General features: G+C 40.5%; 1 non-coding gene and 1 pseudogene across 1 annotated transcript; one reads left to right on the forward strand and one right to left on the reverse strand.

Moving 5' to 3' along the window:
- The first annotated feature begins 14,186 nt into the window (after positions 1-14,186).
- On the forward strand, positions 14,187-46,870 carry LOC132418220 (tRNA wybutosine-synthesizing protein 3 homolog; annotated as a pseudogene).
- Positions 46,871-56,394: 9,524 nt separating this feature from the next.
- Positions 56,395-56,501, reverse strand: LOC132419120 (U6 spliceosomal RNA). Its single transcript, XR_009518128.1, has one exon. It is a non-coding gene; the product is annotated as a U6 spliceosomal RNA (small nuclear RNA).
- Between the last annotated feature and the right edge of the window lie 87,678 nt (positions 56,502-144,179).

Genomic DNA, 144,179 nt, shown 5'->3' on the forward strand with positions numbered 1-144,179 from the left:
TGGGATCCTCCCAGACCAGGGCTCGAACCCGTGTCCCCTGCATTAGCAGGCAGATTCTCAACCACTGCGCCACCAGGGAAGCCCTCTCTGTCACTCTTGCTCTCCGTCTCTGCCATGTGAGGACACAGTGAGAAAGCAGTCACCTGCAAGCCAGGGAGAGAGCTCTTACCAGAACCTGACCATATTGGCACCTTGATCTCAGACTTCCAGTTTCCAGAACTGTGAGAAAATAAATGTCTGTTGTTTAAGCTACTCAGTCTATGGTATTTTGTTATGGCAGCCCGAGTTGACTAATACATCTACCTTTGCTCCTCCTACATCTTCAGGTTCTTCACCATTTGCCTTTATCCAGGAAACCAGACTTGACACAAGGTCCTAAGGGTTCAATCAGGACTAATCTTGACAGAAGGCAAGTTTAACAATAAGCACAAATAGTTACTGAGTGCCTACTCTATGGCAGCCGCTTCTCTGGGTGTAGGATGGTAGCAGGGTTAAGAAATCTGTGGCCTGCTGTTTTGAGCTTATAGCCTACTTGGGAGATGGCCAATGATCAAGTGAATCCGTAAAAATAATTCCAGCTATGGTAAGTGTTGCGAAGAAAATAAACAGAACATTGTGATGTGGAATCAGAGTGTACGGAGTGGAGGTGGGGTGGGAGGGTGGGGGGGAGTGGAGGGTACTCTGACTAGGGTGGTAAGGGAAGAGGTGATATATAAGTTGAGATATAAGGGAGCTAGCTGTGTATGAAATAGGGCGAAAACTTAACTTATAGGCTTGGGAGACAGTAAGTGTAAAGGATCTGAAGCAGGGAAGAGCTTGGTGTGTTTTGATTGTTGGAAGGTGAAGGGGAGCAGAATTTGTCACCTCAAAATATGCCTCTTTGGCATAAGAGTTATTTTGACCTGGTTATTTTTAAGAAACAACAGGCATAGGAAAAGCTGTGTAAATCTACTAGAAGTTACCCTTTTGTAAGAGACATTTACATTTATGAGGGAACTCTCCATTTGTAAGGGTGTCTCCCTCTCTGTACCCGGGAGAGGAGAATAACTAAACCTCTAGAAACTCTTAACAATGGAGATGGCAGTGATACGTCAGCATAACAACCATACCTCTGCTTTTCCTGACAACCTCCCATAAGTGGCCCCACCGCCCGCCCCCAGCATCTTCCTTTGTCTTTAGCTGGAGATGGGATTTAAGGTGATGGCTTGGGCCATTTTGGGGAGTAACCCAGTTTTCCTGAGTCTCTCTCATGTATACAAGAGGTATGCATGTTATTAAAGTTCATTTTTCTCCAGTCAATCTGTTTTTTTATTACGGGGGGTAGGGGGTGTCTTGTCCAAGAACCTAGAAGGGTAGAGGGAAAATTGTTTCCTCCCCTACAGAAGCTAAGATGACTGGAGAGTAGTGAGAGCAGGTGAAAGGAATGTGAGATGAAAGCAGAGGGGTGCGGAAGCTCTCAGTGCCCTGCACTCTGGGGCACGCTGGGGTAAGGGCTTTAGATTTCACTCATAGAGCAATGGGAACTCTTCCAAGGGCTTCAAGCCAGTAAATGACATGGCCTGACTGTAGGGTGGGCAAGAGCGGAGCCCTAGTCTCCGTAGACCAGGTAGTGTTACTGAACCAGGATCATTTTGCCCAGGTTTGCAGCGAAGAGAGGGTTTATTCTCAAGGCAGCCAAGCGAGGAGACGGGAGAACAAGGAACAAGGGCCTCAGGGTATTTATGGGATAAAGAATAAAGCAGCAGGGCATGGCTGAGGTGTGGGGAAAGGTGATTGGAAAAAGGTGTTGTAATCTTAGTTCTGCGCCTGTGTAACTAAGCTACAGGCCGCTGCTTGTTCAAAAATGGAGTCTCTTAACATGATCTGGGGGTGGAGTTTTCGGCCCGCTGCTGTCAAAAGGTCACCGAGCCGGACATTTCTGCATGCCCGGTTGGAGGGTCTCAGTGGTCCTAATAAAGTCTTTTTTTATTTTTAACAGGAAGAAAATCCAGCAAACATTTAATAATAGATACATGGGAGGGAATCAGGAAAACTAAGTAACTCTGGCCCTGTTCAGTCTTAACGAGCCCTGCTCAAACTAGACACAGCTGATTCCAAGTTCCTGGAAAACAACTCTGGCGAACACCTTATTGTTTAGCCTACTTGCTACTTGGAGGATTTGCAAGTCTTAAAACGACCTTAATTAGTGAAGGCAGGTGCAATGAATTTGACTAATGATTACCCAGGGGTTTCATTAGGAGGCTTTATAGGAGTCCAGGCAGGAGATGATGGCGGCAGCAAGGAGAGAGAAGGCGAGCTGCTGGACAGTTATTTGGAGGGTCAACAGAACTTGCTGATGAATTGTATGGGAGCGTGGTCTCCACCTACTGTAGTGCTGCTGCATCCTTGCAGCCCAGACCTCCTAACCTGGGATCCGTGTGTCCCAGGAGATCCATGAATGCACTTCAGGAGTCCACAGCCCCTCTGAAAATGTACGAACGACTGTGTGAGCATTTTCTCGGCGGAGGTGGTGGCCCATGGTTTTCATCAGGTTCTCAAAGGTCATAGAAACACCGACAAACGTTAAAGGCAAGTGAAGCTGGGTGAGGGGCACCTCGGGGTTTTTCATGCTCTTTATTTTTGCGTTTGCTTGGAAATTTTCATAATAAACTGTTCAAAATATTGGTGGGTCAACTGTGCAGTAAAAGCAAAGAATGATTGTTGTGGCAGACCTCTTGAAAGCCACGTTGCTACCTTTTGTGCCTCGTGGTCGGTCTGTTGTCACTTAAGATCCTGAGGTGTTCTTGCCAGATTGGTACAGCACCTGCCCTCCCCTACGTGGCTTTAGTGGCCACCGTGTTTCTTCTCCAAGTGGACCGCCCTCCACTGAGTTTCATGTTCTGAATTTCACAAATACAGAGCATATTAAGGTCACTTGAAACAAAGAGCACAGGTGCTGGGGTCTGAGGGTCCTGCCTTGGAAACTCAGCTTCCTCAGTAACTGTGTGACCTTGCGAAACAACCTGAACTCTGAGCCTCGAATTCTTCTGTGTAAAAGAGGATTTGTATTTTCTCATCAGGTGACTGGTGTTTAAATAAGAAGATGTGTGTAAAACACATATCCCAGCCCTGCGGAAATAAACATGAGCCTGGCACTGCTCCCCTTTTCAAGTTGTGGGAAAATCAACACAAAATTGGCGAGCACGGTTTTCGCTTCCATCATCCAACTGGTTGAGGTAGGATTTTATTTTTTATTTTATCTTTAAAAAATTACTATTGAAATGTAGTCGATTTACAATGTTGTGTTATCTTCAAGTGTATAGCAAAGTGATTCAGTTATATATACATCTATTCTTTTTCCGATTCTTTTCCATTATAGGTTATTATAAGATATTGAGTAGAGTTCCCTGTGCTCTACAGTAGGTGCTTGTTGGTTATCTGTTTTATATATAGTAGTGTGTATATTTTAATCCCAAACTTTTAATTTGTCCCTCCCCCACCTGTCCCCTTTAGTAAGCATAAGTTTGTTTTCCATGTCTGTGAGTCAAAGTAGGATTTTAATGTCAGCTTAATGAGAGGACTGTGGAAAGCCATTTGTTACATTGAATCTCTCTCACCCCCAACTGGCAATGAGCTCTGCCATGGTCAAGCAGCTCTGTCGAGTTGGGCTGACCCCCCCGAATCCCCTGACTCTGCTGAAATAACCGCAGCGTGTCTTTGAGGTATAGTTATCTCACTTATTCAGTTCTGCTTTTGACGAAATCAGAGGTGTTCGCCTCCTGGCCCCGTGGGCAGCTTGCAGAGTCCGCACCTTGGTTGGCCTCCCCACCTCCGCCCTCTTCCCTCTGGTGACATCACAGGCTACTCCTGGGGAATCCCCCTGCCTCTTCTCTGCTGCTCCAGACAGGTCAGCCTCCCGGTACCTGGTTCTTCCCTTGTTCTCCGCTTGGCTTCTCTTTCCTCTCCTGCAGCTGCTCCCCCACCAAAGCCAAAAGATTAAATAAATAAATAAATAAAATTAAAAAACCCAGAAACATTTCTCTCCACTATGCAAGTGAGATCAGGGTTTCTACAGTCTCCTCTCTCTCTCTCTCTCTCTTTTTTAAATAAATTTATTTATTTATTTATGGCTGCGTTGGGTCTGTTGCTGCACATGGGCTTTTCTCTAGTTGCGACGAGCGGGAACTACTCTTCGTTGTGGTGCGTGGACTTCTCATTGCGGTGGCTTCTCTTGTTGCGGAGCACGGGCTCTAGGCGCACGGGTTTCAGTAGTTGCGGCTCGCGGGCTCTAGAACACAGGCTTAGTAGTTGTGGCGCTCGGGCTTAGTTGCTCTGCGGCATGTGGGATCTTCCCAGACCAGGGCTCGAACCCGTGTCCCCTGCATTGGCAGGCAGATTCTTAACCACTGTGCCACCAGGGCAGCCCACCACATTGGATTTTGATTTGGGTCAAGTCAGATGGGAAGTCATTAGAAAGCTTTGAATTGGAGCATGACTTTTGCTGGCTTAAATATTGAAGGGATATTAATGCAGAATAAATTATAGATGGGCAAGAGTGGAAACAGATCATGTATGATCTGTTGCAGTGGTCCATAAAGGAAGGAGGCTATCAGGAGACTGGGATCAGGGCAGGTTAGTGGTGGAGGTGAGAGATAGTCAGAGCCAGCATACACTTTGAAGAAGGAGCTGATAGGATTTACTACCAGGTCAAACGTGAGGTGTTGATAGAAATACAAGGGTCAAGGGTGACTCCAGAGTTTTGGCCCGAGCAAGTGGATACATGGAGCTGCCATTTCCTGAGTTGGGACTACCAGGTGAGGAACAAGTTTGGAAGTAATGCAAAATTGAGCTTTGCAAAGATTAAGTTTGAGATGCATATTAACCATCCAATGAGTTGGGCATATGGGTCTGGAGGTCAGGGCAGAAGACATAAATTTGAGCGTCATTAGTGTAGAGATGGTACTTAAAGCCTTTAGAGTGGATGAGATCACCTAGGAGTATAAAGGTAGAAAGATAGGAAATAGGTCTAAAGTCTGGGTCCTGGGACACCTCAATGTTTAGAAGTCAGGAAGAGGACAGTGAACCAGTTATGGGGATGAGGAGTGACCACTGAGGATGGAAGAAGGCCAGGAGAATGTAGTGTCCTGGAAGCCAAATGAAGGAAATGTCTTGAGGAGGAAGTGGTTGCCTATGGTGTGGGAGGAATTCAATAATAAAGTAAAAAGCACTGGAAATTTTCAGGGCTACTGGAGTGAGGAGGTGAGGAGTTTAGGTACAGAGAAAGAGAAGACATGAGGTCAATGGAGACAGCTGAAGGTCCCAGGAACATGGCAGGACATCAAGGTCCATGAAGGAACATCATCAATGAGAAGTCCCCATGTGGTGGAGAATGGCCAGCACCTTCCTAGGGACAGTAATATCTGGTGTAAATTTGAAGTTACTTCCTGCTGTGGTGTGATTGGCTTTCATTTCCTCTAAACATCAGTATAAGTCCGCTCTACGTGGCTGCCACACATTAGTGGCACTTTGCACAGATGAAGGAACAGAGACAGTCATGTTGAAAGGCTGCAGCTGGCCAAGAAGATGAAATGCTTAGAGAGATAAACAGGAAAACAGAGTGAGAGGTGACCAAGAGAAATGGAACCTCCCTGAGGCCCCTTGGAGACCTTGGGGGGAGGCGCTGGACTTCCCTTTGTTTGTGGGATGGAGTCATTAGCATCCTACTTAGATATTAAAGGAAAAGATGAACTGTGCGTGCTGGAGGACATGGGGTCACCTGAGTAGCAAATATAAACTGAAAAGTGTGTAAGGGTATATGTGCGGGCATGTCCTTAGCAGCATTTTTTTGTACTAACAAAGATTGGGAGACAGCTTGGATGTCTGACAGTGAGAGACTGACTAAGTGGATTAATAATGCTTCTTTTTAATGCAGCCATTAGAAATGATGACAAGGGCACATATTTGTTGAATGAGAGAAGCAGGTTTCAAAATAGCATGTTTAGTGGGATCCTAGTTTTGTAGGTAATATGTGCATATCTATGTGTGTGCAAGGAGAAACGTTAAAACCATATTAATGGGTTTCCCTGGTGGCACAGTGGTTAAGAATCCGCCTGTCAGTGCAGGGGACACGGGTTCGTGTCCCGGTCTGGGAAGATCCCACATGCCGCGGAGCGGCTGGGCCCGTGAGCCATGGCCGCTGAGCCCGCGCGTCCAGAGCCTGTGCTCCGCAACGGGAGAGGCCACAACAGTGAGAGGCCCGCGTACCGCAAAAAACAAAACAAAATAAAAACCATATTAACCAATATATTTGAAATGGTCCCTGAGTGGTGGAATTATGGGTGACTTTTTTTCTCCTTTGTACTTTTCTGTATTTTCTAAGATTTTTTTTACAGTGAATATTACTTTTATGATTAGAGAAAGTAATAAACGTTTAAGGAAGAATTCATTGATTTATGACTTAGCTATTCATGAGCACTCTCCCTACTTTTCTTGATTATACATTAGTTAACAGCAAAGAGATTAAAAAAGCTTCTAGGGGGCTTCCCCGGTGGCGCAGTGGTTAAGAATCCATCTGCCAATGCAGGGGACACGGGTTCAAGCTGTGGTCTGGGAAGATCCCACATGCCACGGAGCAACTAAGCCCATGTGCCACAACTCCTGAGCCTGCGTGATACAACTACTGAAGCCCACACACCTAGAGCCCGCGCTCCACAAGAGAAAACACTGCAATGAGAAGTCCGCGCACTGCAACTAGAGAAAGCCCACGCGCAGCAACGAAGACCCAATGCAGCCAAAAAACCCCAAAAATAAATAAAATAAATTAAAAGCTTCTAGGTTCAAAATTTACCCGTGGATAATACAGACATGTGTAACTGAGATGATTCTGGGACAGTTGGATGTGTTCCGAGCTCTTGTGGTAGATCTGTTCTAGGAGAAAAACTGATTGCCAGGGCAGAGATATTAGTCTCCAGGTTGCCATTTACTATTCTCTGGTCTCGATCTAAGATCAAAAGACTGTAGGAGACTTGCTGGCTTCACTATGGAGCTTGGAGAAGGCAGATGCACAGTCGTCTTGATGGTAGATGGCATGCTTCAGAGATGGACTTTCCTGCTTCCTTCATCTCCTCACAGAGCCCAGCTGGACAGCTGTTTCCCTTTAGGTGCATATCATCAATCCTGATGTTTGTGCAAAGCAATCCTGACAAGCTGGTACAGCATGGTTCATTGCTCCAGGTGTACACAACAAAATCATCAATCATTAACATATAAAACCTACGTTCCCAGGTGCTGGGCAATGCTTGATCATGGTTCTAGGTTCCCTTGGAGACATGCAAGGAGTGAGCAACCAGACATACTGTGTTAATCCTTTTATTTAAAAATTTATTTATTTTTGGCTACGTTGGGTCTTCGTTGCTATGCGTAGGCTTCCTCTAGTTGTGGCGAGCAGGGGCTACTCTTCCTTGCAGTGCACGGGCTTCTCATTGCAGTGGCTTTTCTTGTTGTGGAGCATGGGCTCTAGGCATGCTGGCTTCAGTAGTTGTGGCACAGGGGCTCAGTAGTTGTGGCTTGCGGGCTCTAGAGTGCAGGCTCAGTAGTTGTGGTGCATGGGATTAGTTGCTCCACAGCATGTGGAATCTTCCTGGACCAGGACTCAAACCTGTGTCCCCTGCATTGGCAGGCAGATTCTTAACCACTGAGCCACCAGGGAAGTCCCTGTGTTACTCTTTCCTACCCTATTTTCCAGGTTTGCACCAGAGAAGGGCAGCAACTTAGTCTCTTAGATTCCCAAGTTCAGTACTCCCAGGGAAAGGCTCTGATTCATCCATCTTGTGTTGGGTGCTCACTTCTGGGCCAATCAAGTGATAGTATGTGTGCATGTGTGAATCTCTGAGGAGTTGAAATGAAAGCTGCCTGTTGGAGGTTGGCTCCAGGGAGCTGATTCTGAGATGGAGTTTAGTGTGTAGGATGTTAATTAAGAAGTGCTCTTGGCAATTAGGCAAGCAAAAGAAATAAAAGGTATCCAAAACAAAAAGGAAGATATAAAGTTGTCTTTGTGTGCAGATGATATTATCTTATATATAGAAAATCCTAAAGACTCCACAAAAAAACTGCTGGCACTAATCAACAGATTCAGGAAAGTTGCAGGATACAAAGTTGACACACAGAAAACAGTTGGGTTTTTATATACTAACAACAAAACATCTGAAAACGAAAAAAAAAAAATCCTGTTCATAATAGCATCAAAAACTGTAAAATACTTAGGAATAAATTTAACCAAGGGGTTGAAATATCTGTATACTGAAATCTATAAGACTTTGATGAAAGAAATTGAAGAAGACACAAATAAATAGAAAGATTCTGTGCTCATGGATTGGAAGAATTAATATTGTTAAAATGTCCATACTACCCAAAGCAATCTATAGATTCAGAGCAATCTCTATCAAAATTCCAATGGCATTTTTCACAGAAATAGAAAAAACAATCCTGGGACTTCCCTGGCAGTCCAGTGGTGAAGACTGTATGCTTTCAATGCAGGTGGTGTGGGTTTGATCCCTGGTGGGGGAACTAAGATCGCACATGCCGTGTGGCGTGGCCAAAAAAAAAAAAAGTCCTAAAATTTGTATGAAAGATGGAGCCACAAAAGATCCCCAATAGCCAAAGCAATTCTGAGAGAGAAGAACAAAGTTGGAGGCATCGTATTCCCTGATTTCAAACTATACTATAAAGCTATAGTAATCAAAACAGTATCGTACTGCTGTAAAAATAGACACATAGACCAATGCAACAGAATTGAGAGCCTGGAAATAAACTCACACATGTATGGTCAGCTAATACTTGACAAGGGAACCAAGAGTACTCTATGGGGAAAGAATAGTTTTTCAACAAATGGTATTGGGAAAACTGGATAACCACATGTAGGAGAATGAAATTGGATCCCCGTCTTACACCACTAACAAAAATTAACTCAAAATGGACTAAAGACTTAAACATAAGACCTAAAACTGTAAAACTCCTGGAGGAAAACATAGGGAAAAAGCTCCTTGACATTGGTCTTGGCATTGATTTCCTGGATATGATACCAAAAGCTCAAGCAACAAAATAAAAAATAAACAAGTGGGACTACAGCAACCTAAAAAGCTTCTAGAAACAAACAGCCAAGAAACAATCAACAAAAGGAAAAGGCAACCTACGGAATGGAAGAAAATATTTGCAAATCATAGATCTGATAGGGGTTAATATCAAAAATATATAAAGAACTCACACAACTCAGTAGCAAAAACCAAAGAAGTCCAATTAAAAAATGGGCAAAGGACCTGAATAGACATTTTTTGAAAGAAGACATAAAAAAGGCCAACAGACATATGAAAAGGTGCTTGACATCATTAATTATCAGGGAAATGTAAATCAAAATCACAGTGAGATAATCCCCTCATACCCATTAGAATGGCTTTTATCAGGAAAACAAGAGATAATGGACACTTAGGTTGTTTCCATCTCCTGGCTATTGTAAATAGAGCTGCAGTGAACATTTTGGGAGATAAGAGTTGGTGGGAATGTAAATTGGTATAGCCATTTTGAAAAGCAGTATGGAGGTTCTTCAAAAAACTAAAAATAGAACTACCATATGAACCAGCAATCCTACTTCTGCATATATCCCCTAAGGAGATGAAATCCGTATCTCAAAGAGATATCTGCACTCCTATTCACATTAGCCAAGATATGGAAACAACCGAAGTATCCCTTAATGGATGAATGGATAAAGCTGTGATACACGCACGTATTCTTCAGCCATGAGAAAGAAGGAAATCCTGTCATTTGTGAAACTTGGATTAACCTTGAGGGCATTATGCTAAGTGAAATAAGTCAGACAGAGAAAGACAAATACTGTGTGATATCACTTATCTGTGGAATCTAAGAAAGCCGAAGAGACGCAAGAGGGAAGAGATGTGGGGATATATGTATATGTATAACTGATTCACTTTGTTATAAAGCAGAAACTAACACGCCATTGTAAAGCAATTATACTCCAATAAAGACGTCTAAAAAAAAAAAAAGAAAGCTGAACTCAGAGAGACAGAGAGTAGAATGGTGGTTACCAGGGGCTGGGGATGGGAGAAATGGGGAGGTGTTAGTCAAAGGGTATAAACTTCCAGTTATAAGATTAACAAGTTCTGGGGATCTAATGTATAGCATGATGATTAGAGCTAATAATACTGTATTATATATTTGAATGTTGCTAGGAGAGTAGATCTTAAATGTTTTCACCACAACAAAGAAGTAGTAATTATGTGATAGATTGGAGGTGTTGGCTAATGCTAAAATTCTAAAATATGCATTTTTCAATATTCAAATATATCAAGTCAACATATTGTACACCTTCAATTACACAATGTTATATGTCAGTTATATCTCAGTAAAGCTGGGACGAGTGCTCTTGAAATCAACACTTGTGGAGGGGAGGGGAAGAAAGCAGGACTGGGAAGAGGGAGAAGTTAAGCTTTGATGCAAGCCTGGTGACAGACTTGGCTGACCCTACAGGGAGTGCTGGAGTTAGAATAGCCCTGCAGAGTTGTCCAGAGCTGGGTGGATATGGCCAGATCTTTATACCCCTGCATTGATCAGTCATTGGATGTGGGCTGCCCTGGTGGTTCTCTGCAGCTGAGGCAGACCCTGGAGGGCTGATATATAAGGGCTGTCTGCTGACCATACTCTTGAAGTTGGACAAGAAGAAGAAAGATCTAGGTGGTGCATCACAGTATCCACCACGATGCCCACTTGGAGGGATAAATAAAAATAAAGTTCTAGGGCATTTGGAACATAATACCATATTGTACTCTAGAAAGGTGGTTATTGATTATATTCAATTTCAACCCAGAATAAAGAACTCTTACAACTCAATTTTTTTAATAAGTTTATTTATTTACTTATTTATTTTTAGCTGCGTTGGGTCTTTGTTGCTGCGCGAGGGCTTGTCTAGTTGCGGTGAGCGGGGGCTACTCTTTGCTGTGGTGTGCGGGCTTCTCATTGTGGTGGCTTCTCTTGTTGTGGAGCACAGGCTCTAGGTGCGTGGGCTTCAGTAGTTGTGGCATGTGGGCTTAGTTGCTCCACAGCATGTGGGATCTTCCTGGACCAGGGCTCGAACCCATGTCCCCTGCATTGGCAGGCGGATTCTTAACCACTGCACCACCAGGGAAGCCCACAACTCAGTTTTAAAAAGATGAACAACCCAATTAAAAACGAGCAAAGGATTTGAATAGATATTTCACCAAAGACAATGTACAAATGGCTAATTAAGCACATGAAAAGATGCTTAACATCATTGTTATGACGGAAATGCGGATCAAAACCATGAGATACAATTTCACGCCCACTAGGATGGCTAGAATAAAAATGACAGATGGTAACAAATGCTGGCGAGAATGTGGTGGAGAAATAGGAACCCGACTGTGGGTAGGTAAGAAAAAATGGTACAATAACTTTGGAAAATTGTTTGGTAGTTTCTTAAAAAGTTAAATATAAATTTACCATATGACCCAGCCATTCCACTCTTAGGTATCTACACAAGAGAAATGAAAGCTTATGTCCACACAAAGACTTGCATGTAGATATTCACAGCAGTATTATTCATAATAGCTCGAAGGTGGAAACAACCCAAACGTCCATCCACTGATGAATAGATAAACAAAATGTGGTATATCCATACAGTAGAATATTATTCTGCTATAAAAAATAATGAAGTATCGATGCATGCTATAACATGCGTGAACCTTGACAGCGTCATGCTAAGTGAAAGAAGCCGGACTCAAAAGAACATATATTGTGTAATTCCATTTATATGAAAAGTCCAGAAAAGGGAAATCTGTAGAGGCAGTGGTTGCCTGGGGCTGGGATGATACAAATATTCTAAAACGGTAGGTGGGTGGCTGCACAACTCAGTAAATTTACTACAGATCACTGCATTGCACATTTAAAAATAGTGTGAACTTTATGGTAGTAAGTTATGACTCAAATAAAGTTATTTAAAAAATTTCAACTGGATCTAGAATACTTAATAAAATCCAATAAAACTACAATCAAAGGGAAACCTAAAATTAATTTAAAAGATAGGTAATTCAACCAAGTTCTACTTTTTTATATATACATGTAACATCTTTATTGGAGTATAATTGCTTTACAATGTTGTGTTAGTTTCTGCCGTACAACAAAGTGAATCAGCTATATGTATACGTATATCCCCATATCCCCTCCCTCTTGCGTCTCCCTCCCTCCCACCCTCCCTATCCCACCCCTCTAGGTGGTCACAGAGCACCGAGCTGATCTCCCTGTGCTATGTGGCCGCTTCCCACTAGCCATCCATTTTACATTCAACCAAGTTCTACTTTTAAAACATGTTAGACATTTCATACTCTAACTCAGAACGCTTTCTGAGCACAGGAGAGGTACACACAGTAGATAATTTTCTTTTAGGGCAATGAAGTAGGATCTAAAATTAATCAGTGTCAGTAGATAAAAATGGTGCTGAATTTAAAAATTCAGTAGGTAATATGCAGAAATGTTTGCTTTCATTAGCCATTTAATAATTCTTATGTGAAGAATTAATTTCCTGTTACCAACACAAAATTAATACAGTGCATCACTATACGGAGTGAGAACAGCTATGTGAATCCAGTCATTCTCAGATTTGTGAGCAAAATATTTTATTGGTTTTAGGTCACCATTTTTGGGTGGTTTGTTACACATCAATTGATAACCTGAACATGCCCCCAGCTCCTCAACCAGAGGAGCCCCCAGGGAGACAATCATCTTCTCTCTCCCAATCGCTTCATTTCTCTCAGTGGCTTCACCATCCTCCTGGATGCCTAGGTTTAAAACTACAGAGTCATTCTCTGCATACTTTCCCTCATCCCCAGGACTGGTCACTTGCCAAGTCTTGTCAGTTCCATATTGCTTGCCTCTGTTTCTTCCCTTCAGGCTCACTGTCATTATCCTGTTTTCCCTCTTGCCTAAATGGTCACAGTAGTCTCCTAAGTTCTCTCTCTGCCTCTAGGCTCTCTCATTCCAGTCCTCTGGCCTCTAAACCTTTAGAAGTTCCCACAGCCTAATCTCTAGCATTCAAGGTCTTATTGACCTCCAGGCTCACTGTCATTATCCTGTTTTCCCTCTTGCCTAAATGGTCACAGTAGTCTCCTAAGTTCTCTCTCTGCCTCTAGGCTCTCATTCCAGTCCTCTGGCCTCTAAACCTTTGGAAGTTCCCACAGCCTAAACTCTGGCAGTCAAGGTCTTTCCTCAGCTGGCCCATACCTTCCTGTGATGGTTCGCTGTACATGTCAACTTGGCTGGTCCATGGGGTGCCAAGATCTTTGGTCAAACTATCCTGAGTGTTTCTGTAAGGATGTTTTTGGATAAGGTTACCATTTAAATTGGTAGACTTTGAGTAAAGCAGATTGCCCTCTCTAATTTGGTGGGCCTCATCTGATCACTAGAAGGCATGAATAGAACAACAAAACCAGCCTCCCCCAAGTGACAGGATTCTCTAGTAGACTGCTTTCAGACTTCACCTGCAACATTGGTCTTCCTGGCTCTACAGTAGCTGGTCTTGAGACTAGAACTGCACTACCAGCTCTCCTGGGTCTCTAGCCTACTGGCCTTTGGACTTGAACTGCAGCATCAGCTCTCCTGGGTCTCCAGCCTGCCAGCCCACCCTGTAGATTTTGGACTTGCCAGCCCCCATAATCATGTGAGCCAACTCCTTGTACCAAATCTCTTTCAATACATATACATATCCTATTGGTTCTGTTTCTCGGGAGAACCCTGGTTAATACACTTCCTAACCCTGTGTCCTTCTAAGCCCCTTTGTGCACCTGACCTCCATTCAAACTGAACTGCCCGCTGCTCCCTGTGTTTGTTCTGAGTGTTTTATCTTCAGGCCTAGCTCACGTTGCTCTGCCTCTGCTCCCATCTTCACTGATCACATTAAAAAAATGTCACCTTTGCCAGGAAATCTCTCCTGACCATCTCTGAACCCCTCTAGTACGTCATCTGTAATCTTATGTAATATAATACCTCATATTACGGATTTTTTTGGAGCACGTGTCTTCTTGATTATATCATGAACAGCTTGAGGGAAAAAAATCTATTCTTTTTCTCATATATACAACTGCCTGCTTGACATTTCTTAGATATGGCAAAGTTGCTTCAAAGGGAACATGTCCAAATCTGAACTCATGACTCTTCCCCAGTACCCGATCCTGCCTTGTTCTCTGTTTCAGGGAATGACAGTGTCACAGTTCGGGTACGGCAGAAAACAGACTTTTGAGACTATGATTCACATGCAGGAAACTTACTGGGAAGTTCTGTAGAAATCAATACCTTTGGAGAGTGAGTGAAGCCTGATTGGGCAGAGGGAAAAGTTGGGTTTGGATGTGGTTGTAACAAAGGCCTCAGTGGATCCCATGGGGAGCTGTGGAGTGGGGATAAGTCTATCGTGATGCCCTGAACTGGGGCAAGTGGGCTGGGTCTTTATACTCCCCACAAAGACTAGTCACTGGATGTGGAGCTTACATTCTAGCGAGGGGACGAGGTAGTAAGCCAAAAATATAATAAGTAAATTCTAGAGTATTTTAGAAGGTAAAAGGTAAAATAGAAAAAGTGAGAAAGTATGGTACAAAGGATCAGGAGTTGAGGGTTGTGGATTGCAATTTCTAATAGGGTGGTCAGGATAGGCCTTGCTGACTCGGTGACATTTGAACGAAGACTTAAAGGTGAGAAGTTAGTTTTGCAGATACATGGGGGAAGAGAGGCCCTGGCAGCACTGTTTGTGTTTTACAATGAGCGTTTATTGCTTTTGTTAATAACACCACATCCAAGAGGTAATCATTATTTTGACTTCTATCACAATCCCTTAGTTTTGCCTGTTCTTGAACCTCATATAGATGGAATCATACAGTATGTACTGTTTTGTGTCTGGCTTCTTTCATTCATCATGATATCTGTGATATTCACCCATGTTATTGTGTATCTTAGTCATTGTTCTTTCTCGTGGCTGTGTATTATTCTATTGTATGAATATACCACCAATGTATTTATCCATTCCCCTGTTGATGGACGTTTTCGTTGTTGCCAATGTTGACCAGTATGAATAGTGCTGCTATGAATGTTCTTATACATGTATTTTGGTGAACATATGCACTCATTTCTCTTGGGTATATACTCAGGAGTGGAATTGCTGGTAAGAATATGTTTAACTTTAGTACATATTGTAAAACTATTTTCCAGAGTGGTTGTATCAATTTATATTCCCACCAATTATATATATATACATTTATTTATTGAGATATATTTGACATATAACATTGTGTAAGTTCAAGGTGTACAATATATAGATTGATATATTTATATTGTGGGGTGATTGCCATTGTAGCATTAGTTAACACCTCTAACACGTCACATAAGTATCATTTCTTCTAGTGTTGGGAACAATTAAGATCTAGTCTCTTAGCAAGTTTAATGTTTATAATACAATTTTGGTATCTATAATCACTGTACTGTGTATAGTGTCCAGGACTTATTTATCTACTAGCTGCAAGTTTGTACCCTTAAACAACATCTCTCCCATTCCTCCACCCCCAGCTCCCGGTGAGCGCCATTCTACCCTCTACAAGTTTTTTTTTTTTTTTTTTTCAGATTCCACATATAAGTGAAAATCAACTTTAGCACTAGTGTACTTTATATACTTTATGTATGCTATATCTCAATTTAAAAAGTTCAGAAAAGTGGGGTTCTGAATGTGAAGAAGCCTCAGGAATACCTTCAATTTATTTTGTAATATAATTTTCCTTTTTATGTATATCCAAAGTGATAGATGATAAAAACAAACATCTAAGTCCAAAAGAACTCTTTCAATATATTTGAAATAAAAATTCTCAGTGCTCAAAAACACATATCTGTGTCCACACATATTCAAATTCAGGGGGACTGCCCATGATCCTTCATTTCCCAATAAGACAGAAAAATGCCCAACCAACTCATTGAAATCCATCCCAGAGAGTATAATGCTGAAGCTTCATCTGCGGGGCCTTTAAGGCACTGCCCAGAGAGTGGCTGGCAGGTAGATGACTGGGCCTGTAAAGGCTGACCAAGGTCACTGACAAGTGCTTCGTGAAGGTCAGTGGTCAAGTTACCTTGCCAGTTCCTAACCTAGATTATTTCTAGGCTTCAGGCTCCTGGCTCCACCCTGGAAGAGCTTCTGTTGTGACTTTATGACAATGTCCAGCTTGACCTTACCCCCTGCCAGTGCCCCACCCCCAGGATCTGGGGTAGCCCAGTGGTCTGTCTCACCTTCTCACCACCAACCAAGACCAACCCCCCGTATCTCTTTCTGCCGTGTTCTTTCTTCAAGAATCAGATACCTCAGCAAACTCTCAAAAACCCCTAAAGCATTGACCATATTGCACAAACTCAGGGCCCAGTGTGTAAAGTCACTATTTGGTCAGAATCTGATAAGCGAGTCTTACCTCAAAGTCTTACCCAGAGACAGGGCATTGGATGTGGAGTTCAATCCCAGTTGGTGCCACAATCCTATGACTGGATTGTGGAGATTTAAGCTTAATTTGATCGGCCATTCTTTGTATATTTAAAAAATCAAGAATAATATTCATTTAGTTTTACATAAGCACTAGGGGCCTTTCCTGAATTTTAATCCAATTCTCAGAACTGTCATTAGGATTTAAATTGGATTCACAGATACGATGTTTGGAGAATTTTTTTCTCCCTGAGATTTAGTATATTGTTTATTCCTGACCCATGTGATTCCCAGGTATTTAAAATGTATAAATTATTTATGGTCCAGATGGTGATCTGATCCTGCTCTGCATCTCAAAATGTTCTGAGCGTTTGCTGCATGCACAGGCATTCCATTACAAAATTCAGGTTGGTCTTTAGGTACCAGTGGGATAGTCCAAGTCATTTTTGGTTACAAATAAATACTCCAGTTTTCAGCAACCTTTTTCCCCTTGGTTTTCATTGCTTAGAATTAAAAACTATTCTGTGGGAGCTACCAAGTTAAGGAAGAGAAAAGGGAGGAAAATTCCACTTTTGTCTCTTGTCAGAGAGGGAAATTTTTTTTAAGCCCAATTAAAAATTTCCAAGTTTCAGAATGGGAGACTGCTGATTTTTCCCTAATAGCCTTTTTGTCTTTTTCTTTTTTTTTGGTAGTAATAGAAACCTGAGTTTAATAAGGTAAAATGGCTTCCCAGAATAGAGACTACATTACTCAGCTTCCTTTATAGCTAAGTATGGTCATGTGACTGCATTCTGGCCAACGATATGTGAGGAGAAGTGATATATGCAATTTGCGGGTCATGTCCTTAAAAGGGCAGAGTTTGCTACCCCCTATCTTTTCCCTCTTCTTTTTGGCCGGAAGACAGAAGAGGGATGTGCTAATGAGCCATCTTGGACCATGTGGAAAAGCTCCACCGGGGCATGGCAATTCCATAAGACAGAGGAGCCTGGGAAACACCATGGTACTGAGAGGGCACTCCTGGACCACATGTGCCCAGATGTTAACACGAAGGAGAAATGAACTGCTTTCTATTGTGTAAGACATTATTATTTTGGCTCTCCAAGGCAACAGCTAAAACTATATTCTAATGAAAAACACTGACACAAACAAATTTGTAGAAAATTTTTATTAAAAGACTAGGAAAATGACCAACAAAAGTCTCTATTTTCCATTTGCAATTGAGGGTTGGAAAAAGTATTGATGAGTTTTTCTTGATATATGGTCATAGACATTTCTTGACTAGATGCTTAAAGAAAGGTTCTTTCAGGTCTGAGGCTAATGGTCTTTTTGCCTCTTCTTAAGACTGCACCAGGGATTGATTCAGCACTCAGGAAGGGTCTCAATATCATCAGAAAGAAAGGGCCTTAAAGATGTCAGGCAGGGGAGGAGATTCAAGATGTCGGAAGAGTAAGACGTGGAGATCACCTTCCTCCCCACAAATACATCAGAAATACATCTACATGTGGAACAACTCCTACAGAACACCTAGTGCATGCTGGCAGAAGAACTGAGACCTCCCAAAAGGCAAGAAACTCCCCACGTACCTGGGCAGGGCAAAAGAAAAAAGAAACAACAGAGACAAAAGGATAGGGACGGGACCTGCACCAGTGGGAGGGAGCCGTGAAGGAGGAAAGGTTTCCACACACTAGGAAGCCCCTTCGCGGGCGGAGACTGTGGGTGGCGGAGGGGGGAAGCTTCGGAGCCGTGGAGGAGAGCGGAGGAGACCGCAGCCACAGGGTTGCGGAGGGCAAAGCGCAGAGATTCCCACACAGAGGGTCGGTGCAGACCAGCACTCCATCAGCCCGAGTGGCTTGTCTGCTCACCTGCCGGGGCGGGCCGGGCTGGGAGCTGAGGCTCAGGCTTCGGTCGGATCCCAGGGAGAGGACTGGGGTTGGCGGCGTGAACACAGCCTGAACAGGCTAGTGCGCCACGGCTAGCCAGGAGGGAGTCTGGGAAGAAGGCTGCAGCTGCTGAAGAGGCAAGAGACTATTGTTTCAGTGTGCACGAGGAGAGGGGACTCAGAGCACCGCCTAAATGAGCTCCAGAGATGGGTGTGAGCCACGGCTATCAGCTTGGACCCCAGAGACAGGCATGAAATGCTAATGCTGGGAGTTGGGAGCTGAGGCTCCAGCTTTGGTCGGATTGCAGGGAGAGGACTGGGGTTGGCGGCGTGAACACAGCCTTAAGGGGGCTAGTGCGCCACCACTAGCTGGGAGGGAGTCCGGGAAAAACTGTGATAGTGGACTCATCTACTTCTCTTTGCAATTTTATTAGTTTTGGCCTTACATAGTTTGACACTCTGTTGTTAGGCACATACACATTTGGGATTGTTATGTCTTTTTGGAGAACTGACCCCTTTATCATTGTGTAATACCCTTCTTTATCCTTGATAATGTTCCTTGGTTTGAAGTTTGCTCTGTCTGAAATTAAAGTAATGATTCCTGCTTTCTTTTGATTAGTGTTAGTATGGTATATTTTCTTCCATCCATTTACTTTTAATCTATATGTGTCTTTATAGTTAAAGTGGGTTTCATGTAGACAACATATAGTTGGGTCTTGGTTTTTGATCCACTCTGACATTCTTTGTCTTTTAATTGGTGCATTTAGACCATTGACATTCAAAGTGATTATTGATGTAGTTGGATTAACATCTACCATATTCATTACTATTTTCTATTTGTGGCTCTTGTTCTTTGTTCCTATTTTTGTCTTCCACTTTTTTCTTCCCTTTTCGGTTTTAATTGAGCATTTTTTATAATTTCATTTTCTTTCCTTTCACAACATATCAGTCACAATTCTTTTTAAACTTTTTTAGTGGTTGCCCTAGAGTTTGCAATATACAATTATAGTTAAACCAAGTCCACTTTCAAATAGCACTGTACCACTTCATGGGTAGTGTGAGGTTATAGTAACAAAATAATAGTAATTCCTTCCTCCCATCCCTTGTATCATTGCTGTCATTCATTTCACTAATATCTAAGCATACATAAGCATATATCTATATATATGATATATACATTAAGCGTATATAATCAAATACATTGGTATTATTTTGAACAAACTGTTGTCAGATCAATTAAGTATAAGAAAAAGAAAAGTTTTAATTTTACCTTCACTTATTCCTTCTTTGATATTTTTCCTTACTTTATGTAGATTGAGTTTCTGCCCTATATTATTTTCCTTCTCTCAAAAGAACATCCTTTAACATTTCTTGCAAGGCAGGTCTATGGGCAACAAATTCTCTCAATTTCTGTTTGTCTGAGAAAGTCTATTTCTCCTTCACCTTTCAAGGTTAATTTTGCAGGATACAGAATTCTAGGTTGATGTTTTTTTCCTCTCAACACTTTAAATGTTTCATTTCATTCTCTTCTTGTTTGCATGGTTTCTGAGGAGTAGTTAGATGTAATTCTTATCTTTGCTCCTCTATAGGTAAGGTGTTGGGGGTTTTTGTTGTTTTTCTTTGTTTTTTTTAACCTCTGACTTCTTTCAGGTTTTTTCTTTATCTTTGATTTTCTGTAGTTTGAAAATGATACGCCTAGGTGTAGTTTTATTGTAATTTATCCTGCTTTGCATTCCTTGAGCTTCCTGTGTCTGTGGTTTGGTGTTTGACATTGATTTGGGGGAAATTCTCAGTCATTATTGTTTGAAATATTTCTTCTATTCCTTTTTCTCTTTCTTCTCCTTATGGTGTTCTCATTATGCCTATGTTATACTTTTTTTTAGTTGCCCCACAGACCTTGGATATTCTTTTCTTTCTTTTTTTTTTTTTTTGGACTTTGTTCTCTTTGCTTTCAGGTTTTGAGGATTCTATTGATGTATCCTCTAGCTCAGAGATTCTTTACTCAGCCATGTCCAGTATACTAATAAGCCCATCAAAGGCATTCTTCATTTCTGTTACAGTGTTTTTAATCTCTAGAATTTCTTCATGGCTCTTTCTTAGGATTCTTATCTCTCTGCTTACATTGCCCATCTGTTTTTACATGCTGTCTACTTTATCTATTGGTGCACTTAGTATTTTAATCATAGTTGTTTTCAATTCCTGGTCTGATAATTCCAACATTCCTTCCATGTCTGGTTCTGAGGCTTACTCTCACTTCAAAGTGTGTTTTTTGCCTTTTGATATGCCTTGTAATTTTTTCTTAATAGCCAGACATGGTGTACTGGGTAAAAGAAACTGCTGTAAACAGGCCTTAGTATTGTGGTGGTGAGGTGTCGGGGGAAGGGAAGCACTGTACTGTCCTGTGATTAGATCTCAGTCTTTTAGTGACACTGTGCCTCTGGACTGTGAACTTCATAAGAGTTTCTGGTTTTTTCTTCTCCCATAGTTGGGGCAGGATGGCTAGAATGGGCTGTAGTTTGTTATTTCCCTTCCCCCTAGGTCAGCTAGGCTCTGATAATACCGCAGCAGGTTAGGCTCTGGTTAACTAGTTTCTCATGAGGGCAGACCTTGTTAAGAAGAATGGAGTGTGGTAGTGTATTTCAAAATGCTTCCTTTCCTCTCCCCCTCCCCACAAGCATGAAGGGATTTTTCTCTGATATTAACTGTGGGAAATTGATTGAGTCCTGGAGGTAAATCTCACAATATCTTGGAGGCCCCCTTAATTGGGTGCCCCTGGAGTTTTTAGCTTTCAGAGTTGCACACTGAGCCTCCAGCAATTTGTCAATTATAGTTCAGGTTTTTCTACCCTTGCAGTGGTTCCTATGGTTGTTTCCACTTGTGAGTCTCTGTTCAAGTAAGCTGTGACTCCCTGTGTTCACTTGGCTATCTCGTCAATCTCTGGGGCAGTGATTTGCTCTATGTTCTCCCCTCTTACAGATCCAAGAAGAGCTGTTGCTTTTTCAGTCTGTTCAGCTTTTCACTTGCTTTTAGGACAGAGTGGCAACGTCCAAACTTCTTACATGTAGAACCAGAAACCGAAAGTCTCAGTTATTGTATTTCCAACTCCAGAATTTGCATTTTACTATTTTTTAATATATAACTTCTATCTCTTTATTGCTATTCCCTACTTGATAAGACATGGTTATTCTCTTAGTTGATTAGGGCTGCTATAACAAAAATACCACAGACTGGGTGGCTTAAACAACAAACATTTATTTCTCACAGTTCTGGAGGCTGGGAAGTCCAAGATCAAGGTGGTGGCATATTTGGTAAGGGCCTGCTTCCTTGTTCATAGACAGCTATGTTTTCATTGTTTCCTCACAAGGCAGAAGGGGCAAGGGATCTGGGGTCTCTCTCTCTCTCTTTTTTTTTTTTAAAAAAAACATCTTTATTGGAGTATAATTGCTTTACAATCGTGTGTTAGTTTCTGCTTTATAACTGGGGTCTCTTTTATAAGGACAGTAATCCCATTCTTTTTTTTTTTTTGCGGTACGCGGGCCTCTCACTGTTGTGGCCTCTCCCGTTGCGGAGCACAGGCTCCGGACACGCAGGCTCAGCGGCCATGGCTCACGGGCCCAGCCGCTCCGTGGCATGTGGGATCTTCCCGGACCGGGGCACGAACCCGCGTCCCCTGCATCGGCAGGCGGACTCTCAACCACTGCGCCACCAGGGAAGCCCACTAATCCCATTCTTAAGGGCTCCACCCTCATGATCTAATTATCTCCCAAAGGCTCTGCCTCCAAATACCATAACATCGGGGATTAGATTTCAATATATGATTTTTGAGGGGAACCAAACATTCAGTCTGTCACAGTCATCATACCTTCCTTTCCTTCTTTAAGCAAGATTTCCTTTAGTTCTTTGAATATATTTATAATGGCTACTTTGATGTCTTGGTTCTATTAAATCTGACATCTGATTGCTCTAACGGGCAGTTTCTGTTGCCTGATTTTTTCCCTGTGTATGAATCATACGTTCCTGTTTATTTTCATGTGTTGTAATTTTTTGTTGAAAACTGGACATTTTATATAATGTGTTATAGCAACTCTGGACACTGATTCCCTTGCCCCAGGGGCTAGTTATTGTTGTTTGTTTGTTTATTTGCTTAGTGAGTGGCTGGATTATTTTAGTGAAGTCGATTTCCCCTTCAGTGTTAAACCTCTGATATTGCTCCTCAGAGGGCAAAGTCTTGGGCATGAGCAATCAGCCTGGGATGAAAGTGGTTTTAGCGGGGCTCTCTTGACTCTCTTTCCCTGATCACACCCAGCTGTTAAACTCCACTAATTGCTGGCTGATTGCTCTATTGCTTTCAACAATGCCCTGGGGCATAAATTGCCCCACAGAATGAACTCTTTAAATTCAGACTACTTTGGAGGGGTAGTGTTTGAGGTCAGTGTTTGAGGGTTTTTCTGACCCTAAGAGGGCTATTCTAGCTGTCACGTTCCCTGGTTCTCCCTGTAAACTAGCTGGCCTGTGATTTAGTTTATATCTCTAATGAAAGATCAGTCTCCTCCTAATTGCTTTCCATCTTTCCTCCATTGTTTTTGATAGTATCCTTAGGCTTGACCTTCCCTACATTATGTTGCAAATAAAGTTCCTTTGGAAAGAGCTCCAGAGCACCGTTTTATGCCCTGCCTCTCCCTTTGGGCAAAATTTCTAAGCCATGGCTCATAGCTGGGGCAGGAACAGTGGCAGCTGCCTTCTAAGTGATACACCTGCTTTAGGAGCTGGGCACTGAGGAGGGGGTGGTAGCCTCTGGTCTTCTCAGTTTGCCTCTTCCTTCATGCAACCTCTGCCCCATGAACAAGCTGGGAAAAGAGTGAACAATGCCCCAGTATTCTCAGTGTACTGCACCTGAAGTAGATCTTCCACCCAAGGAATGGGGACTGTGTGGAAGACAGGAGCCATGCTCACCTGGAACTTAGCCTCTGCAACAGGTACCTAGAGGGTGGAATGATAAATACTGAAGTTCTGTCCCTCCTGGGAAAATTCACAAGTATGTGGAAATTAAACAACACACTCTTGAACAACCAGTGATTCAAAGAAGAAATCAAAAGGGAAATTTAAAAAAATCTTGAAACAAACAAAAATGGAAGCACAACATGCCAAATCTCATGGGATGCAACAAAAGAAATTCGAAGCGGGAAGCTTATGAAGACCTACATTAAGGAAACAGAAAGATCTCACATAAACAACCCAATTTTACACCTCAACTAGAAGAAGAAGAGCAAGCTAGCCCAAAGTTAGCAGAAGGAAGGAAAAAACAAAGACCAGAAAAGGAACAAGTGAAATAGAGACCAGAAAAAAAATAGAAAAGATCAACAAAACTAAGAGCTGTTTTTTAAAATTAATTAATTATTTTTTTGGCTGCTTTGGGTCTTTGGTGCTTTCTCTAGTTGTGGAGAGCAGGGGCTACTCTTCATTGCGGTGCGCGTGCTTCTCATTGTGATGGCTTCTCTTGTTGCGAAGCATGGGTTCTAGGTGCCCGGCCTTCAGTAGTTGTGGCACACAGGCCCAGTAGTTGTGGCTCGTGGGCTCTAGAGTGCAGGCTCAGTAGTTGTGGTACACGGGCTTAGTTTCTCCGTGGCATGTGGGATCTTCCCAGACCAGGGCACGAACCCGTGTCCCCTGCGTTGGCAGGCAGATTCTTAACCACTGCACCACCAGGGAAATCCCTAAGAGCTGGTTTTTTGAAAAGATAAACAAAATTGACAAACCTTTAGCTAGACTAACCAAGCAAAAATGAAGACTCAAATAAGTAAAGTCAGAAATAGAAGATTATACAACTAATATCACAAAAATACAAAGGAAAATAAGGACTATTATGAACAATTATACAGTAAAAAATTGGATGACCTAGAAGAAATGGAAAAATTCCTAGAAACATAGAACCTATCAAGACCGGGTAATGAAGAAATATAAAATATGAACAGACCAATAATGAGCGAGGAGATTGAATCAGTAATCAAAAACCACCCAACCTTGTGACCACCTGGAGGGGTGGGATAGGGAGGGTGGGAGGGAGGGAGACGCAAGAGGGAAGAGATATGGGAGCATATGTATATGTATAACTGATTCACTTTGTTATAAAGCAGAAACGAACACACCATTGTAAAGCAATTATACTCCAATAAAGATGTGAAAAAAAAAACCCACCCAACCAAGAAAAGCCCAGGACCAGATGGTTTCATTGGTGAATTCTATCAAATATTTAAAGAAGAATTGATACCAATCCTTCTTAAACTCTTCCAAAAAACTGAAGAGGAGCAAACATCTCCAAACTCATTTTATGAGGCCAGCATTACCCTCATACCAAGCCAGATAAGGATACTACAAGAAAAGAAAACTACAGGCAAATATCCGTGGTGAATATAGATGCAAAAGTTCTCAACAAAGTACTAGCAAACTGAATTCAGCAGCACAGGAAAATTATCATACATCATGGTCAAGTGGGATTTATCCCTGGGATGCAAGTATGGTTTAACGTACACAAATCAATTAATATGATATACCACGTTGATAGAATGAAGGATAAAAATCATATGAACATCTCAGTAGATGCAGAAAAAGCATTTGATAACAATTCAACATCCTTTCATGATAAAACTCTCAATAAATTATGTATAGAAGGAATGTACTTCAACATAATAAAGGACATACATGACAAGCCCACAGCTAACATCATAATCAGTGGTGAGAGGTTGAAAACTTTCCTTTTATGATCAGGAACAAGACAAGAGTGCCCACTCTTGCCACTTTTATTCAACATAGTATTGGAAATCCTAGCCACAGCAATTAGGCAAGAAGAAATAAAAGGCATCCAAATCAAAAAGGAAGAATTAAAACTGTTACTATTTGTAGGTGACAGGATACTATATATAGAAAAACCCTAAAGACTACCAAAAAACTGTTAGAACTAAGGAGTGAATTAAGCAAAGTCACAGGTTACAAAACATACAGAAATCTATGGCATTTCTATCAGAAAGAGGAATTAAGAAAACAATCACATTTACAATTGCAACAAAAAGAATAAAATACCTCGGGATAAATTTACCAAGGTGAAAGACCGGTACACTGAAAACTATAAGACACTGATGAAAGAAATTGAAGAAGACAGAAATAAATGGAAATATATTCTGTGCTCATGTATTGGAAGAATGACTATCATTAAAAGGTCAGTATTACCCAAAACAATCTACAGATTTAGTGCAATCCCTATCAAAATTCCAGTGGCATATTTCACAGAACTAGAACAAATAATTCTAAAATTTGTATGGAATCACGAAAGATTGTGAATAGCTAAAACAACCGTGAGAAAGAAGAACGAAGCTGGAGGTATCATGGCCCCTGATTTCAAACTATACTATAAAGCTATAGTAATCAAAACAGTATGGTACTGGCACAAAAGCAGACACACAGATCAATGGAACAGAATTGAAAGCCCAGAAATAAACCCACACATGTATGGACAATTAGTTTATGACAAAAGAGCAAAGAACATATGGTGGAGAAAGGAAAGTCTCTTCAATAAATGGTGCTGGGGGACTTCCCTGGTGGTGCAGTGGATAGGACTCTGTGCTCCCAATGCAGGGGGCCCAGGTTTGATCCCTGGTCAGGGAACTAGATCCCACATGCATGCCACAACTAAGAGTTTGCGTTCGCATGCTGCAACTAAGGAGCCCACATGCTGCAACTGTGGGGCTGGTGAGCCACAACTAAGGAGCCCACCTGCCGCAACTAAGACCTGGCACAAACAAATAAATATTTTTTTAAAAATGGTGCTGGGAAAACTGAACAGCCACATGTAAAAGAATGAATCTAGCCCACTTTCCTACACAATACACAAATGTGAACACAAAGTGGATTAAAGACATGCATGTAGGACCTGAAACCATAAAATTCCTAGAAGAAAACATAGGCAATAACCTCACTGACATTGGTCTTAGTGATGTTTTTGTGGATTTGACTCCAAAGGCAAAGGAAACAAATACAAAAATAAACAAATGGGACTATGTCAAACTACAAACCTTTTGCACAGTGAAGGAAACTATTATCAAAACAAAAAGGCAACCTACTGAATGGGAGACGATATTTGCAAATCCAATAAGGGGTTACTAGCAATATATAAATAACTCAAACAACTGAACAGCAAAAAATAATTCAATTAAAAAATGGGCAGATATATGAATAGACATTTTTCTATAGAAGATATACAGATGGCCAACAGGCACATGAAAAGATGTTCAGCATCACTAATTATTAGGGAAATGCACATCAAAACCACAATAAGATATCACCCCTCACCTATTAGAATGGTTATTATCAATAAGACAAGAAATAACAAGTGTTGGAGAGCATGTGGAGAAAAGGGAACCCTTGTACACTATTGAGGGGGGATTGTAACTTGGTGCAGCCAATATGGAAAACTGTATGGAGAGTTTTCAAAAAATTAAGAATAGAACTATGGAACTACCATATGATCCAGCTATTCCACTTCTGGGTACTTATCTCAAGAATATGAAAACACTAATTTGAAAAGATATAGGCACCCCTGTGTTCATTGCAGCATTATTTAAAATAGCCAAGATATGGAAACAACATAAGTGTCCATTGACAGAAGAATGGATAAAGAAGATGGGGTGTGTATATACAATAGAATACTACTCAGCCATAAAAAAGAATATGTTGCCATTTGTGACAACATGGATGGACCTTGATGGTATTATGCTAAGTGAAATAAGTCAGAAGGAAAAAGACCAATACATATGATTTCACTTATATGTGGAATCTAAACAAAACAAAACAAAGGCAAGCTCACAGATACAGAGAACAGGTTGGTGGTTACCACAAAGGAAGGATGTTGGGGGTGGGTGAAAAGGTTGAAGGGAGTCAATTACATGGGGATGGATAGTTACTAGACTTTTGGGGTTGATCACTTTGTAGTGTATATTATAATATACACCTGAAACTTACATATAAACAAAAAGAAATAAAATTGTTTTTGTTTGCAGATGATATGATCTTATACGTAGAAAATCCTAAAAACTCCACCAAAAAACTGCTGGAACTAATCAATAGATTCAGAAAACTTGTAGTATACAAAATCAACATACAAAAATCAGTTGCGTTTCTATATGCTAACAATGAAATATCTGAAAAAGAAAACAATCCCATTAATAATAGCATTAAAAATAATAGAAAAAATTAGGCAGAATTTTAACCAAGGAAGTGAAAGATGTGTATAGTGAAAATTATAGGACTTTGATGAAAGAAATTGAAAAGACACAAATAAGTGGAAAGATATCCTGTGTTCATGGATTGGAAGAATTAATATTATTAAAATGTCCACACTACCCAAAGCCATCTATATATTCAGTGCAATCCCTATCAAAATTCCAATGGCATTTTTCACAGAAATAGGAAAACAATCCTATAACTCATGTGGAAGTACAAAAGGCTGTGAATAGCCAAAGCACTTTTGAGAAAGAAGCACAAAGCTGGAGGCATCACACTTCCTGATTTCAAAGTATATTACAAAGCTATAGTTATAAAAACAGTATACTAGTGGCATCAAAACAGACACACAGACCAATGGAACACAACTGAGAGCCCAGAAATAAAACCATGCACATACTGTCAACTAATATTTGACAAGGGGGCCAAGAATACTCAATGGGGAAAGGATAGTTTTTTCAATAAATAGTATTGGGAAAACTGGATATTCACATGTGAGATAATGGAATGGATCCCTATGTTACATCACTCACAAAAATTAACTTGAAATTGATTAAAGACTTAAATATAAGACCTGAACCTGTAAAATCCCCAGAGGAAAACATAGGGGAAAAACTCCTTAACATTAGTGTTGGCAATGATTTTTTTATATAACACCAAAAGCACACACCACAAAAGCAAAAATAAATGAGTGGGACTACAGCAACTAAAAAGCTTCTACACAGCAAAAGAAACAATAAACAAAATGAAAAGACAACCTATGGAATGAGAGAAAATATTTGCAGACCTTATATCTGATGATAGGCTAATATCCAAAATATATAAGGCACTCATACAACTCAATACCAAAAAGTCCCCCAAATATTCCAATTAAAAATGGTTAAAGGGCCTGAAAAGGCATTTTCCCAAAGAAGACATACAAATGGCCAACAGGTCATGAAAAGGTGCTCAATATCACTAATCATCAGGGAAATGCAGATCAAAACCACAGTGAGCTATCACCTCATACTTGTTAGAGTGGCCATAATTAAAAAGATAAGCAATAACAAGTGTTGGGACTTCCCTGGTGGTGCAGTGGATAAGGCTCTGTGCTCCCAATGCAGGGGGCCCTGGTTTGATCCCTGGTCAGGGAACTAGATCCCATGCATGCCGCAACTAAGAGTTCACATGCCGCAACTAAGGAGCCTGTGTGCTGCAACAAAGGAGCCCATGAGCCACAACTAAGGAGCCCATGTGCTGCAGCTAAGGAGCCCACCTGCTGCAATTAAGACCCCATGCAACCAAATAAAAATAAATATTTTTTAAAAAAGAGATAAGTGTTGGCAAGGATGTAGAAAAAAGAGCACTGTTACATTGTTTGGGATGTAAATTGGTACAGCCATTTGGAAAACAAAAAATTAAAAATTTTAATTAAAATCAAAAAATTAAAAATAGAATTATCATATGATCTAGCAATCCCATTTCTGGGTATATATCCAAAGGAAATGAAATCAGGATCTGAAATAGATATCTGCATCTCCATGTTCAATGCAACATTATTAACAACAGCCAATACATGGAAATAACCTAAATGCCCATTGGCTGATGAATGGGTGAAGAAAATGTGATGCATACACACACACACAGGAATATTATTCAGCCATAAAAAGGCAGGAAATCCTCCCATTTGTGACAACCTGGATGGACCTTGAGGGCATTATGCTAAGTGAAATAAGTCAAATAAAGACAAATGCTGAATGATCTCACTTATATATGGAATCTAACAAGGCTGAACTCATAGAAACAGAGCAGAATGGTGGTTGCCAGGGGCTGCTGTGGAGGGGATGGTGATGGTGTTGGAAGAAATGGGATATGTTGGTCAAAGGGTATAAGCGTACAAGTTATAAGATGAATAAGTTCTGGGGATCTAATGTATAGCATGGTGAGTATGTTTAAGAACAGTTTACTATATACTTGAAAGTTGCTGTGAGAGTAAGTCTTGAATGTTCTCACCACACACCGAGAAAACGTAATTATGTCAGGTAATGGAGGTGTTAACTAACCTTATTGTGGTAATCATTTCACAATATACATGTGTATCAAATAATCACATAGTACACCTTAAAGTTACACAATGTTATATGTCAAGTATATCTCAATAAAGCTGGAGAAAAATAAAACCATGTATAATCTTAAAAAAAAACCACATCAGGAAAGGTCTCCATGTCTTCATGTCTCAAACATGTTCTTAAAGGTCTTAAAAAGTCAGAACAGGTCTTAAATACATCAAGAATTATCTCAAAATTGAAGGTCATCAGGAAGAGTTTTTTGTTTTTGTAACAGAGTTTCTTGTTGATATATAATTCACATACAGTAAAATTCACCATGTTGAAGTATATAATTTAGTGGCTTTTAGTGTGTATACAAGGTTGTGCAACCATCACCACTGTCTAATTCCAGAATTTTCATCACTCTAAAAACAAACCCTATACCCATTAGCAGTCCCTCACTGTTCCTCCCTACCCCCAGCCGGTGACAATGACAAATCTACTTTCTGTCTCTATGTATTTTCCTATTTTGACATTTCATATAAATGGAATCATATAACATGTGACCTTTTTTTCTGTTTTCTTTCCCTTAGTGTAATATTTTCAAGATCCGTCTGTGCTGTAGTATGTATCAGTACTTCATTCCCTTTTATGGCTGAATAATATTCCACTGTATGGATATATCACATTTTATTTATTCATCAGTTGATAGATATTTGGGTTGTTTCTCCTTTTTGGCTATTATGAATAATGATCCTATGAACATTTGAGTACAAGTTTTGTATGAACATCAGTTCTTATTCTGCAGGGAATGTATACCTAGGAGTGGAATTGCTGGGTCATATGGTAAGGAAGAGTTTTAATTGCCTCAGGAAGGGTCATAGACAAGAGAAGAAGGGTCTCAATCATATAGGAACAGTTTAAATACATCAGGAAGTGCGGCAAATGTATCATAAATGCTCTCAGAGAGAGAGGAGGTGTCTCAAATACATCAGAAATCATCTCAAACAAGTCAGTAATGGTCTCAACGTAGTCAGGAAGATTTCAAAATATGTCAGTAAGGGCTTCAAACTGAGACAAACATCTTAAATACATCACAAAAGGTCTCAAACCCAAAGGAAAGGTGTCATATAATCAAGAAAGGTATCAAATCTGTTAAGAAGGTTCTCAAAAAGTGAGTAAGGATCTTAAGATTTTATGAGAAAGGTCTCAAGTAGTTAGGAAAGGTAACAATAAGTTAGGGAGGATCTCAAATATATCAGGAGTCATCTTACCCAGGCAGGAAGAGACTCAAATAGTCAAGAGGAATATCTAACACAGTAGTCAACTCAAACAAGTCAGGAAGGGTCTGACACTGGTAAGGAAGGGTCTCAAATTTGTCAGGCAGAGTGTAAAATATGTCTCTAATGGTCCTAAACAGGCCAGCAAATTAGGAAGTGTCTCAAATCTGTCAGGAAGAGTCTCAAACACGTCAGAAAGGGTCACATTAGAGAGACAATGTCTCAACCATCACAAATCATCTCAAACAAGTAAAGAACACTTTCAAAGTCATTAGGAAGAGTTTCAAATTGGTCAGTAAGTGTCTCAAACTGAGAGCAACAGTCTCCAATAGTTGGGAAAGGTCACAGTATGTCAAGAAGTCTCAAACTTGTCAGGAAGAGTCTCAAATAAATAAATATAGGTCTCAAACATGTCATGAAGAGTCTCAGGAAAGTCAGGAAGAGTCTCGGGAAAGTCAGAAAGAGTCTCAAACAGTCAGGAAGAGCCTCAACTTTGTAAGGGTTTCAAACATAGCAGGCACATCTCAAATGGTCAGGAAGAGTCTCATCATATCAAGATGTGTTTCAAACATGACAAGAAGTGTCACAAAGAGAGGAAGGATCTGAAATATATCACAAATCCTCTTAAACCAGACTGGAAGATTCTCCAAGTAGTAAGGAAGTGTTATGAATAAGTCAGTAAGAGTCTCAAACAGAAATGGAGTGTCTCTGATACAACCCAGAGAATCAACATATCAGGAAGTGTCTCAAATGAATTAGGAAGAATCTCAAATACATCAGGAAGAGTAGCACACATGTCAGGAAGTTTCTCAAACATATTAGGAGTGTCGCAAGCAGAGAGGAAAGGTCTCACATGCATCAGGAATCTTCTCAAACAAGTCAAACAAGTAAATAAAGGTCTCAGACAGAGAGAAAGAGATCTAAATACCTCCAGAAGGGTCTCAAACTTGTCAGGAAAGGTTTCAAGCAAGTAGAAAAAATGTTCCTAATATATCAGAAAGAGTCTCGAAGAAATCATGGATGCTCTAAAACGTGTCAGGAAGGGATTTAAATGTGTCAGGAAGGTTCTCAAATATGTGAGGAAGAGCCTCACACATGACAGGAAGAGTCTTAAACTTCTCAGAAACAGTCCAGAACAGAGAGGAAAAGTCTCAAATACATAAGGAAACATCTCAAATAAGTGAGGAATGTTCTCAAGGTGGTAAGGATGGACTGTAAATAAGCCAGTAATGTTTACTGAACCGAAGGAAGTGTCTCAAATTCATTTGTGAGTCTTAAGCATGTCAGGAAGATTCTTAAACAAGTTGGGAAGAGTCTCAAGCAAGTTAGAAAAGATTTCATAAATGTCAGGAAGAGTTTCAAAAGTGTTATGAAGAATCTCAAATACATCAGGAAGAATCTCAAATAGGGAAGGAACATTCTCAGATCTGTCAGGAATGATTACAAAAGGACAGGAAGAGTCTCAAATATGTCATGAATGGTCTCAAACAGTCAGGAAATGTCTCAAAGACAGCAAGAAGATTTTCAAATATATCAGAAAGAATAGCAAGTGTGTCAGGAACAGTCTCCAACATATGAGGAAGAGTCTCAAACAAGTCCGGAAATCTCAGACATCTCAGGAAGCATCTCCAACAAGCCAGGATGTGTCTCAGAGAGGAAGAGTCTCAAATACTTCACATACCTGTTAGGAAGGGAGGGTCCCAAGTACATGAAAAGGAGTCATGCATGTCAGAAAGGGTTTCAAATACATCAGGGGGCGGGGGACGCTCACTATCATCAGGAAGAGTCTCAAACATGACAAGATGTGTCTCGAACATGACAGGAAGTGTCAAGAGAGAGGAAGGAGCTGAAATGCATCCTGAATCCTCTCAAACCAGACTGGAAGGATCTCAAAGTAGTCGTGAAGAACATTACATGTGTCAGTGAGCGTCAATAAGTGTCTTGAATACTTCTGGAAGGGTCTTAAACATTTCACTAAGGGATTCTGAGTTGGGAAGCATGTCAACCAAGTCATACGTGTAAGGAAGAGTCTCACACACATTATGAAGGGTCTTAAACATGGGAGAAAGAGTCTTAAATAAGTACAGAAGGTTCTCAAATCCATTAGGAATGGTCTCAAAGAGACAAGAAGAATCTCAAAGCTGTCAAAAACAGTCTCAAATTCAAGGAATGTCTCAAATACATCAGGAAGAGGAGTAAATATGTCAGGAGTGGTCTCAAACATGTCAGGAAAGGTCTCAAAGAAAGGTCTCAAACATGTCAGGAAAGGTCTCAAAGACTTGCAAGCAAGTCAGAGAAGGCTTTAAATATTTCAGGATGTGTCAAAAATCAGGAAGGGTCTCATATAAGTCAGGGAGAGTCTCAACCTTGTCAGGAAGGGTCTCAAATTCATTAGGAGGGGCATCAAATATGTCAGGAAGTGTCTCAAACAAGTCAGGAGGGGTCACAGACAGAGAGGAAATGTCTCAAACACATCAAGAATCATCTTAAGTTAGAAACAGTTTCAAAGTAATCTCACACATGGCGGGAAGTGTCTTCAAGTCAAAATGGGTCTCAAACAGACAGGAAACGTCTCAAATACTCTACGAATAGCTTCATACATGTCAGAAAGGGTCTCAAACAATTCAACAGAGTCATTTGCAGATCAGAAAGTGTTTCAGATACATCAGATACATTAGGAGGAATATCATTAGGAGGAATATCAAAAAATCATTAGGAGGAATATCAAAAACCTTTGGAAGAGTTTCAAACATGTCGGCAAAAAATCACAGGAAGAGTCTCAAATACCAGGAAGTGTCTCAAACACGATGGGAAGTGTTGCAGAGAGAGAGAGAGGAAGCATTTGAAATACGTTGCAAATCCTCTTGAACCTGTCTGGAAGGATCACAAAGCTGTCAAGAAGAGCTTTTGTTAGTAAGGGTGTCAAACAGAGAGAAGACTCTCAAATAAACCTGGAAGGGTCTCAAACATTTCAGAAGGAGACTCAAACAATTCGAGAAGCATCTCAAGCATGTCAGAAAAGGTCTCAAATATACCAGAGTCTCAAGCCATGAAGGCTCCCAAACACGTCTAGAAGAGTCTTACATACATGAGAAATGTTCTCAGATATGGCAAGGAAGGTCTGGAACACATGAGAAGCCGTCTCAAACATGTCAGGAAGGGCTTTAAATATGTCAAGAAGTTTCTAGAACAGAGAGGAAGATTCTCAGATACATGTGGAAGCATCTTAAACAAGTCAGAAACATTCTAAAAGTAGTTAAGAAGAGTTATAGATAAGTCAGTAAGGGTCTCAAACAGAAAGGAAGTGTCTCAGATACAACTGAGAGGGTGAAGAATGTCAAGTATATCAGGAGGAATCTAATCATCAGGTAGAGTAGCAAGCATGTCAGGAAGTGTTGCAAACAGAGGGAAAGAGTCTCAAATAATACATCAGGAATCTACTCAAGTCTGGAAGGTTCTCAAAGTAGTCAAGAAGAACTTGTAAAACAAGTCAGTAAACATCTCAAACTGAGAGAAAGAGAAAGAAACCCAAATACCTCCAGAAGGATCTCAAACATGTCAGGTAAAGTTTCAAATAAGTTGAGAAGGGTCTTAAGCAAGGTGTCTAATATGTCGTGGAGAATCTTAAACAAGTCTTGAAGGCTCTCAAGTATGTCAGGAAATCTTAAATACATGAGGGTAGGTTCTCGAATATAGCAAGAAGTGTCTCAAATACTCCAGGAAGACTCTCAAACTTGTCAGGAAGTAGCCAGAACAGAGAAGAAGTGTCTCAGATACATCAGGAAGCATCTCAAATAAGTCAGGAAGGTTCTCAAAATAGCAAGGACAAACTAGAAATAAGTCAGTAAGGTGTTTCAAAGAGCAGGAAGTGTCTCAAATACATCTCACATGTTTTGAACATGTCAGGAAAGGTCTCAGCCAAGTTGAGAAGGGACTGAAGAACGTCAGAAAAAATCTCATATACATCTGGAAGAGTCTCAAAAAATTCATGAAGTCTTCTCAAACATGTCAGAAAGAGTGTTAAATAGGTAGGAAGCTTCTTAAATCCATCAGGAATACTCTCAAAGAGACAGAAGACTCAAATATGCCAGGTACACTCTCAGGAAATATCTCAAATAAATTGGGAAGATTCACAAATATGTCAACAAGAGTAGTAGATATGGCAGGAACAATCTCAGACATGTTAGGAAGAGTCTCAAACAGGAAGACTTTCAAGCAAGTTAGAAAGGGCTTCAAATACATTAGAAAAATTCTCAAAAAATCAGGAAGCATCTCAAACAAGTTAGGAAGTGTCTCAAATTCATCCGACAGTTTGCAATATGTCTTGAAGGGTCTCAAACAGTTGGGAAGAATCTCAAATATGTTTGTAGGTGCACCTGTGTTGAATGATGCACCCCCCCCCATTCATGTACACCTGGAACCTCAGGATGTGACCTTATTTGGAAATAGAGTCTTTGCAGATGTAATTAGTTAAGACGAGGCCATACTGGATTAGGATGGGCCCTAAATTCAATAATTGCTGTCCTTATAGGAAGGCCATGTGAAGACACATAGGAAAGTGAATGCCATATGAAGGCGGAGGCAGAGATTGGAGTGATATGTCCACAAGCCAAGGAATGCCAAGAAATACCAACAACCACCAGAAGCTAGGAGAGAGGCATGGGACAGATTCTCCCTCAGAACCTCCAGAAGAAATCAATCCTGCTGATACCTTGATTTCAGACCTCTGGCCTGAACCATGAGGGAATTACTTTCTGTTATTTTAAGACACCCAGTTTGTGGGGGAGGGGGTTGCCTTTTTTTTTACAGCAGCCCTAGGAAACTAAATACAGTAGAGATATCAAATACATCAGGACGAGTCTCAAGGTTTTTAGGATGTGTCTCAGACAAGACAGGAAGTGTTGCCAAGGAAGAGGAAAAGTCTGAAACACATCAGTTCTCTCAAATTGGACCACAAGTATTCAAAGTAGTGAGGAAGAGCTTTAATCTTGTCAGAAAGGGTCTCAGACAAAAAGGAAGGGTCTCAAGCACATCCAGAAGGGCTCAAAGATTTCAATAAGGGTCTCAATAGGAGAAGTGTCTCAAGCACGTCAGAGAAGTTCTCAAATATGTCATGAAGAATCTTAAACAAGTCATGGTGACTCTCAAACTTTTCAGGAGGAGTCTTAAACACACAAGGAAGGTTCTTTTTTTAATTCATAAATTTATTTATTTTTGGCTGTGTTGGATCTTCACTGTGGCGAGCGGGGGCTACTCTTCGTTGTGTGTGGGCTTCTTATTGTAGTGGCTTCTCGTTGTGAAGCATGGGCTCTAGGCATGCGGGCTTCAGTAGTTGTGGCGTGCAGGCTCAGTAGTTGTGGCATGTGGGCTTAGTTGCTCCACGGCATGTGGGATCTTCCTGGACCAGGGCTCGAACCCATGTCCCCTGCATTGGCAGGTGGATTCTTAACCACTATGCCACCAGGGAAGCCCAAGGAAGGTTCTTAAATACAGCATGAAGGGTCTCAAACACGTATGGAGGAGTCTTAAACTTGTCAGGAAGTATTTGAAGCAGAGAGGAAGAGTCTCAAGTACATGACAAAATATCTCAAACCAGTCAAGAAGTTTCTCAATGTAGTTAAGGAGAGTTATTAATAATCCAGTAAAGGTTGCAAACAGAAAAGAAGTGTGTCAGATACAAGCAAGTGTCACCGTGTTAGGAACGGTCTCAAAAGTCAAGAAGGGCCTCAGATACATCAGGAAGAATCCCAACTACATCAGGAGGAGTAAGAAACATATTAAGAAGGGACTCAAACATGTCAGGAAGTATCACAAACAGAAAAAAAGTCTCAAATACATCAGGAATCTTCTCAAACAATTCTGGAAGCATCTCAAAGTCATTAGGAAGAGGTTTAAAGACATCAAAGAGGGTTTTAACAGAGATAAAGGGTCTCAAAAACAACAATAAGGGTCTCAAACATGTCTGTACATTTCTCAAGCAAGTCATGAAGTGCCTCAGACATTTCAGCAAGAGTTTTAAGTAGGTCAGAAAGGTTCTTAAGTGTGTCAGGACCGGTCTCAAACAGAGAGAAGAGACTCAAATACACCAGGAAGCTCTGACGCAACTCAGTAAGGGTCTTGAATATATTAGGAAGTATCTTACCCTGAGAAGAAGAATCTCAAATACAAGGAGAATCTCTAACACCTCAGGAAGAGTCTCCAGCAGGTGGGGAGGGGTCTCAAACATGACGGTAACATCTTAAGCTAGTCACAAAGGATCACACTGTCTGGAAAAGTCTTAAATATGTAAGGAATTTTCTCAGGTAACATCTCAACGATATCAGAAGGGTCTCAATCTGTCAGAAATACTGTCGAACAAATCAAGAGAGGTCTCATCCGGTCAAGAAGGCTCACGTAGTATGGTAGAGTCTCAAACTTGTGAGAGAGTGTCTTTTTTAAAATAACACTTTAAAATTTATTTATTTATTTTTGGCTGTGGCGGGTCTTAGTTGTGGCACGTGGGCTCTTCGTTGCAGTGCGTAGGCTTCTCTCTAGTTGTGGCACGTGGGCTCCAGAGTGTGTGGGCTCAAGAGCACATGGGCTCAGTAGTTGCGGCGTGCAGGCTTAGTTGCCCCGTGGCATGTGGGATCTTAGTTCCTGGACCAGGGATCGAACCCATGTCCCCTGCATTGGAAGGTGGATTCTTAACCACTGGACCAACAGGGAAGTCGCCGTGAGTGTCTTAAACAGACAAGAAGAGTCTATCTGAAGGTAGTTAGGAAGAGTTTTACATTCACCAGGAAGGGTCTCAGAGACAGGAAGAATCTCAAATACTTCAGGAATGGTCTCAAACGATTAAGAAAGGATTTTAAAATGGTCAGGAAGGGGAATTCCCTGGCAGTCCGGTGGTTAGGACTCGGTGGTTTCACTGCCGGGGCCTGGGTCCAATACCTGGCTGGGGAACTAAGATCCCACAAGCCACGAAGCGTGGCCAAAAAAAAAAAAAGACAAAAAAACTTGTCAGGAAGGGTCTCAAATGAATCAGGATGAATTTCAAGTATCTCAGGAAGGGTTTAAAATACATCAAGAAGTTTCTCAGTACTTTGAGAAGAGTCTCAAATATGTTAGGAAGGATTTTTTTTTTCATTATTGTTTTTTTTGGCCATGCCACACAGCTTGTGGGATCTTAGTTCCCTGACCAGGGATTGAACCCTGGCCCCTGGCAATGGACACTTGGAGTCCTAATCACCGGACCACCAGGGAATCCCCAGGAAGGATTGTAAATAAGGCTGGAAATGCCTCCAATGTCTCAGCAAGGGTCTCCACCATACAAGAATGGTTCCAATACATCACTAAAGAGCTCAAACACTCAGGAAGATTTTAAAACATGTTTCAAAGCCATTAGGAAGGGTCTCAAATACATCAGGCTCAAACAAGTCTGGACAGTGTTAAATAGACAGTATCTCAAACTCAGAGGGAGTCTCAAATGTATCAGGAAAAGTCTCACACAGGTTAGTAATAGTCTTAAATATGTCAGGAAAGTTCTCATATACCTCAGCAAGGATCGCAACTAGTCAGGAAGGGTCTCACACATGTCTGGGAGGCTTTCCAAGGGTCAGAAAGGCTGTGAGACAAGCGAAGAAGGGTGCCAAAGTCATCAGAAAGAGTCTCCAGCAGTCCAAAAGGGTCTCAGAAATGTCAAGCAGGACCTCTTACTTGTAAGGGTGTTTCTCAAACAGGCAGGCAGGGTCTCAAATATGTTGGAAAGTTGTTTCCCCAAAAGTCAGTATCTGATTGTAATCAGGAAGAGTTTTAAGTACATTAGTAAGGATCTCAGAACCAGGAAGAGTCTCAGGTACTTCGGGAATGGTCTCAAACAGCTCAGCAAGAGTTTCAAACAAGTCAGAAATGTTTTCAAATATATCAGGAAGAGTCTCAGAAAAATAGGGAAGGGTCTTAAACTGGTCAGAAAGGGTCTCAGATTCCTCAGGTAGAGTTTAAAATACATACAAAATGGTCTCCAATAGACAGTCTCAAAAATGTCGAAAAGAATTTCAGACAAGTTAGGATGAGTCTCAAATGTGTCAGGAAGGGTTTCAAATAAATCAAGGAGTCTTTCAAGACATCAGGAAAAGTCTCAAGTAGGTTAGAAAGTGTCTCACGTATGTCATAAAAGGTCTCAACCATGCAGGAATTGTTCACATACATCAGCAAGGGTCTCAAGCATGACAGGAAGTGGCTCAAACAGTCAAGAAGAGTTTCAAACATGTTAGGAAGGGGCTCAGATATGTCAGGAAGTAGCTCAAAACAAGTCAGGAACAGTCTTAAAGTAGTCAGGAAGGGTCTCAAACACACCAGGAGAAGTAGGAAACATTTCAGGAATAGTCCTAAATACATCTGGAAGCATCTCAAAAGGCAGAGTCTCAAATAGAAAAGTTCTCAAACCTCTCAGGAAGCATCTCATTAAGTCAGGTAGGGTCTCAAACATGTCGGAAATGGTCTCAAATAAGTCAAGAAGGGTCTCAAATATGTCAGGAAGGATCTCATACTCAGTTAGGCATTGACAGTAAGTCATGAAGAGTCTCAAATAGACAAGAAGAATCTAATACACATCAGAAAGAAACTAAAACAACTTAGGAGTGCTGCCACATAGTCATAAAGACTGTCAAAACAAGTCAGGAAGGGTCTCAAATACTGTAGGTACAATCTCAAACAAGTTATCTCTGACACCTCAAAAAGTGTCTCAAAAATGTCAAGAAGAGATTCAAACAGTCAGAAACGGTTTCAAGCAAGCCAGGAAGGGGTCAGATATATGCAAGGGTCTCAAATGTGTCATGAATGTTCTCGAACAAGCCAGGAAGAGTCTCAAACATGGCAGGAAGATCTCAGGAAGCGTTTTCATTACCTCAGGAAGGGTCTCAGTCAGGAAGAGTCTCAACAAGTCAAGAAGTGTCTCCGGGTTTCCCTGGTGGCACAGTGGTTGAGAGTCCGCCTGCCGATGCAGGGAACACGGGTTCGTGCCCCGGTCCGGGAAGATCCCACATGCCGCGGTGCAGCTGGGCCTGTGAGCCATGGCCGCTGAGCCTGTGCGTCCGGAGCCTGTTGCTCTGCAACGGGAGAGGCCACAGCAGTGAGAGGCCCACGTACCGCAAAAAAAAAAAGTGTCTCAAATATTTTTGGAAGGGTCACAAACAGAAAGAGAGAGTTTCAAATAATCAACCTAGTTCTCTAAAATGTCAGGAAGCCTCCAACAAGTAGCGAAGGATCTGAAACATGTCCGGAAGAGGATGAAATACATGAGGAATTTTCTCAAATCAGTCAGGGGCTCAGACATCTTAGGAAGAGTCTCAAGCATGTCAAGAAGTTTCTCACATAGTGACAAAGGCTGTCAAACAAGTCATGAAGGGTCACAAACACGTCAGTAGGGTCTGAAATATGTCAGATGGGGTCTCCAACATGGCAGGTATCATCTCAAACAAGTTAGGAAGCATCTAAAATTGTCCAGAAGAGTTTTAAATATGTGAGTCTAAAACAGAGAGGAAGAATCTCAACACATCAGGAATGGTCTTAAACACACCAGGAAAGTTCTCGAACAAGTCTGGAAGAGTCTCAAATCAGCATGGGTCTCCAAGTTGTCAAAGTTTTAGATATATTGGGAAGGATCTCAGACAGACGGGAAGAGTCTTAAATATGTTGGGGATTGTCTCAAATGTATCAGGAAGCATGTCAAAGTCCTCAGGACTAGTCTCAAATACATCAGGATGGGTCTCAAGTCCATCAGGAGGTATCCCAGTCAAATCAGGAACGATCTCAAATATGTCAGAAAGCTCTGACATGAAAAGATAGGTCTGAAACAAGTTAGGGATGGTCTCAAACATGTCGGGAAGAGTCTTGAACAAGTTAGGAAGGGTCCCATACAAATCAGGAAGGGTATCTAATTCATCAGACAGAGTCTGAAACAAGTCAGGAAGGGCTTAAATAAGTCAGAAAGAGTCTTAAAAAGTCAGACATCTTCTCAGATATGTCAGCAAGGGTCTTAGCTTAGACAAAGACAGTTCATTTCTAAGGAAATGATTTCACCCACTTGTGTATCATCACGATGATTCTGAGCCTCTAGCTGTATGCTCTGATGTGCTCAGAACTTCAGATGGGGCCAGAAACATGTGGCCATTCCATCCTCTCCATCCCCTCCCTCCCATATTTGCTTTATGGCCAGTTGATACAATGCCAGACTCTTCTGACATAACTTCCAGGTCATGGTCTAAGAGCCAGTATTTATTTCCTTCTCCATACATTTATATCACAGCTGTCAGCTGGGATCTTTTCAACAGCAAAATGACTCCAAGCTTAGAAGCACCTAAGGGTTTTTTTTTTTTAAGGCCTTTTGGTTTGTTTGTTTGGTCATTTGTTTTTTGATAAGCTATGCTAAAATTAATAGCACTTAACAATTCTGCACAAAGAAATTTAGTGAGCAAAAACTGCCATCAGTTTTTTGCTTTATAGGAAGCCAGGAAGGGGTCTTGTATAGAAATTAAACGGTGGCGTGCTTGTGATTGCAGTTTACATCCTCTTCCAGTGGAAAATAAACACAGTGTTCAGCATGGCTGGATTCCCCGCTTCCTTGTTTATAGAGGTGACTGGGTGTCTTTATCAATCATTTGTTTACTGTAAGTGTTCCAATTAGAAGCAAAGCTCTTTAGGTAAAATTCACATTGCCCAAGCTTGCCCCTAACTTTGCATTTATTAGCTCTAGGAAATATTTCTTACCCAAACTTTGTGTTTGTATAATGTGCAGTAAATGAAAACAAACAATCACCTCTCCTGGACAGTGTTTTAGCTAATATCAGAGAATACATGAGAGTCAGCAATTGTTGGTCAAAGGATAAGAGAAGAAATATGTGGAAAGCTGTTATGCCTTGGAACTAAAGAATTAAGGAAAGAATACCTTGGAAGGGAATGCTAATATTTCCTCAAGTCTCCAGAATTATTGCCTGGGAGAACAGTATTGAATTACAATTTGTCAAATTAATAACCATAAAAATTAAAAATAGATGACCTAATTTGGTCTCATAAATTATTTTTGAGAACCACTGACTCATGCCAAGGTGTTTCTGCAGTGAAGACTTGGTCCTGCCCTGGTTTCTCCTCTCCGTGGTGAGGGGCTAGCGGCTGCCTAGCCCCTCCGATTCCCCAGGCCCTGTCTTAGTCTGCAGAGAAGCAAGGAAAGTATCAGCCAGTGTGGTCCAATTACCTTCTAGAGACATATATGAGTACATTTTTTGGTGTGATTCTTGGAATCTATATTTTTATCTATGGACCAAGTACTGAGGAAACAGGAACACTTGGTGGTGGATTAAAGAGGGCTGCAAATTCTTTGCCCCTGTCCGCATTGAGAGGTAGAGTTTATTTCCCCTACCATTGTGTCTGAACAGGGCTTGCCACTCTTTAACCAACAGAATGTGGCAGAAGTGACCCTGTGCCAGTTGCACGCCCTGAGAACTGGCAGCTTCCTCTTCGCTCTTGGGCACTTCCTCCACCATCAAGTGAGAAGCCCGAGTGACATGGAGAGGCCATGCATAGATGCTGTGGACAACAACCCTAGCTGAGCTTTCAGCCAACGGTTGACATCAACTGCTGGCCGTCTGTGTGAGTCGTCTTGGTTGTTCCAGCCCAGTTCAACCACCAGATGACTGTAGTCCCAGCTGACAGCAGACAGAGTAGAAGAAGCTCCCAGCTGATCCAAGTGAACCCACAATAGATAACTGAAACAATTAAGCATTAGCTGCCTCTGATATCTATGGAGCACGGCCAGCCACTGTGCCAAGTGCTGAGTGCTTTGTATTCTCTATCTTATTTAAGCCCCCAAGCGACCCCAGGTGAGAGCTATTATTATGATGCCTGCTTGACCAGTGAAGAAATTGAGCTTTGAGCTTCAGAAATGTTAAGTATCTGACAAAGTTAGTGAATACTGGTGCTAGAACTCAAACTCAGGCTTGCAATAAACCGTAATGGAAAAGAATACGAAAATGAATATGTACACACACACACACACACCCCGAATCACTTTGCTGTATACCAGAAACACAACACAACATTGTAAATCAACTATACTTCAATTAAAAAAAAACAACAAACCGCAGACCCAATTTCAAAGCGTGCCTCTCTGCCGTCCAAATGATCTGCTTTAGTCAGATTAGGCAAGAAGGAATTCCCATAAACTTTACTAGGCAAAAAACATACGGATTTATATGGAAAAAACATACTCAAGCCTCAACTCAATGCTCCAAAGAACACTTAAAAAACCCCTTTTTACTCTGGAACATTTCCAAACATATATACTAGTACGACAGTGTATGAACCACCATGTACCCATCACGTGGTTTCAACAATTACGAACAGATGACCAATCTTGTTTCATCTACATTCCCAACTACGTTTTTCACCCCACCATGACATTATCTTAAAGAAAATCCCAGACATTATGTCTTCTCGTCTGTAAATATTTAAGTATGTATCTCTAAAGATAAAAACTTTTTCCCCCAAGCATAACCCTTATCACAGCTAAAAAATATTGACAGTTTAAAAATATCATTTATATCCAGTCAGTGTTCAAAATCTTCCACATTATCTCATAGTTATTTGTTTTAATAGTTGCTTTCTTCAAACGAGGAACCAGACAGCGTCCCTCATTGCATGTGGTTAATGTATCTCAAGTCTTTTTGATAGGTTACTCCTTCCTCTTATATTGTTGCTATTTGTTTGCAGAAAAAAATGGACACATCTGCTCTGGCAAATTTCCCACAGTCAGTATTTGGCCGATTGTATCCATGTCTCCAGTGTCATTTAATATGTTCCTTTAAACCCTGTGTTTCCTATAAAGTGGCAGTTAGGTTTACAGGCTTGATCAAATTCAGGTTTGATTTTACTGGCAAGAATACTTCATAGTATCCAGTCTTATATTTAGGTCTTTAATCCATTTTGAGTTTATTTTTTTGTATGGTGTTAGAGAATGTTCTAATAAATGAACTTATATACAAAACAGAAATAGACCCACAGACATAGGAAACAAACTTATGGTTACCAAAGGGGAAAGGGTGAGGGAGGGATAAATTAGGAGTTTGGGATTAGCATATGCACACTACTATGTATAAAATAGGTAACCAAAAAGGACTTACTGTACAGCACAGGAAACTACACTCAATATTTTGTAATAACCGATAAGGAAAACAAATCTGGAAAAAAAAAATATGTGAATCACTTTGCTGTACACCTGAAACACACAACATTGTAAATCAACTATATTTCAATTAAAAAATATATTTTGTAAGTAGTACTGTGTACTTCCTTTTGCACCATATCAGGAGGCCTGTGACGTCTGGCTGTCCCATTTTTAGTGATGCTAAGATTAATCATCAGATTCTGGTGCTGTTAGTCCCTCTTTTAAAGTTTCCATCAGCCTTTCACCTGATGGAAAACATTGCCTTGATCCATTATTTCATTAGGGCTCACAAATTTGTGAGCTTCTAATTGTCATTTCTTCTGCCTTTATTAGTGGGAATTTTTCTGTAATAAAGAACTTTCTTTTATCAACTGTTTGGATACCCTGAAGTACAGTTCATATAAGAAAGGCAGAATAATTCGTTATTCGTTACCTTTATTCACCAATATTGTCTAAAGATGACCAAAGAGCTTTTTAGAAAAATCATTACGAGCCTATGGATTTTTAGCATATGTCATGTATTTCAATTCATTACATTCATTTTTTAATTCCTCACTTTTAACCATTTCATTGAGATTATAATTCACATACCATACAATTCACCCATTTAAAATGCACAATTCAGTGGTTTTTAGTGTAGTCACAGAGTTGTGCAATCATTACCATAATACAATTTTAGAACATTTTCATTCTGCCAAAAAAGAAACCCTATACCCGTTAGCAGTTGCTCCCCAGCCTGCCTAAGGCTGCAACAACCCTACGCAACCACTGATCTACTTTCTGTTTCTATCGATTTGCCTATTCTCGACATTTCCTTTAAATGGAATTGCACCACATGTAGCCTTTGGCTTCCTTCCCTGAGTATAATGTTTTCAAGGTTAATCCATGCTGTCGCCTGTGTCAGTACATTTTAGCACCAAAATATATTCCATTGTATGGATGAACCACATTTGTTTACTCGTCATCAGTTGATGGACCTTTGGGTTTGTAGAGGGTTGAATGGTGGCCTCCAAAAAGACATGGCCATCTCTTAACCCCTGAAACCTGTGAACATGACCTAATTTGGAAAAAGCTTCTTTGCAGATGTAATTAAGTTAGGGATCTCAAGATGAGATCATCCTAGTGTGCCCTAAATCCAGTGACAGATATCCTTATAAGAGACACATAGAGGAGAGAGAGAGAGAGAGAGAGAAGGAGGAGACATGTAAAGATCAAGGCAGAGATTGGATTGATGGGGTCACAATAAGCCAAGGAACCACTGGAGACACCAACAGCTGAAAGAGGCAAGGAAGGATTCTGCCCTAGAAACTTCAGAGGGAGCACAGCCCTACCAGCACTTTGATTTCAGACTTCTGGCTTCCAGAACTGTGAGAGAATAAATTTCTGTTGTTTTTAGCTGCCCTGCAGCCTTAGGGAACAAATACAAGGTTATTTTCACTTTTTGGCTATTATGAATAATGTTGCAATGGACATTCACATACAAGTTTTTGTGCAGACGTATGTTTTCATTTCTCTTGGGTATATACCTAGGAGTGGAATTGCTGGATCATATGGTAACTGTATGTTTAACATTTTGAGCAACTACCAAATTGTTTTCCAAAGCAGCTGCACCATTTTACATTCCCACCAACAACATATAAGGGTCTCAATTTCTCCACATCGTCACCAACACTTATTATCATGTGTATTTTTGATTATAGCTAGCCTGTTGGGTGGAAAGTGGTATCTCATTGTGGTTTTGATTTGCATTTTTCTAATGACTAATGATATTGAGCATCTTTTCACGTTCTTCCCCCACCCCAGTTTTGAGGTATCTTTTCACATTTTTAGTGGCGTGTACATCTTCTTTTGAGAAATGTCTACTCAGATCCTCTAGAGTTTGGACATTTCTGGCCACCACTGGCTTCGATATGGCTGCCCCCAGGGAAAGGCGAGGCTAGTGTGAAAGTGCAGACCCTAACTCCCTCCTTGCACGGATAGTAGTGCAGCGTTCAAGAGATGGAAGGTGCAAGTGTCTGAGCAAAGTGGGCCTCAGCTGGAAAGGCAGTGTGGACGAGGATGTGGTAGAGCTTGTGCAGCCCTTGACTGGGCGAGAACAGTTTTTCACTGCCAGTTCCTGCGCTGGCTGCATCATCCTCCTAGACGCGGGTATAAATGGTTTTGAGGTTCAGAAACAAAACCGTTGCTGGCTACTGGTTACACACAAACTGTACGTGAAAGATGACGTGATTGTAGCCCTAAAGAAAGCGAATGGTGGTGCCGTTTTGAAATTTGAACCACTTGTTCTTCATGTGCAGCGTCAACAGTTGCAGGATGCACAGATTCTGGTAAAATTTTGTGATTGTACTTGAATTTATAGCATTCAGTGGCAATAGATTCTGCTTTCAGGAACTCTGGCATAATAGTGGGAAAGAGAGGAAAGACTGTGTTGGCTGTCCAGAGCACACATGGCTTAGAAGTTCCATTAAGCCATAAAGGAAAACTGATGGTGACAGAGGAATATACTGACTTCCTGTTAAAGATAAGCAAATCAAAAAATGGAGGAAAGCAAGAAGAGAATTGAAAGGTTTTCTGCCTATAACATGCTTTGTAAAAAGAAACTATTTCTACTACCTCACATCCCAAAGAGAAAATCAAAGAGAAAAATAACTCATCATATACTCATAAGAAAAAAAGAAACCCAGAAAAAGCACATGGCAAATGTATTACTGAAGGAAGTGATAAATAACTTGAAAATGATGAGCACGATGATCCAGGAATCAGGGTGTAACTGTCTTCCCTGAAGACTGCTGAGATTTGGTTCCAAAGTGTCTTGGTAGAATAATGTTTCTAATAGATTTTATAAAGTTGCTCTATATAAGAGTATTTTAGTCTGTTGAGTGTATCAGCCTGTCAGAAAAGCAAGATTTAATTTTTTCCTATATTTTAGAGAAACCCTTAGCTTTAAAAAATACCTGTGTATAATATTTGCTCTTAAATACCATCTTTTTTAGTCACATAGTCATTGAAAACATAAAATTATGATTTTTAATGCCAAAAAAAAGATCCTCTGCTCATTTTTAGGTTGGGTTGTCTTTTTATTATTGAGTTTTAAGAGTTTCTTTTTTTAAAAAACATATTCTGGATATAAGTCCCTTCTTAAGGATATATTTGCAAAATTTCCTTCTGTCCTTTGTCTTCTCACTTTCTTGATAGTATTGTTTGCAGCACAAAAGATTTTAGTTTTGGTATTGTTTAATTTCTCTCTTCTGTTGTTGTTGCTTGTGCTTTTGGTGTTGTATCTAAGAATCCATTGCCTAACCCTAGGTCATGAAGATTTACTCCTATATTTTCTTCTAAGAGTTTTACAGATTAAACTCTTACATTTAGGTCTTTAATCCATTTTCAATTAATTTTTGGTGTATGTTGTGAGGTAAGTGTCCAACTTCATCCTTTTGCAAGTGGATATCTAGATGTCCCAGCACCGCTTCTTTTTAAAAAATTTTTAAAAAATTTTATTGAAGTATAGTTGATTTACAATGTTTCAGGTACACAGCAAAGTGATTCAGATATATATATTCTTTTTCAGATTCTTTTCCATTATAGGTTATTATAAGATATTGAATGTAGTTCCCTGTTGTTTCCAGATATTGAGTACAGTTCCCTGCTGTTTATCTATTTTATATATCTGTAAATCCCAAATTCAAAATTTATCCCTCCCCCCTTTCCTCATTGGTAACCATAAGTTTGTTTTCTATGTCTATGAGTCTATTTCTGTTTTGTAAATAAGTTCATTAGTATCATTTTTTAACATTCCACATATAAGTGATTTCATATGGTATTTGTCTTTGACTTACTTCACTTAGTATGATAACCTCTAGGGCCATCCATGTTGCAGCAAATGGCATTATTTCATTCTTTTTTGTAGCTGAGTAATATTCCACTCTATATATGTATCACATCTTCTTTATCCATTCTTCTGTCAATGGACATTTAGGTTGCTTCCATGTCTTTGCTATTGTAAATAGTACTGCTATGAACACGGGGGCCAGCACCATTTCTTGAAAAGACTCTTCATTTCCCATTAAATAGTCTTGGCATGCTTGTTGAAAATTGTTTGACTGTAAGTGAATGGGTTTATTTCTGGATTCTCAGTTCTATTGCATTGATCTATATGTCTGTCTTTATTCCAGTGTCACACTGTCTTGATTATAAGTTTTGTAGTAAGTTTTGAAATCAGGAAATGTGAGTCTTCCAACTTTGTTCTTCTTTTTCAAGGTTTTGGCTATTGTGGGTCTCTTGCATTTCCATATGAATTTTAGGATTAGCTTGTCAATTACTGCAAAAAAGCAAGCTGGGATTTTGACAGGTATCGCACTGGATCTGTAGATCACTTTGGGAAGTATTACTACCTTAACCATAAACATGTGATAAGTTTTCATTTATTTAAATCTTTAATCTTTCAACAATGTTGTGTAATTTTCAGTGTATAAGTTTTACACTTCTTTTGTTAAATTTATTCCTAAGTATTATTTGATGCTGTCATAAATGGAATTGTTTATTTTCAGAGTGTTTATTGCTAGTGTATAGACGTACAGTTGGGTTTTGTTTATTGATCTTGTATCCTGCAATCTTGCTGAACTATTAGTTCTAATAGTTTTCTAGGGGATTTCTGAGGATTTTCTATTTACGAGATCATGTCATGTGCAAATAGAGATATTTTTACTTTTTCCTTTCCTGGCTCTTATTTCTTTTTCTTGCCAAATTGTCCTGGATAGAACCTCCAGTACGATGTTGAATGGAACTGTTAGGAGCAGACCTTCTTATCTTATTCCTGACTTTAGGATCATTGTTCTTTTTAATGTTCAAATTGTTCCATCTTTAGCAAGTAGAACCCCTTAAAATTGATTACTGTGCCCTTTTGACATCAATAATATTTGATAGCTTCCATGTTTTCTGTTTTAATAGCTTATCTTGTATATATCCTGGTCCAGGGAGTCCTAGTTATTTTTACTGGGTAAAGTATATATATCATACACACTAATAGTTTCAAAAAAGCAATAGTAGAATCATCACTAAAGGTTTAAGATTTTCTAAAATTTCTTTTGTCTGGAGGATATATCCCACAAGAGATGTACAGTCAACACTATATATTTTAAATTATTTGACATAATTTAAAAAATTTAATTGAGGTATAATTGACATATAACATTATATATGTTTCAGATGTACAGATTTGATATTTGTATGTATTGTGAAATGACCATCACAATAAGTCTCGTTAACATCTGCCACCATACATAGTTACAAACATTTTTTTTCTTGTGATGAGGGCTTTTAAGATCTGCTCTCTTGGCAACTTTCAAACATGCTATACAGTATGATTAACTGTAGTCACCATGTTTTACGTTACATCCCCATGATTTAATTATTTTATAGCTGAAAGTTTGTACCTTTTGACATCCTTCACGCACTTCTCTCACCCCTAGCCTCCACCCCCCACCTCTGGCAATCACCAATCTCTTATCTGTATTTATGAGCTTGGTTTGTTGTTGTGTTGTTTCTAAATTCCACATGTAAGTGAGATCATACGGTGTTCGGCTTTCTCTGTCTGATTTATTTCACTTAGTATAATGCCCTCTAGGTCCATCCATATTGTTGCAAATAGCAGGATTTCGTTCTCTTTTTATGGCTAAATAGTATTCCATTGTGTGTGTGTGTGTGTGTGTGTGTGTGTGATCAACACACATACAACATTCTGATCAACTGGCTATTCATCAGAGATTCCCATGACCCGCTCCTTAGGTTTGATTAATTTGTTAGAACAGCTCACAGAACTCAGGAAACCTGTTCACTCACTAGATTACAGGTTTACTACAAAGGATATTAAAGGATATGAATCAACAGTCAGATAAAGAAATACACAGGACGAGGTCCTGACCAAGGGAGCTTCTGTCCTCGTGGAGTTTGGGGCCCAGCGTGGGGCACATGGAAGCATTCTGGTTGCCCAACCTGGAAGCTCTCCAAACCCCCTCCTTTTGGGGTTTTTTTGGAAGCTTCATTAGATACGCATGATTGATTAACGCATTGGCTATTGGCAGTTGAGTCAGCATCCAGCCCCTCTCCCCTGCCCGGAAATCAGGTGGTGGGACTGAAAGTTCCACCCCCTCTATTCTTGGTTGGCTTCCCTAGTAGCCCCCATCTTTAGGTGCTCTCCAAAGTCACCTCATTAACATGAACCCAGTTGTGGTAGAAAGGGGCTTGTTGTGAATAACAAGACACCCATTGCACCTTAATGTCTCTGAAGGAAACTGAGGGCAAGAGAACGAATATTTTAATGAAAGATGTTCCTATTGTTCTTATTGCTCAGGAAATTCCAAGGGTTTGGGTAACTATGAGCGAGGAACTGTGGATGAAGACCAAATGTATGTGAGAAATGTATTTTGGTCATCTGAATGACCAAATTGCTATATTTCTTCTAAATCATAGTATTGTAGAAACCAACATCAAGTCTAAACTCTTCAAGATGGTCTGTGTGCTCCCTCACCAAAGCCATAGCATAGCAAAGGTACAGCAGCACATAACCCAGCACCACAAATTTGCTCACGCGGACTTTTCCTTTGTCAAAAAATACAACGATTGGGGCTTCCGTGGTGGCGCAGTGGTTGAGAGTCCACCTGCTGATGCAGGGGACGCGGGTTCGTGTCCTGGTCTGGGAGGATCCCACATGCTGCGGAGCGGCTGGGCTCATGAGCCATGGCCACTGGACCTGCGCGTCCCAAGCCTGTGCTCCTCAACGGGAGAGGCCACAACAGTGAGAGGCCCGCGTACCGCAAAAAAGAAAAAATACAAAACAAAACAAAAACAAACAAAAACTACAACGATTGGCTGAATTAAAGTTCCTCTTTTCCTTATATATCGGTCAATGATTTCAGATTTAAGTGGCTTAATCATTACCTTAGGAAACCTAACATTTCTGGCATTTTTCTTTAGGATAATTCATACGTAAAATGTAAACTTTCCCTTCCTTGGTCAATGTATCAGTTAGGATTAGATTCCACAGCATGTAATAGAAACCCAGAGTACAGTGGCTTAAACATGATAGGGGTTTATTTTTTTTTTCTCCCATGAAGGGAGTTCCGGAGTAGGCATCCAGGGCTGATATGGCAGCTCTACACACATCTAGGACCCAGGACCCTTCTTTCTGCTCCCCTATATTTGGTGCATGGCTCCCATCATCAAGATTGCTTCACAGTCCCTGATGGCTGTTGCAACTCAGCCATTATATGTACACATTCAAGGCCATAGGCAGGAGGAAAGGGCAAGGGCAAAAGGTTAAATCACTTGCATTAGTCAGTTTTCTTTACAAAGCTTTCTCAGAAGTCTCACGCAATGACTTTTGCTTTCACCCTATCAGCCATCAATATCTGCAGGGAAAGCTGGAAAAGTATTGTTTTAAAGCTAAGCGCATTGCCACCCCCAATAATATAGGGTTTCTGTTCATAACAAAGAAAGGGAGAATGAACAGTGGATAGGCAACTAGCAATCTGTGTCACAGTCTGTCAACCTCAAGAATTGTAATTTTGTGAATTGCTTGTAGCACATTCTGAACACTGCCACTTTAAGACAACAGGACCCTTCCATAGGGTCCCATCACAGGGGAGGACTTTCCACAGCACTTTGTCCAAAGCCATCCTGGTTGCATCCTATTTTCTGCTACCTTGCTTCTTGCCAGCGCTGTGACCCTACTGCCTCTTCTCTTGCTTGGATTTGGTGACTCACACACTGATGCCACTCTGGGCTCCTGCTTGTGCCACTCAGCCTGCTGACCCTCCCCTCATTTCTGATCTTAACTCCTATCCCATTTCCAATTTTACCATTCCCAGGTGGTCCCTGACCCCTTCAAACATCCAGCCTTTCATAAGGAATAAGTTCCAGTCCTAATGGCTGACAGTTACCATATCCATCTATGTGTTTATCTATGAAATCGTAGCCCCCAAATGTTGTGGAATTTTTAATAACTAAGGGTAAATTGCTTCGTGGAAAGAGCACCAAACTAGCAGGCAGGAAACTTGGGTTCTACACCTTCATTCTTAATTCTTCAACCAATAGTTTTTTGAGCAATTACTTTGTGTGAGTCACTGACCCAGCTCTGCTACTAATTCAGTGTGAGGGCTGGGGGATGTCACTTCACCTCTTTTTTTCTTTCCCGGACTAAATGAACTTGAAGGCTCTTTTAGCTTGTGCTCTTCTAGAAGCGGACCCTGAGACGAGGATTCAGAGGAGTTGTGGTCAGATGTTTTGTAGCACGTCCTCCAATGGGGATGTGTTTGGTGTTTTTTCTCATGATTAGACTGGAGTTACAGGTTTTGGGGAGAAAGACCATAGAGGTAAAGTGCAGTTCTCATTACATCATATCACGTGTACAAACTATCAACATGACATCACTATTAGTGTTGACCTTGACCACCAGGCTGATATAGTGTTTGTCAGATTTCTCTACCATAAAGCTGCTCCTTCCTCCCGCCCTGCCCTGCCTTTCCATACTCTTCTCTTTGTAAGGACATTACTATATACCGCCGACACTTAAGGAGTTGGGAGATACACTCTACCTCCTAAAGGGCGGAGTATCTACATAAATTACTTGGAATTCTTCTGCACAGGGACATTTGTCTCTTCTTCCCCACTTACCTATTTATCTATTCAATCATTTATATCATGAGTATGAACTCATGAATATATGGGTTATAATCCAATAGTACTTTATTTTGTTACTCGAATTGTTCTAGCTTTGGCTACTGGGAGCTCTTTCAGTTCTTAGTTCCTTGACCAGGGATCGAACCTGTGCCCCTGCAGTGGAAGCACAGTCTTAACCGCTGGACTGCCAGGGAAGTCCCTGACTCCTTGTCCTTTAGCCATACCCCTTGTGTGTGTGTGTGTGTGTGTGTGTGTGTGTGTGTGTGTGTGTGTTCAGCGCTACCTTACCTTCTGGCACTACAAGATGCTCTAGGCTTATTTTGTATATCCCCTGCCCCAGCTCTAGAATCAGCCATTTCTGCAAAGAGCCTGGGTGCCTTCTTTTTCTTTTAAATTAGAAAATGGTATTAGAAACCAATATCTAGGCACTAGGTGTGTTCATTGTTACTAGTTCATCATTGCTTCTTAGCATTCTCAGCTGATGGAGTAAGGAAACGTGTATACTAACCAATGTATATCTACATATCTATAAATAGTTCTATATGTATTCATCTATATCGATATTAAGCTAAACATATCTCCATACTGATGTCTCCAAGTTTAATCCAGTACCAAAAGGATTATTCTAGCCTTCTTCTCTTGCTTGTCTGGAACCTTCCCCTCTAACGGCGAGAAACCTGGCTTCCAGGATCTGCCATCTATTTGCTTAATTGCTCATGTCCAGGATACACGTACAGCAGCATTAGAATTGTTAACCTCTACCCTCCATGGGAAAACACTTTATCAACCAGAATGTGCTGCTTATACACAGTTTCTTTTGTTTTTAGTCTTATAGTATCTACTCCTTTCCAAAGTTACTTAGGAACTTACCTTTTTTCCCACCCCCCTCAGTGCAGTTATTTCATACATTTGTAATGGAGTTAGATTCTTTTGTCACAGTCTGTATTCCATCTAGGGATCCCTAGACCTCCTAAATGACTTTTTTTTTTTACATCTTTATTGGAGTATAATTGCTTTACAATGGTGTGTCAGTTTCTGCTTTATAAAAAAGTGAATCAGTTATACATATATATATGTTCCCATATTCCTTCCCTCTTGTGTCTCCCTCCCTCCCACCCCTCCAGGCGGTCACAAAGCACTGAGCTGATCTCCCTGTGCTATGCGGCTGCTTCCCACTAGCTATCTACTTTACGTTTGGTAGTGTATAGATGTCCATGCCTCTCTCGCGCTTTGTCACAGCTTACCCTTCCCCCTCCACATATCCTCAAGTCCGTTCTCTAGGAGGTCTGTGTCTTTATTCCTGTCTTACCCCTAGGTTCTTCATGACATTTTTTTCCCTTAAATTCCATATATATGTGTTAGCATACGGATTTGTCTTTCTCTTTCTGACTTACTTCACTCTGTATGACAGACTCTAGGTCTATCCACCTCATTACAAATAGCTCAATTTCGTTTCTTTTTATGACTGAGTAATATTCCATTGTATATATGTGCCACGTCTTCTTTATCCATTCATCCGATGATGGACACTTAGGTTGTTTCCATCTCCGGGCTATTGTAAATAGAGCTGCAATGAACATTTTGGTACATGACTCTTTTGGAATTATGGTTTTCTCAGGGTATATGCCCAGTAGTGGAATTGCTGGGTCATATGGTAGTTCTATTTGTAGTTTTTTAAGGAACTTCCATACTGTTCTCCATAGTGGCTGTACCAATTTACATTCCCACCAGCAGTGCAAGAGTGTTCCCTTTTCTCCACACCCTCTCCAGCATTTATTGTTTCTAGATTTTTTGATGGCCATTCTGACAGGTGTGAGATGATATCTCATCGTAGTTTTGATTTGCATTTCTCTAATGATTAATGAAGTTGACCATTCTTTCATGTGTTTGTTGGCAGTCTGTATATCTTCTTTGGAGAAATGTCTGTTTAGGTCTTCTGCCCATTTTGGGATTGGGTTGTTTGTTTTTCTGTTATTGAGCTGCTTATAAATTTTGGAGATTAATCCTTTGTCAGTTGCTTCATTTGCAAATATTTTCTCCCATTCTGAGGGTTGTCTTTTCGTCTTGTTTATGGTTTCCTTTGCTGTGCAAAAGCTTTGAAGTTTCATTAGGTCTCATTTGTTTATTTTTGTTTTTATTTCCATTTCTCTAGGAGGTGGGTCAAAAAGGATCTTGCTGTGATTTATGTCATAGGGTGTTCTGCCTGTGTTTTCCTCTAAGAGATTGATAGTTTCTGGCTTTACATTTAGGTCTTTAATCCATTTTGAGCTTATTTTTGTGTATGCTGTTAGGGAGTGATCTAATCTCATACTTTTACATGTACCTGTCCAGTTTTCTCAGCACCACTTATTGAAGAGGCTGTCCTTTCTCCCCTGTACATTCCTGCCTCCTTTATCAAAGATAAGGTGACCATATGTGCGTGGGTTTATCTCTGGGCTTTCTATCCTGTTCCATTGATCTATCTTTCTGTTTTTGTGCCAATACCATACTGTCTTGATTACTGTGGCTTTGTAGTATAGTCTGAAGTCAGGGAGCCTGATTGCTCCAGCTCCGTTTTTCGTTCTCAAGATTGCTTTGGCTATTCGGGGTCTTTTGTGTTTCCATAGAAATTGTGAAATATTTTGTTCTAGTTCTGTGAAAAATGCCAGTGGTAGTTTGATAGGGATTGCATTGAATCTGTAGATTGCTTTGGATAGTAGAGTCATTTTCACAATGTTGATTCTTCTAATCCAAGAACATGGTATATCTCTCCATCTATTTGTATCATCTTTAATTTCTTTCATCAGTGTCTTATAATTTTCTGCATACAGGTCTTTTGTCTCCTTAGGTAGGTTTATGCCGAGATATTTTATTCTTTTTGTGCAATGGTAAATGGGAGTGTTTTCTTGATTTCACTTTCAGATTTTTCATCATTAGTGTATAGGAATGCCAGAGATTTCTGTGCATTAATTTTGTATCCTGCTACTCTACCAAATTCATTGATTAGCTCTAGTAGTTTTCTGGTAGCATCTTTAGGATTCTCTATGTATAGTATCATGTCATTTGCAAACAGTGACAGCTTTACTTCTTCTTTTCCGATTTGGATTCCTTTTATTTCCTTTTCTTCTCTGATTGCTGTGGCTAAAACTTCCAAAACTATGTCGAATAAGAGTGGTGAGAGTGGGCAACCTTGTCTTGTTCTGATCTTAGTGGAAATGCTTTCAGTTTTTCACCATTGAGGATGATGTTGGCTCTGGGTTTGTTGTATATGGCCTTTATTATGTTGAGGAAAGTTCCCCTTATGCCTCCTTTCTGCAGGGTATTTATCATAAATTGGTGTTGAATTTTTTCGAAAGCTTTCTCTGCATCTATTGAGATAAGCTCCCTCTGTAAGCTGTAAAGTTCTATGGGTTTTTTTTTTTTTGAGAATTTGTCATAAGATTTATTTACCCAGATGGGAAATGTTTTTACAGAGGTATTCATCATAATCTTGTTTGTAAGAGCAAAACATTGTTGAAAAAAATATCCAGTAATAGCAAAACAGATTTTGATGCATTTATGTAATGGAAAATTATGCAGATAAATAGATGGAACGCTTCACAAATTTGCGTGTCATTCTTGCACAGGGGCCATGATAATCTTCTCTGTATCGTTCCAATTTTAGTATATGTGCTGCCGAAGCAAGCACAGTTCTATTGGTTTTGACAAATGCATAGCACCATGTATCTGCCAGTATACTATCACACGGAATAGTTTCACTGACGTAAAAATCCCCTGTACTTCACTTGTTCAACCCTCCCCCTTCCTCAAACCCCTGGCAACTGCTGATCTACTTACTATCTCTACAGTTTTGCCTTCTCCAGAATGTTATATAAATGGAACCATACAGTATGTAGCCTTTTCAGACTGGGTACTTGAACTTAGCAATATGCATTTAAGATTCATCCATATTTTTTGCGTGGTTTGATAGCACATTCCTTTTTATCACTGAAGGACCTCTTGGTTGCCCCACTTTTTGGTGATTATAAATAAAGCTGCTATTAACATTCGCATGCAGGTTTTTGTGGTTTTTTTTGCGGTACGCGGGCCTCTCACTGTTGTGGCCTCTCCCGTTGCGGAGCACAGGCTCCGGACGCGCAGGCTCAGTGGCCATGGCTCACGGGCCCAGCTGCTCTGCGGCATGTGGGATCTTCCCGGACCCGGGCACAAACCCGCGTCCCCTGCATCGGCAGGCAGACTCTCAACCACTGCACCACCAGGGAAGCCCCGCATGCAGGTTTTTATGTGGACGTAACTTTTAAATCAGTTGGGTAAATACCTAGAAGCACAATTGCTGTATTGTGTGGTAAGACTACGTTTAGCTCTATAAGAAATTGCCCAATAGTCTTCCAAAGTGGCTAGAATTTCTGTTGTTCCACATCCTTGCCAGCAATTGGTGTTGACATGTTTGTGGATTTTAGGATTCTGATAGGTGTTTATTGGTATCCTACTTTTAAATATAAACTTTGGTAGATTCTTTGGCATTATTTCTCCTACTCTGACATTTTATATTACCTTCCCCTTGGGGACTTACATCTGGGCTTTTTGGTATCGTTTGTGTCATAAGCTCCTCACTTTCTCCACATTTCTCGGTAGAAAAAGAGCTAGCTGCAGCCTTGGAGACAGCTTTAAGTGCATTGCTGATACGGATGCTGTATCATTGCTCGGTAATGAATTGAGGTGTCTAAAACTAGTACTTCCTCACTCACATCCTTCAGACAGCACAGTTCTGAAGGTGTAATTCCAAGTTTTTGCTGGTAATTGACTGGCCTGAGCTATGATGACCAGAGAACAGAATTGCTCCAGGAACTAAAATACGGTTGGCATAAAACAACTTCTGAGCCCTTTCCTCTTCATTTCTGCCAGGAATTGAAAACTCTGTCTTGACCCCAATTCATGATACAAGTCAATAGCCCCCTGCCCACGTGTAGCTGGGCAAACGCTTGGTGCGTAGGCGAACTCTGAGGCCTCACCACTTCTCCTGTCGTCTTTCTTTCTGACCAGCTGTCCACATCCACATGGCAGTCTGGGTACCACTTAGTTATATTTTTATTTTAAGATAAAACACAGAAATGCACACAAAACCAATGTATAGATTAGTGACTTATTATAAGGTCACACCTTCGTAACTACCATCCAGGTGAAGAAGTAGTACTTTGCCCGCCACTCCATGCCCACGATCCTGATTTTTATAGTAATACTTTCCTCACGCTTCTTTATGGCTTCATTATGCAAGTGTGCATCCTTAGACATTCTAGTTTAGACTTGCTCATTAAAAAATTATTGATTCATCTTTTAAACCTCTTTTAATCTACAGCTCCCTTCTTCATCGCTTTCTTTTCCTTATATGTTACCTATTGAAGAACACGGACAATTTGACCTATAGAGTTTCCCACAATTTGAATTTTGTTGATGACACATTCATGGTGCATTTCAACATGTATCCTGTCCCCAGCTTTTCTTAAAAATAGTCCTGGATTCAGAGGTTTGACCAGACTTAAACTGGATTTCTTTTGCAAGACTATCAGCAGTGCTGAGGTCTTTCATCAGGAGATACACAGCTTCTGATCGTGTCTCTTTTTGCAACATTAGCACCTGTTGATTCTCATTGTCTGAATCAGTTACTTCATTGAGAGTTGCAAAATAGTGATAATCTAATTCTGTAATTTTATTTGCATTTATTAGTTGGTTGGAATAACTTTACAAAGAAATGCTTCCATGATGTACTGTTTGGTTACCTAGTGGTACAGTTTCTATAGGAAAAGCAGGATATACATTTGATTCTTTCCCTTTATTTTTCAGATGATTTTTAAATTTCATTTTTAGTTTCCAGATGGTGAATTTATTCCCTGATATCCTCCAAAGAGGCTAGTTTTAAAATATCACTATAAATTAAAATATTTAAACATACTTTATGGGTTTTAATCCATTACATTAAAAAAATTGTGGTCAAGTACACATAACATAAAATTTACCATTTTAGCCATGGTTAAGTGTACAGTTCTGTGACATTAAGTCTCCATTGCATTCTTCTACTTATTGAAGCTCAAACTGTCTCATCTGTTCCATTAAAAAAAAAACCAAAACTTTATTTCTTAGTCCAGAGGCTTTTTTTTTTCACACAGAGCCTTTTGAATGAAATTAGGAGAACCCTATTCTCAAATTTGCTTTCCTCTTACGTCCCTACTTTCCAATCAGCCCAAGCAAACATGAGCTAAAGTGAGAAGTGAAACACCCCACTGCACAGATGCTGTCTGCAGTGTCACAAGTTATGACTCACGTTTAGCCTGGAGATTGTCACCAGAGTCAGCAGGAGGAGACAGGCTAAGTGTGCCAAGGTTGAGGTTTTAAAATTAATGCAGTTTAAATATTGATGATGTTTAAATCTGAGCTGAATCTCCCCTATCCTGCATATATGCTTTATTAAAATTCATCACTGGATTTTTAACGTATGAAAGTGTTTGAGTTGCAAATACTTGAACATTTTTTTAAATTGGAAAATATGTGCACATAGAGCTTTCCCTTTTGAACTTTAACCCAGACTTCAGCAGCTGAACAGACAGCTGCAGAAAACTTGCACAATACAGTTGAATGGACAAGTTGTCCTAACCTTTATCCATTTCTCCCCTTTTGAGTCAATTGATTCCCTATTTTTATTTCCCCCTATTTTCCTTCTGGGTTTGCCCACTCAGTTGGACAAATAGTTGGGAATCCAACCTATAAGTGTACAGGGAAGCATTACGAGTTTCTTTTCTAAAGTCTACAGGAAGAATTTCCATAAAGAAATCAGAGCTCATAATGAAATGAATTTCAGAAAAATAAGAGCCCTTGTATAACTGTGCTGGGTATAAGGAAACACTGCATCAGGCACCATCCCAAAATGCTTTAAAAATTACAATACACCCAAATACCCCAATGCTGTGAAACCACTGTCTTAAGAAGTACTGGGCAATGACAGGAGATTGATGACCATGTCAAGTAAAATGGTATTTCCAAGACTATTTATTAAAAACAAAGGATAAATAAAAATGAATAATTCATTCATTTGACAAGTATTTCTGAAGTGCCAGTTAAATAAAAGCCCTGTGCCAGCACTGGGAATATGACTGTGAAAGATCCTCATGGATCCAATGGTTGCAAGGCAGAAGCTACTGATGTCAAGAACTGTGAAGGTTCTAAAATGAATAAAGCAAATGTGGTGTGTGTGTGTATATATATATATATATATATATATATATATATATATACACACACACACACACACACACACACACACACACACACACATACATACACAAGGGGATACTATTCAGCCATAAAAAAGAAGGAAATCTTGCCAGTTGTGACAACATGGATGGACCTTGAGGGCATTATGCTAAGTGAAATAAGTCAGAGAAAGACAAATAATGTATGATATCACTTACATGTAGAATCTAAACAATAACAACAACGACAGCAACAACAAACCCCACAAAAAAACCCCAAACTCATAGAAAAAGAGATCAGATTTTGGTTGCCAGAGACATGGGTGGGGGCAGGGGGAATTAGATGAAAGTGGTCAAAAGGTACAAACTTCCAGTTATAAGATAAATAAGTACTAGGGATGTAATGTACAACATGATGACTACAGTTAACACTGCTGTACGGTATATTTCTAAGTTGCTAAGAGAGTAGATCTTAAATGTTCTCATCACAAAGGAAAATTTGTTTCTGTAATTATGTAAGGTGATAGATGATAACTAAACTTATTGTGGTAATCATTTCACAGTATATGCAAGTCATTATGCTGTACACTGTAAACTTACATAGCACTGTATGTCAATTACATCTCAATAAAACTGAAAAAGAATAAACACTTTTATTTTTAAAATAAACTGAAAGATCTTGAGATTCTACCCCATTAACTTGCCACAGTTTCCTGGTTGCTGGCAAGAGACATGTGACTTCTGGGTCAAAGGTAAAGGATTTCATTACTCATGGTGCAGCAAGCAGACTTGCTCCCCAAGTCTGATGAAGCTGATGTGGATGGGCTCAGATGGATGCCTGCACACACAGTGGACGGCGGTTACAGGAGAATAACTCTAAGGTTAGGGAACGTGAATCTTTTATAATAGATGGTAAGTAAACATGCTTGCCCTTTGCTGTGGAGGGAGATACCATCTCTATCTTCCAAGCCTCTTAGCTATACAAACATCCATGAAAAGACAGTCCGGAACAAGCCAAGGCCAGTCTAGATCAGCCAACAGGCAATTACTCACAGACGTGTGGATGAGCCTTGCCAAGACCTGCAGGATTGCCTAGCTGGCCTCTGGCTGACCCCAGACATGTGAGCAATGAACACTGTTGTATATCACTGAGGTTCTGTGGTTCCTTGTTAAACAGCATTATTGTAGCAATAAACAACTGATACCATCACCAATGGCTTCTTATTTCCAAAATCTAATTAATGTTTCCCACTGTAGCCAGAGCTCTCCTTCTAAAATACAGATCCTATTAGAGCACTTTCCTGTCGAAAAGCTTTCAACTACCAACTGCAACCCAGATATGGAATCCAAAGTCCTTGCTTGTCTGGTTCCCATTTTCATTTCCAATTTCATCCTTCACCTCTCTTCCCCCTGCCATCCTCCTTCTTGCTTTTGGCATTCCACTCACATAGACCACAAAATGTCTCTGCACTTAAAAAAAAGTTCTTTAGAGTACTTTTTAAGATTATAAAAGATAGTTACTCATTTTAGTAAACCTGAGAAGTACAGAAAAGTACAAAGAGCAACCTTCCCCCCAGGACTTTTTGCATATATGGTGTATGCTAATATCAGACAGTTTTAAAAAATTGTCACTAGGCGCGAAGGTATTTTCTATTTAGAAAATTTGGAGAAATTTAAAAAAAAAACAAAAAAACACTGCCACCAGCATTAATAATATTAAAAGACAAATGAAACTTAAGTAATTACAGTATCTCTGATAGGCAATGGGTTAATATATTTACCACATAAATAATTCAAACAAATCAATTAGGAAGTGTATATACATTAATAAAAAAGGTAAAGAACAGGAGCAGGCAATTCCTGAATAACTACGAATGGCCAAAACCCAAACCAAAACAAAAGAAAAACATGTTCAACTTTAAAAGGTACAAATTAAAACAACAATGATCCACAATTTTTTGCTTATAAGTTTAGCCAAGTTAAAAATAATCTGATCGCTAGCAAGTATATAACTCTCATATACTGCTGGTGTATGTGTAAATTGTTATAATCTTTCTAGAGGGCAATATAGCACTGTTTCACCAAAGACTATAAGATTCTGACTCTTTGATCCTACAATTCTACTTCTAGGAATTTATCTTAAAGAACTAATCAGATATGTGTGTGTAGAAGTATGGTCACTTCCAGGCTGTGTAATAGAAAGCAAGTAGAAACAGTATGGTATTGGCATAAAAACAGACACATAGACCAATGGAACAGAATCAAGAGCCCAGAAATGAACCCAAGCATATACGGACAACTAATTTTTGACAAGGGTGCCAAGAATATACAATGAGAAAGGATAGTCTCTTCAATAAATGGTGTTGGGAAAACTGAATATCTACATGCAAAATAATGAAATTGGACCCCTATCTTACAACATACGCAATAATCAACTCAAAGTGGATTAAAAACTTAAACATAAGACTTGAAACTGTAAAACTTCTAGAAGAAAACGTAGGGAGAAAGCTCCTTGATATTGGCCTTGGCAGTGATTTTTTTGGATATGACGTTAAAAGTTCAGGCAACAAAAGCAAAAGTAAACAAGTGGGACTACATCAAACTAAAAATCTTCCTCACAGCAAAGGAAATAACCAACCAAATGGAAAGGCAGCCTACAGATTGGAAGAGAATACTCACCAACCATATATCTGATAATGAGTTAATATCCAAAAAAAAAAAGGAACTCATACAATTCAACCGCAAAACACCAATCTGATTAAAAAATGAGCAAAGGACCTGAATAGATATTTTCCCAAAGAAGACATACAAATGGCCAACAAGTACGTGAAAAGGTGCTTACCATCATTAATCATCAGGGAAATGCAAATCAAAACCATAATGAGCTATATCACCTCACACCTGTTAGGTTGGCTATTATCAAAAAGATAAGGGAGGGCTTCCCTGCTGGCGCAGTGGTTGAGAGTCCGCCTGCCGATGCAGGGGACATGGGTTCGTGCCCCGGTCCGGGAGGGTCCAGCGTGCCGCGGAGCGGTTGGGCCCGTGAGCCATGGCTGCTGAGCCTGCGCGTCCGGAGCCTGTGCTCCACAACGGGAGAGGCCACGGCAGTGGGAGGCCCGTGTACCGCAAAAAAAAAAAGAGGTAACAAGTGTTGGCGAGGATGTGGAGAAAAAAGAACACTTACTTGCACACTGTTGCTGGGAATGTAAACTGGTACAGCCACCATAAAAACAGTATGCAGGTTCCTCAAAAAATTAAAAAGAGAACTACCATACAATCCAGTAATCCCATTACTGGGTATATAGCCAAAGGCAATGAAATCAGTATCTTATAGAGATATCTGCACTCTTATGTTCATTGCAGCGTTATTCACAATAGCCAACATATGGAAACAACATAAGTGTCCACTGATTGATGAATGGATAAAGAAGATGTAGTATATATATTGATATATATATACAATGGATTATCATTCAGCCTTCAAAAAGGAGATCCTGCCATTTTGAAAACAAGGGTGAACCTGGAAAACATAATGCTAAGTGAAATAAGCCAGACACAGAACAAAAAATACTGCATGGTCTCACTTATATGTGGAATCTAAAAAAAGTTGAATTCATAGAAGGAGATACTACAATGGTGGTTACCAGGGGCAGAAAGTTGAGGGAAATGGGGAGATGTTGGTCAAAGGGTACCAAGGAGCAGTTATGTAGGATGAATAAGTTCTAGAGATCTACTATACAGCAATGGGGACTGTAGTTAATGATACTGTATTGTATAGTGGAAATTTGCTAAGAGAGTAGATATCAGGTGCTTTCTCCACACACACCACATATAACACACACACATAACATGCACACACAAATGGAAATTATGTGAGGAGATGGATATGTTAATTCGTATGGCTGTGGTAATCATTTCACTATTTATATGTGTATCAAACATCATGTTGTAGATCTTAATATGTACAATTTTTATTAAAAAACAAAGCAACTAGAAATGACAAAATTCCAAATAATAGGAAATTGACTAAATTATGCTATATTCAAGCAATGGGTTGCTATATGGCAATTAAAATAGTAAAGTACAGCTATATTTATTTATTGACATGGAAAGATGTATACATATGTTGTTAAATGAGAAAAGTAGGATACAGAATTGAATGTTTCATATGGTCACCTGTCTATATATCCAGGTGAATACAATATTTCTTTATTGTATATTATAATTTATTATATATATCATTAATATGTATAATTTCTTTAATGAATACACCAAGATATTATGAGTGGTTATCTCTGGGTGGTGGGATTTTGTTAATTTTTTTCTTTTTAAAACTTTTTACTTTTTAATTTATCTAAAATGAAATATGGATTACTTGTATATTTAATTAGGAAATAATAGAGGATTGAGTAGTGTTTTCTTTTAGTTACTTTAAATTATATTTTCTTGCATTTATTGTATATACTTGTAGCCAACACAGTAGGAAATAAGTTCAAAATGCTGTTGGTTGTGCTTTTCATGGGCTCCATACATCAGGCCATGTCATAATTACTCTCAGGTTGAAAATCTTTAGCCCTTCCTTCACTGGGTCCTTGGGTCCCTGGTCAGGGAGCCCTGGATCTCTATGAGGGGCTTTCAAGGCTCCCAAGTATGGCGCCTTTTCAGAGATTCTTAATTTGACTTGGATCAAACATAGTTCATTTGACACTATTTTAGAATGACGAGTTTGCTTGTTGGGGGGAGGATTTCAACATATAATGGCATGGATACCAAAGGCTTAAATAAACAGGATTTGCCATGGGAAAATTCTTTTTTCTTAAGTTTCTTTTCTTTAATTTTAATTTTATTGGCGTATAGTTGATTTACAATGTTGTGTTAGTTTCAGGTGTACAGCAAAGTGATTCAGTTATACATGTACATATACTCATTCTTTTTCAGATTCTTTTCCCATATAGGTTATTACAGAGCACTGAGTATAGTTCCCTGTGCTATACAGTAGGTCCTTGTTGGTTATCTATTTTATATATAGTAGTGCGTGTATGTTAATCCCAACCTCCTGATTTATCACCCCCCACCCCCACGTTTCCCCTTTGGTGACCATAAGTTTGTTTTTGATATCTGTAAGACTGTTTCTGTTTTGTAAGTAAGTTCATTTGTATCATTTTTAAAATTAGATTCCACATATAAGTGATATCATATGATATTTGTCTTTCTCTAACTCACTTCACCTAGTATGATAATCTCTAAGTCCATCCATGTTGCTGCAAATGGCATTATTTCATTCCTTTTTATGGCTGAGTAATATTCCATTGCATGTATGTACCACCTCTTCTTTATCCATTCCTCTGTCGATGGACATTTAGGTTGCTTCTATGTTTTGGCTATTGTAAATAGTGCTGCAGTGAACACTGGGGTGCAGGTATCTTTTTGGATTATGGTTTTCTCAGGATATATGCCCGGGAGTGGGATTGCTGGATCATATGGTAGTTCTATTTTTAGTTTTTTAAGGAACCTCCGTACTGTTCTCCATAGTGTTTGTACCAATTTATATTCCCACCAACAGTGTAGGAGTTCACCATGGTCCTTCTTAGAAACCATACTCTTTACCTTCTTATAGTTCCTGTATTATTTTATCTATTACTACATAACAAATTATTCTAAAACATAGTGGCTTAAAACAACAATCATTATTTATCATCTCTTATGGTTTTTGTGGGTCAGGGATTCAGACAGGGGACAGCAGAGACAGTTTGTCTCTGCTTCACAATGTGTAGGCCTCAGCTGGGAAGACTCCATGACTGGGAGCTGGAAACATCCGAAGGCTCACTTACTTACTCACATATCTAGTGGCTGATGATGGCTGCCAGCCAAAATACCTACACTTCGCCTCCTCAGATGGCTCACATAGCATGGTGGCTGGATTCCAAGAGCGAGTATCCAGAAAGAGAGAGAGTGCAGAGCCAAAGCTGTATCCTTTTTATGACCTAGGCTTGGAAGTCACATCAGCACCATTTCCACCATATTCCATTGGTTGGATCGGTCATGAACCATCACCTAGATTCCAGAGGAGGGAACAGAGACCCCACTTCTTGGTGGGAGGGGTGTCAAAGTCACATTGAAAAAAGAGCATGTGGGATGGGATACATCAATTGATGCAGCCATATTGGCCACATGCAATCTGTCACACTTCCCAAATTTCTACAGGAACTCTCTTGGATGTACATTTGTAAAAAAGAAATCCAAACCTCAGAGGACTTTCTTTTCTCTTCTTTCCCTTCCACTCTCCCTCCCTCCCTCCCTTTTGTCCTTCCATCCTCTCAGTTATAAACAGCACAACCATCATTGAGTTATTGTTTCACAGTATGATATCTTGCCAGCAGGGTCATTTTGATGGTCTGTCTGGCGCTCCCTAAAGAATTGTATTTTTGCTATGTTTACATTTTATTTTCCACATTGCCAGAAGAAGGCTGTCTTTCCAGTCTTTTGATATATCTTATCCAATTATTTTTCAAGAAAGACTGTATAACATTAAGACCATTAGAATTGGATCAATGTTTTTATTTACCAAGTATTTTAACATACTCACTATGTGTCAGGCACTGTTCCAAGCAGGCCCTTTACAGTATTACCTTGCTTAATCCTCATAACATGATTCTCAACTTGTAGATAAGAAAACTGAGGCACAGAGAAGTTAAGTAACTTGCCACAAAGCTAAACGTGGCAGGGCTTCCCTGGTGGCGCAGTGGTTGAGAGTCTGCCTGCCGATGCAGGGGACACGGGTTTGTGCCCCGGTCCGGGAAGATCCCACATGCCGCGGAGCAGCTGGGCCCGTGAGCCACGGCCGCTGAGCCTGCGCGTCCGGAGCCTGTGCTCCGCAACGGGAGAGGCCACAACAGTGAGAGGCCCGCGTACCGCAAAAAAAAAAAAAAAAAAAAATGCTAAACATGGCAGAGCCAGGTGTCGAAACCAGGGCACCTGCCTTCCAAATCTATATTCTTTTTTAAAAAATTTTTTATTGAAGTATAGTTGATTTACAATGTTGTGTTAATTTCTGCTGTACAGCAAAGTTATACGGTTATACATATATTTACATCTTTTAAAAAAATATTATTTTCCATTATGGTTTATCATAGGATATTGAAATAGTTCTCTGTGCTATACAGTAGGACCTTGTTGTTTATCCATTCTATATATAATACTTTGCATCTGCTAACCTCCCACTCCATCCTTCCGCGAACCGCCAACCCCTGGGCAACCACATGTCTGTTCTCTATGTCCGTGCAAATCTATATTCTCAACCACCGTGTTATACTGCCTCTCCATCATCATTTTACTCCATCGGCCCTTGTTAACTTGAACCATAAGGAATAGATAGTCTCAAGAAAAAGAATATGAACTCTCAGATGTACGAAATACTGGAAAGCTAAGGAAATATGCCTGGAACGGTATACCCCACAGGCTACCCCCTGGCTAGCCTTACCACCCTGAACAGTTCTCTGCCTCAGAGTGCCTGACTGGGACAAAGAAAAGTAGTTTGCTAGATCTGCTGTGGTGAAATATACAAGACGTGCAAAGCATTGTTTAGAGGGACTTCCTCACATCTCACAGTCAAAGGACTTCTGAGAAGTGAACAAAATTCTGCAGACATCAGGCCTCTGACTTTTACCGTTGCAAAGTAATCTCCCCCGAACAGCCTCTCCCAAAAATATCAGGTTTCCTCAGCTGAGTATTTAGGAGGCTGCCGGCAAGTCTAATCACCTGGGACATCTTAACAACTGAAGTCACATTTGATGGAAAAACTCATGAAGAAGCTGTGGGTGACGGAGGGCATCTTGTCAGAAGTCTGGCTCCAAATACGCGTGATGCCACATGTTTGGAATTCTGCGAGGAGAATGCAGAAATAGTTCAAGAAAAGTAGCAGAGAGGTTTATCTGGTTCTTTGAATACAATGTTTTCAAAGGAGAAACAAGTTCTCCATGAGCTGAAAAGCACCATCTATTCAACATAGTAAGTGAAGTATTTGTTATTGGTATAAACAAAGATATAAAATAGACCCTCTGGCAGATGTTCGGGGGAAAAACCAGGGGCAAAAGGGAGCAAAGAAAAAAGAACCGAAAGAGAGAGAAAGCTTAGACAAATAAGCAGTTTTGTCTTGAACATTGGCCAGGGAAAGCTGGGTAATGAAGGATTAAAAACAAAACAAAAAGGGAACCGGATAAGAAAAGTACTACGAGGAATAAATGGCTGGTGACGTGGTCCATAGAAATGAAAAGATCCACATCTTGTTGGGGGTGGTGTTGGGGGTGGTGTTGGGGTCATGGCATGGGGACAGCCGGCCGGGGTCAAACTCGGGGTTAAAAAAAAAAATTGCAAGTAAATGAGTCGAAGGGAAAAGATGAATAAGGAGCAAGAATAGAAAGAGGAAAGGAAGCACATTTAACAGGAAACCAACCGAAATAGACAAGTACAGACAGTGTCACCGGAAGGGCGAGGGGGACAAGGGGCCATTAACACTAGGCAAGCAGAAAATTCGGGGAGAGACGGGTTTTAAATATTCAAAAATGCAGGCCTTTCAAATTACCTGCCAATTCTATCTCTGTGAATTACAGAGGAAGGAAGCTCTGGATGTCGTCACAGGAATGATTAGCTCCTATGATTTTCCATCCCAGAAGTCAGCTGTTTTTCAAGGCCACTGGGCAGGCTCATGATGCCCAGTTTTTTAAGTGCTCCAAAGCTTAGGGTGGCAGTGGGGCAGGGAGAGGAGGGGATATGCGAGGCCCTGAGGAAGGTATTGGGAAGGATGGCTGGGCTCCTTGCCAAGAACCGCTGACCACCTGGCTACAAATATCACAGTAGGGGGCCAAGTCTTGCCTGGTCTCAGCGAACTTCCTCCCCTACTGCTAGGGCTGCTCGATGACCATCTGTTTGTGCAGCCTTCCCAAAGCTTGAGGACAAATTCTGGCCTTAGCCTGGGCTATCTCAGGAGCCCTGGCCCCACGTGCTGGGACCCAGAAACAGGGCAGCCTTGCTGTTAATGTCATCTGGATCTTTTTGTCTCCCTAACTGGAAGCCACAGTTCTACTCTCTCCTGGTCTTGGATTTGTGCTCTGTATTTAAGGCCGTGCCTTGGACACCCGTCTGGTTCCTAAAAGCCTTTCAGGCTGGGGGCCTTGCTGTAGCCTTGATTGGCTAATCACAGAATCCAGAGTAGTGCCCAAATCACTTCCCGGGGACCGGCCCCAGTGGAGGCAGCTGATGACTGTCACCCGCTGCCCGTCTGTCCTCTTGGCTCTCTAAGCATCACCTATGCCTGATTCCCATCACTTGCTCTGAGCACCTTCAGGGACATTTTGTTCACCCAGGTGTGTCCTTCCTAATGCTGCCAAGATCACAGTCAGCTGTGCTTTGCCATGGCTGTCAGAGGCCACGGGCTTTCTGCTATATTGGCCTGTTCTCCTCCTAGAAGCTGGGTCGTGGCCCATGTCCCTGCAGCTGAGACTGTCCCCACTGGCCTCTGTGCCATTCCAGGGAGGGAGGGGGTAGTTTGAGATGTCAGTCCTTCCCAGCCTTCCCTCATCTTACTGCAGCCAACCTGGTCATTCCCAGACGGCTTCTTAAAAAACAAAAAGAGAAAAAAAATATATTAGAATATACATAGTAAATAAATAAATAAATAGTTCATTTCAGCATCCTCAAAAATATTTTACTAATAGGGTTTTTTAAATAAATAAATTTGTTTATTTATTTTTGGCTGCGTTGGGTCTTCGTTGCTGCACGCGGGCTTTCTCTAGTTGCGGCGAGCGGGGGCTGCTCTTCGTTGTGGTGCGCGGGCTTCTCATTGCGGTGGCTTGTTTTGTTGCAGAGCACAGGCTCTAGGCGCGTGGGCTTCAGTAGTTGTGGCACGCCGGCTCAGTAGTTGTGGCTCATGGGCTTAGTTGCTCTGTGGCATGTGGGATCTTCCTGGACCAGGGATCGAACCCGTGTCCCTTGCATTGGCAGGTGGATTCTTAACCACTGCACTACCAGGGAAGTCCCACTAATAGGGTTTTACGTTTACCTACACGAGAGCCAAGAAGAGACTAGGAAAAGCACATTTATTTATTTCAATCAATATTTTTAATTGAAGTATAATTGATTTACAATGTTGTGTTAATTTCTGCTATATAGCAAAGTGATTCAGTTTTATATATATATGTGTATATATATATATATATACACACACACACACACACACACACACACACACACACACACATGCATTCTTTTTAAAATATTCTTTTCCATCATGGTTTATCATAAGATATTGAATATAGTTCCCTGTGCCATACAGTAGGATCTTGTTGTTTATCCTTTCTATATGTAAGAGCTTACGTCTACTAACCCCAGACTCCCAGTCCATCCCTCCCTCACGCCTCCTCCCCCTTGGCAACCATAGGTTTGTTCTCTATGTCTGTGAGTCTATTTCTGTTTTGTAGGTAGGTTCATTTGTGTCATAGTTTAGATTCCACATGTAAGTGATATCATATGGTATTTGTCTTTCTCTTCCAGACTGACTTCACTTAGTATGATAATCTCTAGTTGCATCCATGTTGCTGCAAATGGCATTTTTTCGGAAAAACATGCTTAGAATCCAGGGATGTGGCGGATGCTGTCAGTGCCCTATTCACAGCCCCTTGGCGCTCACTTTTCCAGTATGAGACTCAGGCTCCCTCCAGCGAGCACCTGTGACTCAGCCTGTGCACGTTCTCTCAGCCTTGGGCAGGGCAGGGCAGGGCAGGCAGGAAATGCCAGAGCGTTAACACCCCTGCGAGCAGCCCTCAGCCAGAGATGGAGTTGAGGATAAATACTCTGGCTTCTTTTCTTCATTGTATGGCGGTAACTAGGCACCCCCAAAGTGTGTCCTGCGCTGTCTTCCCAGAGTTCCCCAGCGGGACGGAGGCTCAGTTGCCCATAACTGTAACCCGCTCACCAACTCACACTTTTTGTCTCCCTTCTCTTCCCCAAGTTACTTTCTCACTCTCCTACTGATGTTTCCTGAGATCACCTTCCCCCTGCTCCCCAAATTTGTGCTCAAATTCTTGTCTTGGGGTCTGCTTCTGGGGGAGCCCAAACTAAGGCAAGAGATTGCATATTCAAGGTTAAAGATTTAAGTGTTTTCCTGAGAAGGCATACCTGATTTGAACACTAGCATAATAATGTATAATAATATACTTTCTATAATGTATTATTAGAGGAAAAAATACCAAAGTCCCCTGTGCACACCACTTCTTCCTACCTGGGTTGCATGAACTCTGCTGGACTTTGAGAGGCTAATAGGTGTTATGAGATTCGGGGGTCAAATATGCTTGGGTTAAACAAAATTAAGTAAGCTTCTTCACTTCAGTACTCTTGTAGTCTTTAGGAAATTAATGGGCTTTGTCAACTTCCAAATGTGCAGGCTATAGGCTTTCCAAATTCAATTGACCTTAGAATCCCTTTTCCTCAAGAAGCCCTGTTAACACCTTGCAGGAGGCTGGCATCTCAGGGAATACAGTTTAGGAAAGGCCTTGGTGCTTAGCTACAGAATTAAAACATAATATTGAGAAATACACGAGGCAAGTTTTTCTGGTGGTGAGAATGCTGCATTTCAGAGCACCTGTGTTTTCTTTCATGTCTCAGCCAACTAGAAGGACAGTCATCTATGGACTGAGATCGGATGTCAATATTTCTTTTGCACAGAAAACGAATTATTTAATTTTTTTTGATTTGAAAATTCTCTGAGAAGAGAGGCAGAGAAACTTGTTCCTCAAAGTGTGGTCTGTAGACTAGCAGCATCAGCATAACCTAGAAGCTGGTTACGAATTAAATCCCAAGTCTCGTAACAGGTTTCAACAGAAAATTATTCATCATACCAAGAGCCATGGAGATCTTATATGGGTGTAAATGTATGTAAAGGAAATATTTAAGACAATTATATTATAAATTGGGGAGGGTAAAGGGTTACAAAAGGAGATAAAGTTTCTAGACTTCACTAAAACTGGTAAAATGGTGACACTGGTAGACAGGAATAATAGGTATGTGTTCATATACATTAGTATAAGTATTACCTAGAAGAACCAATAAGAAAGCTATACAAGGAGATATACTCAAAAACACTACACATAAAACACAATTCTAAAAAATATTCTAGAAACCCAGAGGAAGGCAGAAAAAGAAATGAAAAGCAGAGAATAACCAGAAAACAAAAAGGCAGACGTAAGATTTTACATATAAATAATTACATTTAAATGGCCTAAATATACCAATTATAAGACAGAGTGGCAGAATGGATTTTAAAAATGACTCAGTTATATTCTGTCTATAAAAAATACACTTCAAATATGATATGGGTTGATTGAAAGTAGAAATATGGGAGAGCTATATAATTCAAACATTAATCAAAATAAAGCAGGAGTGGCTATATCAATAGAAGATAAAGTAGACTACAGAAAAAAGAAAATTACCAGGAACAGAGAATGATACGACATAATGATAAAAGAGTAAATACACCAAGAAGACATAGCATTCCTAAATGTGTATGTACCAAACCACAGAACAGCTAAATATGTGAATCAAAAACTGATAGAACTGGGCTTCCCTGGTGGCGCAGTGGTTGAGAGTCCGCCTGCCGATGCAGGGGACACGGGTTCGTGCCCCGGTCCGGGAGGATCCCACATGCCATGGAGCGGCTGGGCCCGTGAGCCATGGACGCTGAGCCTGCGCGTCCGGAGCCTGTGCTCCGCAATGGGAGAGGCCACAGCAGTGAGAGGCCTGCGTACCGCAAAGAAAACAAACAAAAAACAAAAACTGATAGAACTGAAAGGAGAAATAGACAAATCCACAATTATAGTTGGAGACTTCAACATTCCTCTCTCAACAATTAATAGCTGGACAGAAAATTGGAAAAGATATAGAAGAACGCAACACTACCATCAACCAATAGGATCTAAATCAACATTTATAAAGCACTCCACCTAACAAAAGAAGAATACACATTCTTTTCAAGTGCCCATGGAACATATACCAAGATAGAGCATATCCTGGGCCATAAAACAAACCTCAAGAAATTTAAAAGATTTGAAATCATATAGTTGTTCTCTGACTACAGTGTAATCAAACTAGAAATCAGTACATGAAAGATAACAGGAAAATCGCTAAAAACTTGGAAATGAAACAGAACACTTCCAAATAATCCATGTGCCAAAGAGGAAGTCTCAAGTGAAATTTTAAAAAAATATCCAGGGGCTTCCCCACTGGTCCAGTGGCTAAGACTCTGCACTCCCAATGCAGGGGGCCCGGGTTCCATCCCTGGTCTGGGAACTAGATCCCATGTGCTGCAACTAAAAGATCCCGTGTGCCGCAACTAAGACTTGACGCAGCCGAATAAATAAAATAAATGTTAAATAAATAAATATTGAACTGAATGAAAATTAAAATGAAAACACATTTTATCAAAATTTGCAGGACACAGCTAAAGCAGTGCTGAGAGGAAAATTTATAAACACTAAATGCTTACATTAGAAAAGAGGAGGACGAGGGGAAGATGGCGGAAGAGTAAGATGCGGAGATCACCTTCCTCCCCACAGATACACCAGAAATACATCTACAGGTGGAATAACTCCTACAGAACACCTACTGAATGCTGGCAGAAGACCTCAGACCTCCCAAAAGGCAAGAAAGTCCCCACGTACCTGGGTAGGGCAAAGGAAAAAAGAAAAAAACAGAGACAAAAGGATAGGGACGGGACCTGCACCAGTGGGAGGGAGCCGTGAAGGAGGAAACGTTTCCACACACTAGAAGTCCCTTCGCGGGCGGAGACTGTGGGGGGGCGGGGGGGGGGCATTGTAGCCACAGACGCGAGTGCAGCAATGCAGATGCGGAGGGCAAAGCGGAGTGATGCCCACACAGAGGATCGGTGCCGACCAGCACTCACCAGCCCGAGAGGATTGTCTGCTCTCCCGCAGGGGCAGATGGGGGCTTGGGAGCTGAGGCTCGGGCTTCCGTCAGATCCCAGGAAGAGGACTGGGGTTGGCGGACTGAACACAGCCTGAAGGGGTTAGTGCACCACGGCTAGCCAGGAGGGAGTCCGGGGAAAAGTCTGGAGCTGCCAAAGAGGCAAGAGACTTTTTCTTCCCTCTTTGTTTCCTGGTGCACGAGGAGAGGGGATTAAGAGCGCTGCTTAAAGGAGCTCCAGAGACAGGCGCGACCCCAGAGACGTGCATGAGACGCTAAGGCTGCCGCTGCCGCCACCAAGAAGCCTGTGTGCGAGCACAGCTCACTATCCACACCCCGCTTCCGGGGAGCCTGTGCAGCCCGCCACTGCCAGAGTCCCGGGATCCAGGGACAACTCCCTCGGGAGAACGCACGGCGCGCGTCTCACACTGGTGCAACATCACGCCGGCCTCTGCCGCCGCAGGCCCGCCCTGCACTGTGTGCCCCTCCCTCCCACCGGCCAGAGTGAGCCAGAGCCCCCGAATCAGCGGCTCCTTTAACCTTGTCCTGTCTGAGCGAAGAACAGACGCCCTCCGGCGACCTACACGCAGAGGCGGGGCCAAATCCAAAGCTGAGCTCCTGGGAGCTGTGAGAACAAAGAAGAGAAAGGGAAATCTCTCCCAGCAGCCTCCGAAGCAGCGGATTAAAGCTCCACAATCAACTTGATGTACCCTGCATCTGTGGAATACCTGAATAGACAACGAATCATCCCAAATTGAGGAGGTGGACTTTGAGAGCAAGATTTATGATTTTTTCCCCTTTTCCTTTTTTTTGTGAGTGTGTATGTGTATGCTCCTCTGTGAGATTTTGCCTTCTGTATAGCTTTGCTTCCACCATTTGTCCTACGGCTCTATCCGTCCATTTTTTTTTTTCTTTAAAAAAATTTTTTTTTCTTAATGATTATTTTATATTTTAATAACTTTATTTTTGTTATCTTTATTTTATTTTATCTTCTTTCTTTCTTTCTTTCTCTCCTTCCTTCCCTCCTTCATTCCTTCCTCCCTCCCTCCCTCCTTTCTTTCTTTCTTCCTTCCTTCCTTCCTTCCTTCCTTCCTTTCCTTCCTTCCTTCCTTTCTTCCTTTCTTTCTTTCTTCCTTCCTTCCTTCCTTCCTTTCTTTCTTTCTTTCTTTCTTTCTTTCTTTCTTTCTTTCTTTCTTTCTTTCTTTCCTTCTTTCTTTCTTTCTTTCTTTCTTTCTACTTTTTCTCCCTTTTATTCTGAGCCATGTGGATGAAAGGCTCTTGGTGCTGCAGCCAGGAGTCAGTGCTGTGCCTCTGAGGTGGGAGAGCCAACTTTAGGACACTGGTCTACAAGAGACCTCCCAGCTCCACATAATATCAAATGGCGAAAATCTCGCAGAGATCTCCATCTCAACACCAGCACCCAGCTTCACTCAACGACCAGCAAGCTACAGTGCTGGACACCCTATGCCAAACAACTAGCAAGACAGGAACACAACCCCACCCATTAGCAGAGAGGCTGCCTAAAATCATAATAAGCCCACAGACACCCCAAAACACACCACCAGACGTGGACCTGCCCACCAGAAAGACAAGATCCAGCCTCATCCACCAGAACACAGGTACTAGTCCCCTCCACCAGGAAGCCTACACAACCCACTGAACCAACCTTAGCCACTGGGGACAGACACCAAAAACAACGGGAACTACAAACCTGCAGCCTGCAAAAAGGAGACCCCAAACACAGTAAGATAAGCAAAATGAGAAGACAGAAAAACACACAGCAGATGAAGGAGCAAGATAAAAACCCACCAGACCTAACAAATGAAGAGGAAATAGGCAGTCTACCTGAAAAAGAATTCAGAATAATGATAGTAAAGGTGATCCAAAATCTTGGAAATAGAATAGACAAAATGCAAGAAAATTTAACAAGGACCTAGAAGAACTAAAGATGAAACAAGCAACGATGAACAACACAATAAATGAAATTAAAAATACTCTAGATGGGATCAATAGCAGAATAACTGAGGCAGAAGAACAGATAAGTGACCTGGAAGATAAAATAGTGGAAATAACTACTGCAGAGCGGAATAAAGAAAGAAGAATGAAAAGAATTGAGGACAGTCTCAGACACCTCTGGGACAACATTAAACACACCAACATTCAAATTATAGGGGTTCCAGAAGAAGAAGAGAAAAAGAAAGGGACTGAGAAAATATTTGAAGAGATTATAGTTGAAAACGTCCTTAATATGGGAAAGGAAATAGTTAATCAAGTCCAGGAAGTACAGAGAGTCCCGTACAGGATAAATCCAAGGAGAAACATGCCAAGACACATATTAATCAAACTGTCAAAAATTAAATACAAAGAAAACATTAAAAGCAGCAAGGGAAAAACATCAAATAACACACAAGGGAATCCCCATCAGGTTAACAGCTGAATTTTCAGCAGAAACTGTGCAAGCCAGAAGGGACTGGCAGGACATATTTAAAGTGATGAAGGAGAAAAACCTGCAACCAAGATTACTCTACCCAGCAAGGATCTCATTCAGATTTGATGGAGAAATTAAAACCTTTACAGACAAGCAAAAGCTGAGAGAGTTCAGCACCAACAAACCAGCTTTACAAAAATGCTAAAGGAACTTCTCTAGGCAAGAAACACAAGAGAAGGAAAAGACCTACAATAACGAACCCAAAACAATTAAGAAAATGGGAATAGGAACATACATATTGATAATTACCTTAAATGTAAATGGACTAAATGCTCCCACCAAAAGACACAGATTGGCTGAATGGATACAAAAACAAGACCCATATATATGTTGTCTACAAGAGACCCACTTCAGACCTACACTCACATACAGACTGAAAGTGAAGGTATGGAAAAAGATATTCCATGCAAATGGAAACCAAAGGGAAGCGGGAGTAGCAATTCTCATATCAGACAAAATAGACTTTAAAATAAAGACTATTAGAAGAGACACAGAAGGACACTACATAATGATCAAGGGATCAATCCAAGAAGAAGATATAACAATTGTAAATATTTATGCACCCAGCATAGGAACACTTCAATACATAAGGCAAGTACTAACAGCCATGAAGGGGGAAATCGACAGTAACACATTCATAGTAGGGGACTTTAACACCCCCCTTGTTTGTCTTATAGCTCTTTTGTCCCTCTCTTTTCTTGCTGTCTTCCTTTGAGTTTCATTGATTTTTTTTTTTTTAATCGTGACATGCTTTGATTCTTTTCTTATTTTCTTTGTATATCTTCTATAGGCATTTTCTTTGTGGTTACCATGGGACTTAAAATGAAACATCTTATAGTTGTAACAATCTATTTTAAGCTGATAACAATTCAATCACATATAAAAACTCTACACTTCTACTTCTCACCCCTCCACTTTATGTTATTTATGTCAGAAATTACATCTTTTATATTGTGTATCCATTAACATATTTTTAAAGCTTTTTTTAAAAATTAATTTATTTTTTGTCTGTGTTGGGTCTTCATTTCTGTGCAAGGGCTTTCTCTAGTTGCGGCAAGTGGGGGCCACTCTTCATTGCGGTGCGCAGGCCTCTCACTGTTGCAGCCTCTGTTGTTGCGGAGCACAGGCTCCAGACGCGCAGGCTCAGTAGTTGTGGCTCACGGGCCTAGTTGCTCGGTGGCATGTGGGATCTTCCCAGACCAGGGCTCGAACCCGTGTCCCCTGCATCGGCAGGCAGATTCTCAACCACTGCGCCACCAGGGAAGCCCCCATTAACTATTTTTATAGTCATTTTTATTCTTTTGTATCTTAACTTTATACCACAATTAAAAGTGATTCATGCATCATAGTTTCAGTATGACAGTATTCTGCATTTACCTATATATATATCCTTACTAGTGAGCTTTATGCTTTTTTTTTTGGCTGCACTGTGCGGCATGGGGGATCTTAGTTCCCTGACCAGGGGATTGAACCTGCACCCCATGCAGTGGAATCGCAAAATCTTAACCACTGGACTGATAGGGAAGCCCTATACTTTCATATGTTTTTGTGTTGCTGTTTAGTGTGTTTTCATTTCAATCTAAGGGACTCACTTTAGGATTTCTTGTAAGACTAGTCTAGTGGTCATTAACTCTTTCAGCATTTGCTTATCTGGGAAAATCTCTACATCATTTCTGATGGACAGTTTTGGTGGATATAGTATTCTTGGTTAGCAGGTTTTTGTTTTGTTTTTTTTTTCCAGTACTTTGAGTAATATTCCTTCTGGCCTGCGTGGTTTCTGCTGAAAAATTCACTTATAGTCTTACAGCAGTTCCTTTGAATGTGATGAGTCACCCTTTGAATGTGATGAGTCACTTTTCTCTTGCTGGTTTCAAAATTCTCTCTTTGTCTTTGACTTTTGACAGATTCTTGCATCTGGATGCTACTTCCTTCCCCAGATTTGGAAAGTTTTCAGCTACTATTTCTTTAAATAAGCTTTCTCCTCCTTTCTCTCTCTTCTCCTTCCGGGATTGCCATAATGCCTATGTTGATCTGCTCAGTGGTGTCCCATAAATCCCCTAGGCTTTCTTCATCCTTTTTCATGTTGCTTCTTTGATTGGATAATTTCAAAATGAACTGTTGAGTTTGCTGATTCTCTTTTCTGCTGATCAAGTCTGATATTGAACCCCTCTAGTGAATTTTTCATTTCAGTTATTACATTCTTCATCTCCAGAATTCTATCTGGTTCTCTTTTACATTCTCTATCTTTTTGTTGAACTCATTTTGTTCATGTATCATTTTTCTGATCTCATTGTGCACCTTTATGGTGGTTATTTTGAATTCTTTGTTAGGTAATTCATGTACCTCCATTTCTTTAGGGTCGGTTTTTAGAGATTTATTTTGTCCCTTTGTTTTTATTTATTTTTATTAATTTTTTTATTAATTGATACTGGAGTATAGTTGCTTTACAATGTTGTATTAGTTTCTGCTGTACAGCGAAGTGAATCTGTTTTTTATATATATATATATAATGTCTCCACTCTTTTTTAGATTCCCTTCCCATCTAGGTCACCACAGAGCACTGAGTAGAGTTCCCTGTACAGTAGGTTCTCATTAGTTATCTATTTTATATATAGTAGTGTATATTTGTCAATCCCAATCTCCCAGTTCATCCCATCCCCTCTCCCCCCTTGGTAACCATAAGTTTGTTTTCTACATCTGTGGTTCTATTTCTGCTTTGCAAATAAGTTCATCTGTACCATTTTTCTAGATTCCACATATAAGTGATATTATACGATATTTGTTTTTCTCTTTCTGACTTACTTCACTCTGTATGACAATCTCTAGGTCCATCCATGTTGCTGCAGATGGCATTATTTCATTCCTTTTTATGGCTGAGTAATATTCCATTGCATATATGTACCACATCTTCTTTATCCATTCCTCTGTTGATGGACATGTAGGTTGCTTCCATGTCATGGCTATTGTAAATAGTGTTTTGTCCCTTTGATTGGGCCATTTCCCCCTGTTTCTGGATGTTCCTTATAACTTTGTGTTGATAGCTGTTGATACTGAAAAAACATCCATCTCCCTCAGTCTTTAGGACTGGCTTTGTACAAGGGAAGGCCTTCACCAATCAACTTGGCTAGAGATTCTGGGGGCCTCTCACACCTTTTCTGTGGATGTGTCTTCTCTGGACTTGTGCATGTAGACTTCTCATGAAAGAGACTTGCTTGTTTTTTCATTCAGGAGCTCATAATCTCTTGCTTACTCTGGCGTCTATCTGCTCTACTGTGCATCCTTTGAAGCAGCAGCATGCCACCTGGCAGGTTTTTTTTTTCAGTGGCCCCCAGGCATCTAGAGTATATCACATCCTGTCAGCACCCCAAGTTGCGCTAGACAGAAATCAGTCCCGTGGGCAGCCCCCTGCAAAACTAGAACATTCGACATATGCTCCACTCTTCCCTTTCTGCTTGAGAGAGAGGCCTCTGTCTGCTGTACTGAAGGTTCTCAGGAGCAGCAGCATGCTGCCCAGGTCTTTGTGTGTGTGTGTGTCTGCGTTCTCCGTGGCCCCCAGGCATTTAAAGTATGCTGGGTCCTGTCAGCACTCTGAGACAGGTGAGACAGAAGCCAGTCCCTCGGGTAACCCCTCCTGAAAAGTCAGAACGTTGGATGTATCGTCAAGTCTTCTCTTTCCCTCCCTGTGGAGGAGCCAGGAGCTGAGAGTTTCCTCATGATCTTATGGCACTGTGCCGGGGGAGGGACTATGGTGAGAGGATGCCACAAAATTTCCTGTTGGCTTTGATATAGCTGGTTTCATGCTTGCCTCGTGTACAGGAGCCTTTTAATTGGTTTCTGGATTTCTCATAAAGGGATTTCTCATCCGTGTACTGTTGAATTGGGTGTCTCCATGGGAGGAAAGAAGGTCCTCTTCTGCCATTTTGCTGACATCACTATGCCTCAGCTTTCGAGCCAAGGCCATTCTCTTCCTTGGTAGCTCCTACACAGTGTCTGAGTATGGTGGGGGTACTAAGCCCTTGCCATGACTGCGCAGCCTGGAACTCCCGTAAGAAGCAGTCTTCACTTTGGAGCTCCCCGTTGTATTGGCTAAGACTGTCAGGTCTGCGTTGCATTCTGAAGCTGGCCCTGCCCAGCCGGCATTCTCTCCCCTTTATCTTTCACAAGCATTACCTACCAGTAAACCTCCTCACTCCTAACTCTGTCTTAACATCTGTTCCTGGAAGACTCAACTAATAAACAAGTCTGAGATCACAGTCTTCTGGCTCTGCCTCAAAGTCTTCATTCTTGGCTGACATCGATCACTCAGTGAATACCCTCTGGGGAAAGTTGTCCAAGTGGTCTCTCTTCAATTTATCCTCCATCACCACCAATATGCTTGTGGCAAAGACTGGCTGGCTGTTTACCAAACCGCTTAATTCTTCTTGGGAACATTGCTAGACTCCATTTGCCACCCTCCCTTGCAGTTAGGTGGATGTCAAAGAAAATACATTTATTTTCTTCTCTTGGTACTTGTAGTGGTTCAGGTATGTTGGAGAGAGCGTATGATAGAGATGTATGATCAGTGTTTCCTTTTTCTTGGTTCTCTCATCTAGAAGGAATCATATTTCAACTAACTGAAAAATGGACTCTGAAAGACTAGATGAAGAGATACGTCCTTAGATGGCAAAGAAAGACAATATCATATTGGTTTGCAAAACCTGACTAGGAGCTCTTTAATTGGATGAACAGGGGTTAGAGTTATTGTTCATCACTGCCACCATCTGGAGGTAATGTTAGCGTGTTCATTACCACAGGGCTCCAATAACAGAAGTACCTGCCCATGAGAGGCTCACCCCAGAGAAACCCAACTCCCTGTGGTGCCTGCCTGTGAATGCTGAACCAGTTATTGTTCTGCAGAGACATATTAGGCATTGGTTATGAAAGTTGAAAATACTATTTGTCCTTTCTGGGAATGACTTGTAGTCCACTGTTCTAATCTGGGCCAAATTCTCAATGACACCTTAAATGTTTTAATTAGTAATGCTATTCCAGAGGCATTGATATTGCAGAACACTGTTTGTGGCACATCTAATGATCCTCCATCTGCCCCAGATCCATGACATTTACCATCTAGCCACTGCAGCCTCTCCTTACTGGCATAGGCAATATTCCATAGAACAATCTCTATAGTAATGGTTGACAACATGACAGAGGTTAATAACCTATCTAAACTTGGAATGGCACCAACATACTTGCCTTTGTTTTGCTATCATTACCACTGTTAGCTCAATTTAAAATTGTATTTTCTTTCATGAGCCACTTTAAAATAAGTTACACATTGGCAAATGTTTAGCCACTTTGAATTTTTTCATCTTTTCCCCTTTTTAAATGATCATACAGTAAAACAGACTTTTTACTTTGGTGTACAATGCTATGAATTTGAAACCATATATAGATTTGTGTAACTACCACCACAATCAGGATACTGAATAGTTCTATCACCCCCCACACTCCCTCATGCTGCCCCTTTATAGTTATATCTTCTCACCCTAAACATCATTGATCTGTTTTCTTTTTCTTTTCTTTTTTTTTGCTGTACGCGGACCTCTCACTGCTGTGGCCCCTCCCGTTGCGGAGCACAGGCTCCGGACGCGCAGGCTCAGTGGCCATGGCTCACGGGCCCAGCCGCTCTGCGGCATGCGGGATCTTCCCGGACCGGGGCACGAACCCGCGTCCTCTGCATCGGCAGGCGGACTCTCAACCACTGCGCCACAAGGGAAGCCCTGTTTTCTGTCTCTATAATTTTATTTTTTTGAGAATGTCATATAAGTGGAATTGTATATGACCTTTTGAGACTGACTTCTTTCAGTTAGCGTAATACCTTTGAGATTCATCTAGGTTGTTCTGTGTAATAATAGTTTATTCCTTTTTATTGCTGAGTAAAATTTCATTATTATGGATGTATCACATACAGTTTATTAATCCATTCACCAGTGGAAGGAAATTTGGGTCGCTTCCAGTTTGGGGCAAAGGGAAGAGAGGGGACATAAAAGTTAATGTGCAGGTTTTTGTGTGAACATAAGCTTCTGTTTATCTAGGGCATAGGTGGACAAACATTTTCTGTAAAGGGCCAGATAGTAAATACCTTAGGCTTTATGGGCCATATATAGTAACATATTCTTTAAGAAAAAAAAAAAAAGAAGAAAACCCAACTCTTTAAAGTTGTAAAAAGCACTCTTAGTCTATAGGCCTTGCAAAAGCAGATCCTTGGCTTGATGTGAACTGCTTGCCTTAGTTTGGTGACCTCTGTTCTAGGACAAATACCTAGAAGTGGGATTGTTGGAACATCTGGTAAAGATATGTTTAACTTTGTAAGAAGCTGCTACACTGTTTTCCAGAGTGGCTGTACCATTTTGCCTTCCAGCCAGCAGTGTATGATAGTTCCAGTTGCTCTACATCCTTGGCAGCATCTGCTATTGTCAGTATTTGTTTTGTTTTGTATAGCTAGTCTAACAGGTGTGTGGTAGTCTCTCACTGGGATTTTATTTTGCATTTCCCTAACAGCTAATGATGATGAGCATCTTTTCATGTGCTTATTTGCCATCTGTATATCTTCTTTGGTGAAAGGCTATGTATATCTTTTGCCCATTTTCTGATTGTTTTGTTACTGGTGAATTTCAAGAATTCTTTATATATTCTGGATACAAATCCTTGGTCAGATTTGTGGTTTGCAAATTCTTTCTCCCAGGCTGTAGCTTGACTTTCCACCCTCTTAACAGGGTGTCTTACAGAGACAAAGTTTTCATTTTGATGACATCCAGTTGACCAGTTTTGCCTTTTAGGGATCGTGCTTTTGGTGTCAAGTTTAAGAATTCTTTGCCTAGCCCTACGTCCTAAAGATTTTCTTCTACTTTTTCCTAAATGTTTTACAGTTTTATGTTTCGCATTTAAGTTCATGTTCCATTTTTAGTTAATTTTTGTACAAGATGTGAGGTTTAGGTTGAGATTTTTTCCCCCTAAGGATGTACAGTTGTTCCAGCACCATGTTGAAAAGGCAATTTTTCCTCTGTTGGATTGCTTTTGCACCTTTATTGAGAATCAGTTGTACACCTTTCTGTAGGTCTTTTTCTCATTTCTCTCTTCTTTTCTATTGATCTATGTGTCTATTAATCTATGTGTCTATCCTCCTGCAAAATACCACATCGTTTTGATTACTGTAGTTCTACAGTAAGTCTTAAAATCAGGTAGTGTGTTTCCTCCAACTTAATTCTTCTTTCTCAAAATTGTTTTAGCTCTTCTAGGTCCTTTACTTTTCTGTATAAATTTTAGAATCATCTTGTTTATATCTAAAAAGATTATGCTGAGAATTTGATTGAAATTGTGTTACATTTACAGATCAATTGGGGGGAATTGACATCTTTTCTGTGTTGAGTCTTCCAATTCATGAAGACAGTATGTCACTCCATTTATTTACGTCTTTGATTTCTTCCATCAGCTTATAATAGTTTTAGTATACAGATCCTATACATGATTTGTTACATTTATACCTTGATATTTCATTTTGTGGAGCTATGGTATTTAAAAATGGTATTTAAAATGGTATTTAAAAATATTTTGGTTTCCAAATTTATTTAAAATATTTTAAATGGTATTTAAAATATTTAAATGGTATTTAAAAATATTTTGGTTTCCAAATTCCTAGTATATAGGAACATGATTGCCAAATTGTTAATATACCAAAATATTGTGTGTTGACCTTGTATCCTGTGACCTTGGTTAACTCCCTTATTAGTTCTAGAAAAAATGTTTGCAGACTTCTTGGGATTTTCTCCATACACAATCATGTTGCTTGTAAAGAAGGCCAGTTTTATTTGTTCCTTTTCAATATGTATACCTTTAATTTCTATTTCTTACCTTATTGTACTGGCTAGGACTTCTACTATGAAGCTGAATAGGAGTGGTGAGAGTGTATTTCCTTGCCTTGTTTGCAGTCTTAGAAGGAAAGTGTTCAACCTTTCATCATTAACCATGTTGTTTGCTATAGGTTTTTTGGAAAATGCCTTTCAACAGGCTGAGAAAGTTTCTTTCTATTCTTAGTTTGCTGAGACTTTTTGTTTTTTTCATGAATGGATGTTGACTCTTGTCAAATACCTTTTCTACATTATTTGATATGATCATGTAGTTTTTCTTGAATAGCCTGTTGATATGAAGGATTACATTGATTTTTGCACATTAAATGAGCCTTGCATTCCTGGTATAAACTCCACTTGGTTACAGGGTATTATTCTTTTTATGTATTCCTAGATTTGATTTACTAATGTTTTTCATTGTGTCTTTGTCTATGTTCATAAGGGATATTAATATGTTGTTTTCTTTCCTTGTAATGTCTTTATCTGGTGTTGGTATCACAGTAATGCTGCCCTCATAAAATGAATTGGGATGTGTTCTTTTCTATCTTCTGAAAGAGATTGTTTGCAAGTGGTGTTATTTATTCTTTAAATGTTTGGTAGAATTTGCCAGTAAAACTATCTGGACCTAGAGCTTTCCTTTTTGAAAGGTATTTAAGCATGAATTCAATTTCTTTAATAGTTATTGGACTATTCAGGTTATCCATTTCACCTTGAGTGATTTTTGGTAGATTTTGCTTTTTGGGGAATTGGTCCATTTAATTTGCCAAATTTTTGTATGTAGAACAATTCATAATATTCCCTTATTATTCTTTTAATGTCTACAATGTCTATAGTGATACTCTCTTTCATTCTTGATATTGGTAATTTGTGTCTTCTCTCTTTTTTTTTTTTTTTTTTTTTGCGGTACGTGGGCCTCTCACTGTTGTGGCCTCTCCTGTTGTGGGGCACAGGCTCCGGACGCGCAGGCTCAGCGGCCATGGCTCACGGGCCCAGCTGCTCCGCGGCATGTGGGATCTTCTCGGACTGTGGCACGAACCCGTGTCCCCTGCATTGGCAGGTGGACTCTCAACCACTGTGCCACCAGGGAAGCCCACAAATAGTTTTTTAAAGTATAAAAGGATTAAAGAGAAAATGACATATATAGAGAACAAAGAAGATCTACCACATGTATGATTGGTGTTTCTCAATAAGAGAATGGATTAAATGGAACAGCAACATCAACAAAAATGTTCAAACATAATTCAAGAGTGCTCCAGAAATAAGACTTGAATTTTAGCTTGAAAGGACAAAACTGTCCCAGGTAAAATGGATATAGCATAACTAACTTCAACACATATCCTGATGAAGTTAATAGACTTGAGATATAAAGAAACAATCCTATGAGAATCCTTGCAAATAAAACCAAATCACTTGTGAATGGGAAAAAAATTGTCTAGCTTCCAGCCTTTCTATAATAGCATCCAACATTAGAAGACGGAGGAGTAATGTCTACCAAGTCCTCAGGGAAAGAGAATATGTGCCAAGTCAGATGCCATCCAAGTATAATGGCACAAACAGATGCCTTTATAGTTCCCAAGAGCCTTTCTTGAAGGCACAACTGCCTGATAACTTTCTACCAACAGATATAATAGTCAAAATGACTGGTAGTGATCAGTGAGTCTATTAAAGGCTAAAGCAACTATAGAAAAAGAATATCATATGAATGTTATGTATACTGTAGTGCTATAGATAGAAATCATAATATAGCCAACCAACTTCTGGAGATCCTAGAGGGGGAACATATGGAGGTAGTGTAAGTATGCTAGTTTCTTTATCTTTTGAGAATTATTTAAGTTCAATAATAGAGACATAAGTATTTTTCTCTGAAGGTATAAGTTCACTTTAAGAAAGTTGTTATCTGTAGAGATTAAAGAACATTTATTTATTTTTAACATTTCATTTATAAATAATTTTAGATTTACAGAAGAGTTACAAAGATAGTACAGAGTATTCCTGTATAGTCTTCACCGAGTTTTCTCTAATGTTAGCATCTTACATAACCATTGCTCTGGTATGAATGTCTGTGTCCCCTCAGAATTCATACACTGAAATCCTAATCCCCAAAGGGGATGGTATTTGGAGGTGGGGACTTTAGGAGGTGCTTAAGGCATGACTGTGGAACTCTCACGAATGGGATTAGTGCCATATAAAAGAGGCTCTAGAGAGGTCCCTACCTCCTTCCACCATGTGAGGACATAATGAGAAGACACGTAGTATAAACCTGGAAGAGGGCCCTCACCTGACAATTATGGCACCTTGATCTTAGATTTCCAGCCTCCAGAACTGCGAGAAATAAATATCTGTTCTTTATAAACTAGCCAGTCTGTGGTATTTTGTTATAGCAGCCTGAATGGACTAAGGCAACCTTAGTTGGTACATTTATCAAAACTAAGAAATTAATATTGGTACAATACTTTTAATTAGACTACAGACATTATTTGGATTTCCCCCTTTCTCTTTCAAGATCTGATCCAGGACACCACATTGCATTTAGTCTTTTATGTTGCTTTAGTCTCCTACAATCTGTGACAATTTCTTAGTCTTTCTTGGTCTTTAAGGAACATTTATTTTAAAAAACTTTTTATTATGGAAAACTTTAAAGTTATATATATAACATATATAATATTATGTGTTGCATACTATTATAATATATATGTAATTTCATCCATACATTTCAGTAAACACCTCTACCTAATAAGGACATTGAAAATATAAGTACCATGCCACTATTACACCTTAGAAAATGAACAGTAATTCCTTAGTATCATATCATCCCAGGTTATAGTCAAAGTCCCCCAGTTCTCACAGATGATTTTCAGTTTGTTCACATCAGGATTCAAGCAAGTTTCATATATTGTATTTGGTTATCATAGCTCTTAAATTTCTTTTATTCTGTAACAGCCCCCACCTCCTTTTCCTCCATACCATTGATCTATTGGAAAAACTGGGATCCTTTATTCTATAGGATGTATTATATTCTGGATTTGGTTGATTGCTTCTGTGGTGTGTCATGCATCTCATTCTCTGTGCCCTGTGTTTCCTGATAATTGGTAGTTAGACATAGAGGATTGATTAGATGAAGGGATTTTTTTATAGGCAAAAATATTTAATAGGTGATGCTGTGTACTTTCCATCATATCACATCCATCAAGAGGCAGATAATGTGTGTTGTCTCTCTTATAGTGACGGTAAAATTGGTGAGTGGGATTGGGTGGTGTCAGCCTGACTCATCCATTGTAAAGTTTCCTACCAATCTTTTTCCTAATGGTTTTAGCAGCCTTTGATGATCATCGCTAACATCCATTATTTTATTATGACCTGAAAAATTATAATACTCTTATTTTATCATTATTCTGCATACTAGCTAAAATCCTTCTAAAAAGAACATTCTTTGTCAACGATTTGGCTACCTAGAAGTTCAGTTCAGGGACTTTCCTGGCAGTCCAGTGGTTGGGACTCCATGCTTCCATGGCAGGGGGTGCAGGTTCCATCCCTGGTGGGGGAACTAGGATCCCGCATGCCGTGTGGCCACAAAAAAAAAAAAAAAATTCAGTTCATATACAGGAAAGGAAGGATAAATGTTTGATTTTTTTCTCTCTTTTTTAAAAAAACAATTTTCAGAACAATGAATTGGTGCTCTAGCAACCTCCAGTGATGACAAATGAGCTTTCTGGGGTTTTGTTTCATTCTTAAAGTATCATTGTGATCTCATAAATTAAAATAATTGATGTTTATCAATTGCAATACTTATTCATTTTGATGCTCAAATGATCCCATCTTAAACAAGTGGATGCACCTTTAAGTTGTGTCCTTTTGACACAACCCCAGTAGTCATTGATAGCTTCTTTGCTTATTTTATACACTTCCTACCTTTGAGTGGAATCAGCCATTTCACTAAGGATCCCTGTTTCCTTTAGGTGAAAATGGTATTCAGAGGCCACCATTTTGGTACGTGTGCTCACCACTATTTAGTCGCTGTTGTATCTAAACCTTTTCAGTGTACAAAGATAAGAGATGCAATTTTTTTTGGAAAAAAAAATCACGAGTTTTTAGTGATACTTCCAATTTGAAGTTTTTTACAATTCAGTGGTATTTCTTACATTCACAGAATCACCGCAATCAATTTTAGAACGTTTTCACCACCCCCCAAAAAACCCTATACTCATTATGGTCATTCTCCATTTCTCCCCAATTCCCCTCCCTCCAGCTCCTGGCAACAACTAATCTCCTTTTGGCATCTATGGCTTTGCCTATTCTGGACATTTTATATAAATGGAGTCATACAATATGCAGTCCTTTGTAACTGGCTTCTGTCACTTAGCATTCAGTTTTTAAGTTTCATTCACGTTGTAGCATGTATCGGTACTTCATTTCTTTTTACGGCCAAATAAAATATACTGTATTTCATTATTGATTCATCTGTTGGTGGACACTTGGGTTTTTCCACTTTGAGGCTATTATGAATAATGCTGCTATAAACATTTGTGTACAAGTTCTTGTGTGGACATAAGTTTTCATTTTTGGGGGGATATATACCTAGGAGTAGAATTGCTGGTCCATGTGGTAACTCCATGTTTAACCTTTTGAGCAATTGCAGACTGTTTTATATTTCTACCCACAGTGGCTACACTATTTTATATTTCTACTCACAGTATATTTGTGATTAAAGGGCTTATACTTAATTTATTTGATTTTATACTAGCATTTCTCTTTTATCTTTTGTGGAAAATCTTGGTTCCTAGCAACATTAACATAATTATTAATTAGGTTTATGGTGTGTGTGTGTGTGTGTGTGTGTGTGTGTGTGTGTGTGTGGAAATAGCAATACTAATGTTACTAGCTAAGATTGCTGAAAGCAGTTTAAGATGTTTTTAGAGTGCTTTGTCCTTGGGGTATATTCCACTAGGTTTGTGTAGTCAAAACACTGTATTTTAAAGCAATTTGAAAAAATTATTTTTCAGTGTGAGAGTATGCCACCATCTGATGCATGAGTGCCTCTAACTGGCATAACCTAAACCACATCCAAAACCCCGGCTGCAAAGGAGCCTTTTATCTTTCCAGACTCTACACACTGAAATGTGTGTTGAACAAGTCAGTCTGCTGAATGTACCTCTACAAGGTTATAGGTAAGGGATTCAAGGTCATCTGCTAAAAAGTTAGTTGGGGGGCTTCCCTGGTGGCGCAGTGGTTGAGAGTCTGCCTGCCGATGCAGGGGACACAGGTTCGTGCCCCGGTCCGGGAGGATCCCACATGCCGCGGAGCGGCTGGGCCCGTGAGCCATGGCCGCTGAGCCTGCGCGTCCGGAGCCTGTGCTCCGCAACGGGAGAAGCCACAACAGTGAGAGGCCCGCGTACCGCAAAAAAAAAAAAAAAAAAAAGTTAGTTGGGTAGAGGATCAGAAAATGTGGTGACAACTTAGAATCCCTGCTTTGGGGCGGTGAAGGGAAATGGACTCAAAGACACATCAGTTTCTAATTAGTGGTCAGAACCCATCTGAGAAAAGAGGGCCTAAATTCCTAATGGCATCATTTGCTCCGTTGCATCTGGAGCCCAGGTAAGAGATGAGGAGAGTGGACTTTGTACAGGTGGGAGTGTAAAAGAGCTGGTGACTCAGGATGCTGGGGTGCTGGCAATAGAGGAATAGATGTGATATACCATGAAGCTCTAGGCTGGAAGAGAGAGGAAGTTCAACTAGACAGAAAAATAATGATAAGCACTTGCAATGAGCCAGACACCGTCCGAAGTACTTTACATCTGTTAACTCAATCTTTACAACATGTTAAATCATCCTCATTCTACAGATAAGGAGACTGAGATCCTGAGAGGTTAATTTGACCAAGGTACCCATCTAGTCAGAAGTTAAGAATCAGAATTTAAACCCAGCAGTCTGGCTCCAGAGACAGAAGCAATGAGACATTATTTTATAGTCATAATCTGGCAAAAAAAATTATAAAAGCTATAACATCTATAGCTTGTGGGGATATGGATGAAAAGAGCACATTGCTGCTCTTTTGCTGCACATTGCTGCACATTGCTGGTGGACATTGAAGTATTACAGCCAATTTAGAAAGTAATCTGGTAACATCTGTTAATATTAAAAGAATTAATTTCCCCAGCATCCCCACTCCTGGGAATCTACTCCATAGGAATGAAAGTACTAGTAAGTAAGGACATACGTAAAAGGATGTTTTATTGAAGCATTGCTCATAGTTGCAAAAAAACTGGACGCCAAGAAAAAGCCTGTCAATAGGATAATGGTTGAATAAACGATAGTACCTTCAGACCACAAAAATGATGCAGCCATTGCAAAGGATGCATTAGGGCTATAGCAGGTGGCATGGGGGAGTTCCGTGAGGTATTATGAACTGAAAAAAAAACCCAAACCAAGATGCAAAATTGCTAACATAAGAAAGGGAATATATTTGAATATCATCATTTTATAATCTCCAATGAATTCATGGATCTAGGTATAATCACCATAGCTACTAACATCACAAAAATTGCCAACCAGACTTTTTGTGCTTCCTGAAGGAAGAATACATCACCATCTATGAAGTAGTAATAAAAATCGGAGCTGCATCTGATTAAGCCTCTAGAGCCAACTATAAACTTACAAGAAGCCCAGAGGAAAGAGCATCTTAAACTCGATCATGGGAATATAATCACCAAAATCTAGACTGTGGGAAAAGCTGCAGGAGAAATGTCTTATTTTCTTCAACAAATAAATTGCAAGAAAAAGAAAAGTGATGGAGGGGGAAGCTATAGATTTAAAAGAGACTCAAAGGACATACCAACCGATTGCAAGCATTAGCCCTCATCTGGATCTTGATTTAAGCAAACGAATTGTTTTTTCAAAAGCCATGTTCAGTATTTATTGGACAGTTGGAAATTTAACACTGAGTGGATATTCAGTGGTATTAATTATTTTATTTATTTATTTTTGCTAATGGTTTTGTGGTTTAAAAAGAATCCTTATCTGTTACGGATGCATATGAATTATTGATAAATGAAATGATATGATGTCTGGCATTTGCTGTAAAACAATAAGGGGACAGAATGAGCGGGGATATAGAGAAAGTAAGATTGGCTCTAAGTTGATAATTGTTGAAGCGGGATGATGGGTACGTTGGGTGCATTATGCTGTTCTCTCTACGTTTTTTTAATGTTTGAAAATTTTCCACGATAAAGCTTTTATAAAATGTTATGGGAGGGGTCCTAGATATATGTCCCTCCAGATCCACTCTCCACTCTTCCCCACCATGCTCTGTGCTGGGAAGCTGACCTCTATGGATAGACTCGGTAGGCTCCTGTGCCCTCTGTTGGGTTTGGAAAATGGGATACCTGTAGAGGATGAAAGGAAGGAAGGACAGTGAGGTTGGGTTTTTAATTTCCCACGCTCTCTCCCTGATGCATCTTAGTGAGCTGGCTGCTTTCTCTAATCAACCACAAGCCTCAGCTCCTGCCAGGGCCGTCTCCATCCATCCCTGCTGGCCCCTCCTCTTGCCCCAGGGTACCGCCCTATCTGTAGTGATTTCCTTATACCCTGCCCACACTTTCATAAATAACCCCTTATTAAACTCTTCTCAAATTACCCCATTTGAGTGTGCCATCTGTTCCTTGCTGAGTCCCTGTCTCATACCAGAAGGTAATCGGCAGCAAAGGCAGAATCAGGGGAAGAAGCCCGGGCTAGTGGGGAGGTGGCAGTAGGGGGGATTGAAGTGAGATGAGAAGCAGCTGAGGGCAGAGGTGATAGCCAAAATATTTAACAACTGGTAGACCACAAGCACTGCACAATCAGAATGGATTCCAGGTCTAAACAACTACTACTGCTACTAGCACTGATCCATCCCAGCTGAATCTCAGCGCTGCTTGTGTTGAATTCAGATCTGCAGGACAGGACTGGTTGGATTATTTGAACTCAAGTTTTCCCAGATGGTTGGGGTTTGGTGGTTAGCGGGACTCTCAGGTTCTCACGTCCCAGGGGAATCTCAGCTGCCACCAGGGGCCCTGATGAAGCTGCAAAGCCTTGGTGGCCTCTGGGAAAAAAGCCCTTAAATTCTCCCCAGGGAGCTGAAGTTGGAAAGGTAAGTGGTGCTTCTGTTAAAGGACAGTGTTCAGGCTGCAAAATCCAAACCTGGGGCCAGGGGAAGAGTCTCCTTCCTATGCTGACATCCTGGTCCCACACGACCAAGGAAACTCTGTGTGTGTGTGTGTGTGTGTGTGTGTGTGTGTGTTGCTGGGGATAATGCTATACAGTTCATGTGTCTCTCTAACTCTATGGAACCTAAGCCTCTTTTAAAATGTTTTAGTTTTAAAATACATGCATTTAACATTTTATGTAACTGATAGTTCAAAATGGTTCAGAAATTAAAAAGTATAACCAGACGCACAGCGAAAGGTCTCCCTCTGATGCCTGCCCCCATCTGCCTAGTCTCCATCCTCCCGAACTAGGCAGCTACTGTAACCTTCCAGAGATTTTTAAAAATGCAGGTACGAGCAAATGTGAATATATATCCTCACTCTCCTCCTTTTAACATGATGTATGCTCTGTTCTGCTTTTTCCCTTAAAAACGTACTGGAGATCTGTATTGACACATACAAACCTTCCTGGCTCCTTTCTTCCAGCTCGGGGGTATTCCATTGTACAGTAATGATCCCTATTGATAAAAATTTAGTTTGTTTCCAATCTCTTGCTGTTGCTAACAATGTACATGTGTCGAATGAATGAATGAGTGAGCAGGTGAATGTTCAAATGGATAACTTTTTAAAAAATATTTAGTTATTTGGCTGCTCTGGGTCTTAGTTGTGGCATGCGAAATCTTTTAGTTGCAGCATGCAGGATCTAGGTCCCTGACCAGGGATCGAACCCAGGCCCCCTGCATTGGAAGCGTGGAGTCTTAACCACTGGACCACCAGGAAAGTCCCCGGATAACATTTTTTTAAATTTAAATTTAAATTTTTAAAAATTTTATTGGAGTGGAGTTGATTTACAATGTTGTGTTAGTTTCAGGTGTACAGCAAAGTGATTCAGTTCTCATATATGTTATCACAGAATATTGAGTAGAGTTCCCAATGCTATACAATATGTCCTTGTCGGTTATCTATCTTATATATAGTAGTGTGTGCATGTTAAATCCAAGCTCCTGATTTATTTCTTCTCCCATGTTTCTCCTTTGGTAACCATAAGTTTGTTTTCAATATCTGTAAGTCTGTTTCTGTAAATAAGTTCATTTACATCATTTTTTAAAAATTAGATTCCAGGGCTTCCCTGGTGGCGCAGTGGTTGAGAGTCCGCCTGCCGATGCAGGGGACATGGGTTCGTGCCCCGGTCCGGGAAGATCCCACATGCCGCGGAGCGGCTGGGCCCGTGAGCCATGGCCGCTGAGCCTGCGTGTCCGGAGTCTGTGCTCCGCAACGGGCGAGGCCACAGCAGTGAGAGGCCTGCGTACCGCAAAAAAAAAAAAAAAAAAATTAGATTCCACATATGAGTGATATCATATGATATTTGTCTTTATCTGTCTGACATACTTCACTTAGTATGATAATCTCTAGGACCATCCATGTTGCTGTGAATGGCATTATTTCATTCTTTTTTATGGCTGAGTAGTATTCCATTGTATATACGTACCACATCTTCTTTATTCCTTGGTCAATGGACATTTAGGTTGCTTCCATGTCTTAGCTACTATAAATAGTGCTGCTGTGAACATTGGGGTGCATGTATCATTTCACATTATGGTTTTCTCTGGATATATGCCCAGGAGTGGGATTGTCAAATGGATAACTTTGTACATGGATTATTTCCCATGTCTGCTAATATATCTGTGGGGTAAATTCCTGGGTCAAAAATCATATGCTCTTGTAATTTTGACACGTATTGCTAAATTGACTTTCATGGATGTTGGGCCAATTTACACTCCTGCCCAGCAATGTCTGAGAGTGGCCAAGGCCCCTTAAAGACAGCTGTGGAAGGGCTGGAGTGTCCTCTATGGTTGCCTCGTTTGAAGCTAGTGCCCTGTGGGATCCATCTACCCAGCCGGGCACTGTCACCAACCCTCTTCGATCACAGCATTCCTGAATGTAAGCCAGACCTTCTATATTAGTTCTCTATGGCTGTGTAACAAATTACCACACACTCAGTGACTTAAAACAACATGAATTTATTACTCACAGTTTCATGGGTCAGGAATCCTGGCACAGGTTAGCTGCGTCCTCTGCTCAGGGTCTCACCAGGCTGAAATCAAGGCGTCAGCCAGATGGGGGTATGATCTCATCTGAGGCTCAGGGTCCTCTTCAAAATTCATTTAAATTGTTGGCAGAATTCATTTTCTTAAAGTTGTAGGATTGAGATTTCCACCTTCTTGCCGGCTGTTGGCAGGAGATCTCTCTCAGCATCTACAGACTGCCCCTGGGTCCTCGCCATGTGGCCCTCTCATAACATGGCAGCTACATCTGCAAAGGCAGCAGGAGAATCTCCTTCTAGTCTGCTATGGCAGAATCTTGTATGATACAACCGAATCCACAGAATGATTCTCCTACCATATTCACAGATCCTGCCCACACTCAAGGGAAGGGGATGATACAGAGCATGTACACTGGGGGGCGGGACTCTTGGGGGCCATCTTAGAATTTTGCCTACCACACCTTCATTTGTTCTTCATCCCAGCTTTGCTCAGCTGTTAGATTCAGCCTGAATTTTGGTTCCTGCTGATCTGGCTGCTGTCCCTGATTCAGGGCTCCACATCACCCCCTCTTCAACCTTGTGTGCACCAGAGCCCTTGCTGTTTGATCCTTGCTTAGACCATGCCTCAGTCTCCTGGTTGCTGGCTGCATATCCATACTCTTTTAAAGACCAAATCATGTTACCAGGTGGCTCTCAGCTGCCTACCTCCAGTCCCTGCCTCAGCCAACCCATGAAGGTTGGGCAGCCCTTCCAGGATAGGATTTGGAACCTGCAGATAACATGGGCCAAATGCTAAGCCCATGGCCAAAAACCACGCCAGTCACCTCCTCGCCACTCCTCTCTTCTTCCTCTGAATGCTCGATGTTGAAGATGGTCCACACTGATACACTAATGCCACTATCTTCATGGTCATGTCTTTTATTTTTTTAATATTTATTTATTTATTTATTTGGCTGTGTCGGGTCTTCGTTGTGGCATGTGGAATCTTTCCTTGCAGCGCTCATTGGTGCACGTGGGCTCTTTTTTGCGGTGCGCGGGCTTCTCTCTAGTTGTGGCGCGCAGGTTCCAGAGCGCGTGGGCTCTGTAGTTTGTGGCATGGGAGCTCTCTAGTTGAGGTGTGCGAGCTCAGTAGTTGTGGAGTGTCGGCCAGCTGCCCCGCGGCATAGGTGGGATCCTAGTTCCCCGACCAGGGATTGAACCCGCGTCCCCTGCGTTGGAAGGTGGATTTTTCACCACTGGACCACCAGGGAAGTCCCCATGGTCATGTCTTTAAGATGAATTTCTCCTGTATCCTTTGGTTCTCACAGAGTCCTCTTTAAAATCTGAATGATTAAATTATTAGTACAATTCCTTCTTACCTTAAGACATATTTCCTGAACTTCTTAGGCTTACCCAAAAGAGGTATTAGTTCTAAGAGTCTCTCTTTAAGAATCTCTCCTATCCATCTCCACCCCTCTGGCTCCCACTTTTCTACCAACCTACCTACCAGGGCACCACAGCAGGAGTTACACAGCCCTGGAAAAACCTCTGGACTTGACAAATTTGCCTCTAGTTTTTGCAACCCTATTGGTAATGCTAGAAGTATTTTTCCTCCCAAAGAAATATTTTATGAGTCATCAGGAGACCATATGCCTGTAACCACATCTGAGACCAGGACTGTTTTCTCTGTAGGAAAATTGAGATATTTTGAAAATTTACCTAGATAGGACTGAGATGTTTTCAGCTGCAAATTCCTCTTTGGTGAAGATTACAAATGTGTTCATCTTTTTTATGTAAATCACTATAGTTAAATTACATAAACACACAGAGCACCAAGTAAGATTTTTAAGTCTTTTATGTCTAGGGCTAAGAATACCAGATAGACATGAAACACAAAATCTTGTCTTGCCTTTATTGATGACTCCAAATTTTATAAAGGGTAATGTATGAAGAATCATCCTTAAATTATCCATATGTAAATATTAGTATCTCTCTATATTAGGTGCCAGGGTTGACTTTAATGAAAATGGCAAAGGGTGCATCTATCTCCCTCTTCTACTGATTTGCCAGCATGCCTGAAGTCATACCATTAGATGCTTTTCCTCTTAGTCTTAAAGGCTTTCTGTTCTTCAGGAGACTCTCTATCTCATTTCTTTTTTAACTAAATATTTTATTTTGAAATAATTATAAACGCAGTTGTAAGAAATAATAGAGATTCTATGTATCTTTTGTTTGTTTGTTTTTGTGTTTTTGTTTGTTTGTTTTTTGCGGTACACGGGCCTCTCACTGTTGTGGCCTCTCTGGTTGCGGAGCACAGGCTCCGGATGCGCAGGCTCAGCGGCCATGGCTCACGGGCCCAGCTGCTCCGTGGCATGTGGGATCTTCCCGGACCAGGGCACGAACCCGTGTCCCCTGCATCGGCAGGCAGACTCTCAACCACTGCGCCACCAGGGAAGCCCTCTATGTGTCTTTTATCCATTTCCCCCCAAAGGGAAAACTGTAGCACAATATCACAATGTAATATAGCACAATATCACAATGCAAAACTATAGCACAATAATACCACAACTAGGATATTGACACTGATACAGTCAAGGTACACAACAGTTCCAGCAACACAAGGATCCCTCATATTGCCCTTTTATGGCCACACCCACTTCCTTCCCATGCCACCCCTCCTTGGCCCCTGGCAGCCACTAATCTGTTCTCCATTTTTATGATTTTGTCAAGAAAGTTACATAAATGCAATCATACATTATGTAGCCTTCTGAGATTAGCTTTATTCACTCAACATAATTTTCTGGAGATCCATGCAGGTTGTCATGTGTATCGACAGCTTATTCCTGTTTATTGCTGAGTGGTATTTCATGGTATGGAGGTACCACAGTTTGTTTAACCAGCCACCTGTTGAAGGACGTCTGGGTTGTTTCCAGTTTGGGGCTATTATGAATAAAGCTGCTATAAACATTTATGCACAGTTTTTTTGTGTGAACATAAGTTTTTATTTCTCTCATAGGAGTACCAGTGCTGGGTCATATGGTAAGTGTATATTTAGTCTTTTAGGAAACTGTCAAACTATTTTCCAGGGTGGCTGTATCATTTTGCACCTCCCCCCCCCCGTCACCCTGGAAGGATAAGCGATCTAGTTTCTATGTATCTTCACCAGCATTTGATGTTGTCACTATTTTTTATTTTAGCTGTTCTGATGGGTTTGCGTTTCCCTAAAGGCTAAATTTAGTTTTTTAGGAAGCTGCCAAACTATTTTCCAGGCTGGTTTATTATTTTACATGCTCCCCCACCCCGAGCAAGTTATGAGCGATCTAGTTTCTCTGTATCCTTGCCAGCATTTGATGTTGTCACTGGTTTTTATTTTAGCCATCTGATGGGCCTGCATTTCCCTATAGGCTAAGGATGCTTTACATTTTTTTGTGTGTACTTATTTGCCATCTGTATATCCTCTTCAGTGAAATGTCTCTTCATTGTTTTAATCCATATTCTAAGTGGATTATTTGTTTTGTTTTGTTTTTTGACTATTGAGCTTTGAGAGTTCTTTGTATATTCTAGATAGAAGTCCTTTGCCAGATATGTGGTTTACAAATATTTTCTCCCAGTTTGTAGCTTGTTTTGTTCATTCTCTTAGCAGGATCTTTCCCAAAGCAAACGTTTTTTATTTTGTTGAGGTCTAATTGATCAATTTTCCCCTTATTGCTTGTGCTTTGGGTGTCAAGTCTAAGATCTCTTTGTCTAGCCCTAGGTCCTGAAAATTTTCTATGCTTTTTTCTAAAGGTTTTATAGATTTATATGTTACATTTAAGTTGGTGATGCACTTGAGTTAATTTTGTGTAAGGAGTGAGACTTAGGTCAAGTTTCATCTTTTACCTGTGGATGCCCAACTGCTCCAGCACTATTTATTGAAAAGGCTGTATTTCCTTCATTTAATTGCTTTTGCACCTTGTCAAAAATAATTTCACCATACTTGTGTGGGTCTATTTCTGGTTTCTGTATTCTATTCCATTGATCTGTGTGTCTGTCCCTCCACCAATACTGCACAGTCCTGATTACTGTACCTATATGATAAGTCTTGAAATTGGGTAGAGTGACTCCTCCCATTTTATTCTTCAAATTTTGTTTTAGGTATTCTAGTTCCTTTGCCTTTCCATATAAAATTTAGAATAATCTTACCTATATCTACAAAAACTCTGTTGTCATTTTGATAGTAATTATGTTTAACATGTGTGTCAATTTCTGGAGAATTGGTCATACTTACTATGTTTAATCTTCCAATCCATGAACATGGTATGTTTCTCCATTTATTTAAAAAGTCTGTTTTTTTCATCAACATTTTGTAGTTTTCATCATACAAGTCCTATATATCTTTTGTTTTGAACAATTATAATAGTATTTTATTTTTAATTTTGATATCTACATGTTCATTGCTAGTATATAGAAATATGATTGATTTTTTTGTGTGTGTGTGTGTGTGGTATGTGGGCCTCTCACTATTGTGGCCTCTCCCGTTGTGGAGCACAGGCTCCAGACACACAGGCTCAGTGGCCATGGCTCACGGGCCCAGCCGCTCTGCAGCATGTGGGATCTTCCTGGACTGGGGCACGAACCCGTGTCCCCTGCATCGGCAGGTGGACTCTTAACCACTGCGCCACCAGGGAAGCCCGTGATTGACTTTTATATGTTGTTCTTGAATACTACAATTTTAATGAACTCACTTATTAATTCTAGGAGAGATTTTTTAGGATTTTCTTACATGATTACATAGGTAATCATGTCATTAGCAAATAGGCACAATTTTATTTCTTCCTTTCCAGTTTGTTTGTATGCCTTTTATTTCTTTTTCTTGCCCTATTGTGCTGGCTAAGACTTCCAGTCCTATATCAAATAAAAGTAGTGGGAGCAGGTATCCTTAGCTTGTTCCTGATCTTAAGGGGAAAGTATTCAGTCTTTTACCATTAAGTATTATGTTTGTCATAAAGTTTTTATAGTTGCTCTTTATCAAGTTGAAGAAGTTCCCCTTTATTCCTAGTTTGCTGAGAGTTTTCTCATTGTCATAAATGGATATTGAATTTTGTCAAATGCCTTTTCTTCATCAATTGATATGATCATATGATTTTTCTTCTTTAGCCTGTTAATATGATGGATTGCATTGAATGATTTTAGAGAATTGAACCAGTTTTACATCCCTAGAATAAATCCTACTTTGTCATGGTGTACAATTATTTTTATATATTTTTGAATTTTATTTGCTAATGTTTTGTTAAGAATTTTTGCATGTATATTCATGAGGCATATTAGTATGTAGTCTCTTTTTGTACTGTCTTTGTCTAGTTTTCTTATCAAGGTAATAATATGTTCATAAAATAATTGGGAACAGTTTCCTTCTCTACTATTTTCTAGAAGAGATTGTGTAGAAATGGTATTAATTCTTCTTTAAATATTTGGTAGAATTCTCCAGTGGAACCATCTGACTTCAAATATTTCTTTTGGGGGAGTTTTTAAACTACAAATTCAATATCCTTAGTAGTTATATTTCATATTTAGTGAGTTGTTGTAGTTTGTGTTTTTTGAGTAATTGAACTGTTTCTTCTAGCTTGTCAAATTTATGTGTGTAGAGTTGTTCCTAGTATTCCTTTATTATCCTTTTTATGTCTGCAGGGTCTGTAGTGACATCTTCTGCTTCATTGGTAATTGGTATCTTTTCTCTTTCTTTGTCAATCTTACTAGAGGTTTTTCAATTTTATTGATGATTTCAAAGAAAAGGCTCTGTGTTTCATTGGTTTTCGCTACTGTTTTACTGTTTTCAATTTCATTGATTTCCACTCTTATCGTTATTATTGCCTTCCTCTTGCTTGTTTTAGGTTTATTTTTCCCTTCTTTTTCTAGATTCTTGAGGTGTATTCTGCTGCTGTTGGGTAGAGTGTTCCATAAATATTGGCTAGATTCTGTTGGATGAAGGTATTGTTCAGTTTTTCTATATCCTTGCTGATTTTTCATCTAGTTGTTCTATCAGTTGTTGAGAGAGGGGTGTTAAAATTTCCAACTACAATTTTGAATTTGTCTACTTCTCCTTTTAGCTCTAGTAGGTTTTAATTCACATATTTTGTGGCTCTGTTGCTTGGTGCATATACATTTAGGAGCGCTATGTCCTCTTTGGTGTATTGACCTTTTAAATCATTATATAATGTTCTTCTCTGTCTCTGGTAATTTTCTTTTCTCTGCAGTCTACTTTATCTGATATTAATATAATGATTCCTACTTTATTTTGATTAAAGTTTGCATTATATATCTTTTTCCATCCTTTTACTTTCAGTCTGCCTTTATCATTATATTTGAAATGAACTTCTTGTAGACAGCATGTAGTTGAGTCCTGGTTTTTCATCCACCCTGCCAATCTCTGTCTTCTGATTGGTATATTTAGACTGTTTACATTTAGTATAATTAAATCTGCCATTTAATTTGTTTGTTTGCTCTCTTTTTCATTTTCTATTTTATTTTTTCTGCCCTCCTGGGAGTTCCTTGAACATTTTTTAAAAATTCATTTATTTATCTGAAGTGTTTTTGAGTGTATCTCTTTGTGTTGTTTTCTTATTGGTTTCTCTAAAAATTACATTATATACACATAACCTATGACACTCTACTTGTGTCATCACTTTACCAGTTTGAGTGAAATATAGATACCTCTCCTCTTTTTGTATCTATTTACCCTCCCCCATTTATAATATAATTGTCTTGAATATTTCCTCTACAAGCATTTTAAACCACATCAGACACTGTTATAATTTTTGCTTCAACTATCAAACATAATTTATAAAACCCAAGAGGAGAAGGAAAGTCTATTGTATTTACCTATTTTTGCTTACCATATTCTCTTTTCCTTCCTCATGTTCCAAGGTGCCTTCTCTTATCATTTCCTTTCTGTTTAGTGAACTTCCTTTAGTCATTCTTTAGGGTAGATCTGCCAGAAACAAATTCTTAGTTTCCCTATATCTGGGAATGTCTTATTTCCTCTTCATTCCTGAAGAATATTTTCACTGGATGTAAGAGTCTGGATTGACAGTTATTTTCTTTTAGTACTTGAAAGATACTGTGCCACTTCCTTTTAGCTTTGTTTCCTGATGAGAAATCCTCTGTTAACTCAAATTGTTTTTCTCCTGTCATACGGTGTCATTTCTCTTATTTTTTTAAACTTTTTATTTTATATTGGGGTATAGCCAATTATCAATGTTGTGATAGTTTCACAGCAAAGCAACTCAGCCATACATATACATGTATCCATTCTCCCCAAACTCCCTCCTATCCAGGCTGCCACATTAACATTGGGCAGAGTTCCCTGTGCTCTACAGTAGGTCCTTGTTGGTTATCCATCTTAAATATAGTAGTGTGTACATGTCAATCCCAAACTCCCTAACTATCCCCTCCCCCCTGGTAACCATAAGTTCATTCTCTAAGTCTATGAGTCTGTTTCTGTTTTGTAAATGAGTTCATTTGTATCATTTCTTTTTACATTCTGCATGTAAGGGATATCACACCATATTTCTCTTTCTCTGTCTGATTTACTTCACTCAGTATGACATTCTCTAGGTCCATCCATGTTGGTGCAAATGGCATTTTTTCATTCTTTTTATTTTTATTTATTTATTTATTTAGGGCTGCATCAGGTCTTCATTGCTACATGTGGGCTTTCTCTAGTTGCGGTGAGTGGGGGCTACTCTTTGTTGCAGTGTGCGGGCTTCTAGTTGTGGTGGCTTCTCTTGTCACAGAGCACAGGCTCTAGATGTGCAGGCTTCAGTAATTGTGGTGTGTGGGCTCAGTAGTTGTATGGCTCGCAGGCTCTAGAATGCAGGCTCAGTAGTTGTGGTGCATGGGCTTAGTTGCTCTGTGGCATGTGGGTTCTTCCCGGACCAGGGCTCAAACCCATGTCTCCTGCATTGGCAGGCAGATTCTTAACCACTAGGCCACCAGGGAAGCCCCTCATGCTTTTTAATAGCTGAGTAATATTCCATTGTATATATGTACCACATTTTCTTTATCCATTCCTCTGTTGATGGACATTTAGGGTGCTTCCATGTCTTGGCTGTTGTAAACAGTGATGCAATGAACACTGGGGCACATGTATCCTTTCAGGCCATGTTTTTCTCTGCATATATGCCCAGGAGTGGGATTGGAGGGTCATATGGTAGCCTATTTTTAGTTTTTTTAGTTTTTTTTGTTTTGCTGTACGCAGGCCTCTCACTGCTGTGGCCTCTCCTGCCACAGAGTACAGCTCCAGACACACGGGCCCAGTGGCCATGGCCCATGGGCCCAGCCACTCCGCGGCACGTGGGATCCTCCCGGACCAGGGCATGAACCCGTGTCCCCGGCATCGGCAGGTGGACTCCCAACCACTGAGCCACCAGGGAAGCCCCATTTTTAGTTTTTTAAGGAACCTCCATACTGTTCTCTATAGTGGCAGTACCAATTTACATTCCCACCAACAGTGTAGGAGGGTTCCCTTCTCTCCACACCCTCTCCAGCATTTATTGTTTGTGGATTCTTTGATGATAGCCATTTTGACTGGTGTGAGGTGATATCTCATTTGTAGTTTTGATTTGCATTTCTCAAATAATTAGAGGTGTTGAACATCTTTTCATGTGCCTCTTGGCCATCTGTATGTCTTCTTTGGAGAAATGTCTACTTAGGTCTTCTGCCCATTTTTTGATTGGGTTTGGTTTTTGTTTTTTTGGATGATATTAAGCCTCCTGAGCTGTTTGTAAATTTTGGAGGCTAATCCCTTGTCAGTCACATCATTTGCAAATATTTTCTCCCAGTCTGTGGGTTGTCTTTTCATTTTGTTTATGGTTTCCTTTGTGGTTCAAAAGCTTTTGAGTTTAATTAGGTCCATTTGTTTATTTTTGTTTTTATTTCCATTATTTTGGGAGATGGATCAAAAGAAATATTGCTGCAATTTATGTCAGAAAGTGTTCTGCCTATGTTTTCCTCTAGGAGTTTTATAGTGTCCAGTCTCACATTTAGGTCTTTAATCCATTTTGAGCTTATTTTTGTGTATGGTGTTAAAGAACTACTGCTGTCGGTGCCCTTGCCCCACAGTGAGCCACAGCCACTCTCCACTTCTGCAGGAGACCCTCCAACACTTGCAGGTACGTCTGGTTCAGTCTCCTATGGGGTCACTGCTCCTTTCCCCTGGGTCCTGGCACACACTAGACTTTGTGCGTGCCCTCCAAGAGTGGAGTCTCTGTTTCCCCCAGTCCTGTGGAAGTCCTGCAATCAAATCCCGCTGGCCTTCAAAGTCAGATTCTCTGGGGATTCCTGTTCCCATTGCTGGACCCCCAGGCTGGGGAGCCTGATGTGGGGCTCAGACCTTCACTCCAGTGGGAGAACTTCTGTGGTATAATTGTTCTCCAGTTTGTGGGTTGCCTACCCGGCGGTTATGGGATTTGATTTTATCATGATTGTGCCCCTCCTACCATCTCATTGTGGCTTTTCCTTTGTCTTTGGATGTGGGGTATCTTTTTTGGTAGGTTGCAGTGTCTTCCTGTCAATGGGTTTTCAGCAATTAGCTGTGATTTCAGTGCTCTCACAAGAAGAGGTGAGCTCACGTCCTTCCACTCCACCATCTTGAACCAATCTCTGCATACCAGTTTAAAAGATGAGTTCACTGCGTTTGACTTTTTGAGGCACCAGGAGGCCATTTGGGGTCCAGAGTTAGGTCAGCCTGGTTAGGTCCACTCTCCCTCAGCCGCTGAGCCTGGCTTGGTATCAAGGAAGTGGCATTCAGACACGAATTATGAGGCAAAGGGTGGAAAGAGCATCTGTAGGTAAGACTGCCTACCCTGCGACTGCCCAGGAGCCTCCTGATGCTGTGCCTCATTTCTTTTATTGCTTTCAAGATTTTTCTTTGTCTTTGGTTTTCAAAAATTTCATCGTATGTGTCTTTGTTTGGGTTTCTTTTGGTTTACCCTGTTTGAGGTTCACTGAGCTTCTTGAGTCTTAGGTTTATGTCTTTTGCCAAATATGGGATATTTTCAGCCATTATTTCTTTGAATACTTTTTTTAGCCCTACCCTCTTTCTCCTCTCCTTTTGAGACTCCAGTAATACCAATACTAAATCTTTTGTTGAAGTCCTACGTGTCCCTGAGGCTCTGTTATTTATTTGTTTATTTATTTATTCATTTATATATGTATGTATGTATAGTCTACTTTCTCAGATTGGGTAATTTCTATTGTCCTACCTTTCAGTTCACTGATTCTTTCCTCTGTCGCTTCTATTCTTCTGTTGAGCTCATCTGTTGAGTTTTAAAATTTTGGTTACTGTATTGTTTAGTCTAAAATTTCCATTTGGTTCTTTATGTCTTCTATTTCTTTATCAAGACTTTCAATATTTTAATTTGTGTCAAGTGTGTTTGTAATTGCTCATGAATTAGTTTCATAAAGCCTGCTTTAAAATCTTTGTCATATAATTTTAACATGTGTTTTATCTCAGTGTTTGCACCTGTTTTCATTTACTTTGAGATGTTACTCATTCCTAGTATCACAAGTGATTTTTGATTGAAGCCTAGACATTTGGAGTGTTATGTTATGACTCTGTATCTTCTTTAAATCTTTTGTTTTAGCTGTTTTTTTTTTTTTTTTTTTGACACAGCTCCAGCAGGAGAGGGGTGGTGTCCCTCCCATTACTACCAGGTCAGCATAGAAGTCTACTCAGCTTCTGTTGACATCTTTTGGAGGGGATCCCCTTATTACTGCTGGGTGGGATGGGAGTTCAGGCTCCCCACTAGGTCTCCACTGACACACCAGGTAGAGAGAGGGTGGCCTCAATATTGCTGAGCAATGGTGAAAGTCCTGACTCTCCGCTAGGTTTCTTCTGAAACCACCTCAGCAGAAGGGACACAGGGTGGAAGAACAGATTCCCCATGTGGTTTCCTCGTTACCACCCAGCAGGGATGAAAGAGCTGGCTCCAAACTTGGCCTTCTCTGATGCCATCCTGGCAGGTGGGTTGAGGTACCTAGTTTCAGCCTGGCAAGGGTGAAATTCTAGGCTCCTCATTCGGCCTTGCTGGCATGAGTGGAGGTGGGGCCACAGTTTTTTTCTGTGGTGTTTAGCTCGAATAGAGCAGTTACTGTCTAAAAATTTTCTCTTCCTATATGGTTTCTTTCGTGGTCCTTTGGCTATAAAAAACAAGCTTTTTGGGCTTTTTTTTTGTCCGCACTTGTTTGCATTTATGGGTGCCAGCTTCCTCGGGTACAAATCTGGGATATATGAGTCAAAAAGAAAATCCAGACCACTCAGTACCATGTTGTTCCTTGGATGCTGAGGTCCTTAGCAGGTCTTCCTTCCTTCTCCACTTTCAGAGTCTTCTTATGTTCGTTTCATATATAGTGTCTGGAGTTTTTAGTTGAACTTAGTGGGAGGAGTAAGGAAAAGTATGTCTGTTCCATCTTCTTGGAAACAGATATTCTCAAGTTTTAAAAACTTTTTATTAAAACATGACATACATACAGAAAAGGGCACATATCTTAAGTATACAGGCCAACGAATGTTCACTAACAATACACCTATGTAAACAGAACTCGGGTCAAGAAACAGAACAACGCCCCTTAGAAGCCCCCTCATGCCCCCTCTGATCACTAGCCTCACTTGCAATGTTAACCCCTATCTAACTTCTGACAATATAGATTACTGCAGCCTGTTTTTATACTTTATATAATGGGTCCCTTTAAAAACTGGAAATATCCCTGGGAGATTTAATGCCTTAAGATGTCATTGACCAACACCTTATAATGGATTAGTTTATCATATAATTGTATTTATGTTCAATAAGAATAAATTTATTAATAATAATATTATAAAATACTTTAAAGTTTATAATAGCCTTTCTCATGATTTATGTCATTTGATCCTCACATATTTTTATGATATATAATATAATATTGATATAATTATGAGGTGGATTATATTATTAGCTTCATTTAAAGTGAGAAAATTGAGACTCCAGAGAAGTTAAATGATTTGTCTAAGGTCACCCAGGTAATAGGCAGAAAGATTTAGTAGCTCCAGGAGAAAGACCTTCATTGTCCCCTTGTCTGTATATCAATTTTAGAAAAGGTTCTGATTGGCTCTGCTTTGGTCACGTGACTACAAAATGCCTCTCAAAGAGGGGCAGGGCACTATGATTGGCCCACCAGGGTCATGTGAAATAGAGGAAGGGATCTTAAAGTGACCCATACAAAGAAATGAAAAACCATGCTGGACCATGAAGACAGAACTTCAGTTACCACAGTCCACAGTGGGACACAACCAGTTCTACCTATTTCTCTATTTTTATAGAAATGTGAAAATAATCAAAATCTCTCTCTCTTTCTGTATCCACATTTTTATGACTCATTTTAACAGTTTAGAATTACATTTCATAAAATCTGGAATGGACTGTAGAGACCATTTATCTCATTACATAGATGAGGAAGAGGAGGCTGAAAAGAAAATACCTTGTTCAATTTCATATAAATACTTGCTTTGTGTTTTTTCTCCATTTTTATTTATTATAAAAATAATTTAATGAGGTAAACAATTTTTAAAAAATCATTTTATTTATTTATTTATTTATTTATGGCTGTGTTGGGTCTTCGTTGCTGTGCACAGGTTTTCTCTAGTTGTGGCGAGTGGGGGCTACTCTTCGTTGAGGTGCGCGGGCTTCTCATTGCTGTGGCTTCTCTTGTTGCGGAGCACGGGCTCTAGGTGCACAGGTTTCAGTAGATGCAGCATGTGAGCTCAGTAGTTGTGGCTCACGGGCTCTAGAGCTCAGGCTCAGTAGTTGTGGCGCACAGGCTTAGTTGTTCCACAGCATGTGGGATCTTCCCGGACCAGGGCTCGAACCTGTGTCCCCTGCATTGGCAGGCGGATTCTTAACCACTGCGCCACCAGGGAAGTTGCGAGATTAACCATTTTTAATGAAGAAATATGCAAAATGAAGAAATTCTAGAGATCTGCTGTCAAACATATACTTACAGTTAAATATGTTAAGGATAGACCTCATATTAAATGTTCTTTCCAAAAAAACCCCCCAAAACAAAAAACACCACAGAAGAACACAAGGAAGTTTTTTAAGGTGATGGATATGTTTAGTACTTTGTGGTGATACTATCACAGTTGTATGCATATGTTAAAACCCATCAAGATGTATACGTTAAACATATGCAATTTTTGTATATCAATTATACCTCAGTAAAGCTTAAAAAAGGAAAATTCCACAACATCAGCACTCAATACAATAAATACTTTCATGTGTATTCCAGACATTATCAAGATATGTATATATTTAGACATAGTTGTAATCATGGTATACATTGGCTTTCAAAAAAATGAAAGGTCACATATACATATTTTTCTAATAACAGCGTATTTCTATACTGCAAAATTTGCAGGTAACTGGCTTATATCTGTCATTTGGTGAGAGGTGAAAACCCCCCCTGCACGGTGGTGGGAGCTCTTGTTTTTCTCTTGATTCTCTCAGGCTGGATTAGCACCTCCTCCTGACCCAGAACTTTGGCCTTGAGCAAAGCTGTGGGATAGGTGGAGGCCTCTGGAGCTCTCCATTTCTCCCTGTGAGGGTATATTCTTCCTCCAGTGCTGTTCCAGATCCTCACCTCCTCAGTCCCTGCCTCTTCCTGGGGCCTTTTCTAGCTCTCAGAGTGTTGACATCTAATTCCTACTCAAGGACTCACTGTTTTGATCTTGGCAGAAACTCATTCAAAGTACAACCTCTCAGGGACATCATTCTTTGAGAAAGGGATCCTTCTAAGACAGAGCAGTGTTCCTAAACTGAAAAAAGAGAGGAAAGCTGTTTTTAGAGGGCCCCGTACAAGAAAATTGGCCCTGTCGTAGTGCTGGGGCTGCAAAGACGATAAGGCACAGTCTCTGCCTCCAAAGAGTTCAAATTCCCAGCTTCATTCCAGGTGCCTGTAGTAACCTCCAGCTATCTGCAGGCTGCCCTGCCTCTGCCTAAAACAGTGAGGGGTCCTTGGACTCTCCATCAGTAGGCCCTGTCAGACAAGCCATCTGTATCATTCCAGATCCTGGCAGGAAACAGATAGCACCCTCAGATTGGGTAAATTGAGGCGAGTTTAATAGAAGATTTACAAAGGCCTATTACGGTGTCGGGAAACCACAGGCCAGAAGGAGCAGAAGGAGGGAGTAGTTATTGGAACCTCACGAGAGAATTCTGTAAAGAAGGCATCTTGACAGGTGCAATGACTTGTGGTTCAGGGATGTAACCAGCCAGCCCTCAGAGACCCAGCAAGGACGCATTTGAGGGAAATAGACACCCTGATCTCTCTCCTCCCAGCCTCCTGTCTCCTAGTGGTGGCCAAAGGCAACTGGAAGGCAGAGGGCATAGGAGCCCATTGCTGGAGTCCATTGAGGTCTGTTGTAGGGTCCAGGGTGGATGGAGAAGGATGGAGCGGATCAGGAGGGGAACAGGAAGCCATCTGACACACCCTCTGAGTTTGGAAATACTCTGCTGTGGTTCTGCCCAGGGTGGTTTCTACCAGCGCTCCCGAGGCTTGGGGTGGAGGTGAGGGGGCTTGGGGAGGTCCCCCTCCCTGAGTAGTTCTAGCAGGAGGTGAGACAGCCGAAATGATCCCCTTCTGCCTGGGGCTCTTGAGTTTCCTCTCTGTTTATCCTCCAGTTTCCAGAGAAGGCAGTGTTGCCCAGTAAGGAGAGGAGGCCGAAGAGGTGAACAGGGGCTGGATGTTGGAGGGCTTTGAATGCTACCTGACGGCTTGACCCTTATTCTGGGGCCAGTGTCTCCTGAGTGTTGGTCTGGGCCAGGCTACATGAGAATCACCTGGCACCTGATAAAAACACCACCCGGATAGAGCGCCCAGCTACAGGGGATTAAATATCTACTTTTTTCACTTTCCTTTTGCATCAGAATTTGTCCTTTCAGGCACTAGAGAGGGCTAGAAAATCCGCTAAAGGAGATTTTTTTTTTTTGAAGTTACTTGACTTGTCTCCCTTCACTGTGTAGTATAGTGCTACGAGGCCCCATCGCTCTGGGAAAAGGTTTTCTGGGTTGTTTGTTTGTTTTGTTTTTTGATGGTTAAAGAGGTTTTTGTTTTGTTTTAGGCCAGGCAAAAAAGAAGGGCCCTGTTCATGGTTTTTCCCGCAACAGTTGAGCTGTGGGAGCTCCATTGTCCCTCTAACGGAGTGGGGATATTTGGGGCCATCTTCTTCTCAAAGGATTACAGCAGTGGGCTCATTTGAGCCTCCAGAGTGGCAGGAGAATTAGAGATTGCAGTCCTTCCTGCTTCCCTACCTGACATCCAGAAATTTCAAGGAACGAGCTTCCCTCCAATGTGCCTGGGCTTCCTGACCCTCCTCACTCCAGAATCCAGATCTCTGCCATCCTGATCTTGTGAGGCCTGAGCCTAGAATGAGTCCCATCCCACTCCACTGGGGGTGGGAGTGGGGCAAGCACTTGACGGGCTTGGCTAGATGAGGGCCAGGAAAGAGTTGAGGCCCAAGGGCCCTGGCCTAAGATGAAGAAAGAGTAGTCTCTGCGGATGGGGCCACCATCAGAAGTGGAGGGTAGCTGCATAACCAACACAAAAGATGAAACACGTTGGTAGGATTTCTCCTCTCCAGCACTTAGAAAAGCAGCTTATAAAGTTGAGAGAGTGTATGTGGAGAGACCATTTTCATATATATTTGTCTTTATGACGGTCTCTTAAAATAAGATTTATAAAATCATAAGTGAGCTCAGATTTGCAAATGGAAAGAGTTAGGATCCCTCCAAAATCAGGTAACAGATGTGTCGAAGTTTGAGCGCAGAGGATTTGGATGGGGATTCAGACGGGGCACGGGGAGCTGAGGAGCCGTGAGATCGCAGAAGAGCTCCCAGGTTGGCCGTTGTGCGAGGGAGAGGGGGAGTCTAGGACACAGAGGAGCAGCCTGGTCTGGGTATGTGCATTACGGAGAAAAGTGACCACTGGATGACACAGTAAGAGATGGCCCAGGAAGAGGGTGTAGTGTAAGAAGAGAGGGGAAAACCAGCATTTAAGGTGCAGGCAGAGAAAGAAAAGTCCCTGGACAATAAGAAAGAATGATTTATCATATTTTTTTTTAAAGAAGAAGTGAATGGTATCAAAAATAACTGAACTAACATTGACTCTACTCTGTGCCAAGCATGATGCTAAATTCTTTATATACAAGAATTCATTTTCCAGAGAAATCCTCAGTGGTAACCTGTCGCCGGTGCTCTTGGTGCCCCTCCACCTCAGTGTACTCCACCTGCCTGTATCTGCCTCAGGGCTTCGGCCCAGAGAATGGCGGGCTGGAAGTGCCGGGGGTTCTGACAACCCTGTGAGCAGCCCTCAACAAAAGACTATGGCTGGGGGCTTCCCTGGTGGCGCAGTGGTTGAGCGTCCGCCTGCAGATGCTGGGGACACGGGTTCGTGCCCCGGTCCGGGAGGATCCCACATGCCGCGGAGCGGCTGGACCCGTGAGCCATGGCCGCTGAGCCTGCGCGTCCGGAGCCTGTGCTCCGCAACGGGAGAGGCCGCAGCAGTGAGAGGCCCGCGTACCGCAAAAACAAACAAACAAAAAAAAGACTATGGCTTGTTAGTGTATAAATACCCCAGCTCCCTCACTTACAATGTGGGATGACTCTGAGGTTCATGTTCTACGCCATTTCCCAGAGTTCCCCAGTGGGATTAGGCCCCAGTCGCCTGCAGTTATCTTGCTGGATAATCCACCCTTTAATGCCTTCCCTCCGTGGCCTCACTTCCCTGCACCCCTATGCATGTTTTCCTTCACCTCCCCAGTAAACTACTGTACTTGCTCTTGAATGCTTGTCTCACAGTTAGCTTCTGGAGGAGTCTAAACTAAAGAAAGACCATTGAATAATCTGAGAGTGAAAGATTAGAAGACTGTAAACATCTAAATGTAAATGAAAAACAATCCCTAGGATATAATGGTTGTTAATTACCAACTCCCCAAGCTTGACAAGAATGTTTATTTATTTAGTTATTTATTTAATTGAAGTATAGTTGATTTACAATGTTGTGTTAATTACTGCTCTACAGCAAAGTGGTTCAGTCATACACATATATACATCCTTTTTTAAATTTTTCCACTATGGTTTATCATAGGATATTGAATATAGTTCCCTGTGCTATACAGTAGGACCTTGTTGTGTATCCATCCTATATATATAAACTTACATCTGCTAACCCCAACCTCCCACTCCATCCCTCCCCCAAGCCCCTCCCCCTTGGCAACCACCAGTCTGTCTTCTACATCCGTGATTCTGTTTCTGTTTCATAGAGAGGTTCATTTGTGTCCTATTTTAGATTCCACATATAAGTGATAGCATATGGTATTTGTCTTTCTCTTTCTGACTTACTTCACTTAGTATGATAATGTATAGTTGCATCCATGTTGCTGCAAATGGCATTATTTCCTTCTTTTTTAAGGCTGAGTAATATTCCATTGTATATATGTACCACATCTTCTTTATCCATTCATCTGCTGATGGTTGTTTCCATGTCTTGGCTAGTGTGAATAGTGCTGCTATGAACATAGGGGTGCGTGTATCTTTTTGAATTGCAGTTTTGTCTGGATATATGCCCAGGAGTGAGATTGCTGGATCATATGGTAAAGAATGTATATCTATACTTACATTGAATCTTTTAAGAGGCAAAGCTCTTCCAGGATCATAAACACCACTCAGGGATTTCTCACCTTTGCCAAGCATCAAAGCTCCCCCCTTTTATTCTAGAGGGGAAAACCCCCTCCAAATGTCTACCTGAAAAATACTAGCTTAAAAAGAGCCTGGACTTCCCTGGTGGCACAATGGTTAAGAATCTGCCTGCCAGTGCAGGGGACATGGGTTCAAGCCCTGGTCCGGGAAGATGCCACATGCTGTAGAGCAACTAAGCCCCTGCACCACAACTACTGAGCCTGCGCTCTAGAGCCCATGAGCCACAACTACTGAGCCCTCATGCCACAACTACTGAGCCCACATGCCGCAACTACTGAAGCCTGTGTGCCTAGAACCTGTGCTCCACAGCAAGAGAAGCCACCGCAATGAGAAGCCCGCACACCGCAACAAGAGTAGCCCCACTTGCTGCAACTAGGGAAAGCCCATGCACAGCAACGAAGACCCAATGCAGCCAAAAATAGATAAATAAATTTACAAAAACAAAAGCAAAACAGAAAACAAAAAGAGCCCAACTTTGCTTTTCTAAAGCCTCTACGCTAAAACTCAGACACATCTGTTATCTGATTTTAGAGAAATCCTCTCTTTCCATTTGCAAATCTGAGCTCACTAGAAAATATTTTATAAATCATATGTTACGGGACAATAATACAGACAAAAATGTATTAAAATGATCTCTCAATAAGCTGCTTTTATAAGCACTGGAGAGTAGAGATCCTACTAATATGTTTTAGGTTTTGTGTTAATTATGCTAATGAAACTTTAATAAAACTTTGGCTATGTTGTCATTTTAAAAATGTATCAGAATATACCACCAGTCAGCAAAAATCATGTCAAGTAAAAGACCGTGTATTGAATTTTTGAAACTATGACAATATGGCAGGATAAATAGGGGGGAAATTAATGAGATGACTAATTGAAATTTTGTTGGTACTTCCTCATTGTTTCCATCAATGGCCATTAATTTGCTTAAAAGGGCTTTTGTGACTCACACATATGTTAAAATTTCATAAGTCTTGCATTTTATAAAAGGGAACCTGGTTGAATCAACATTTCCAATTACCAACTACATTGTAGGCTTTACTAAACAAATAAATACTCTTGAGAATAAATAAACAGAAACGTAAGTTACATATTTGCTTGTTGATTCCACCCCCGGTTAGGGTAAAATGTGCAGCCCAAGATTCTTAACTGATAAATGTTGCTAATAAAGCTGCCCCTGCTGTCCTGCATGAAAATGTGTATGTTTACAAAATTATGAAACAAGCTATCTTTAAAAAATTTTTAATTATTTTAACATCTTTATTGGAGTATAATTGCTTTACAATCGTATGTTAGTTTCTGCTTCATAACAGAGTGAATCAGTTACACATATACATATGTTCCCATATCTCTTTCCTCTTGCGTCTCCCTCCCTCCCACCCTCCCTATCCCACCCCCCCAGGCGGTCACAAAGCACCGAGCTGATCTCGCTGTACTATGCGGCTGCTTCCCACTAGCTGTCTACCTTACGTTTGGTAGTGTATATATGTCCATGCCTCTCTCTCGCTTTGTCACAGCTTACCCTTCCCCCTCCCCATATCCTCAAGTCCATTCTCTAGTAGGTCTGTGTCTTTATTCCTGTCTTAACCCTAGGTTCTTCGTGACATTTTTTTCCCTTAAATTCCATATATATGTGTTAGCGTATGGTATTTGTCTTTCTCTTTCTGACTCACTTCACTCTGTATGACAGAGTCTAGGTCTATCCACCTCATTACAAATAGCTCAATTTCATTTCTTTTTATGGCTGAGTAATATTCCATTGAATATATGTGCCACATCTTCTTTATCCATTCATCCGATGATAGACACTGAGGTTGTTTCCATCTCCGGGCTATTGTAAATAGAGCTGCAATGAACATTTTGGTACACAACTCTTTTTGAATTATGGTTTTCTCACGGTATATGCCCAGTAGTGGGATTGCTGGGTCGTATGGTAGTTCTGTTTGTAATTTTTTTATTTTTTTTATTATTTTAACATCTTTATTGGAGTATAATTGCTTTACAATGGTGTGTCAGTTTCTGCTTTATAACAAAGTGAATCAGTTATACATATACATATGTTCCCATATCTCTTCCCTCTTGCGTCTCCCTCCCTTTCACCCTCCCTATCCCACCCCTCCAGGCAGTCACAAAGCACTGAGCTGATCTCCCTGTGCCATGCGGCTGCTTCCCACTAGCAATCTACCTTACGTTTGGTAGTGTGTATGTGTCCATGACTCTCTCTCGCCCTGTCACAGATCACCCTTCCCCCTCCCCATATCCTCAAGTCCGTTCTCCAGTAGGTCTGTGTCTTTATTCCTGTCTTACCCCTAGGTTCTTCATGACATTTTTTTTTCTTCTTAAATTCCATATATATGTGTTAGCATACGGTATTTGTCTTCTTCTTTCTGACTTACTTCACTCTGTATGACAGACTCTAGGTCTATCCACCTCATTACAAATAGCTCAATTTCGTTTCTTTTTATGACTGAGTAATATTCCATTGTATATATGTGCCACGTCTTCTTTATCCATTCATCCGATGATGGACACTTAGGTTGTTTCCATCTCCGGGCTATTGTAAATAGAGCTGCAATGAACATTTTGGTACATGACTCTTTTTGAATTATGGTTTTCTCAGGGTATATGACCAGTAGTGGGATTGCTGGGTCATATGGTAGTTCTATTTGTAGTTTTTTAAGGAACCTCCATACTGTTCTCCATAGTGGCTGTACCAATTCACATTCCCACCAGCAGTGCAAGAGTGTTCCCTTTTCTCCACACCTTCTCCAGCATTTATTGTTTCTAGATTTTTTGATGGCCATTCTGACAGGTGTGAGATGATATCTCATTGTAGTTTTGATTTGCATTTCTCTAATGATTAATGAAGTTGAGCATTCTTTCATGTGTTGGCAGTCTGTATATCTTCTTTGGAGAAATGTCTGTTTAGGTCTTCTGCCCATTTTGGGATTGGGTTCTTTGTTTTTCTGTTATTGAGCTGCTTATAAATTTTGGAGATTAATCCTTTGTCACTTGCTTCATTGGCAAATATTTTCTCCCATTCTGAGGGTTGTCTTTGGGTCTTGTTTATGGTTTCCTTTGCTGTGCAAAAGCTTTGAAGTTTCATTAGGTCCCATTTGTTTATTTTTGTTTTTATTTCCATTTCTCTAGGAGGTGGGTCAAAAAGGATCTTGCTGTGATTTATGTCACAGAGTGTTCTGCCTATGTTTTCCTCTAAGAGATTGATAGTTTCTGGCTTTACATTTAGGTCTTTAATCCATTTTGAGCTTATTTTTGTGTATGCTGTTAGGGAGTGATCTAATCTCATACTTTTACATGTACCTGTCCAGTTTTCTCAGCACCACTTATTGAAGAGGCTGTCCTTTCTCCCCTGTACATTCTTGCCTCCTTTATCAATGATTAGGTGACCATATGTGCGGGGGTTTATCTCTGGGCTTTCTATCCTGTTCCATTGATCTATCTTTCTGTTTTTGTGCCAGTACCGTACTGTCTTGATTACTGTGGCTTTGTAGTATAGTCTGAAGTCAGGGAGCCTGATTCCTCCAGCTCCGTTTTTCGTTCTAAAGATTGCTTTGGCTACTCGGGGTCTTTTGTGTTTCCATGCAAATTGTGAAATTTTTTGTTCTAGTTCTGTGAAAAATGCCAGTGGTAGTTTGATAGGGATTGCATTGAATCTGTAGATTGCTTTGGGGAGTAGAGTCATTTTCACAATGTTGATTCTTCCAATCCAAGAACATGGTATATCTCTCCATCTATTTGTATCATCTTTAATTTCTTTCATCAGTGTCTTATAATTTTCTGCATACAGGTCTTTTGTCTCCTTAGGTAGGTTTATGCCGAGATATTTTATTCTTTTTGTGCAATGGTAAATGGGAGTGTTTTCTTGATTTCACTTTCAGATTTTTCATCATTAGTGTATAGGAATGCCAGAGATTTCTGTGCATTAATTTTGTATCCTGCTACTTTACCAAATTCATTGATTAGCTCTAGTAGTTTTCTGGTAGCATCTTTAGGATTCTCTATGTATAGTATCATGTCATCTGCAAACAGTGACAGCTTTACTTCTTTTCCAATTTGGATTCCTTTTATTTCCTTTCTTCTCTGATTGCTGTGGCTAAAACTTCCAAAACTATGTCGAATAAGAGTGGTGAGAGTGGGCAACCTTGTCTTGTTCCTGATCTTAGTGGAAATGCTTTCAGTTTTTCACCATTGAGGACCATGTTGGCTGTGGCTTTTTCATATATGGCCTTTATTATGTTGAGGAAAGTTCCCTTTATGCCTACTTTCTGCAGGGTTTTTATCATAAATGGGTGTTGAATTCTGTCAAAAGCTTTCCCTGCATCTATTGAGATGATCATATGGATTTTCTCCTTCAATTTGTTAATATGGTGTATCACGTTGATTGATTTGCGTATATTGAAGAATCCTTGCATTCCTGGAATAAACCCCACTTGATCATGATGTATGATCCGTTTAATGTGCTGTTGGATTCTGTTTGCTAGTATTTTGTTGAGGATTTTTGCATCTATGTTCACCAGTGATATTGGCCTGTAGTTTTCTTTCTTTGTGACATCTTTGTCTGGTTTTGGTATCAGGATGATGGTGGCCTCGTAGAATGAGTTTGGGAGTGTTCCTCCCTCTGCTATATTTTGGAAGAGTTTGAGAAGGATAGGTGTTAGCTCTTCTCTAAATGTTTGATAGAATTCGCCTGTGAGGCCATCTGTTCCTGGGCTTTTGTTTGTTGGAAGATTTTTAATCACAGTTTCAAGTTCAGTGCTTGTGATTGGTCTGTTCATATTTTCTATTTCTTCCTGATTCAGTCTTGGCAGGTTGTGTATTTCTAAGAATGTGTCCATTTCTTCCAGGTTGTCCGTTTTATTGGCATAGAGTTGCTTCTAGTAACCTCTCATGATCTTTTGCATTTCTGCAGTGTCAGTTGTTACTTCTCCTTTTTCATTTCTAATTCTATTGATTTGAGTCTTCTCCCTTTTTTTCTTCATGAGTTTGGCTAATGGCTTATCAATTTTGTTTATCTTCTCAAGAACCAGCTTTTAGTTTTATTGATCTTTGCTATCGTTTCCTTCATTTCTTTTTCATTTATTTCTGATCTGATCTTTATGATTTCCTTCCTTCTGCTAACTTTGGGATTTTTCTGTTCTTCTTTCTCTAATTGCTTTAGGTGCAAGGTTAGGTTGTTTATTCACGATGTTTCCTGTTTCTTAAGGTAGGATTGTATTGCTATAAACTTCCCTCTTAGAACTGCTTTTGCTGCATCCCATAGTTTTTGGGTCATCGTGTCTCCATTGTCATTTGTTTCTAGGTATTTTTTTATTTCCTCTTTGATTTCTTCACTGATCACTGTGTTACTAAGTAGTGTATTGTTTAGCCTCCATGTGTTTGTATTTTTTACAGATCTTTTCCTGTAATTGATATCTAGTCTCATAGCGTTGTGGTCGGAAAAGATACTTGATACAATTTCAATTTTCTTAAATGTACCAAGGCTTGATTTGTGACCCAAGATATGATCTATCCTGGAGAATGTTCCATGAGCACTTGAGAAAAATGTGTATTCTGTTGTTTTTGGATGGAATGTCCTATAAATATCAATTAAGTCCATCTTGTTTAATGTATCATTTAAAGCTTGTGGTTCCTTATATATTTTCATTTTGGATGATCTGTCCATTGGTGAAAGTGGGGTGTTAAAGTCCCCTACTATGAATATGTTACTGTCGATTTCCCCTTTTTTGGCTGTTAGTATTGGCCTTATGTATTGAGGTGCTCCTATGTTGGGTGCATAAATATTTACAATTGTTATATCTTCTTGGATCGATCCCTTGATCATTATGCAGTGTCCTTCTTTGTCTCTTCTAATAGTCTTTATTTTAAAGTCTATTTTGTCTGATATGAGAATTGCTACTCCAGCTTTCTTTTGGTTTCCATTTGCATGAAATATCTTTTTCCATCCCCTTACTTTCAGTCTGTATGTGTCTCTAGGTCTGAAGTGGGTCTCTTGTAGACAGCAAATATATGGGTCTTGTTTTTGTATCCATTCAGCCAATCTGTGTCTTTTGGTGGGAACATTTAGTCCATTTACATTTAAGGTAATTATCGATATGTATGTTCCTATTCCCATTTTCTTAATTGTTTTGTGTTTGTTATTGTAGGTCTTTTCCTTCTCTTGTGTTTCTTGCCTAGAGAAGCTCCTTTAGCAGTTGTTGTAGAGCTGGTTTGGTGGTGCTGAACTCTCTCAGCTTTTGCTTGTCTGTAAAGGTTTTAATTTCTCCATCAAATCTGAATGAGATCCTTGCTGGGTAGAGTAATCTTGCTTGTAGGTTTTTCTCCTTCATCACTTTAAATATGTCCTGCCAGTCCCTTCTGGCTTGCAGAATTTCTGCTGAAAGATCAGCTGTTAACCTTATGGGGATCCCTTGTGTGTTATTTGTTGTTTTTCCCTTGCTGCTTTTAATATGTTTTCTTTGTATTTAATTTTTGACAGTTTGATTAATATGTGTCTTGGCATGTTTCTCCTTGGATTTATCCTGTATGGGACTCTTGGCACTTCCTGGATTTGATTGACTATTTCCTTTCACATATTAGGGAAGTTTTCAAGTATAATCTCTTCAAATATTTTCTCAGTCCCTTTCTTTTTCTCTTCTTCTTCTGGAACCCGTATAATTCGAATGTTGGTGTGTTTAATGTTGTCCCAGAGGTCTCTGAGACTGTCCTCAGTTCTTTTCATTCTTTTTTCTTTATTCTGCTCTGTAGTTATTTCCACTATTTTATCTTCCAGGTCACTTATCCGTTTTTTTGCCTCAGGTATTCTGCTATTGATCCCATCTAGAGTATTTTTAATTTCATTTATTGTGTTGTTCATCATAGTTTGTTTCATCTTTAGTTCTTCTAGGTCCTTATTAAATGTTTCTTGCATTTTGTCTATTCTGTTTCCAAGATTTTGGATCATCTTTACTATCATTATTCTGAATTCTTTTTCAGGTAGACTGCCTATTTCCTCTTCATCTGTTATGTCTGGTGGGTTTTTATCTTGCTTCTTCATCTGCTGTGTGTTTTTCTGTATTCTCATTTTGCTTATCTTACTGTGTTTGAGGTCTCCTTTTTGCAGGCTGCAGGTTCGTAGTTCCCATTGTTTTTGGTGTCTGTCCCCAGTGGCTAAGGTTGGTTCAGTGGGTTGTGTAGGCTTCCTGGTGGAGGGGAGTAGTGCCTGTGTTCTGGTGGATGAGGCTGGATCTTGTGTTTCTGGTGGGCAGGTCCACCTCTGGTGCTGTGTTTTGGGGTGTCTGTGGACTAATGATTTTAGACAGCCTCTCTGCTAATGGGTGGGGTTGTGTTCCTGTCTTGCTAGTTGTTTGGCATCGGATGTCCAGCAGTGTAGCTTGCTGGTCGTTGAGTGAAGCTGGTCTTGAGATGGAGATCTCTGGGAGATTTTCGCCATTTGATATTATGTGGAGCTGGGAGGTCTCTTGTGGACCAGTGTCCTGAAGTTGGCTCTCCCACCTCAGAGGCACAGCACTGACTACTGGCTGCAGCACCAAGAGCCCTTCATCCACACGGCTCAAAATAAAAGGGAGAATAAGTAGAAAGAAAGAATTAGTAGAAGTAGAAAGAAAGAAAGAAAGATAGGAAGGAAGGAAGGAGGGAGGGAGGGAGGGAGGAAGGAAGGTAGGAGGGAAGGAAGAAAAAAAGAAAGAAGATAAAGTAAAGTAAAATAAAGTAAGATAAAATATAATAAAGTTATTAAAATAAAAAAATAATTATTAAGACAAAAAAAGAAAAAAATAAAAAAAAAAACCAGACAGATAGAACCCTAGGACAAATGGTGGAAGCAAAGCTATACAGACAAAATCTCACACAGAAGCATACACATACGCACTCACAAAAAGAGGAAAGGGGGAAAAATCATAAATCTTGCTCTCAAAGTCCACCTCCTCAATTTGGGATGATTGGTTGTCTATTCATATATTCCACAGATGCAGGGTACATCAAGTTGATTGTGGAGCTTTAATCCGCTGCTCCTGAGGCTGCTGGGAAAGATTTCCCTTTCTCTTCTTTGTTCTCACAGCTCCCAGGGGCTCAGGTTTGGATTTGGCCCCGCCTCTGCGTGTAGGTCGCCGGAGGGCGTCTGTTCTTCGCTCAGACAGGACGGGGTTAAAGGAGCCGCTGATTCGGGGGCTCTGGCTCACTCAGGCCGGGGGGGAGGGAGGGGCACGCAGTGCAGGGCGAGCCTGCGGCGGCAGAGGCTAGCGTGACGTTGCACCAGTGTGAGACGCGCCGTGCGTTCTCCCGGGGTAGTTGTCCCTGGATCCCGGGACCCTGGCAGTGGCGGGCTGCACAGGCTCCCCGGAAGAGGGGTGTGGATAGTGACCTGTGCTCGCACACAGGCTTCTTGGTGGCGGCAGTGGCAGCCTTACGTCTCATGCACGTCTCTGGGGTCGCGGCCGTCTCTGGAGCTCCTTTAAGCAGCGCTCTTAATCCCCTCTCCTCGCGCACCAGGAAACAAAGAGGGAAGAAAAAGTCTCTTGCCTCTTCGGCAGGTCCAGACTTTTCCCCGGACTCCCTCCCGGCTAGCCGTGGTGCACTAACTCCCTGCAGGCCGTGTTCACGCCACCAACCCCAGTCCTCTCCCTGCACTCCATCGGAAGCCCGAGCCTCAGCTCCCAGCCCCCGCCCGCCACAGCAGGTGAGCAGACAAGCCTCTCGGGCTGCTGAGTGCTGGTCAGCACCCATCCTCTGTGCAGGAATCTCTTCGCTTTGCCCTCCGCACCCCTGTTGCTGCGCTCTATTCCATAGCTCTGAAGCTTCCCCCCCCGCCCACCTCTGGTCTCCGCCCATGAAGGGGCTTCCTAGTGTGTGGAAACCTTTCCTTCTTCACAGCTCTCTCCCACTGGTGCAGGTCCCGTCCCTATCCTTTTGTCTCTGTTTATTCTTTTTTCTTTTGCCCTACCCAGGTACATGGGAGGTTTCTTGCCTTTTGGGAGGTCTGAGGTCTTCTGCCAGCGTTCAGTAGGTGTTCTGTAGGAGTTGTTCCACGTGTAGATGTATTTCTGGTGTATCTGTCGGGAGGAAGGTGATCTCCACGTCTTACTCTTCCGCCATCTTCCCGGAAGCCGAAAGAAGCTATCTTAAGCCTGGAAGATAGACGCTACATCTTGAGGTCTGTAAAAGCCTTTTACATGGAGAAAAATTATTCCATTGTGTTTGAATCATTGTTATGACATACAAACAACAACAAAGTCACTTAATTTACTTGAGGTCTATTTGACACTATGACTTTGGGCTTTTATCTTTCATTCAACTCAACAAACTTAAGTGTCTACATTTCGACTTTTGTAGATAGTCACTGGTAAACTCACTTCATCTCTTTTTAAAGGCCCCTTTAATATAGTTTGGCTCATATACACTGTATTTGCCTAAGAAGAATGAGCTAGAATGGCATGGGAACTGTAATAACAACAATTATGAAAGCAACAACAAGGGCTAATGTTTATTCAGTGCTTACTGTGTGCTGAGTATCCTTTATACACACTGTCTCATTTTAGCCTTATAACAACTCCATGAGATAAGTCTCATTATCATCCCTATTTTAGAGATGAGAAAATAGGTACAGAAAGCAAAGAACTTGCCCAAGGTCACACCACTAGGGATGGCAGAGCAAGACCCAAACCCAGCATCCTAGATAAGCCCTTGGTGCTAGCTTGTTGTTAGCCATAGCTGAGCTGGCAAAACTCAGTTTTCTGAAGTAACTAACTACTGAACAAATACGGAACACCAAACTTCAGTTTGTGTCTGTAGTTGTCAAGAGATGTTCTTAACTAACAACCTTTGTTTTACTTTCCAAATGGTTTTACTTGTGTCGGCTTTGAAGCCAGCATCATGTCAAAGGGATTACTTCATCACTCTAAGAACTAAGTCTGGGGACAGATTAGCTTTGCCAGATTCTGAGGATGCCTGAGGTTGGTTGAGGTGATTTAGGAGAGGACCCGACTGCATAATTTATTGGCTCCAGTCTTGGCTGGTTCTTCCAGTCCTATCTTCTACAGCCTTCATCTACCACCATTGTAGGCTGAATAATGTCCCCCAAAGATATCAGGTCCTAAGCCCTAGAACTGTGAATGTTACCTAATTTTGAAAAAGGGTCTTTGCACATGTGATTAAGTTAAGGATCTTTTTAAAAAAATTAATTAAGTTTTAAATTGAGGTATAGTTGATGTACAATATTATACAAGTTTCAGGTGTACGCATAGTGAGTCACAATTTTAAAGGTTATACTCCGTTTATATTATTATAAAATATTGGCTATATTCTCCGTGTTGTACAATATATCCTTGTAGCTTATTTTACACCTAATAGTTTGTACCTCTTAATCCCCTACCCCTATATTGCTCCCCCCCTCCCCTCTCCCCACTGGTAACTACTAGTTTGTTCTCTGTATCTGTGAGCCTGCTTCTTTTTTGTTATAGTCACTAGTTTGTTGTGTTTTTTAGATTCCACATATAAGTGATATCATAGAGTATTTGCCTTTCTCCATCTGACTTATTTCACTAAGCATAATGCTCTTCAAGTCCATCCATGTTGCTGCAAATGGCAAAACTTTGTTCTTTTTCATGGCTGAGTAGTATTCCATTGTGTGTGTGTGTGTGTGTGTGTGTGTGTGTGTGTGTGTGTGTGTGTGTATCACATCTTCTTTACCCATTCATCTGTTTATGGGCACTTAAGTTGCTTCCATATCTTGGCAATTGCACATAATGCTGCTATGAACATGGGGGTGCATGTATATTTTCAAATTAGTGTTTTTGTTGTTTTGGATATATACCGAGGAATGGAATTGCTGGATCATATGGTAGTTCTAGTTTCAGTTTTTTGAGAAACCTCCATACTGTTTTCCACAGTGGCTGCACCAATTTACATTCCTACTAACTGTGTATGAGGGTTCCCTTTTCTCCACATCCTTACCAACATTTGTTATTTGCGGCCTTCGTGATGATAGCCATTCTGACAGGTGTGAGTGATATCTCATTGTGGTTTTAATTTGCGTTTCTCTGATGATTAACGATGTTGAGCATCGTTTTATGTGCCTGTTGGCCATCTGTATGTCTTCTTTGCAAAAATGTCTTTTCAGATCTTCTGTCCATTTTTTAACTGGGATTTTTTTTTTGATGTTTAGTTATATGAGCTGTTTATATATTTTGGATATTAACTCCTTATTGGTCATATCATTTGCAAATATTTTCTCCCATTCAGTAGGTTGTCTTTTCATTTCATTAATGGTTTCCTTTGCTGTGCATAAGCTAAATTAAGGATCTTGAGATGAAGAGATTGTCCTAGATTATCCAGGTGGGACCTAAATGCAATCATATTTATCCTTATAAGGGGGTGGGGCAAAGGGCGATTACACACACACACACACACACACACACACACACGCTGATGTGAAGATGGAGGCAGAAATTGTAGTGATGTGGCCGCAAGCCAAGGAACACTGGCAGCCACAGAAGCTGGAAGAGACAAGGAATGGGCTCTCCTCTAGAGGCTCTGGAGGGAGAGTGGCCCTGCCTACGTCTTGATTTTGGCCCAGTGATAGTGATTTCAGACTTCTGGCTTCCAGAACTATAGGAGAATAAATGTGTGTTGTTTTAAGGCATCAAGTATGCGGTCGTTTGTTACAGCAGCCACAGGAAACTAATACAACTGCTAATCCTTGCTGAGACATTATGTTCCAGCTTTGAAGAGGAAACCGAAGTCCTGTTTTAGTGTGTGGTTTATCAGGCAAATGAACAGCTGAACTTCAATCCAGGATTTCCCTCCGTGACACACACAGAACATCACTGGTGGTATGTGTGTGTCAGGAGGCCCTTCCTAAGCCATGTGTCCCTCTTTAGCTCTTGCTCGCTGCTGTTGCTGCTGTCTTGGGTTACCCCACCAGCACAAGCATCCCATGACCTTGGAAGATCAAGAAGAGTGTTACTGTGCTCTTCTAATGGATGGGAAATGCCAGATTTCAAATGTCACCGAGGCAGTGTGTAGAGAGGCCAACAACGTGGGACTAGAACTCTGTGTACATTCTGCCTTAGGCTCACTTAACAAATGAACATTTTTTCCATGCCTTTTGGCAGCCTGGCACCTCTTCACACCCTCCCTATGTTAGGAGGACTTTGTATATTTTGCCTCCCAAGGCAGAAACTTGCTTTCTCAGACTGACTTGCAGCCAGGGTGTGGGTATACAACGGTGCTCCCATGAGAGCCCGTGATTTGGAAAAGGGTGAAGGCAGAGGCACGGCATGGAATCCATTCTAGTGAGGATGGCAGAACCTGAAGGAGAAGTTCCGGCCTTCAGGGCAGCACTGGCAGAGGTCCTAGTGGGAGAATCCCATGCCCAGCACTGGCCACGTGAGCAGTGGTGCTCAGGTCCAGCAGCGGGAGCAGTCTGATGGCATACTTCCTGCTTACAAGCCTGATTCTCTCACTGCCCTAGAGATCCTGTGAGCTCCCCTAATATCCTTCAATACATTCCTTTTTGTTTAACCAATCAGAATGGATGTTTTTGCAACTAAGGACCTGCCTGATGCGCCTGCTGTGTGGTTCTGTGTTGCCATCTTGCTGCCTGGTTGCTTCAGCAGAAGATGGGCCCTGTGGGCTATCTGTGGGACTTGGTTTTCTTGATCCCCACTTCTTGTAATCCAGCTTTCTAGAGCTTAGCAGGAGGTAAATGAGAGCTTAAAGCAGACAGGCATCTGGGGTGTTGAGATCCTGAGCAGATCAGTTGTAAGGTTGGTGGGTTTTAGCACTGGGCTCAAAAGTGCATGTTGGCCCTTAGGTTCACTTGATGGCCTGGTCATCAAGTCTTCACTTGATGACCTGGTCTCATCATGTAGAAAATGAGAGAGCCTTGCTCTATTCAACAGCCCACTCACAGTGGGCAGGACTTCTCCAAACAAGCCATAGAATGGCACCAGCGACACAGATCTCTTTAGCTGAACTTACTTCTCCGTCCATACAACTTAGCTCTTTATCAGATGCCATCTGATATCATGCTCAGGTTGTCTCATGAGGACCCAGCAAGACTGAAAACTCCTTGAGAGCAGACCACCATCTCCTTCTTTGGGCTCTTTCTGGCACCTGGCTCAGAGGTGAATACACAGGAATCATGCCGTACATGCTGCTGGACATAAGGGCATGAGGAGTGGGGAAGCAGCCTTCATTTCATCCTTTTCAGTTCATTATCACGCTCTGAGGAAAGAGGAACTGATGGCTTTGGTGAGCACAATCTTCCTGCTGCTTCTGTATTCTCAGGTGGAGGGGTGATGTTTTCCTGAGACCAGGGCTCTGGGGACAACCCCTCAGACTCCCTTTTACCCTCACGCTGTCACACAGACCTGAATATACCATTGGATTAAAAAGCTGTTCTGTAAGGGCCAACTTTTAATTGATGAGCCATTCACAACTAGTTGTTACAGTAAAAAATAGACTTGAAAGCATTTGTCAGGGTTTATTCTCATGATTAAAAATTTTGCACTTGTCATTTGTGTTTAGAACTCTGAAGAACTCAAACATATGGACATTCTGGTGCATAGGAATTATTGGGTTTTTAGTGCCACTTGTTATTCGCTTTACACAAGTTGGTGGAAAAACTGTGGTTTAGTTCTTCATTTTCCTCTAAATGTATATATTCATATAAAAACACAAATTATAGAATAAATATAGTTGGAATGCCATAATTATATAGAGTTTCAACTAAATATGATAAACATGGTACCTTCATGAAGATTTAATCTCAACTCACTTCTTTCCTAGATTGAAAACAGTACACTTTTTCAATTTATTTCACCAGTCTGGACCTCATTTTCCACCTCTCTAACAAAAGGAGAGTTAAATGTTTATTCCTCTGAGATGGTGTTTTTGTTTTTATAGTCCACTCTGGGAATTCTGTTAGCTTAAGCCTTGAATCACCGGGCTGGTAGTTTAAGCATCAGTTAATTGCAAATAGGTCTGGATTTCCACCCCATTTCCTACTGTAATGGATGTGATTTTTATTCTTGCTTGATACGTTATTGTGGTGTTCCCCCAGCCCCATCCTGAACAATTATATTTCTTTGTAGGTAGTGGCTTCCACGATAAAGCAATATATCGTTCCAACAGAGAGGCTCTGAACTTATTTCTTTATTAGCTGTTGAACCAAGAACATTATAACGAACAGGGTGAATAAAATAAGAGCTGCATGTGAAACTGTTCACCTGGCAGGGCCTCCCACAAGTGCAGTGAATATTACTCCTGACAGCCATTCAAAATGTAACTGCGTCCACAGAGAATAATATAGCCCTTTAACCCTATTTGGTTAGGTTATTTACTTCTCTGCCCTGTCTTCAGCCACCAATCTTTTTAGAATAGTGACTTTCAAGCTTTTCTGAGCCCAGTTCAAATACATTTTACATCACACACACACACACACACAGAAATATAAAACTGAACAGCTTAACAAATCCATATCTACTCTCACCACTTGTGAAAAATCCTGATAATTTCTACTCTCTTCTAATTAATAAAATTGATACTAAATCGATTTCAAATCCTGCCAATGGGTTCTCAAACCACAGTCCAAAAAACACAATTTTGAAAGCTATTCCTCAGGTATTCAAATAGGAAATCAGAAAGATCTTAATTTCCTCAACTCTGTTTTTGCTATTTCTTCTGAGATTGACTTCCATATTTCTAAATAGTATGAATACACTCCTGTTTCTTTATTTTTTTTGCTTTTGGATATAATCCATTTTCTTCTTGTGGGAAATGAGGATTTAGCTCCCTTCCACGCACCTTCTTCAAATATGCACGTATTTCCCCTCCTTACCTCCTAAAATATCATGAGTTTTTTTATTAAGTCAATATTCATTGTTTATATTATCATGGTTGTATGTATTAGGCTCCTAGCAAGAAACAGATGGCAAACTCAAATTGGGTCATTTGAAAAGAGTTTAATAAAGGACGATTTAAAATTTTTTTCTTAATTATTTATTTTTGTTAGGCACTTATTATTTTTTTAATTGAAGTATAGTTGATTTACAATGTTGTGTTAGTTCCAGGTGTACAGTGAAGTGATTCAGATATATAGAGGGCTGGCCAAAAAGTTCGTTCAGATTTTCCATAACCCGGACGAACTTTTTGGCCAACCCTTATGTATATTCTTTTTCAGATTCTTTTCCCTTATAGGTTATTACAAAATACTGAATATAGTTCCCTGTGCTATACAGTAGGTCCTTGTTGATTATTTTGTATGTAGTAGTGTGTATATGTTAATCTCAAACTCCTAATTTATCCCTCCTCCCCTCTTTTCCCTTTAATAAGGGACCATTTGTAAAAGTGTGGGCATGGTATAGGGAAACAACTAGGCACAGGGCTGGTAAAACTGCGGGGGTGTCCCATGATCACTCCTAGGCCCCAAAGAACCTGGGGACCAAGGGCTAAACAGACAGAGCTGCCTGATCGCAGCTGTAGCCATTGTGAAAGCATGCAGCCAGCCTGAGATGGCCACGTTAGGAAGACAGCCAGGAATGACATACCCCCAACCCGTCCTCCTCCCTCCCTCTGCTGTCTTGCTGGGGCTCTCCAGGGGCAAAACCTTCCTGGAAGCCAGAGGGCACGGGAGCCTGTTGGTGGACTCCACAGAGGTCCGTCTCCTGGGCACAGAGCAGGTGGAGAAGGGTAGATGGATCTGGAAGGCGAAGAGAATATAGTTGGCACATTATGTCATTAGTATTCACAGCTGAGCACATTTTGTGTTCTTTCCTTTCTTAAATAACTCTTATTTGCCTTGGAGTTAATAATTGGCTTCTTTTTTTCTTTTTTAATTTATTTATTTCTTTATTTTTGACTGCATTAGGTTTTCGTTGCTGCACGCGGGCTTTCTTTAGTTGCCTCAAGCGGGGGCTACTCTTCGTTGCAGTGCGTGGGCTTCTCATTGCGGTGGCTTCTCTTGTTGTGCAGCACGGGCTCTAGGCACGTGGGCTTCAGTAGTTGTGGCACGTGGGCTCAGTAGTTGTGGCAAGAGGGCTCTAGAGTGCAGGCTCAGTAGTTGTGGCGCACGGGCTTAGTTGCTCTGCGGCATGTGGGATCTTCCTGGACCTGGGCTCGAACCCGTGTCCCCTGAATTGGCAGGCGGATTCTTAACCGCTGTGCCACCAGGGAAGCCCCTTGGCTTCTTTTCTTAAAAAAAAAATTGGGAGGGTGTTTCTTATGTTTTAAATCTAATCTTTACTTTTACTAAAGTTATTCAAACTCCTAAACAGTAAATCAGTCCTACAAGGCTAATGATGAAAAAAGAACAGTCCTCTGCTCCCCATCACCTCCATTTTTCACTCCCCAAAGGCAACCATTCGCTTCTCTCATAACTGTTTCTTTTGGTATTTCCCTTCATATCCCTAAATAACATGCTTATGTTGATGACTCTTGCTTTGTACAGTGTAAGCGTTATCTATTGATGTTTCCATTTGAAAAATAAAGATTTTTGCTCTTTCACGAACTCAGCCCTCCTTGTTTACCACATCCAGCTACACTTTCCATTCTTCAAGCTTCCCAGTATAGATGTATCATGATTTGGCTGAACCCATATTCATTCTTTACATTATTATAATATGTAAATGTAATTCATGGCTAAGCTATGTAGTACCCCATGATTACTTGTCCTTGCTTGCTCAACATTTTCTTCCTCCTGGAATTAATAGTTGTGTGGTTTTCTCACCTGTGTTGTTCCCTACATACTTATGATGAATTCATCCCCCCAGTCTTCCTTTATTATCTATATCTCCTTTCAATATGTTCAAATTCATCAAGTATTCCATCAGTTTCATCTTCTTGAAGAACTCTTTCCTGGAGATATTTGACTCACTCTAATCTATATTGATCGTCCTCTACTCCTGGGGCTCAGCCGCTGTCCTGGTGTTTCCTTTCACTATCATCCTGGGAGCTCCCATCACCTCTCTCTTGAGTTACATCCCCTGTTTCCTGGTCCCCGTGTCTTTCTCTTCCTTTGTTTTGATGAAGCAGTTCCAGTAGTTTCTGAGAATTGGGTGCATGGGAAGTAAATTTTTTGAGACTTTGCGTATCTGAAAATATCTTTAATTTATCCCCACATTAATTGATTGTTTTGCAGGTATAGAATTCTAGGTTAGAATTAATTTTCCTTAGAATTTTGAAGTTTCCATTGTCTTCTAGGTTCCAAATGTTGCTGTTGAGAAGTTCAGACTCATTCTGATACATGATCCAATGTAACTATTTTTTTCCCTGAATTAATAAGGAAAATGTATTATTTCACATAACAAGAAGTCCAAAAGTAGGAATGTTTCAGGATTGGTTAAGTTCTTTCCAGCCTTATACTCTTCCATCATGAGCTTGCAGGCTTTCCTAGCCTGTCTCCCCTCATGGTCATAAAATGGCTGCCATAGGTCCACATGTTGCCTCCAGACAATACCATATTCAGCAGCAGAAGAGAGTCATCTCTTTCTTTTGTGTTTTATTAAAAATGAGAAAACCTTTCCCAGAAATTCCTCTCTGACTTTCCTTCCCACATCTTTGGCCAGAGCTGGGTCAAAGCCTGCCTTTAATTCAATCACTGACAAAGGGGAATAGGATCACTCTGATTGATTTACACAATCCTGCTGGAGGTAAAGTCCCTTTTCCTGAGGAAGAGATATCTGAACAAAATAAGGATTCTGTTAGCAGGTAAGGGAGGGGTGGGATGGCTGTTGGCTAGGCAACCAACAGTGTCTGTTACAGCATGGAGTCTGGCACATAGTAAGCATTAAATATATGTTAGCTATTGTTACTAACTCTTAATAGCTGTGGGAACTTATTCAAGCCAGATACCTCCTAGAATTCCAATTTCCTCATCTTTAAAATGGGGATAGGATTATCTCATTTGTTGGATGGTTATAAAATTAAAAGAGATGACATATATAAAGTCTTTGGTCTTTATCATTATTAATAAATGATAGCTATTTATTATAGTTGCATATAATTATTGCCAGAGTACCAAGTTTACTGAGGTTGACCCCAGCCTGGTGTGACTAATTTTTCCCCTGCAGCTCAGAACATTTTGTCTCCTGTGTTCTGAAATTTCATTATTATGTGTCATGGTATAGTTGGTGTTTTTTCCTCAGCTCACACACATCCTGGAAACATATCCTTCAAGTCAGAGAAGTTTTTTTGAATTATTTCTTTGATGGTTTCTATTCTTCCATTTTCCATGTGTTCTCACCCCGGAACTCATATTTTTCATATGTTGGACTTCTTGACTGACTCAAAGATTTTTTTTAATATTTTATCTCCTATTTTCCATCTGTCGTTTTGCTCCACATTCTGGGAGATTTCCTCAACTTTAGCTTCCAATCCTTTTGAGTTTTTCATTTCTCTTATCCTATTTTTAATTTCTTTTCTATTCTCTTAATGTTTTCTTTTTATTTGGTCACATTATCTTCTCTTATTTTCAGAAAATAATAGATATCAAAGATGATACCTTTCAGCATAGTCTCGGTTTCCTCCAAATTCTTTTTTCTCAATGTCTTGCACCTTAGAGTTTCATGAGATGTCTGGCGGTCCTAGGCTATCTTCTCACATTTAAGATTATAACCTAAAAACCTGATTGGATGAGAACTTGGTTGGGGTTGTTGATTATAGATTTCACTGTAATCTAGATATCAGGATAGTTAGGTCTTTTGTCTTGGGCTGTCAGATTTTCAGAGAAGAAGCTTCCAATCTCCTGCCTGGAGAATATATATCTGACTTTCAGTGGAAGTCATGTGGGAGAAGAGTGATGAGGTCCTGATGTTCAGTAAGCTTTTGCTTAGTTCCTGTTTTCAATGTAGGGTACCACTCTCAACAGTGCTTAATGTCCCCCAGTCCAGAGACCCTTTCTCCTCCAGAGAATATACCTCAGTATTCAGCTGGAGTGGAAGGAGCTGCAGTTCCTTTGCTGAGCTTGAAGATCTGGGTATAAACTTGCTTCTAATACCAACACTGCCAGTTATTATGTTACTGTCTCCCAGCTCTAAGCCCAACTCTTCTGTACTCAGTTTTGTAACAGCTGGGGTTGGGACTCTGCAAACCACAGTCATTTTGCCAGCTGTTCCTTGTTAGGCTCTTCCCATAGAAGACAACAGAGGGAAACTAGAAGGCTGGGGAAAAAAAGAAGGAACAAGCTACTTCTGGTTGTCTTCCTACTGCTGTGAGCAGCACCCAGCAATGCTTCTTCACTTCAGCAGCAGTTCCTCCAGCAATAGGAAGTTGGTTTGCAGTTTTTCTAACACTCACAGAAGCAGCTTCATCATGGCCCCACACCAGAGACACCAGCACCAGCTGAGCAGCAACACCTTCCCAGGGGTCTGAGTCACAACCCCGTGGGCCCTTCCTCCAAGCTTCTAGGTTCTAATAACACCATCCTTTTTCCTTTTATTGCCTCCAGCCCTGGGAGTGGTAGCTGCTTCCTATAGTTACTGCCTCCGTGATACCTTAGAGTTCTCTTTTTACCCTTTCAGTTACCTAGTTAATAACTTTATGCCTCGTTAACAATTCTTTGTATTAAATTCCTTCTGTTCAAATAACTGGTGTGGTTTCTGTCTCCTGACTGATAACAGCCATTTTCAACGAAACCTCTTGTTTTCTAGCCGCACTTACAACCCACTTTCAGAGGTATGGGTTGCCTCCACATCCCAAATAGTTCTGGAGTTTCACAGCAGAAATGAGGTTGCTTCTTGGTCTTCCTAATCTCCTTTAGAAACTTAAGAGTCAGCCTCTTCTGGTCTGCTGGGTCAGTAACTACTTGTCCATCTGCTTTCTTGCTTCTAAAACTTTGTTGTTTCCTTTCCCAATCTGTCCCTGTAGAGTTTTGCTTTTTAGAAAATCTTGATTATTGTCATAATGGACTTTGGGGGAGGGAACTCATTTACTTTAAAAGAAAATAGAACAAGAGACTAATTTTTTAAAAGGAATAACAATGACCTTGGAAAAATACCTCCACAACAAGTCTGGGTGGTTGTCTCCTCTGGGGGAGGAGAGTGGAGCAGGATCCAGGAGAAAACAAGGGGAAATTTCTTTTACTCTATTTCTAAATTCTATATATGCATTTCAATTGTTCTATGCATGATAAATTTCATGATTTTTGAAAAGGTTAACTTCAACATGAAACTATATCAGTTACCATGTATTCAGCTGCATAGAATACAAACTTGACCACAGAGGTTCAACCAAAGAGGAGTATCTTTTTCTCCCATAATGAAGAAGTTTAGGAGAAGGCAGTCCAGGATTAGTACAATATCTCCATAGTGTCATGGGCACCCAGGCTCCTCCTAGCTTTGGGTGCGATCATGCTTGGCTTTTTGTCTTCCTGCTTCTTAGATGGCTGTTTCATCTCTGATGATCACATCCATATTTTAGGAAGAATGGTGAAGGACAAAGGGCAAAAAGCCAAAGAGAAAAGCTAGCTGAGTTGGCCTCCCTTTAAAAAGCTTTCCCTGTACACCTGAAGCTACTATAATGTTATTTGTCAGTTATATTTCAATTTGAAAAAAATAAATAATGTTTTTTGAAAAAAAGTGAAACCAGGCCCTCGTATGTTTAAATTATGATTAAAATTGGTTTATGATCAAATAAAAAGTAAGGACTGACATCTGGGGAAAAGCATGTGAAAAAGATGAAACCATGCTGTGCTTAATTAAAGAAGTTTACATTTGTGGATGATTAAACTGGCATAGCAGCCCCCTGGCACTATTTCCAAAATGTCCTTGCTCTCAGGTTGTTTACTGTAAAGTGTCCACATTATAAAATGAAATATGTGTGTAATTGTCTCACAAACCATGCCTGGCCCTGTGTCTTGGCTCTGTGTTGTAAATACAGAAGGGCAAGGACGCTGTTTTGACAAGTATTAAGTCGCCTGTGGGTAGAATTGTTTTCTTTAAAAAAAAATTAATTTATTTTTAATTGAAGTATAGTTAATTTACAATGTTGTGTTAGTTTGTGGTGTACAGCAAAGTGATTCAGTTATTCATATGTATTTTTTAATATTATTTTCCATTATAGTTTATTATAAGATATTGAATATAGTTCCCTATGTTATACAGTAGGACCTTGTTTATCTATTTTATATATATAGTAGTTTGTATCTGCTAATCCAAAACTCCTAATTTATCTCCCCCATCCCCCTCTATTCCATCTGGTAACCATAAGTTTGTTTTCTATATCTGTGAGTCTGTTTCTGTTTTGTAAATAAGTTGATTTATATCATTTGTTTAGATTCCACATATAAGTGATATCATATGATATTTGTCTTTCCCTGTCTGACTTACTTCACTTACTATGATCATCTCTCGGTCCATCCATGTCGTTGCAAATGGCATTAGTTCATTCTTCTTTATGGCTGAGTAATATTCCATTGTATATATGTACCACATCTTCTTTATCCAGTCATCTGTTGATGGACACTTGGGTTGCTTTCATGTCTTGGCCATTGTAAATAGTGCTGCTATGAACATTGGGGTGCATGTATATTTTCAAATTAGAGTTTTCTCCAGATATATGCCCAGGAGTGGGATTTTTGGGTCATATGGCAACTCTATTTTTAGTTTTTTAAGGAACCTCCATACTGTTCTCCATAGTGACTGCACCAGAATTTGATCTGACCTATTTATTGTCAGATTTTTAAATTATTGTCATATTTAAAAACACTTGCAAAATCTGCATATATAAGTCTGCCTATGCAGATGCCCATGAAAATTGGGTCATGGAGTTCCAAACAGTCCAATTTTTTCTTATAAACCCAAATCTATGTAGTGCATACCCTCTCTATGGACATTACTAGGAGCCAAAACAAACTTTATATACATATTTTGATGCTCCTTTGAAAAAACTTTTTAAGAAAAAGCTTCCCTGAATGGCCCAAGCAGCAGCCTTGCTTACTTCTCATTGTGTAAGACTCTAGTCACAGGCCTCCCTGAACAAAGAAGTCTGGAAAAGTGATATGTTTTACCTGGGCACATTGTCTGAACAAAACCAGAGCCTCATGCGGAAGGAGGATTTGTGAAGGAAATTCTTTGGAGAGGGCTATTGCCATGCTATGAGTATCCCCTCCCCTGTCCAGGGGGAGGGAGGGGAGCTGCCTTCTCACCCAAGCATCATGAGAGGTACAGGAAGAAGGGCAAAATGGATATTACCTAGGCAACTAATGGTATCTGCTACAGTTGCCATAAGGATTAAAATAGACTATTTTAATAAGGATTAAAATAGTCTATATTAATAGAGACAATATTTACAGAGCCCCTAGCAGTGTGTCACAGTGATCATCCAATAAATCTAAACCTCTTTAAAAACTATTCATCCCAACCTATCTTGTTCATTAAAGAGAAAAAAAAAAAAAAAAAGGAAAAGAGAACCAAACAGGTAATTTCAGTAATACTAAATATAAGAAACATTGTTGATTGTTCTTTAATGCTCAGATTTTTTTTTTTTTTTCTAGTTTGACGTTTGCACGTTGAAAGAGTATAACTTCTGCTGTGGAGAAAGTCTAATGCATAGAATGTACATTCAACTTGGTATGTGAAGGGAAACGTATTGCACATGACTTACTTTGCTGTAGCATCCTTATAGCTTTCTTTTAGCTCCTTCTCCAATCTGGTGAAGAGAATTCCCTCTATGTTTCCATCCTTTTTTTGTCACCTATTCACTTTATTTCTAGCACCTCATTTGTCTTTTCTTGCACTAGGACCCTGTGTTCTCTCTCCTCTGATTGCTATCTGTTGGCTATATCATCTAATAAATGAGTATTAAGCACATTGTAAAGAACAATATGGTACTAAACTGTTTGCTCTTTTGGTTAGAATGCTTTTGGTAGCAAGGAGAAAACACTTGGCTAAAATTGGCTTTAAAATAATGGCATTTATTAACTCATATAATATGTCTGGAGGCAGGTGGTTCCAGAGTCGTCTAATTCAGTGGTAGAACATTATCAAGGACTCAGTTTTTTTTTCTTACTGTTTCCCTATCTTTTTTATGTTGGGTTTTAGCTTCACATTTGTGTCTCATGATCACAAGATGGCTGCAGCAGCTTCAGGCATCACATCCTCACAAAATAGCCTTGAGTGGGGTAGCAAAAAAGGGAGATATTTCCCATCTTGTGTTCCTTTCGAAGACTGAGCAAAACTTTCCCAGAATTCTCCCCAGCAGACCTCCCCTCAGATTTCATTGGCCAAGTTTGGATCATATACCCATGCCTGAACCCACTACAGACAAAAGAAATGAAATCACCCTAATTGTCTGGGAGTGGGTATGGGTGGGGAATACTTTCCGTGAGTACATGGCCATAGAAGGTGATTCCAGAAGCAGAAATGGATTTGGGTAGATAACCAACAGTGTCTGCTATATTTGGTAATTCTGAACTACTGCAAATACAAAACAATGCTGGAAAGGCTTAAAAAGAGGTGAAGGTGGGGAGAATCTGTTGGCTAGTTTTCCTGATTCCGTCATAGAATAATTATCAACTTCTGACATGAAAAGCCTTATCTGTGGTTTCAAGTTCTTTCAATTTACCTACTTCCCTTACTCCAAACACCTGGCTACTGGGTACTAGAACTTGGACTGCAGCCTAGTTTTGCAGTTTGGGTTAAATTGTTTGTTCCAAATACTAAACAGACTAAACAGTGTTATGGAGGAATAAATTCTGCCCTGACTTAATGAGGGACCACATGTTATAGTCTCACTCTGTCCAGTGCACCACCATGATCCATAATAGCTATGCAGAACCTTCCTCTATTTTTCCCTTTTTTTAAAAAATTGAGTTATAGTTGATTTACAGTGTTATGTTAAATTTCAGGTGTACAACATAATAATTCACAAGTTTTAAACAGTAAACTCCATTGATAGTTACTGTAAGATATTGGCTATATTCCCTGTCTTGTACAATATATCGTTATAGCTTGTTTATTTTATACACAGTAGTTTGTACCTCCTAATGCCCTATCCCTGTCTTGCCCCTCTCCCCCTCCCCCCCCGTAACCACTAGTTTGTTCTCTATATCTGTGAGTCAGTCTTTTTTGTTGTTGTTATATTCACTTGTTTGTTTTATTTTTTAGATTCTACATATATCATATAGTATTTGTCTTTCTCTTTCTGACTTACTTAGCTTAGTATGATAATCTCTCATGTTGCTGCAAATGGCATTATTTCATTCTTTTTTATGGCTAATATTCCATTATATATATATATACTACATCTTCTTTATCCATTCGTCTGTTGATGGACACTTAGGTTGCTTCCGTATCTTGGCAATTGCAAATAATACTGCTATGAACATTGGGGTGCATGTATCTTTTCAAATTAGTGTTTTTGTTTTCTTTGGATATATGCTCAGGAGTGGAATAAGAAAACATAGGCAGGGGCTGCCCTGGTGGCACAGTGATTAAGAATCCACCTACCAATGCAGGGGACATGGGTTCGAACCCTGGTCTGGGAAGATCCCATATACCGCGGAGCAACTAAGCCCATGCGCCACGACTACTGAGCCTGCGCTCTACAGCCCGCAAGCCACAACTACTGAAGCCCGCATGCCACAACTACTGAAGCCTGTGCACCTAGAGCCCGTGCTCCTCAACAAGAGAAGCCACCACAATGAGAAGCCCACACACCGCAACAAACAGTAGCCCCTGCTCGTCGCAACTAGAGAAAGCCCGCACGCAGCAATGAAGATCCAACACAGCCAAAAATAGATAAATAAAATTTTTTTAAAAAATAAAGAAAACATAGGCGGAACACTCTTTGACATAAATAGCAGCAACGTTTTTATTTTTTTGGATTTGTTTCCTAAGGCAAAGGAAACAAAACCAAAAATAAACAAATGGGGCCTCATTAAACTTAAAAACTTTTGCACAGCAAAGGAAACCACTGACAAAACAAAAAGACGACCTATCGAATGGGAGAAAATATTTGCAAATGATATGACCAATAAGGGGTTAATATCCAAAATATATAAATAGTTCATACAACTCAACATCAAAACATCGAGCAACCTGATTAAAAAATGGGCAACCTGAATAGACATTTTTCAAAAGAAGATATACAGATGACCAACAGGCACATGAAAAGATGCTCAACATCATTAATCATCAGAGGCAACTCATCATATGGTAAATTAAAACCACATTGAGATATTACCTCACATCTGTCAGAATGGCTATCATCAAAAAGACCACAAATAGCAAATGTTGGTGAGGATGTAGAGAAAAGGGAACCCTAGTACACTGTTGGTGGGAATGTAAATTTGTGCCACCACTGTGGAAAGTAGTATGGAGGTTTCTCAAGAAACTAAAAAGGTAGAACTACCATATGATCCAGCAATCCCACTCTTTTGTTAATGTTTATCATCCCTCCCCATGTACTCTTCCTTAGACTGGAGAACTTTGTTCAAAAGGAGAAGGAAACCAATACCCTTTAACAGACTTGTGCTAGGTATTTTGCACAGGAACCATCAGAAGTAGATTCTATCATCCAAGGTCCAGAGAGGTGAAATAACCTAACTTAAATTGCGTAGTAGGTTTGCCATTCAAACCCAAGCCTGTCCCTTCCAAAGTTCACGTTCTAGAACAGCGGGTAGACGTTTCCCAGATTTTTCTCTCTCTGCTTTGGTACATTGCCACCTTGGCCTTCCCTTGATGGGGGGAAAGAGAACAAATCTGGAGTCAGAATACCTAGCCTGGGATCCCAGTGTCCTAATGTAGTACCCGTGTGACCTCAGGCAGGACAGGTCACCTCACCAAATCTACTACTTGATTTGGCGTTAGGTTATTTTGCCTCTCTGGACCTTGGATGATAATATCTACTTCTGATGGTTCTTGCAAAAATCAAATAAAAGAGCCATGTGAAATGCCCAGCACAAGGCTTTAAAAGGATATATGCTCTCACTTGTAACATGAAAGATAATGAAGACATCTACCTCATAGTGTTGCTGTGAAAATTAAGCAAGGTAGTAGATCTTTTTTTTTTTTGGCCAGGCCATGTGGCTTGTGGGATCTTAGTTCTCAGACCAGGCCCTCTGCAGTGAGAACACTGAGTCCTAACCACTGAACCACCAGGGAATTCCCAAGATAAGAGATCTGAATCATCTTTATAAACAACAAGCACTATATGAATTCAGTGAGTCATTACTGTGGATGGATTTATTATTTACCTACACAACAAGATATTAAAATGGGACCTTTCTGATGCTATTTTGCACCAATATGGAAGACATTGTAATCCAAAATGAGTGTGGACAGGCACACAGAGGCAGACTTTACAAAAGACATGCTTTAAGAATCTCAAACGCCCTCAACAAATTTGATTATAAAGGCATCAAGAAAGGGGAGAGGGAAGGAGGGTTTGTGAAGAGGATTCTTTGGGGAAGACTGTTGCCATGCTACGAGTATCCCTCCCCCCACCACCGGGGATGGGGGAGGGGGAGAGCTGCCCTCTAACTTCTGGCTTCATGAAGGGGTGCATTAAGGGGACCCCTTAAAGAGGTTGCAGTGTGTTCCCTGTGGTTGGACTGAAGCCTGAGTTAAAGACAGCCTGTGGCCGGGGGAGAGACGGGCTGTGCTGGACTCAGCCAGCACTCCCGCGTAGGGGAGCTATGGTGAATAAAGAATCAGGCTGGAGCCTTCTTTCCTTAACCTTTCTGGAAATATAAGACCCATATTCAAATAAATAAGGAAACACAAGCTTTAAATGATACATTAAACAAGATGGACTTAATTGATATTTATAGGACATTTCATCCAAAAACAACAGAATACACATTTTTCTCAAGTGCTCATGGAACATTCTCCAGGATAGATCATATCTTGGGTCACAAATCAAGCCTTGGTACATTTAAGAAAATTGAAATCGTATCAAGTATCTTTTCCGACCACAACGCTATGAGACTAGATATCAATTACAGGAAAAAAAATCTGTAAAAAGTACAAACACATGGAGGCTAAACAATACACTACTTAATAACGAAGTGATCACTGAAGAAATCAAAGAGGAAGTCAAAAAATACCTAGAAACAAATGACAATGGAGACATGACGACCCAAAACCTATGGGCTGCAGCAAAAGCAGTTCTAAGAGGGAAGTTTATAGCAATACAATCCTACCTTAATAAACAGGAAACATCTCAAATAAACAACCTAACCTTGCACCTAAAGCATTAGAGAAAGAAGAGCAAAAAAACCCCGAAGTTAGCAGAAGGAAAGAAATCATAAAGGTCAGATCAGAAATAAGGAAACGATAGCAAAGATCAATCAAACTAAAAGCTGGTTCTTTGAGAAGATAAACAAAATTGATAAACCATTAGCCAGACTCATCAAGAAAAAAAGGGAGAAGACTCAAATCAATAGAATTAGAAATGAAAAAGGAAAAGTAACAACTGACACTGCAGAAATGCAAAAGATCATGAGAGATTACTACAAGCAACTCTATGCCAATAAAATGGACAACCTGGAAGAAATGGACAAATTCTTAGAAATGCACAACCTGCCAAGACTAAATCAGGAAGAAATAGAAAATATGAACAGATCAATCACAAGCACTGAAATTGAAACTGTGATTTAAAATCTTCCAACAAACAGAAGCCCAGGACCAGATGGCTTCACAGGCGAATTCTATCAAACATTTAGAGAAGAGCTAACATCTATCCTTCTCAAACTCTTCCAAAATATAGCAGAGGGAGGAACATTCCCAAACTCATTCTACGAGGCCACCATCACCCTGATACCAAAACCAGACAAAGATGTCACAAAGAAAGAAAACTACAGGCCAATATCACTGATGAACATAGACGCAAAAATCCTCAACAAAATACTAGCAAACAGAATCCAACAGCACATTAAAAGGATCATACACCATGATCAAGTGGGGTTTATACCAGGAATGCAAGTATTCTTCAGTATACGCAAATCAATCAACGTGATACACCATATTAACAAATTGAAGGAGAAAATCCATATGATCATCTCAATAGATGCAGAGAAAGCTTTTGACAGAATTCAACACCCATTTATGATAAAACCCCTGCAGAAAGTAGGCATAGAGGGAACTTTCCTCAACTTAATAAAGGCCATATATGACAAACCCACAGCCAACATCGTCTTCAATGGTGAAAAACTGAAAGCATTTCCACTAAGATCAGGAACAAGACAAGGTTGCCCACTCTCACCACTCTTATTCAACATAGTTTTGGAAGTCTTAGCCACAGCAATCAGAGAAGAAAAGGAAATAAAAGGAATCCAAATTGGAAAAGAAGAAGTAAAGCTGTCACTGTTTGCAGATGACATGATACTATACATAGAGAATCCTAAAGATGCCACCAGAAAACTACTAGAGCTAATCAATGAATTTGGTAACGTTGCAGGATACAAAATTAATGCACAGAAATCTCTGGCATTCCTATACGCTAGTGATGAAAAACATGAAAGTGAAATCAAGAAAACACTCCCATTTACCACTGCAACAAAAAGAATAAAATATCTAGGAATAAACCTACCTAAGGAGACAAAAGACCTGTATGCAGAAAATTATAAGACACTGATGAAAGAAATTAAAGGTGATACAAATAGATGGAGAGATATACCATGTTCTTGGATTGGAAGGATCAACATTGTGAAAATGACTCTACTACCCAAAGCAATCTACAGATTCAATGCAATCCCTATCAAACTACCACTGGCATTTTTCACAGAACTAGAACAAAACATTGCACAATTTGTATGGAAACACAAAACACCTCGAATAGCCAAAGCAATCTTGAGAATGAAAAATGGAGCTGGAGGAATCAGGCTTCCTGACTTCAGGCTATACTACAGAGCTACAGTAATCAAGACAGTATGGTACTGGCACAAAAACAGAAAGATAGATCAATGGAACAGGATAGAAAGCCCAGAGATAAACCCATGCACATGTGGTCACCTTATCTTTGATAAAGGAGGCAAGAATATACAGTGGAGAAAAGACAGCCTTTTCAGTAAGTGGTGCTGGGAAAACTGGACAGGTACATGTAAAAGTATGAGATTAGAACACTCCCTAACACCATACACAAAAATAAGCTCAAAATGGATTAAAGACCTAAATGTAAGGCCAGAAACTATCAAACTCTTAGAGGAAAACATAGGCAGAACACTCTGTGACGTAAATCACAGCAAGATCCTTTTTGACCCACCTCCTAGGGAAATGGAAATAAAAACAAAAATAAACAAATGGGACGTAATGAAACTTCAAAGCTTTTGCACAGCAAAGGAAACCATAAACAAGACCAAAAGACAACCCTCAGAATGGGAGAAAGTATTTGCAAATGAAGCAACTGACAAAGGATTAATCTCCAAAATTTACAAGCAGCTCATGCAGCTCAATAACAAAAAACAACCCAATCCAAAAATGGGAAGACCTAAATAGACATTTCTCCATAGAAGATATACAGACTGCCAACAAACACATGAAAGAATGCTCAACATCATTAATCATTAGAGAAACGCAAATCAAAACTACAATGAGATATCATCTCACACCTGTCAGAATGGCCATCATCAAAAAATCTAGAAACAATAAATGCTGGAGAGGGTGTGGAGAAAAGGGAACACTCTTGCACTGTTGGTGGGAATGTAAATTGATACAGCCACTATGGAGAACACTATGGAGGTTCCTTAAAAAACTACAAATAGAACTACCATATGACCCAGCAATCCCACTACTGGGCATATACCCTGAGCAAACCGTAATTCAAAAAGAGTCATGTACCAATATGTTCATTGAAGTTCTATTTACAGTAGCCAGGACATGGAAACAACCTAAGTGTCCATCAACAGATGAATGGATAAGGAAGATGTGGCACATATATACAATGGAATATTACTCAGCCATAAAAAGAAACGAAATTGAGTTATTTGTAGTGAGGTGGATGAATCTAGAGTCTGTCATACAGAGTGAAGTAAGTCAGAAAGAGAAAAACAAACACTGTATGCTAACGCATATATATGGAGTCTAAGAAAAAAGAAAAAAGAAAGGTCATGAAGAACCTAGGGGTAAGACAGGAATAAAGACACAGACCTACTAGAGAATGGACTTGAGGACACGGGGAGGGGGAAGGGTAAGCTGTGACAAAGTGAGAGAGTGGCATGGACATATATACATTACCAAACCTAAAATAGATGGCTAGTGGGAAGCAGCCACATAGCACAGGGAGATCAGCTCGGTGTGTTGTGACCACCTAGAGGGGTGGGATAGGGAGGGTGGGAGGGAGGGAGACGCAAGAGGGAAGAGATATGGGAACATATGTATATGTATAACTGATTCACTTTGTTATAAAGCAGAAACTAGCACACCATTGCAAAGCAATTATACTCTAATAAAGATGTAAAAAAAAGATCCATATTCAAATGTGCACAAATAGGTTTACAACTTGATGAATTTTCACAAACTGAACATCCCCATGAAACCAGAACATTAAATTACCAGCCTCCCATGAGGACCCTTGTACCCCATCTTAGTCACTACCATTACCCGCCAAGGAAAACCACTTTCCTGATCTCCAAGAGCATAGATTAGTTTCGCCTCTTTCTGTTCTTTATATAAATGGAATCATACAGTGTGTACCCTTTACTGCCTGGCTTTATTTACTCAACATTATATTTATGAGAGTCATCATACTGTTGTATGTAGTTGGAGATAGTTTATTCTCACTGCTGTAAAGCATCCCATTGCTTAAATATTCCACAACTTATGTATCCATTCTACAGTCAGTAGGCATTTGAGTCGTTTCCAATTTGGGGCTATTATGAACAGATATGGACATGCAGATATGCCCAGGAGTGGGGTTTCAGGGTCATGCGGGGTGGTATTTGTCAAATCTGGAGCAGTTTGAAGTCTTGCCCAAGAAGACTTCTTGGAGAGAGAGTGGCATCAACACTGAGAGTCTGGACAGAGCATCCCCCACTCACCTCCATCCCAGAGTCCAGGGCCAAAAAGGGAGCGGCAGTTAGAGAAACAGTGTATGGTCCACATCAGAAGAGCTGCAATCAGAGTGACCCAGCAAAGGCATCTCCCATGAATCCCACGGAGAAAGGCACGTGCCAGGGAACACTGGCAGCCTACAGAAACATTGGAACCTAGCGCAGTGTTGGGCCTGTCTCCACGTGGCTGTTGTGAAGGGCTAGTGCTGAAGAGGGAGCATCGGGGCTCTGGTTCTGGACACCAGGTTTTCATCTGACCAATTCCATTCCATGACTCTGTAACCATGGGAAGGCCATTTTCCCTCTCTGGGCCTCCCTTTTCTCGTCTCTCTGATGTGTGGCTCCTTTCCACTCTGAACTACTAAGAACTGCCCGTCATCTAAACTTCTTGAGAACAGGGACCACATCGTCTCTTTCTTCTGTATTCCTGAAGCTCTGCACACCTATGGGTACAATACGTCACTGGATAAGAAATGTCTTGCAATTTCACTTTCTTAAAGAAAAAGCTACTTTTATAAGTCTGGCGATGCACAGAACAAAAATTAAATTGGGGCATTAAAATTAACAGCATGGTGTGTGTGCCTGTCCAAATACAGATGTTATATAGCATCCCAGCTTTATGGAAAAATCCATTTCCATTCTTGTCACACAACTGATCTTCTCCAAAGGAGCAGAGCAAAGACTGTCTGTGCGTTGTAAATTTATTGACTCATTATCTTATCCAAGGACATTGGGTAGTTAGAAGATTCCAGCATAGACGCAAAGAATTCTCTTCATTTGGGAACATGTTTTATCACTTGCTA

This window comes from Delphinus delphis, chromosome X (assembly GCF_949987515.2).
Source record: "Delphinus delphis chromosome X, mDelDel1.2, whole genome shotgun sequence".
Taxonomy (NCBI): Eukaryota; Metazoa; Chordata; class Mammalia; order Artiodactyla; family Delphinidae; genus Delphinus; species Delphinus delphis.